The sequence below is a fragment of the Phycodurus eques genome, chromosome 17 (genome assembly GCF_024500275.1).
Source record: "Phycodurus eques isolate BA_2022a chromosome 17, UOR_Pequ_1.1, whole genome shotgun sequence".
Taxonomy (NCBI): Eukaryota; Metazoa; Chordata; class Actinopteri; order Syngnathiformes; family Syngnathidae; genus Phycodurus; species Phycodurus eques.
The window spans coordinates 11839928-11984106 of NC_084541.1; the positions used below are offsets into that span (position 1 = coordinate 11839928).

At 40.7% G+C, this 144179-nt stretch overlaps 2 protein-coding genes across 2 annotated transcripts; one reads left to right on the top strand and one right to left on the bottom strand.

Moving 5' to 3' along the window:
* Positions 1-13301: 13301 nt before the first annotated feature.
* Positions 13302-17030, bottom strand: yipf5 (Yip1 domain family, member 5). Its single transcript, XM_061702606.1, has 7 exons — positions 16940-17030; positions 15694-15806; positions 15400-15572; positions 15179-15324; positions 14507-14688; positions 14246-14426; positions 13302-14111 (listed from the first exon to the last, which is right to left on the bottom strand). The coding sequence occupies exons 2-6, from the start codon at positions 15798-15800 to the stop codon at positions 14264-14266; spliced, it is 771 nt and encodes a 256-aa protein (XP_061558590.1). The 5' UTR covers positions 15801-15806; positions 16940-17030; the 3' UTR covers positions 13302-14111; positions 14246-14263.
* A 16365-nt stretch (positions 17031-33395) lies between these two features.
* On the top strand, positions 33396-117967 carry kctd16b (potassium channel tetramerization domain containing 16b). The gene is made up of 2 exons (XM_061702463.1): positions 33396-34361; positions 113345-117967. Exons 1-2 carry the CDS (start codon positions 33539-33541, stop codon positions 113806-113808), a joined length of 1287 nt encoding a protein of 428 aa, XP_061558447.1. The 5' UTR covers positions 33396-33538; the 3' UTR covers positions 113809-117967.
* The last annotated feature ends 26212 nt before the right edge of the window (positions 117968-144179 follow it).

Consider the following 144179-nt stretch of genomic DNA (forward strand, 5'->3'; position numbering starts at 1 on the left):
CTTCGTCATTGTTCTCACTCCAACATCTGCTTGCATAGCATGTCATTATATTTAATGTGTCAAAAGTACAGCACACAAAACTGGATTTCATTTGAATTTCCAAAGCCGGTCAAATGTTTGGCATGTATTTATTCCCCTGTGTTCAGTACCCCAGTATTTTTATACAGAACATTTATGTTTAACAGGGTACCCAAACTTATGGTTACACCCAAAATGGATGGAAAAAGAAATCAATCCATCCATTTACAGGTATGCACACATATAGTTGGGCAGCCAATCGCATGGCACATATGCTACAGATAAAACAAGCATTCAAACTTGCATTCACATCTATAGTATGGACAATTTAGAGTCTTCAGTGAACCCAACATGCATGTTTCTTGGAATTTGGGAGGATGGCGGAGTACCTGGAGAAAATGTTAAATGCAAGAGGAGAAAATACAATTATTATTATTATTTTTGCATATTAAACAAAAAGTAATGATATTATTTGTGCCAATATATATAACTGTGCATTTCAGACAGCTTAGTATGAGCATTTAGCAAAGTCTATATTTATACCTTGAATCTATTATATGCACTGACTCATCCACCTGCTTTGCCGTCATTGTTCCATATTTGTAGCCAACCGCACGTCAATGACAAGTTGCCAACTAATGAGTATGTTTATATACTCTATTATCACTTTATTATACCTATAAATATCCCTACTGTGGTAGGGCACCAACTGCATTTCATTGGCTGTGTACCTAATATATGAACAGATCTCAGCATGGTGCTGTATAGTTTTATACCACTACAAACTGCAGCCACAATTACCTTTATGATTGATATATTTAACAGTAAGTAACAGTAAGGCCTTTGTAAAGGCCTGCTAGACAGCTTTTGTATTGATCTCATTAGATTGCCCATAATCAATAATGTAAACAATAATCAACAGAGAGACAGAAGGGGGGGAAATAAGCATTCAAAACTGATATAATAAAATCCACTTTATGGACCACTTTACATTGTGCTGTGAGTCTCGACAGCACATACAAAAGAAAATAACCTTTGTGCTATTTTGGCAGCTGACTGTCCAAAGGCAAATGATGTGTTTGATATGTCAACAGTCACTTCTAATTACTGAGTGTGTATGCATGTGGCCATCACTGGGAATTCCCAGGTCAACTGTGACCCACTGGGCACAACAAGAAAAGTCAGTTTATGCGCCAATAAAAGATATTTAAAGTTAGACTTTCATCATGGAAAAGATCAAAATGTTGCGCAATAGGTACACACAAATAAAATCTGTGGCTCATTCGGAATGCAAATCCAAGCACTTATTGAACTTGTTCTTCCAGAATATCATGAGAAAAATCATAGGCTATAATGACATGGCACTACCCGAAAATCCGAAGGCATATTTGCTTGGTGTATGGGGATTTATGTGATATGATATGATGTATTACTATAATGTGTAATTGCAGTATTTGAATGGCTTAAGTAAATGCTCAAATGGTTTGAAAAACATTTACAGTTTGTTATACACACAGTCAACGGTGCTATTATCAACTGAATGAACTTCACTGGCAATCTTGACATTTTAACATTCTTCTGTCATAAACACAGTAAAATAAAAGTAAACTAAAAGACAATTAAAACTACTCACCCTTTGAAGATGCCTGATGTATGTAAAATAAAATAAAGTTGATAAGTTTGAACATTATATACCGTGTCTTTGTAGTATATTCAATTGAATACAGGTTGAAAATGATTTGCGAATCATTATATTCTGTTTTTATTTACATTTTACACAACGTACCAACTACATTGGAATCGGGGTTTGTAAATGTTGCAAAGCCGGCTGAGCTCTTTCCACGGGGATAAAAGTGACACGACTGAGCATACAGGCTCTCAGCGGTCTCCATTTAAATGACCCATTGCTTATCTTACCGTCTCCATTCCCTCCTGACCCCCTGCGGGTGTGTACTCTATTTATTATGAAATACTTATAGAAATGATTGGTATCCACCTTGAAGCTGAGGTGCCAGCTGGAGGCGGTCGCCATGGATACGCGCTGCGTTGGTGCGACCTTTCAGGGTCGACTTGCCTGTCGCACACACACACACACACACACACACAGGTGCACACACAGGCCAGGCATTAACCTTTGTCATATTTCCGCAGGGCTTACAAATTCAAATGATGACACTGGAGCAGCATTTACCCGAATAAAATGAGAAATGAGGCAATTGTTTATAGTAAAGCGAGACGAAGGAAGCTACGGTTGGTGGGCTATATACAGTAAGTAATTGATCCAGGACATGAGTATCTTTGCTTTAAAAAAAAAAAAAAATCTCCCATAAAAGCTCATGTAAAGTGAATTCATTTGCTCCAATCTCAAACTGTCACCATCATCAAACCTTTATGAACCATATAGACAATATTTCAAGTAACATTTTCTTTTAGAATTTCATAAATGTTATAATAAAATTTAATACAATTACAATAAAGTAAAACCTGCTCACCCATCTGTTGACGCCTGATGGACAGTTTGCTGAAGATCATGGATTGCACTTCTTGATATTTGTAACTAATCTGTCCAATATTTTAAAAAGTATGGACATTTATCCAATTTGACAGCACAGTGAAGTAGTGATTAGCATATTCTACAAAACAGGTGATGTAGGTTAAGTGAAGATTCTGATTCTGCCACAGTGAATGTGAGTGTGAATGACTGTTTGTCGATATGTGCCCATGTTAGTTAATTAAACAAGACAACTTCGACCTTTGTCTTTGCTTCGTCCCTATGTACTGTTTAAGAATATTCTACTGTTGGTTGTGAAATTCTGTGTATATAGCTGATAATCAAATAATTGTGCAGTCACAGTCAATAGTCAAGGACAGAAATGAGTGTACAGTTGTTCCCCTTGCGATATCGCGGTTCACCTATTGCGGATTCAGTACATTGTGGATTTTCTTTCACATTCATATCGTGCGTAATTGGCCATATCGCGGTATTCTGAGTGCATGCTGTAATTCTTTTGTGGTAAAATAAATGCTTCCAAGCCTAAAACATTAAAACTGTTTAAAAAAAATCATTAAAACATATTACATGGAATATAATGTCATACTACTGTATGTTTGTTTAAGAGATTAAATGGTGTTTAAGAGTATTTAAGAGCAAGTCTTTGTAAGAGTATGGTAGAGGTTAAAAGGAGTGTTGCGAACATTAGTAAGAGTCTCAGGAGGTTCATACAGCTTTAAAATATTTATAAATAATCCCCCAAAATATGTGGTCGATACTTCGTGGATGTCACCTATTGTGGGCGTGGTTGAGGGATTACTGTGTAGCGCATTTCTACTTCACAGTAGGTTTCAACTATATGACCTCAAGGGAATTCGATTTTAGATTGTGCATAGGTGGTCCTTGATTGAAGTCCCCTTCCTACAGCGGCAACGTAAGACGAATTTGTATGCAAATTGGAACGTGGCGAATTCTATCACTAACCCACGCGAACGCAGCAGTAAAGTCATAAATACAATTGTAATTAGAGTAAAATCAAAAACACGACCAAAATATAAAACAATCAAATGACAAACAGTCAGTAAAACTCTCATTATCAATATGCTGAGATATTGTCATGAGTTTTCCATTTTGTTTTATTTTTATTTTTTTTGGGTGGAGTTCTGTTTTCCAATGACGAGTCAGCTGAGGCATTTGAGAGAGTAAAGTGCAACTGGAGAAGCCCTTGAGGCAAATGATGTGGGAGTGAGTTTGCACACACTGCACTTCTCTTCAGAACTTTTTTCTCAACAACAACTGATTCATATTTATCAGCCTTCATCTCGGAAAGTTGGGAAGATCCTTTTTGACAATAGAGGGAGATTGTCCTTGTCTGTCTTTTGGATATTTTATTGGGAGTTTTTGTAATTTCTCCTCTTATGCACCTTTGGGAAGGAGTTTTAAAGAAGCCAATTCACAATTTAAAAACAGTTCCCAGGTGTTTTTATAACATGCCAATGACATGCTTTCCTCAAATTACCCCAAAATTAAGAATATTTTTACACTTTACACACAGTGGCGTGTCTGATTTTTGCTCCCAAAATCAACTAGGGACTGAACAGTGTCTTCTACAGAGCCCAGAGTGGAGAAAAAAAAGCAAGTGAAAGACATTTCACTCGTGAAGGCAGCACTTCATACACGGAACTGCATGTGTAGATGGCACATGGACGCATCACCAAACACAAACAACTAACCCCGCGTCTACATCATCGCCGAGCAATCAAGTTTGAAATAGGCAGATACAGTAAAAGATGATTATTTACTTGGTTGTTTAATTTTACTCTTGATTGGTGTGCAGGCTGCCAAAACTATTAGTGGACTGTACCCGCAATTGAAGTCAATCATGCATAATAAGTCCCATGTGTGAATGTCGCATGAACACGGAAGGGGAGGGTGACAGACTGACAGCTAAGCACACACTAAAAAGGAAAGAGTGAATTTTGGGATCCTGATAGTGACGCGTCACAGAGCTCCACATGCGACTTTGAGAGAGTTTTCATACTAGTTCAAATAAAACCATTTTGTTTCATGCGAGGCTGTGGATTCAATTAAATGACCGCAAAGGACTCTTTCAAACTCAATTCGTTGTGCTTGGAGGAAACTTGTTTTTGACATTTCCCACAAGCGTGTTCTGTGACAAAATGACAAATGTAGGAGCAGTAGAAATATATAGAAAAAATTTTATAATAATGCTGAAAATTTTATTGACACAACACACATCAGTTTGTCAATTTTTTCTAATTATAAATGTTTGAGTAAATGAACATTTTTCCAAATACAAGTATTTTCTTTTTGAGCATTTATTTGCAGAAGATGAAAAATCCAGGGGTTCTCAATGGGGTTGAAGTCTGGACTTTGGGCTGGCCGTGACAAGGTCTTGATGCCGTGCTCCTTCATCCACATCATGATCCACCTTGTTGAATAGAAACAAGCATTGTCTGTTGGGAAAAACAATCTTCAGAGTTGGGGAACATTGTCGGAGCAGAAAGCAGTGATCTTTCTTCTGGAAAAAAACTTGTAAGTGGCTTTTCATTGATGTGTCCTTCGCTCAGCCAAATCTGCCTGACTCCCCAGATCATCACCGATCCGCCACCGGATTTCACAGTGGGCGCGGGACATTGTGGCTTGTAGGCCTCTCCAGGTCTCCGTCTACCCATTAAACGAACAGCCGTTGGACAGGAAAAAACAAGCAAACTGGAAATTAGACTGAAATGGTCCAATCTTTACTGCCTTTCACAAACTTCAGCCTGGCTGGTCTTTGCTTCTCATTGATGAAGGGCTTTTTTTATTTTTATTTTAGTAACATACCCACATAGGCCTAACATACATACATAAACATATGCAAACCTTAGTCGATCTTAGCATAGCTTAACCAAGCATAGCCTAGACTTCCTTGTTGATATCTGGTCATTTTAACTCTAATATAAAGCCTGCTAACATTGCAGAGTGAGTGACTACACCACAATTCACACATATGACTGAAAAGTGGACACCTCTTTAAAATAAAAGCCACATGAAAAGGGTGTTTCAGCGCTCAAACTTTATCAACAGATGTTTCCTCACTATGAAGTCTTGATCTGTCCTTTTCCCTTTATCAGTTATGACATTGGGCAGACATCCAAAATAAAGGGCTTCATTAACAGGCTAATTGACATGCTAATCCAGAGTTTGTTTATCTAGGAAGACCAATTAGATGTGTCAATTTGCGCTCGTTAAAGCAGTGGTGGTTTAAATGCGCCATTAGGATGCAGCCAGGAACAATGTTCCATTGCCTACTCCAGGCTGGACACAATTATTATGAAGGATGCGCCACCCAATTTACCCACACATCTCTTTCAAGTGCTCATTGTGACTGCAATGCAAATATTATTATATTCAGATGTCATATTTCAATAACAGGTAAAGTATGACATGTGAACAACAATAGCAGCAGACGATGACTGCATGTGGTATGACTGTCACTCATTACCCGCTGATGACAACTGCAACATGCCACCCCGCGTTTCCCCCCAAAAGCAGAAACAGTAAAATAATGGCACTTTGAAATGTTTATATCAATTTTAAATCAATATATATGTAGTCCCTCCAATCTTTTTGCATATAAACCGAATATTTTTGTTACTATAAGTGTAGGGCAACCACATAAATGATGCTTGAGTCTCAGCATCACCATTCACATTTTATTTTTCCAATGCATAATAGCGTTACCGTAAATATTTATCTTGCAACATCCACAAAGAAAATGTCATTTTGGCATAACAGTATGAGTGTTAATGCTTTTCTCTCAGCATTCACAAATAGAGTGAGACGAAGCATTTAGCATTGGTATGACTGCCTCTCTCAACATTTACAAAATAGAGCAATTTTTAAGCGCATTCATGACTGAATGAAATTAATTAATGTGAAATGCTTATCAGCATTCACAATTGTTCTTAGGCATAATGGCATAACAATGCATGACCACTTGTCTTTCATTTATTCACAAAATAAAACTTTAGCATTGGCATACTTGTCTCTCAGGATATTCATAATTTGAAGAATTATACACAATAGCATCAGCGTGAAGTGTTCAGAAAACGACAGCATTTTAGGCATAGTAGCATTAGTGTGAATGATTGTCTTTCAGCATTTACAAAATGTCATTTTTGTTACCTATAAGGTTGATGTCAAGGTTGTTGCACAAAACCATTGACATGATGTAGATGTGGTCCCACGAGTGAAACCACAGAAATAAACTTGCGAGGGCATTTGGAACTGGACCAGGATTACTTCTGCAGTGCAGTGTTTGTGAAAAATTCAAGCCAAAAGAAGGTTCTTTGCTTCTCTTCCACTCGGACTCCTCCTTCTCTTCTATTCAGATGCATTACTTTGAACTCTGACCTGATAGTTCTTGAACTAGTCCTTATGTTGTTGTTTTTACGCCACTTAGCTCTATCCAAGATTCACATGCCGGGACCGAATTCTTTTAAATTGAACAGAGGGGATCCTGAGTTTACAACGGAGACGACGTATGACATCTCACGGTTACGGATGATGCATGGCATAAGAATGTCAGGTGGTACAAGAAGGTGCCATCAGTTAACGTTGTATTTACTGTATTTCATTTGATTGAAGTGTTTCAGTGTTTTTCACACAAATGTTTACTAGAACGAAGACTTCAGTACTGTGTTAGCATAGGTTGGTGATGGGCTACCGTGTTTTCTGACTTAACACACAAATTTGGGTTTCGTTGTCGTAAATCGAGAAACCCTGTCATCCAAATTGAATTCTTAAGATAAAGTACTGCTGCGGTTTATTTTAAGATGACTGTGGGACCAAAAATGCTTTGCAATGGCTTCGATAAGATCTTTTTTGGCTAAAAACATTTTTACATAGTTTTTCTACTTCAGGCTAATTTAAGAAACACTGATCACAATTAAAAAATATTCATACCCTCTCCAATTGCACCGACAGTAGTGGGTCTTGAAGTGTGGTACACAGGTTGCCGCTAGTGATACCCAAAAGAATCACTGAATTAAATGTTCAATTTGTTCAGAATGTTAGAGTGGCTTGAACTTTTTTAATTTTAAATGCAGTACAATACAGTTATTAAGTACAGTTCAGTTGTATTTAACATTTAAGTACATTTGCATTTATCTTTTTTGAACTGTTTGTTTTAAAAACATTTATTGACGGTGGTACTTGGAGTGCCAAGTAATTTTTGAGGTGGTTAACATTTTTGAGAACCACTGGCCTACTGTATATCCATTCAACAGAATCAAAATGGCCTGAAAAAAGGCCCAAATGGCACAATACGTCCCAATTTAATGCCTTTATGAATGTCTTAATTTGAAAGGCTTGTGACTTCAATTAGATTTTTTTATTTTTTTTTTATTAATTCACTTTGGACGGATGTAGCACTAATACGGACGGCTCATTTTAGCTCACTGTCAGACTCAATTTAGCTCACTGTCATACTATCTCAATGAAAGCAGGCAATTTATGTTGGCAAATCAGAATTTTTGATACAAGTCTTGGATGTCATTGGATTGTGCAAGTGTGCCTAACGTGTTCTATGTGCATACAGCGAAGCAAATATTTAGCTAATGCTTGTAGTGCAAACACAATGCCGACACACACACACACACGCGCGCGCGCGCAAACACCCTGCTGATTGTCCCTCGCCCTGTTTGCCTTTGTTCATTGAGTCCTGGATCAAATGTTATAAGAGTCCACAGTGTAGTGTAGTGTGGTGATGGTGACAATTAGCCTAATGAGGTGCAGAGCCAAATCACACTCAGTGCTGTGCTACTGCCGCTGTGAATATTCATGTGCTGTTGGCTTTGTGACTGCATTAAAAAGGCGGCGCTGCCTTGTGCTGAATATCAATCGTCACATTTGCACTTGTCAGTTCGTCTGCTGTCTCCGCGCTGATAATCTGCGGGTCTTTTGTGTGTGTGTGTGTGTGTGTGGGGGGGGGGGGGGGTTGTAAACCAGGACACATTTGTTCCCTCCCATCCTCATCCAGCTGCTGCACCTTTACCAACTCTTACTAAACTTGTAAAAACGTTTTCAAGTGATGTCATGCAAAGTTTATTCTAATAACGTTTTACAAGGACGGTGATGTCATTTGACCAAAGAAACTGATTTTCCAATCATACAGTCATGTTGAGGATTATTGGTACAATAATACATTTGTTAAGTGTTTTAAAGCAGTAGATGAGCTCAAACTAGCCAGCTGTTGCTTTTATTTGTTTTATTTTAAGTTGTTGCTGTTATCTGACCTTAATGCTGACTCCCTTTGATACCTGCGTCAATCAAAATGTACTCCTAGATCGCCTTGAAACGTGTATTGGTACCATAGCTCAGTATCTTGCTGGTTTAAATCTTAACTCTGAGAGAACACACAGGGTAATTAATGGTAAGGTTGACTGAATATTTTATGTTACCTGCAGGGTACCGCAGGGATAGGTACTGGGCGTTTTTAATCTTCAGTATGCTTCGACTCAGATATCGTGCCCAAGTATGACATCAGCCTGTAATGTTGATGGTACTCGATACATGCCTTTAAAGCGAACTGACCCATGCAATTGCTGTAACCTAGAGGCATGTCTTGTTGAAATTAAACAAAAATTTAGAAGCAAGAAAGATAATTTCTTGCTTCTAAACCCTGACAAAACTGACACGTTGATTAGTGGTTCTGTCAGACAGGGGCACCTGTTCAAGGACACCACTCTGGGCTTTGAAAAACGTACCAATATCCAGAGTGACTCAGCAAAACAATCTGGGAGTTATATTTGAATCAACTTTGTCCTTTCGACTGCACATTTGTTCCATCTCGCCATGCCACTTTAAATGTGTTGCTTTCTGGTCTTCCCATATCTAGTATTGAAAGCCTGCAGTAAATACAAAATGCTGAAGCAAAACTCTTGCCTAAGAATTAGAACAATTTATCATAGTACTCCTATACTGGCCACCCTGCAATGGCTCCCTGTCCACCTGAGATGTGTTGTTGAGGTTTTGCTACCTACACCTAAAATATTACATGGCCCAACCCTGACTTAGTGGTACCTTATGTTCTATTACGAGCCCTGCGCTCTCAACTTGCTGGCATTTCAGTGACTCAGAGAGCTGAAAAGAAGTCAGCAGGTTCTGGAGCAGGCTCTATGTTGGCTCCAGTATCCTGGAATGCCATACCCACAGAAATGAAGACCAGCTACCTCGGTTGAAATGTTTAAATCCCGACTTAAGTCTTGTTTCTACACTCTCACATTTGGTAAACCACAGCCAGACTGCGACTATGCTGTCGTCCTGCCTCAGTGACCAAACCTGAATTTTGGCCTGTTTCACTGCTGCTTCTCTTCTCTCTTTCCCCCCTCTCCTGCTTGAAGAGTGGATTAGAAGACAATCAATACAGTGAGGCTGTCGCTTTTGGAGAATTCTGCATCGACCAACCTGGACGGGACCTTTTCATATTATCAAAATTACTCTCTTGCACTGAACGCATGTAGTTTAAACTGTGTAGAATTTAATTAGGTGTATAATTTCATGTGATCGACATTGGCCACAATGTTGAAGTCTACTAAATCCTGGGCGGGGGATCCCTCCATCTGTGTTCCCTTCTCTAGATTTCTTCTGTTTTTCCTTGCCCGGATAGTGGGTTTAGACCATGGGATGCTGTTGAATGAAAATAGCTTTATCTCTGTCAACTGGGGGCTTTTAATGCTGAATTTAATATTCATCTTACATGGATGTTTTGTTTAACTATATTATTATATGTGTGTTATACATAAGATTGTTTGTTGGGTGCTTTGTTGTTGTGATGTTAGATATTTATATTAGTTACTGTGAAGCTAATTGAGGTTTTTCTGATTAAGAGCTATAAAAATGAGTGAATTAAATTTTTTTTATAAAACAATTATGTTGTTGCCCAATTTTTTATATTTAAAAAAAGTTTCCAGATGTCTTAATCTGGCATTCTTCAGTTAATTAACATCCACTTGTATCACTCTGTGTCATGCATATCAACCACTGCTCACCTCGTCCCCCTGTACTGTCGAGCCAATGCAAAGTATGGCCTTTGCTACCATGACAACCAGGGACGGAGCTAGGATGTTGCCACTAAACAATCAGCTACCTTTGCTCAAACAGATTTTGAAAAATGAGCCCCCCTAAAACAAACAAAAGCATCATCTGTATCTTCACTCGTGGAGTCAGCACATCATCACGAAACTGCCGAATTACACCCGTGGCGCACAGAGAAGACGTTCACTGTCAAACAGATTTGACAGTGAACGCCCACATTTTAGGGCCGCTTCACTCAGCACGCATCTGGAATGAAGCTGCGGAAATGACATCTTTAAATTGATGGGAGAATAGGGACCAAAATGCATATGGTGCACAAATGTTTTTCATCTATTATACAGTATCTTAAATCATTGATTGATTTATTTAATATTTAGAAGTGTCTTTACCATTATTAAAAACATCATATAAGAATGACCCACATCATTAATCTAATTTAGATTAACCAACACAAAGCATGTATTTCAATATTCTGATTTCATAGTGCTTTGTTGGAGTAACTCTGAGTGTTGGACTTCCTGTCAGTTCCTTTAAACAAACAAGTCTAGTGAGTTGGTGGGACGTGGATATGCTCATGTCTTCATTAGGCTACATGGCAGTAATGATTGAGCCTTGTGAACTCTGCCTGGCAATGAGTGGCTGCACAAATCTTTAATTGAATTGGCTTATCTATTTGGTTGGTACTATATTACTTGATAGAGTTTTGTACAATGGTTAAATTACAGTTAAGGCTAGAGGAAACCAATGCAATGTTTCCTAAATGCATGTGTCTGCTTAAACAAAGCAAAAATGACAATAAACTCATGACTTCAGCATGAGACACATTTTCAACGGGCATAATCCAATTTTAAGGCCGTAAAAAGGAGCTGTGCAGCCTCAACAGCAACAGTCAAGACATTGTACTATTTCAAAAGTTATTTATACTTTTGGAAAATGTCCACTGAAAAGCTAGCGTGTCACTCTTTGCATAACAGAGTAAGGAGTGGACAGCAGCCAACTTGACCGGCGGTTTTTGTCCAGGACACACAGGCCTGGCTCGGGCCTGCCAGACGGAGGTGGGATTATATCTCCTGGTGGCATTAGACCCTTCAGTTATTATATAAAATCATTATCAGCCAAATGCTGAGGGGGAAACACTCAAAGGTTGTTTACAATGACGCTCAAGGGGTCATTCATGTTCAAAGTACTATATATCCAAACTGCACAGCACAGTATTTGCAGTCAGTCCGCTTGGGGTTGTTTGAAGCATGACTTCATTATGTAACATTGGCTCGATAATGACTGAGCACTTTTCATAGATAAGGCTGCTCCAGGCCACATGCATCATAGTATGTCAATGAGAGGAGAATACAGTACGCAATCAAGGGGACACTTTTGTAACACAACTCTGCCATCTTGCGGTCAGTGTTGTGACCCTCCACGAGTGGCTGCAAACGTCGATTGAAATAGAACACAGCTTTTAAATTCCTTTACAATTGTACATTTTTCGCCTGGCATTTAAATGATCAGTTTTTAAGACTGGTAAATACCACAAGCTTACCGCTGAAAGAGGGTCTCCAAAGAAAATTGGACTACAGTACAACTCGATTTAATCAGTTAAAAAGGCCACAAATGGCACTAAACTACAGTACAGTGTATAAATGCACATACACTATTCACAAAACGTTAGGGCTTTTAAGCCAAATTTCAGCATGAGCCAAAAATGCACTACAACTTTTGCAAGTGAACTTAACTGACTTTCAATGCGTGTGTGCTTTCAATCCTTTTTTTTTTTTTTTTTTTTTTTTTTAAAACATACCTGTTTTCTAACAAGGAGCGAAGCAACTGCACTTTTTTTCATTTTGATTTCCAAAGATGTCCACTTCTATGCCTTTGAGTTTCTTCCAGGCGCTCCTGTCGTGACACTCGAAGCTAAGTGGCCGTTTCCCTCTGAGAACATTCTGTTTTAAGCCTCGCAATGGTGAGGTACTGTGGATCGATTACTATAGGTCAAACACAGAGCAAATGGACGTTCACATTTAAATCAAAAGTCAAAAGGTCAAAAGTAAATGTTAAAGTGCACTTCAGGCTCATCCTGAAATTTTACCCAAAAACAGAGTATCCCTATAACTTTTGGTGAGTTGTGCATAACGGGTTCTGTACTATTCAATTGCTTCTGTTGTTTTTTCACTGAATGCAAAATATTCCCATGATGTACTTGTGGGAATGTTTATTTTGGAATTGCTCATAACTCCAAAGTGGACTATGATGTATTTGTGAGGTATGTGCAACAGCATTTTCCCCCCAAGAAACTATCTGGCAACTTAAGCGGGTATTACATTTTTTTTTTTTTTTTTTTTAAATGTATGGTTTTGTCTTTTTTTCTTTGGTTGTGATGCTACCACAAAAAGGAAGCCAGGATTGTAAGGGGTAACATTTTGAAAATGACTGCCATAAAGTGGGCTGGTGGGCTCAGCACAATACAATTAAAAAAAAAATTTTTTTTTATAGTGCTTGTCCTCATTTGGGTTGTGGGTGAGATGGATCCATTCCCAGCTGACTTTGGGCAGGAGGCGGGGTACGCTATTGTCTGGTTGCTAGCCAATCACAGGGCACATAGACAACCAACCCTTCACACTGATTTTCACACCTATGATCAATTTCGTCTTGAACACATGAATACGCTTGTATGACAATGTTAATGTTACAAAAATGCTATTTTAATCATTGCCTGTACAGTTGCACTTCCACTGTGGAGTAATGTCTATACCTGAAAACCTATTAACTCAGTATTTAATTCATAATTACATACATAATGTACAAGCTCTTAATCATTAAATCTCTGCTGTATTGACCTTGCATGCAAGCATCCACCTGTATAAACTAGTTTTGTGGCACCACACAAACCAAACCAGCTGTATCACTTTTATCAATCTTTGTTTTATTAACGTTACGCCATATGTGCATGATTGTACACCTTTAAAGACCACTTTGACAATAATGACACGTGGAACGTCAAAGCATACAAAACTGTGCATCCTAAAATAAACATCGAGGAACCAAAGGATACAAATTAGATCTTTCATACGCATGTCCGTGGATATCAATTGAGTCGTCATGGAGTTAAATGTTTGCACTTCTTAAAATTGTGCAGTGTATTTTTGTCTTGGCAAAAGGCATCCCGACTGAAATGAATTCCTAGCAAGCCTCTTCCACACTCTGTGTGAAGAAGCGGAGAGTGAGGCTGATGTCCTGCGTGGAAGTGAAGTGTCCGTGGATGCACATGACAACTACAAAACGGTGACGTGTGGCGCCTCCTGCTGGCTCCAATTTTAGCCATCAGTCCTGTTCAAATAGAGGCAGGTCCTCAAATTGACTCTTACTCTTCTGCAGTGTTCTCATTGGCTCCATCACAAGGAGAAAGAAGAAATGAGTGGGGGGGAGGGAACGTAGGGGGTGTGTGTGGGGTGGGGGGGGGGGGGGGGGCTACACTCCAGCCTGCAGATCGTCCCAATGGAATCTGGTGACCGTTATGGATTGTAAAAGAAAAAGAAAAAATAATTTTTTTGGTTCCATTGTAAACTCCTGTGACCGTAATTGGTGCAACTAGGTAATAATGACACAATCACTGAAAATAGAGCCATTGTTTCAAACCTGGATGAAAGGCGCTCTCTAGAAGACGGAGATGAGTGCAAAGACGCCGTAGAGTAGCGCGCACGGGTAGGCGACCAGCAGCTGCTGCCCGTCCATTGCCAGCGCGGAGATGAAGATCTTAGACGCCGACAAGCTGCACCAGCTGATGATGGCTGCTGTGAGGATGATTCCCATCAGGCCCCTGGAGAAGAGGACCAGAGCGAGACAATGCTCAAAGGAAAAAGCTTTTTCGGCTTAAAACATATTGAAAAGCACGCTCACTGTAATGAGAAGAGGACTCCGAAGCTGGACAGGACGATCATGGGGAGGAGGCAGTATCCCAACACGCTGGCCACGCAGCCGAACGACACGCCCGTCATGCTCATGAGGTTGAGTAGGCAGTACATGCCCAGGCAGCCAATTGCACTGATGCCGTACACGTAGCCAAACTGGATCTTACCAGCCTGCAGACAGAGGGACAGAATTTAAAAAAATATATATATATTAAAAAGACATGAAATTATTAACATTCATCCCAAACTTACCCTTGGATCAAAAATGGGTGCGCACATCCATTTTTATTGGGTTGCCAATTCTCAGCATAAAAAGCTGGAAGCCAGATAATATGAATTGTTGTTTTGTAACAACAATGAATCATTTATATAGGATTTAAACAGTATCAAAATAAGCCGTGTGCTGCATTTTGCAGATACCTACTGTGATGTGTCGAAAAACTCATTACGATGGCTTGGCAATGAATTCATAAAACGTTGCTAAAATAAAATTATTTAACTGTACATTTTTTTTATAGTTAAGATGTTAAAACAGGTTAGATATTGCCAACAAAGTGTGAAGCATACCGCTGAGAAATGAAATCCAGAATATAGCCTCTACACAGCATAAACTTCTTGAGGCGAATGTTATTTTCAATTTTACACTCATGTAACAATTTACCAAAAGGAGAGTTGCACCGAAGGCCAAGCAGAAGACCATGGGGCCAGCCAGGTCCGTCTCGTTCATAATACTGCCATCTGCCACCTTTAGAGGATGGAGGACTGTCAGAGTCTTTTGCCAGATGTGGTCGAAGTTGATTCCTAATTCTACGAGAGACCAAAAAAAAATATCGCGTAAGAATGCACGTTACAGAGGGCGATGGCTTCCTGGTTTGTGGCTACCTTCCAGTAGTGGCGGCTCGTCATCAAAACTGCTGCTGTACATGGATTGTGATGAGGACGGCGTGTAGGTTTGCGTGGGCTGGAAGATTTGTCCCGTGTATGGCTGCTGTGGCTGCATCATACCTGGGGTGGGGTAACCCATTTGCTGGGAGTAGTCATATTGACCATATTGCCTATGGATCAAAGCAATAAGAACATTTAACAACAAAAACTCACTGTAATTTAACACGAATATTCCATTATCACTGGGGATGGTAAGAGAGTAACAATTCACTTCTGCTGCAGTGGTCATACTTATTATATTGATTTTCATTGTTGTATCCATAGCCAGCCTGGTTCTGGTCATCTACACTGTAGCTCGACTGGTAGAAGTCCGTGTTGAAGTTGTCAAACCCAGACATCTCTCACTGTCAAAAGAAACAAAACACCATTTTCAGCACAGATGGTCATTTCTGTCTCTGTCGTGAGGATAATCGGTAAAGAAAATGGATGGACGGATGATCAAAATTGACACACAACATATTGTATTGTCGGCACACATTTTGTATCCAACTGAAGAGATCCTTCTCATTAGTCTTCTTAAAGTGGGATATACAAAAACTGGCAATTGGGACCAATGAGCTTTTTGGTTTTTTTTGCTCAAAAAGTCAGCAAAGGCCCAATGGTCAGATTTCTATAAAAGATTATCCTGCGAGATTATTCTATGTGGGTTGTGTTGAGAGTGATATTTTTCCTCCCTAAAAGAAATGTGCAAGAGCGGTTAGCACATCTGCCTCACAGTTCTGAGGATGCTCTTCGAATCTGGGCTGCAGCTTTCCTGTGCATATTTTTTTTTTAATTTGAAATTTGGAATTAATAAAAAATAACTAACATGATTACGATACACTGTCTGGTTCTGTGTTTAGCAGGCCTCCCAATGACAACCACCTTTTGAAAATAGGATAAAAATTAAGAAATCTATGGCAGTTTTAAACCCGGATTTAACAAAAAGGTACCAGCTCAAATCTTGAGCCCATAATATCTTAGTATTTAGAAGTTGGCCAGATATTAGTGCATTTCCACCACTTTTATAGATTCAGAACTTCCTTAATATTTATCACATATATTTGAGACTTGTACCACGCCTTTTCTGGTCTCATATAACTCAACTAATATTTAAAATTTGACGAAAACAGCAGCATTTACGTATATATTACTCTTATTGACAGTAACGTGGTCACCCAGCTGTTAGCCACAGAAGCTAACTGTAAAGCTATAATTTTCCCACTCACAGCCTAATTAAACGGTATCTATTATCCTTAACATATGTTGCACGTTACTCACTACCATTCAATTATTGCCAGTTGTAACAAAAACAGCGTCATGTTTACGTTTTAGCACTTCGTAGCCTTAACATAGCTAGCAGTTGTTCAGCTTTAAAGGTGCGGTAACAGTAAGACGAGCCGCCTCTCGGTGCTAAACAACGACGGCGACCATATATTTTAGTTTAACCAATTGGTGCATAAGTTGTTATTCGGAGACTCCATGAACAAACACCTACCCTCGGAGTTTGACAATCTACTCAAGGAGCTGCCAGCTCAGTTGGTGCTGCTACGTGTCAGGAGGAAGGGACGCCTACCGGTGTGGGACGTCAACGACCGGAAGTTATATAGAACTTTGCAGAAACTGGAGCGACCCGCAGAGGCGAAATGTGGCATTACATATTAGTCCGCCCTTAATTTTGAGTAATAGAATCAGAATCAGAATCATCTTTATTTGCCAAGTATGTCAAAAACACACAAGGAATTTTGTCTCCGGTAGTTGATACACCATTACTATAAAATAGATTACTTACAATAAAATGTATTTGTAAAAAAGAAGCATTAACACAAAAACTTTTTTTGGGTCCCCCCTCCCCAAAAGCTTGACATTTGAATGTCAACCAGGGACGTTTCTTGATCCACTGGGGGCCCATGCAGACAAAAAGGACCATAGAGCGACTATTAATACTGAAAGCAAACTCATATGTATAAATAACAAAAAATAAGCCTGAAATGTGCAAAATGTTCAGAATGATAACACAACCAAGTAAAAATAAATAGAAAGCAAGAACTTAAAAGTTTCTGACATCTTGGTTCTAGTGTATGTCCACAGTACAATATACTCTAGCTCAGTGTTTCTCAACCTTCATTGAGCCAAAGGACCATTTTACATCTCACAGCACACCACAAATTAAAAATATAAAAAAAGATGAATACTGAACTAACGATGAGCTTGTTTACTCACAAATTGACTTACTCAGTGAGAGCTCTGCGGCTATTTAATTAAACACAAAGCTGATATACTCACAGGAAGCCATGACTTATTATGACTTAGAATGTCACAGAGTGGCCGACTGGTCAGAGCGTCTGCCTCACAGTTCTGGGGACCGGGGTTCAATCCCCGGCCCCGCCTGTGTGGAGTTTGCATGTTCTCCCCATGCCTGTGTGGGTTTTCTCCGGGCACTCTGGTTTCCTCCCACGTCCCAAAAACATGCATGGTAGGTTAATTGAAGTCTCTAAGTTGCCCCTAGGTGTGAATGTGAGTGCGAATGGTTGTTTATTTATGTGTGCCCTGCGATTGGCTGGCAACCAGTTCAGGGTGTACCCCGCCTCCTGCCCAATAGCTGGGATAGGCTCCAGCACTCCCGCGACCCTTGTGAGGATAAGCGGCTCAGAAAATGATGGGTGGATGAATGTCACAGAGTCTCATCAGCAGGTTGCGTCAGAGAGACTGGAAGCATCCCAGAAAGACATTGTCGGGTGGGCGGCCAAGCCACACATATAAGCGATGGTACAAAAGGTTGTAATTGGCATATGTGGCTGGGTTCATGTGATTGAGCTTAGCCCCAGTTTCAATTCCTGGTTCAACCACCAGAGGTCGACAAACCAAATTAGATCATAAAGTAAGAGTCGCCAGGTCACGCATAAGTCTTCTCATATATATCAATACTATTAAAACCCCTTGTCATAGTAAACAAACACATACTGAGGTCAACTGCTTATATAATCAATTGCTTGATTTTATATCCTTGAGATAATTTTGATGATTCTCTGTGATGTTATAATTCAGATGTTCTTTTGGAAATCAGTGATAAAAAGTACATCAAGCCTAATAAGGCTGTTATATATTATTTTGACTTTTGTATTACTAATGTACAATGCTTTGAAACAGCTTTTATGCAAAGATTATAACCTGTGTAAGGTTGTCTCTCTCAGGCAACGAAGCACACGAATGCTCTACGAAGTAAGCACGGACCTGTTGAAATGCATGAGAGATTTGTATTCACATGAATGTATAAATATTTAACTGACAAATAACATATACACATGTATTGCAGAATGCTTAAGAGATTAACGTGAAGTGATGAAGTGTATTGATTGTGTTCAAGACATGAAATATGCTTGTCATTGAATGAATATATTGAAGCGCCTACAAGACATGAAATATGCTTGTAGTCGATTGTATTTACTGTGAACCTATTTTGGGTGAGCAAAAGGGAGGTCAAGTCAGGACACTGAATGAGTAATGGAGAGATAGGTGCTTTCCACTTAGGTCAAGTCAGGACACTGAATGAGTAATGGAGAGATAGGTGCTTTCCACATAGGTCAAAAGTCAGGACGCTGGAAGGCTGGAACCGAGGTTATAAGAACTCCCCACACTGACAAACGGGGCTCCTTACTCTCTCGAGTTAGGGAGACACACGTTCTTTTTCCCATCGCAATGCTCAGGGACAAGCTGGCAGGAGGACTTCATTTTTGAATCTTCTTATTTAATTGGGTAAGACTAAAAGGATATTATAATAAGGTAACTAATAGAACCTCTATTGACATTGCGTGGATAAGGGAAAAGGTTATTATTTGTTATTTGTTGTTATTATTGTTCATTTTATATCACAAACCCATACTGTCATATTATCAATTTAACCTTATGTAATCACTGAAATAAATACCTTGCTTTAATTCTATTCTATCTTTGTCATTCTTGTAATGAGAATTAATCTCGACCTTAACACTCAACCTCTTGTAAGTGATTGAACTTCGACGATACCAATACCACCGGGTCGTATTACTATTCCTAAAAAGAGTAACTCATCCAAATCACTTCGGCTGAATACAAACACCAATCCGTACGGTCCTAACAAGGACTGTTAAATTGACTAGGTCTTTAACAAGTGCCAACGATTTTTAAGGGATGAAGCTGCCGTAAAAATGGAGTACTCATTTTAATTATCCTTTCACTCGGTGCGGTTACTCATCAAGGGGTGATTAGTGAGGGCAGACTGGATTGGGTCCGTAAAACTAAAGGCAGTGAGCACACCTAGGCGAATTCATCTCGACACCGGCTTAACAGCTCCTCGTCCCCTCGCGCTCACGGCGTTGGTGCCGGCCGGGGGAAAAAAGGGGGGAGCTCGACCCTTTAAACGGAGAGTCGGTCAGGACATTTCTCCCGATTAGTCCTGCGGGTAAGCGAAATCTGATAACATAGACGTGGATATCATGCATGGATCAAAACAACTGTTGTGAAAATTGTTAAGCTCCTTGTTACAGAACACAAAGTTGTGCCAAAAGTACTGAAACACTGAACAGCTGGACGTGCGTTCAAAAGTTTCGAGGTCAAATGGAATTCACCTGTAAAGGTCCGGGTGCATTCTAGCACCATCCTGAAATTTCACCCAAAAGCCAAATATCTTCAAATCAAATCAGTTTTTGTGAGTAGTGTATTTTCTGAATGGAGCACTCTCAGACCCTTTTGAGTCAACAGCAATATTGGCATCAAATGGTAACAGGTAATATATATAAATATGATTTACAGTACACATGCTGCTGAGCTTACGGCCTGAGCAAAGGTAATCTTTTTTTGACACAAGGAAGCTGAAGAGATGATCAATCACAGTTATTGAGCAGAACAGCACCGCTAGCAAACACTGCAGGCAGGTCCCGGCTTTTTGATGCTGGCATGTGATGATGTGCTCTGCTCAGCATAAGACATCATGGGAAGGAATGGCAGAGATAGCATACAACACAGAAAAGTGACATAGACCAGCAGTAGGATGTTAATGTAAATGTACTGTTCCAATAGAAACAATAAGATTCTGTATTTTGAAACAGCATCCAGTAGGGGCAATACCCGGGGGGGGGAAATGTTTTTTTTTTCTTCGAAGTGCTCGTATTGTATGCAAATAGTTGGGTCTCTGGCGTGCCTGCCCACCTAAGTAAAAGAGAAATTGATCAATCAAGAGACTTTTTTCATTGACTGACAATTTCTGAAATCCTTCTGCACACCCTTCCCACTGTTATGTAACAGTGGGACTAATTCATAATAAAACCTGCCTCCACCTGTGACTTGGAAGTTCAACCAGGTGAAGATCCAGAATTATTTTCAAGCATCCGGCAGCCGAACTAAACAGTCTGAAACATTATCACACAGATGTAATGGCCACATCCCACACGGGTGCAAAGCCCCTGCTATCATATCAAAACCAAAAGGTAAGCAGAGCTGCGGTGAGTTTTGGGCTCCTTCAATGTTGCTGTCGTCCTTTTGGCCGCCTCCCTGACCAGTTTTCTTCTCATTGTTCATAAATGTTTCTTCATGTACCATATTTCCTTCAATCGATGACTGTCTTTACTGCGTTACATGGTATATTTAATGTTGTGGAAATTTTTTTGTACCCTTCTCCTGACTTCCCTCTGAGGCTGTGGAAGTTCTCTGCGGACCATGGCTTGTGCTGTAGGATGTGACAACCAAAATGCCAGAAAAAAAGCTGACGAGAACAGCTTAACTTTTGGGGTTAACCAGAGGCCCTTTAATTGGCGGGAGATGTGTGCTGACACCCATTCAACATAAGTTTGAATGTGACCGGTTCATTCTGAACACAGCCACATCTCCAGTTGCACACTGAGAGTAGTAGTAAGAAGTAAATTCTGACTACTAAGAAGTAGTCCCATCTGACAGTATGCACACTTGTGCAACCACATTATCACAGTTGTTTATTTTTAACACCTCTCTGGAAAATATTTTAAAACATTTGTATTGAGTTGTGTAAGTTATAGGCCAAATTAATGGTGAAAAAAAGTTTTGAAAGGATTCATCTTAGTCTCATTTTTTTCAATACCACAAAAACGTGGCTTTTGAACAGTTGTGTGTTGACTTTTTATATCCACTTTACACACACACACACACACACAGACACACACACACACACACACGCACACACAGCTTTGTTTATACACACCTATATACAATATATTTATATGTACTCTACAGAGCCAGGAAAAAGTATTGGCCCCCTTCTCAAATTCTTATATTTTTGCATAGTTTCCCCACTTTAATGTTTAACATCATCAAATAAATGTAAATATCAGACAAAGATAACCCAAGTAAATTTAGAATTCTGTTTTTAAAATGGTGATTTTATAAAGGAAACAAAATCTACTCAAAGCTACCTGGCCCTGTGTGAAAAAAGTAATGGCCCCCTTTGTCAAATCATGAATTAAGTATGGCTAATCACATATTTTGGTTAATTTTCACAAACCACACCAAATTCTGAAATCTCAAAAAGCTGCAACAAAATGCCATGACCCAAAGAAATTCATCAGATGAGAAATAAATAAATGAATAATTAATTCATTCATTAATCTATCGGTCTGGAAAGTGTTACAAAGCCATTTCTAAAGCTTTAGGATTCCAGCGAACCACGGTGAGAGCCATAACCCTCAAATGGTGAAAACATGGAGCAATGGTGAACCTTCCCAGGAGTGGCCAGCCTAAAATAATTAAGAGTGATGTGATCACAAAATTAATACACAATTTTTTTTTCATCTGCAACATTATTTGTACTTTACTACATTGCATTGATACCATACTTCAGCCCTAAATTAACTCTTTTTCTGGATAACAAGTAGGACAAGATGGCAGTGGTGCCATCTGCGGAACTGTGAAGCCTTCATCTTTTCTCACACTCTTAATCATCTATCCACTTGAGGAGCACGTCTTACATCTTTTTAATAAACTTTATGAAAAAAAAAAAAAGAAACAAGCTGGAGAGGGTAATTGAATTTAGGGCAGCGTACGCACTCATAATTGCCTTCTTTTGTGGCATCACTGCTGTAATCCCGCCGCCACTGCTTGACTGCATGAATGGATTTAAATATTGAATTTCTTTTATTGCAGCAAGCCCTCATTTCATTCCATGACCTGTATGTATCCTCAATTAAGGTTTCGCTCTCCGCCTACCCAGTATCAAGTAGCGAGTCAGTGATGACTCAAAGTGTTTTATAATAAAGGCAGATAATTTTTTTGCAGTTTGTGTATAAACTACAAGTATGTTCATGAGAGAGGACACAAATACGCAGAAGCCAGCAGGCATGGCTGTTCATATTTGTAGAGAACATTTACACTCAATTAATGACATTCTTTGTCACCCTTTCACAGTGCCGCTACACAGCTCATAAATTAGTAGGCATCATCTGGTACCGGCTGGGTTCTGCTCACCGAACTCCACCAGCACTAAAAATATACCGCCAACCACCCACCCAAGATCTTAAAAAGCTTCTTGCCAAATGTCAGCATGCAAACACATTCCTATTCATGTATGAATGCAATGGAAATATGTGCAAAAACATGAATGGCAAAGCTCTCAGAAGTTATGTCTTTGATTGTCCATATACAGCACACATACATATATGTACGACGGTTCAATTCCCGGCCCCGCCTGTGTGGAGTTTGCATGTTCTCCCCGTCCCATTTTGGACGAGAATAAAGTGATAATTGAACAATGAAAATGTTAAGTGGGAACAGCCATAATTGCATGTGAAAAAAGTACTTATATTCGGACTTTATTTGCATGATATTGTGAAGGAAGTCACAATATTAGTGGGGTACTACTGAACCACATTCAGAAGTCACAAACAGTGGCGTACTACTGAACCACATTCATATTTCATCAGAATGTGGTTCAGTAGTACGCCACTGCAAACCACAACCCCAGTAATAAACAAATTAAGTAATAATAACAGTTTACAACAATTTCATTAAAATACATTTTCCATCTGTCCATTTTCAGATTTTATCATGTTCATGGCCACGAGGACAGTCTCCATTTACAGTTTATTCTTGTTATATTGCCCCCAGGTGGCCAAGGTGTGCACATCACAAGGACCAGCACAATGTCAATTGAACTGAAGCAAAAAATGTGGCAAAAACTGCAGTTCTACACTAATGATTGTTAAAGGAATACCCGACAGTGTCATCAAAATGAAAAAAAAAAGGTCAATATTATCTTGGTAAGACAGGATTTGTTTTTTTCATCATTAGATTGTGCAGGTGTACCTAATGTTGTAGCAAGTGTGTGCGTACCACATGAGAATATGTTGTTTTGTCTCTTGTTTGTGTTGCAGGCCACGTCGGCTTGCACTATTTATTCTGTGCTCACCGTGGCTTTACAGGAATGAATCATGACAAGTCCTTTGAGAACAGCTTTGACCTCGTTACCTTCCTTTCACAAGGCAGCAGCGAAAAGAAGCAACGGCCGCATCTTTCTTTCACTCCATGCTCGAGTGTCTTGAGGCACTGGCGCAACATTGGATTATTTAACTTTCTGGTCAAGGCTGTATAAGAGTATGTACAAAAGGATCCATCCTTGAGGGAAGAGCTTGCATTCAGTCATTTTCAGTCATTCAGTTATTTTTTGTATCTTCAAAATGCATCACGTCACACTCCCTCGCTATCGCTCTCCTTGGCTTCTACACGCTGAAGGTAATGAGCCTTTTTCTCTGTGAGAAGCTCTGAATTGTATCTCACACACTTATAACTTCATTCTTGTAATAAATAATTAATTTATAATATGGCTAGAAATAAAAGTGACACAAAAGGAAGAAAGGAGTCGTAACTCATTACGAGAATAAAGTAATCGTATGAGAAAAAAAATCTTAATTGGATGAGAACAAGTGGGAATGTTCCATGAAAAATTCATAGTTGCACGAAAAAACTGTTTCCATTAGTATCATTGAAGAAATGGAAGAAAGAAGTCAGAATAGTTGCAATATTATAACAAACTGTTGCAATTTATGGGGGAAAAAACAAATCATAATTCATGAATAAAAGAAAAAAGTTTTTCTCATAGTATTATTAAAGAAGAGGAGGAAAGAATTCGGAAACTATAACGAGATAAAGTTGCAATATTATGGCAGAAGCTCGTCATGTCGGTAATATAATCATAGCAGTACAACAAAAAGATGGAATATTATCAGAAAAAAGTGCTAATTTAACAAAATTACATTTTACATTGTATATTAATATTAGTAGAAAAAAAAGTCACATTTGAAAGAGGGGGAAAAAAGTCCATGAACGATAAAGTCGTAAAATTACGAGTCATGACCGTGGGACAGAAATTGCATTGTGGAAAAAAAGTCAGAAGTTAAAACTTGATTCTTGTTATATTATGAATGCCGAAGCATAAAATCATGAAAGAAGCAAGAAGTCATAAGAATACCAGAAAAAATAATAATGGTAATACAACCCAAAAAAAATATCATATGAATCAAGTTCTAATATGAGGGAAACATTTTTGTAATATATATTGTGAGAATAAAACTGTAATATTACCTGAAGAAAGTCGCAACTGTTTAAGAAAAAAGCTGAACTTTTCCGACAACAAAGAAGTTCAACGAAGACAAAGTTGTGAACCTACATCATGACTGTTTGACAAGCTATGACATAGTCAATGTTTTGTCACATCAATACCATAATCAACAGTTTAATGTAATGAATAAGAAAACATGCCTGTTTCCTCCGTCATACTAAACTACTGCATATGCTATTCGTACAGATTGATTGTGATACCGCTCTTGTGTCAGATGTTATTAGATTGTGCCTGTGTTCCCCAGAGTGTACAGAACAGTTTGTCATTTCTGGTGGTATACAGGAGCAAAAGAAGCAGTAGCACACCACACACACATGTACGCATGCACACATGCACGTACTCACACACACGCAATTACAATGCAGAGCTGAGCATCACGACTAGTTGGCTTTCCACAATGTTCCCCCGTGGCCTTTCCCCTCCGGTACAACGGAGAATGGCTGCTTAGCAACATCCCTTCTGCTCGCTTTGCCAAATCAACACGGTCAACATCCCTTTAGGCTTCTTTCACTACTCTGCCAGGCTGGTATTGTCAATATAGCGTGGGCCAGGGAGGGAGACAGAGGGGGTCAAGTTAATAAATTCACCTGTTGTGTTTAGTTCATGTTCCCTGTGATAACAACTCCCACTGAAATACATTTTAAGTACGTGCTGTGTTTAACTGTCTTTATTTTTGTTAATATTCAAATATCATTTGATTGATTTTCCAACTTATCACTGCTTCACAATGGCTAGTTTTTCCACCCATAAAGAGCTCTCTGGTTTTCATGTTGGTTATAACTTTAACCATCCATCCATCCTTCCAGGTTTTATTGACACTGTCATAGAGGTATTAATTTAACAAAACGTTTATAATAGTGGTTTACACTGGGGGGGTAGGACCCAAATGAATAGTTGGACTTGACCTTTAATAACAACTGCAACAAGCCCAGCAATAAACGGGTGAGTGGCAACGCAGTTAACTTCAAAGTCCAGATAAAAATTGGCAAGGGGTTTGGGGCCAGGTCATGTAACACTCCGTAATCCACACATATAAATAACACATGGGGAAACTCCCACCTTGTTGTCGTTGTAGCAAAACACCAAACAGCCATTGGGACAGGAAATCATGATAAGGCAGAACTTGTGGTCGGGTGCAGAGGCCTGAGGGGACAACCTGGGTAAACGATGTGGCAGGAAGGTCAGGGGCAGACAGTGTAGGCAATAGAAGATCAATCCAATGACAAGTGTTGGAAACCCTAGCATGGGCATGTAGCGCACAATCTGACAATGAGTCATTGGGAGAGCCCTAAATAGGTGGGCGTGGCTGACTGGCAGTAGTGGCCATGGCAGACTGGCAGAGTGGAAGGATGAGTGTAAAAACACTGGGAGAGCGCACTGGAGACTCATGGTGACAGTGGTCAGGTTAGCGGTCACACCGAAAATCATTACTCTTTTAAATGTGATGTGTGACATGACTCCTCAGTCCTTTCTTCTTTTATACAACACAAGCATGCAAACGCAATGCAATTAAAGCCATAAAATCGCCTTAAAATGCAGCTCACACAACACTGACTTCATCCGTAATGTGCTTTTACAAAAGCATCCGGAGGCGCCATTAAACCCAACGGCTATACAACGACCATCTTTATTGGGGGTTGTATACTATTTAATGCAGGACAATTTGACATGCATCAGACGGAAAAGTAATGTCTCATCTACATTTTTGTTTCTTCATCAAATGAACACTTGAGACTTGTTCCTACTCACTGTGAATCTGTTAAATTCTGCACCACCACCACCTCCTCCTCCATCCCAATCCTTCCACGACACCCACTACTTCATTCTGGCCAACTGCTTCCTGAGGCCCACATGCTGCAAATTGAATCAGGCACCAGCTACCAACTGACTGACTGATGAGTCTGCAAATTGACTTATTCCCACAATGAAATAAGTGTCAGGTTATGAGAACGTATGACAGTTATTATCATCACTTTTCAACCATGTTACAGGAGTGTAAAAAAAAAGATTGAAGGAGTGTGAACAAGTGATTTTTGATTACTTTAGCAACACAGCTCTTGGCATGATACAGTGTTGTTGCACTGTATCATGAATATATTTTATATATATTTCTAATAATGCTCTGACAATCAAAAGTGAACATTATTACTGGGAAAGTCTAAGCTTCCTAAATTACGCTTCGTAATAAAACAACTGTTTGGTAATCCGTCCCGGCACGGTGGACGACTGGTTAGAGTGTCTGCCTCACAGTTCTGAGGACCGGGGTTCTGCTTGCCACTAGGTTGCTATGCTGCCGTGTTTGACAATTAAAATACAATTTACATAGTGCATCAACAGCCTTATTGACAAGGGGCGTGCATGGTGTAGCAGCCAAGTGCAGCACACCGATCCACCTGAATAGTTGAAAATGACTTTAATAACAACTGTGACATGTCACTTCGAAGCCTGGAAACAGAGCAGTTAACTTCACAATCAAGATGGTGAGATTTGGAAGATCAGGAATTTGTCTCAGGGCAAAGTCATGTAATGCTCCGTAATCCACACTTCATTTCAGAAAGTAGGGCGGGAAAACTCAAACTCTGTTGTCTTTGTCTTTGTCGCTGAATCACAAACTGCCACGGAGACAGGCAAATGTGTGAAGGCAGAACTCGTGGTCGGGGGCAGATGGATATATGTAAAAAGGGTGAACGTTTGACTGGCACATCAACAAACTTAAAAGGGTAAGGATGTGGCAAATTGTTTCGCAGTTCACAAGTAACATTTTCCTGTATACTTATGATGGATGTAACATTAAAAGCTTATTGCTGAGGCATATACACAGTTGTTTTGTAACTATAGATCCTCAGTCAACCGAGTCAATTGAATTTATCCAATTCTCCTCCCCGACATCACTCAGTCTGACTGTCTCAAGAGATGAAGCTGGTGGAAGTGCGCGCTTCATTTCAATCAACGATGCCAAAGAAGAAAAATGTTTTATGTGCACCGCAGCAAATGATGGCACAGCTATTTGATGTGTGTCAGGCAAGTTGACGCCCTTGCGATTCGTAACGAAGCGCATGGAGTATTTTTTTGCCGGGGCATAAAATAATAAATGATCTGATTTGCGTCTTGTTCCAAAAAAATGACTAAATAATACATGCGGCGCGTTGATGAGTAAATATTTCACTACATGTATTTGTCATGACAGTGATGTGAAATAATTGTTCTGGTGTAAAACTGCACTGCATCATACCAAGAGTTGTTTCTATTAAAATACAGGCCGTATAATTCCGAATTCAACCGAAATTTGGGGTAAAATATTCCTCCAAAGTCACACTAAACATCAGGTCAGCTTTTAAAAAGTTAATTTATCCATTTTTTTTTATAACATCTATCCAGTTCAAGGTTGAGGGGAGCTGGAGCTAATTCCATCTGAATTAAAGGTGAAAGATGGACTACACCCTGGACTGGTTGCCAGTCAATCACAAAGCAAATACAGACAACCATTCTCACCGTCACTCAGTGGGAAATGGACTCGGTCGTGTGTGAACCACTACTACACCATCAGTAACTTAAAAAGGTCAGTGAGCATGAAATGATTCACGGGCTTTGCTTTTTTTGGGGGGGCTTTTTTGCAACGCGTATTCCAAAAGAAGGAGACGCCTAAAACGGAGAAGACCATAAAAATAAAAGAATATAGAAAGGAAGTTACGTGAAGTGAGCGAAGTCATCTTGTTTGTACCTTTTACTATTAATTATGATGAATTTCTTTTTACACTGAGATGCGTGAGGAGTATCAATGATGCAAAATACAGTATAAACCATGGTTACCGTAATTTCTTGTGTATAATGTGAATTATATTCCCCCAAAAATTGTCAAGTCAATAGTGCGCATTATACATAGCTACAGGGGCAAATGGGAAAAAACTTTCAGAATTTATAAATGTATGCCGCCATCGAGTGGTTATGAAAAAGCTGTACACTTTCATTCCAAGATGCCACCGCCACCTAGTGGTTATAAAAAAGGTGTAGCCTACACTTCCATTCCAATATGACAGGGGTACGTATGACTGCATACACGTGTAGTTGTGCTCATAAGTTTACATACCCTGGCAGAATTTGTGAAATATTTGTATTTATTATTTTTTTTAAAATATGAATGATGACTGAACAACAACCATCATTCATTTCATTTTGGTTATGCTTTGTTTAATGATAATGCTTTTCTGAAATGCTTGACCGTTTAATTTTAATCCCATTAAAATACAATTCTGCGATTGGCTGGTGACCAGTTCAGGGTGTACCCCACCTCTCGCCCGAAGATTGCTGGGATAGGCTCCAGCACGCCTGCGACCCTAGTGAGGATAAGCGGAACGGAAGATGAATGAAAAAAATAAATAAAATGAAATGAAATGTTTCGCCTGGTCCTTCATATTTTCTGAAATTCTGCCTTGGTAATCAAACATATGACCACAACTGTGTGTTTTCGAATTTACTAAATAAAAGTAGGACTGTGAATTTCAAAATAAGAGCAAGTAAGTTAAAAAAAGGATTAAGTGTTCAAACCAAGTGCTTAACTTCACAATAATTGTTTGGGAAAAAAAATTAACAAAATACAGACAATAATTCATGTTTTGATCATATGGGTAGAAGCCAAATCATGCATTGTAAAAATGCATTAAACATAGGTAGAATGGTTTTCCCAAATTTTTAGGTCAACTTTGGGGTGTATGTATTATACATGGGTGCGTTTTATACATGGCTCCGAAATTCATGAGAAATTACGGTAACTTATTTTCACCCTTTTGAATTGTGAATGAAAAACAAAAAAGAAATGGATATGAATCTGTTAAGTGTTAACTTATATTTACATACATTTGTATTACAGGCGAGGAACTTTAAATGTAACTTAAAACATGACCTACACAGTTACTAAATCTTAATGTTAGAAACAGGTTGACAGACTTTCCATTATTGGAAAAGCTTTTTTCAAAATCTGAACAAAATGGAAGTTTGAAATGGATTGTAGGTGTTGCATAAGGCGAATCTGCTTTTAAGACTATTAATAAAATAACTTCTGTTTTTAACAGTGAACAAAATGCTTAGTTGCAGGTTCAGTGTGGCTTTTATTTGCCCTGAAGGGCTACTTTTCTGTAGGCAGCACAGTGGACTTGTGGGTAGCAGGTCAGCCCCACAATAGAAAGGTCCCTTGCATGTGTGGGGTTTCCTCCGGTTACTACAGCTTCCTCTCACATGTCAAAACCATACATGTTGTTAGGTTAATTTAAGACTCCAAATACTCCAAAGGGTAAATTTGAGTGTCTGTTTCAAAATCTAAACAAATTTGAGGCTGACCAGCATCCTGGAACAAGATTGTCTCATTTAGTAGCTACATGAGAGAGAAAAAGTATTCAGAAAGCCCCCTCAGTAGGACGCAGCATAGTTCTACACCACCGCAACCATATTACTAAACATATTGCTAAATCATTTGCAGGCGTGCACGCTTTCTTGCTAAATGTCGAGTTGGCAGGAATGGTGTCGACCCGAACAGGTTGAACTACTGGTTCACGGTGTGCTCTTTAAATAGCAGCAAGTGCAGAGCAGTGCAGTGCAGTGCCGAGGCTCCATGTATTTATGATGAAGCTACTGACGTGGCCTACTTCTGGGTGACTGCTCAGGTCCCGGGCAGCTCCAGCACCTCCTCATCCTCCTCTTCTGTCTACTGTTCACTTTTGCTCCATTTTTTTTACCCCCATTTCCAGTCTGACTGATTGCATAAATAAATAAATATTATTGACACAAAAATTAACAAAATAAAAACACACTCCATCCATTTTCTGCAGCACTTGACTTTGGGTGAGAGAAGTTGGGTACACCCACTGGTCGCTAGTCCATTGCAGGTCACATTTAGACGAACAAACATTCACACCCACATTCACACGTAAATAGGAAATTTAGATTCAACCGAGCACGCGTGTTTTTGGAACGTAAGAGGAAGCTGGACCACCCTGGGAAAACCCACGAAAGCAAGGGGGGAACATGCAAAATCCGTACAGAGTAGTTGTAACAGATTTGAACCTGATTATCCTCACTGTGAGGCAAATAAAATGACCACTAGGAGTGCTGCCTTAAAAAAAATTAAAAGTAAGTTTATATTTAGTGAGGCGGCACGGTGGACGACTGGTTAGAGCATCAGCCTCACAGTTCTGAGGACCCGGGTTCAATCCCTGGCCCCGCCTGTGTGGAGTTTGCATGTTCTCCCCGTGCCTGCGTGGGTTTTCTCCGGGCACTCCGGTTTCCTCCCACATCCCAAAAACATGCATTAATTGGAGACTCCAAATTGCCCGTAGGTGTGACTGTGAGTGCGAATGGTTGTTTGTTTCTATGTGCCCTGCGATTGGCTGGCAACCAGTTCAGGGTGTACCCCGCCTGCTGCCTGATGACAGCTGGGATAGGCTCCAGCACGCCCGCGACCCTAGTGAGGAGAAGCGGTTCAGAAAATGGATGGAGGGATTATATTTAGTGATAAGATTAGTCTAAGTTTTCCTTTTTTCAAAGAGGACACGTAAAACTGACTTTTGAAAATTGTAGCACTTTTGACTAAAGAATGAATGTCATAGACATTTTTATTATTTATTCCATTAAGGTGGCACGGTGCTTGACTGGTTAGAGCGTCTGCCTCACAGTTCTGAGGATCGGGGTTCAATGCCAGGCCCCGCCTGTGTGGAGTTTGCATGTTCTCCCTGTGCCTGCGTGGGTTTTCCTCCCACATCCCAAAAACATGCATGGTAGGTTAATTGAAGACTCTAAATTGCCCCTATGTGTGAATGTGAGTGTGAATGGTTGCTTGCTTATGTGTGCCCTGCGATTGGTTGGCAACCAGTTCAGGGTGTACCCCGCATCCTGCCTGATGATAGCTGGGATCGGCTCCGGCACTCCCGTGACCCTTGTGAGGATAAGTGGCTCAGAAAATGAATGGATGGATGGATATTCTATGAAGAAATCTGGGAACTTTTTTACATTGGTTTTGGGATTTAAAAAAAAGAGATACATGCTTTTTGGTGTACAGCGGTGAAAGCTTAAAAAATATTAGAAACACCACACATTATAGTGCTCTTTTACACAAGTGAAATAATATAATGTACGTAATGTATTTCATAAGACATTTCATTTCCGTACAGTTCAATTCAAAAAGTGAAACTCATATACAAATCCATATGGCACTTAAATAATTTTCCGAGAGACACTTCCAACTGAATTTCTGTTTTTAAAAATCATTTCAGTTGTTTCCTATGTACGGTAATATTCTAATTTGTCTAAGATGGCAAATTTGGATTTTGTTAGCTGTAAGCTACAATCATGAAAATACATATTTCTCTCTATGTGTAGTGAATTTATATGACAAATAAGTGTCACTTGTTTTCATAAAATTCTAATTTATTGAGCTAGATCTATACATACTGGACAGGTACACTGTGCATTATTATCTTTGGATCTGATTTTAGTGTACAGGACTACTGTATCTAATGGTTTGACGTGCCGTGTGCAATTGACTTCAACGAGCATTTAATTGCGTATGCTGACAAACAGCTGCAATTAAACATTAAAGTTAATGCATTCTAACAGCTTTAAGCACCATGCGATAGAAAACATATTGACATTTCTGCACAGAGGGAGGCGCTCCTGCTCACGTTACAGAAGCAGAAACTCCCCAGCGCTTTCCCCCGGTGCATTAAAATACTGTGCTACTTTCGGGAAGCCATTTTATATAATTTTTGGTCATTATGGGGATAATAGTAAAAAATGCGGAGTACTATGCACAATGAGTGGTCCAATAGTGAGAATGACACACATACATACAGCCGTGAGGGCAGTGATGACACCAACCTGCTCTGTGCAAGAAGGGGCGGTGAGAGCGGCGATTGAGGTGGGATGGGAGAGGGCGGGGGGGGGGCTGGATCAGAACCGCGGACAGTTCTCTGGTAGATGCACGATGGTTTGCTTTGCTCACCTAAACGACAGTGAGATTTTTATTTTTTGGTGTGCAAAAATAAAAAAAAATTCTTAAAAGAGGCGGTGCGGTGATGTCATCGAGACACCGATGAGGTAAAATGAGTTTTGCCTCCTCTCTATCCTCATCCAGAACGAGTGAGCAGAACCTTTTGGACTCCTGTTTGGACCTTAAGTTTTTATGAGGAGTTTTCCTGTATGCTTCTGGAGCGGTTCTATACTGTTTTGTGCATTGTTTTTTTTTAATGCAACTGGATCTTTTTCTTTCTTTTTTTTTTTTTTTTTTTTTAGTTCTGTTTGGGATGTGCCCACAAAAAAACATTTAATATGCTCTGTGTAAGGCATATATGAGTGTGTTTTTTTTCACTCCAAATATGGATCGAGGATGAGAGCATTTTCATGGAACTTTTGCCACTTATGTCCTTTTCGTAATTATATTTTAACAAGGTATAATATAAGGTGAGCAGCGTTTTTTTTCCCCCCATCACAATGGCGCTGAGCGTGAACTGCAGGACTAACCCCAAAGAGCAGGCGTCGGTCCAGAACAGTGTCCCTGACGTCCTGGAGCTCAACGTGGGCGGCCAGGTGTACTACACGCGATACTGCACGCTGGTGAGTAGCCCGAGTTCCCTCCTCGCCAAGTTGTTCTCCAAAAAGGACGCCTCCAACGACTTAGCCCGAGACCCGAAAGGTCGCTACTTCATCGACCGCGACGGCTTCCTCTTCCGCTACGTGTTGGACTACCTGCGGGACAAGCAGGTCGTCCTCCCGGACCACTTCCCCGAGAAAGGTCGGTTGCGGAAGGAAGCGGAGTACTTCCAGCTGCCTGACTTGGTGAGGCTTCTCAGCCCGGAGGAGGTGAAGCAAAGCCCGGATGACTTGTTCCACAGCGACTACGAGGACGGCTCCCAGGGGAGCGAGTCGCGCCACTGCCCGCCGCCCTCGCTCGTCCCCGCGGACAGGAAGAGCGGCTTTGTCACGGTGGGCTACCGGGGGTCGTGCACCGTGGCCCGCGAGGCTCAGACCGACGCCAAGTTCCGCCGCGTGCCCCGCATCCTCATCTGCGGCCGAGTGGCCCTGGCCAAAGAGGTCTTCGGGGAGACCCTGAACGAGAGCCGGGACCCGAACCGGACCCCGGAGCGGTACACGTCCCGCTTCTATCTCAAGTTCAGGCACCTGGAGAGGGCCTTCGACATGCTGTCCGAGTGCGGCTTCCACATGGTGGCGTGCAACTCGTCCGTCGCGGCCTCGTTTGTCAGCCAGCACACTGAGGACAAGTTCTGGTCCAGCTACACCGAATACGTCTTCTACCGTAAGTCGTCGACAAGGGGCGCCAGTGGGGTCTGCTTCTGTGTTATACACGGCTGTCCTTTTGGGTTGGACCTGCTTCCCTATAGTCTAACCCGTCACTTTGGACTGAACCTCCTTCTGTACAATACAAGTTTGGTGCTTTTGGCTTGGACCTTTCACACAAGTTTGGTCCTGTAGGTTTACCTGGTTCTGAAAAGCCTAATACAAGTTTATCACTGTTGGGTTGGACCCAGTTTGATGGTCTAATTGATCCCTTTTGACTGGACTTGGTTCTATTGAACACAATTATAGGGTTTTAGGTTTGGAACTAGTTGAGTATCTTGTACCTTAATACATGTCAGGTTATTTTGGGCTTGGATCCTTTCGTATATATCCTAACATAAGTTTAGTCCTGGTTCTGTATAACTCAGCCAACGTGTGGTCATTATATAATAGACCGGGTTCTGTATAGTCAATATACTCAATATACTGTGACCATTTGGCGTTGGACCTGGTTCTGTACAGTATACCAAAAGTTTGATTCTGGTTCTGCACGGCTTAGCACAAGTGTGGTTGTTTTGGGTTGGAGCGGGTTCTGAATACCTGAACACAAATGTGGTCCTGACTGTAAATGTTAGTAAAATTGTGGTTCTATTTGGCTGGAGCTGGTTTTGTATAGGGGTCATTGGGGTTTGTACCTGGTTCTGTTTTGTCAAACCTAAGTTTGGTTCTGTTCATTTAGAGATGGTACTGGTTCTGTATAGCCAAACCAAGGTCTGATCCTTCATGATCTAACTGGGTCCTTTGGACTGGACCTGGTTCTGTATATCCTAATACAATTTTTGGCTCGTTTAGGTTGGACCTGGTTTTGTATGGCCAAACCCAATTCTGTGTTATATTTATATAGTCATTGCATTCATTTCATGTGTTCGGGATAGGCTCCTTTTGCTTTTCTAGCAACTCTTGCTGGCTCCGGCTCTCCTGCTGGCACCCTTCCACATTTTGGCAGAGAACTAAGACAACCGACCGTGAAGAGAGTGCCGCAACGTTCACCGGTCCATAAGACTTAATGGCGCGACACACTAATCCACATCCACGGATCTTCCCGTCAGATAATTTATGTTGCGCTTTAATACCGGACATCATGAAGATGTCTGTTTTTTTTGGGGGGGTGGAGGGTGTACGGGGGTGTGATGCATTTGTATAAAAGTTCTTAAGCGTGCTGTCAATTATTCACTGAAGGGGATTTAATGATCTTGGGAACAATCCTCTAAATTAGTAGCAAACCTTAGTTATTAGTGAATGAGTGTATTACATTACGAATTAGAAGCATCTTTATTTTGCCAAGTATGTCAAAAACACAAAAGGAATTTGTCTCTGGTAGTTGGAGCCGCTCTAGTACGACAACAGACAGTCAATTGACAGAGAATACTTTTGGGACATAAAGACATTGAGAAAAACAGTCACTGAGCAATAAAAGGTTACTAGTAATCTGGTAATGCCGGTACAATTATTATTATTTTTTTTTACAATTGTCCAAAAACGTGCAGAGTCCTCTAGCAATTAGAGCAGTTTGAATGAGTAATAGAGCAATAGTCCGGTTAGATGACCATTGTGCAAAGGACGCAGAGACTTCAAGAAATGTATGCAGTTTCAAGTGACTATTAGTGCGATAATCTGGGACAATGTCGATTGTGCAAATGGTGCAGATTCTACTCAAGCACATGAGTGGCCAGTATTGGTCAACAACAGATTACAGGCAAATGCACGTCACTTTTCGCGGAGGATAGAGACCGAGCCGTGGCGAATAGCGAAAAAAACAAAACGCCTGGACTCGTATACCACAAACTATAACCCCAAATCATGTAACATTTTGAAACTTGCCTTACAAAAACATAACCCTTGAAAATAAATGGCTTACAGATGATTTGATTTAAAAAGCACACATGCTGTAAAGATTCTCCATCGCTTCCGAACTTAGCTCCTCCCTGACAAACAGTACAAAGATCTTAAAAATCCCAATGTTCACTTCCACATACTTCCTTGAAACCAATTAGTACTTTCCTACTAGCCAGGGCTTTGGAGGCATCGTGTGTCATTTTAGGTGTTACAGAAAGAGCACAAAGAGTATGCCGAGAGCTGCGATTATTTATGTAAAATGTAGTTTACTTTCATAATAATCTTGCCAAAAGTGGTGGAAAAAACAGGTTCAGCTGATAAAACAAACAAGCAAAAAATGCAGGCAGGCAGAAAGTTCACACTCACCTCTCTCTGCTCTGTTCTTCCCATAATAGGGGAATTAGGTTTTTCTTTTTCTTTAGAAGGCAAAATGAGCACAGACTGACAGGGTGGAATGTGATATTGTGGAACGCACAATACAAATTATAAAAAAAATATATGAAAACACAAATTAAAACCTCTGATACCATTGATATCGATTTATATTAAGAGATCAATTAAATCAAATCTAAGCAATAATGACGGTTTGCCTTTAAATTGCCAATATGTCGCTTTGAAAGTGAAGATTTGCCATGGGGCCATCATTTAAAGCACAGGTGTCAAACTCAAGGCCCGGGGGCCAAATCTGGCCCGTCAATTCATTTCATGTGACCCGCGAAAGCAAATCATCTGTGTCAACTTCCATGATTATTGCGCAAATTCTCATAAAATAACAAATAGTAGTGTTGAGGCATTGCAAGCATTTTCTATTTATGGTAACTTGAACAATAGTTGAACAAACTATTATCCTTGACTTTTAATTTCAAAACTAGGTATCCATCAAGGCGGCACGGTGGCCGACTGGTTAGAGCGTCAGCCTCACAGTTCTGAGGACTGGGGTTAAATTCCCGGCCCCGCCTGTGTGGAGTTTACATGTTCTCCCCGTGGCTGCGTGGGTTTCCTCCCACATCCCAAAAACATGCATTAATTGGAGACTCTAAATTGCCCGTAGGTGTAACTGTGAGTGCGAATGGTTGTTTGTTTCTATGTGCTCTGCGATTGGCTGGCAACCAGTTCAGGGTGTTCCCTGCCTCCTGCCCGTTGATAGCTGGGATAGGCTCCAGCACGCCCGCGACCCTCGTGAGAAGCGGATCAGAAAATGGATGGATGGATGGAGGTATCCATCAATTTGCTGTGTGTATGTAATAATGAGGTGACTAAACATTTGTATGGTTTCACAGTCAACGGCCCTCTGAGGGAAACCGGGACTACAATGTGGCCCGTGACAAAAATGAGTTTGACACACCTGATTTAAAGGGACATCTGAGGAAAAAAAACAAAAACAATTACAACTGAAAAAAACATTTTACAAGCATTATTTTGTGTTCCTCTTAGAAGACTACAACCTATGATCAAACATTTTCATATAAACATTTTACTTATTTTAAGGATAGTATTAAAATTATTTTCATGAGACAGAAAAGGTACCGATAGCTACAAAGGACCCAAATAGGTGCATTTGTCCATTGTGTATGAGCGTGCTGACTATTGTTGCCACCATGATGGCGATCAATGTGTGAAGGCAACTATCATGCCATCCATTCATAATAGTGTAAGAACATTGCCCTTTTGAGGGCCTCAACAGGCCTGAAAATTCAGCAATTCCTGCAAGCGCGTTTCCTGGTGAAAATCGATTAATTTTATGGGTTCCTGAACACACGCCTCCCAAACTCATGAAGTTACGATAGAAAGTTAAAAAAAACAAAAAACAAAAAAACTCATCCCTGTCGATCATAACATTACACACGAAAAAGATACATTTTCATTACTGAACAGGAACTTGGCCATTTTGGTTTGAAGCAGCCATTTTGGGTGAATTCCATTCCTCTTTCTAAGGAATTCAACCAAATGAGCCCCAATCGGAAGCAAATAGACAGATGGGCAATGCTAAGTTGTCCATCCATCCGTTTTCAACAACGCTGATCCTGGTTCGGGTCGTGGGGCGCTGGAGCCTATCCCAGCTGACTTTGGGCGAAAGGTGGACTACACCCTGAACTGGTCGCCAGTCAGTTGCAGGGCACATATAGACACGGACAACCATTCAAAACTCACATTCACACCGTCACTGAGTGAGAACTGAACCCATGCTGCAGGCACCAAAATCAGGAGAGTGTACCACTAAACCATCAGTGACTTCACTAAATTGTGAATATTGTTTTTAAGCTATCTGATGTGGGCAGAGAATGTCAAAGTTTTACGATAATTTTCAGCATTTACCATAAAAAAGAGGGTATGAAGGAGCCTGTTCATCACTGCTTACAGCTTTAGTTTTCCCTTAGGCCTTTTGTGGCCCCAAACCTGACAACAACAGGCTAAAAACATTTGTCAGTTTTTGGCAGCAGCTATGCAAATTTTGAATTCTTATTCCATCCTCGCTCTGCAAGTCATTTCGGATTGCACAGCAAGGGGACGTTTCTGCTACTTTTAGCAAATGTAATGATGTGGTGCTCCTCTTTCATATTCATAGGAAAACCGTTTTGCAGATCAAAAAGGGAGGCTGTTATTTTGGTGCCTTGTTCTCCAGATGTCTGCCAAGTAAAATAGGTACGGGCAGAGACACAAACACGCTAATTTATGTTCTGACACAAATAGCTGCATTTGAATACAAAATCTTTTGTGTAGCCATACATTAAAGACTGGGTTTGTAGGACAGAGGCTGCTGGTTGGAACCCCTTGAGCTGTCCTTTAGCTTTTACCATAAGGAGGTGCGCTCTTTTCATCTTGTTGCCATGCCTTACACCGCTTCCCAATCCAGATCTCAGTATGCAGCAAGATAGCGCTAGCTGCTTTTAGATGCTTCACTGCTTTCTTTTGCAACCCTTCTGCTTCGTATTCATGTTTTTGTCTGCATGCTTGTACATCTTTATTCATCTTCATTCAACCTTCATTTCTACATCAGTCACATTTGAGCTAGTTTGTCCAGCAGTTGGTTCCTGAATGGCGTGACGGAAACGGGGGTAGCTGTGGATGAGCGTTGGAGAATACGGCTTTTGAGTCTCGGGCCATCTGCTCTCCATCGGGTAAGACTTAATTCATAGTCTTCTTATGTCACAAAATTTACAACTCTGATGAATAAGGGCTAGTTTGGACCATCTCCTTCCTGTAGACCAGGGTCTGGCCAAACCTTTTTTTTTCCAACTCAAATCAGGACTTTGTCCTGAACTTTCATCCCCGGGACCCCATACTTCCTAAAATACATCATGTATTGCTATAATGTCACCATATAATACAGTATACATAAAGTAAAGAACACAAAAGATATGATTCTTTTACAATAAAAATGGGATAAAAAGCCCTTTGCTAAGAAAGGGTGTGGCTGCTTGATGGTCAATAATATTGATTACAGGTATTTCACTGTGACGATTGATGACACAATAAAAATGTGAAAAGCCCGATTTAAGACATTAGCCAATGACTGAATAGGTTTTTGGAAATCACAAATTCTAATTGTATGTGATGATGCCTAAGAAAAGAAGTAATTGAGCACTATTTTTACATCACATCAGATCAGGGCAATCAGGTTGGTCCCCTGTTCCAAAAACATGCATGTTAGGTAAACTGAAGACTCTAAATTGTCCATAGGTGTGAATTGTAGTGTAAACTGTTGTTTGTTTATACTGTGTGTACCCTTGCAATTGGTTGGCGACCAGTCCATGATGTAATCTGCCTCTTGCCCAGAGTCAGCTGGGATAGGTTCCAGCTCACATGCAACCTTAATGAGTACAAGCACGATAAAAAATGGACAGAAGAATGTTTTTAGACAAAGAAATGTAATAACCTGTTCTGAATGAGCTGCACACTTCAATTGTTCGAACCTGTTGAGAAATGGCGGTGCTATACAAAAGCTATGACATTTGAAGACAAATTGTCTGTTCCACGAGATCTTTGGTTATTTTCCAGGTATCTGAAGTAGATGTGCTTAAGGAAGCTTGAGCAACAAGCTTTTTGGAGAGACAGTCACAGTTGATCCTTAATTATTCCCAGTTTTATACCTTTCAGCTTTATTCAGGACCTCCGTTATCTTTGTCCGTCCCCTTTTTTAGTTATCTCCTTCCGCTTTCACAATGTTTGTGACTGTTCAAAATGCCGCTCAACCCCTAGAGGGCAGACAGGCGTATTCATCAATGTGTTGCATGGCTGGTCTGACTTATAATTTATCATCTCGACTGACAGTCGGTTCAGCCGTGTTCACCGCGGGGCCTGACAGGACTGAACCAATGGATACCAACAACAAAACATTCCTTCAGCTGCCAGAAACATTTTTTAGTCTGCAAGTTGATATGTGAGATACAAGCTTTATTCTCACTGCGGCAACACATGAATGGTCTTTGGAAACGACTGTTTAAATATGCAAAGCAAATATGGCAGCTCGCCACTATTTGAAATGTATTTTTTTTTTTATAAAATCCAACAAAATTATCATAGTCATAGCAAGTTAATGTTCTAAACATTTTAGGTATGGTGACGATGCTTTAGGATAAAGCAGTTGGTACCGTTTATTTCAATATGTATTTTATAGTTGATACAGAGTGTAGAGTCTTTGGTGAAATTCCTTTCACAGGGTAGTACAGGGTGTTTGGAAAGTCACTGTGCAGTTATATTTTTGTAATAGACATGTTTCAATCTAGTTGGCCATCTGATGTCAACTCGAGTCTCCGCTGGAGACTAGCCGGGTCACCAGAAAAAGGTTTAACACCACTAAATGTCACAGAACTGCAACCAATCATCATTAAAATTTATGTGGACAGCTATACTTATGCCCACGTCTGTCTCTAAAAATGTCAGAACGATGTCCCCAATATTTAGTATTTTATGGATGATAAAAAGTTTTCCTCATTATAGAGGACTTTGCTGGTATCTGTGTTCAGGTGGAAACTTTGTGACACGTCGCCCTGCATTTGAGAGTTTGACAGCAGAAGAAAAGAATACTTTGGCCAAGCCTTGAAAACCCAGAAAAAATGATCACTTAAAAATGTAAGATAAGAGCGAACAATGAAGCGCGATATAGTGGGGGAACACTCATTGATTGATTGTTAATTTCTCCCTTGAGTGATCAAGGACATTTCTCGTCTTTTCATGTAGGTAAGTGACCAAACTCAAATTCGTGTGATCCCCCCCTGGCCCTAGTGGCTGACAACATTAGCCGTGGCAGTCCCACGCTGCAGGCCTGTAGCAAGTAATTAGTTGACGAGCAGACAGGCCGTGACAGCTCTGAGGAGAGTCTTGATAGGTACAGCTGCTACGCTGGCCTCATCTCAGAGGGGGAGTTTAACGCTCCACACCGCAACTCTGCATTATTCAGGCTACGAGGAAGATCGGGGAAAACATCGCTCCTCTTGCAAATGCTACTGCTGCGGTGGCTACAGGATCTGCGGTGCTGCTACAACAAGAGCAAACAATTATCCTCATAGTACTTGTGTCATTAATCTAAGTTTTACTGCTATGGAACCATTACTAGCAGAACACTGTGATGCTTTATAGGGGATGGAAAAATATTTGGTAACATTTGCAGGGGTTCAAAATGATCTTATAAAGCAGTAGAGCCATGGGATTGATACTATCCAATCAGAAAAACAATGCAACATGCTGTCTCTGTGTGTTAACCCTGTATGACTGGAAATCAGTCCAGGGATAGTCTGGGATAGACCTTAGCCAACTCTCAACTCGAAATGAGTGGTTGTAGCAGACCACAGTATATCCTTTCTATTTAAGGTACTGCTGTACCATAAGATTTGCTCAACAAAACAACAAGAAAACATTTATATTATAAGGTCAGGTAAACCGTAAGCTGTCCTTTGAATGGCACTGGATCAATGAGGAAAATAATTCATCAAAATTGCAGACAGAGATAACATTTTTGGCCCATGTCGAGAGCCTAAATCCGGTTATCTTCTTCTTTTCCTTTCGGCTTGTACAAAATTTGAATGTGATCCATATACAGTAAAACTGTGACCTGTGTTCTGAACATAAATATCTCGGATGGCTATTAAGCCAATGTATCTCCTGGGCTACTCTGGCGGGACACAATAATGGCTATACAAGACGGATAAATCATCCATCCATCCATCCATTTTCTGAGCCGCTTCTCCTCACTAGGGTCGCGGGCGTGCTGGAGCCTTTCCCAGCTGTCATCGGGCAGGAGGCGGGGTACACCCTGAACTGGTTGCCAGCCAATCGCAGGGCACATACAAACAGACAACCATTCGCACTCACATACACACCTACGGGCAATTTAGAGTCTCCAATTTATGCACGTTTTTGGGATGTGGGAGGAAACCCACGCAGCCACAGGGAGAACATGCAAACTCCACACAATCGGGGCCAGGGATTGAACCCGGGTCCTCAGAACTGTGAGGCTGACGCTCTAACCAGTCGGCCACCGTGCCGCCTACGGATGGATCATAATAATGAGAATTAATGCTCAACCCCCATGGCCGAGAAAGAATTTGGTAGTTTTGCGTTTGATGGCAGTTGTTGAAACTTCACTGCCATGCCTTGACTGCTAGCAATGGTGAGTTTAATTTTTTTTCTCGATTTAGGATTGGACATCTGTGTATTACTGTATACAGGAAGTCCTCGGTTTACGATGGCGTTCCTGTCATGAAGACAAAAACCGGAACACACACCCATGACAGTTCCATTCATACGGCGGCGACGTAACCTGAAATTGTATTCAAATACAACTGTCTATTACTCACCTTTCGGTTGACTGTCAGAGTGAGCAAAATTTTGCGCTTTCTTTAGTAGTAAAGCATCCCTAAAAAGATCTAATGGTCTTAAGCCATTAAAAAACATTCACATAAGCATTAATTAGCAGCAATCCATTGGTAGTTTTTACTTGAAATATACATTAAAGGTTATACTGTGTATCCCCACATCTGCCTCTAGATGTAGGTAAGGATTTATGCAGCACTTAACCTATCACAGGTGTTAAACTTAAGGCTAGATCCAGCTTGCCACATCATTTTCATATGACACACCGTTTTAGCAAACGGTGTGTCTACTGAATAATAGTTTTACAAGTGTATGAATTGTTATGTGTGTTCCTTAAATTAGCATAAAATGGCAAAGCTACACACTGTTTTGATCTGACATTTATTCAACATAAAACAAAATTTTATTTTGTTAAGATTTCAATTTGGATTGCAGTGTGTCCTTGACAGGGCGGGTTTCTGTTTCGGTTAAGGCAACAACAACAATTAAAGTTGAAATGCGCCGTAGTCTACCACTAAACTACGGTAAAGCAGTAGTACAGTCGTAATTATTGTAAATATTTGCATGAAAAACACTTCTAGACCATGAATGAGAAAAATAATTCAACTGAAAAGCAGTAAGTACGGAAGCAATGAAACGTGCGTTCTTGTGGTGCGTGACAACGTATTGTTACGCTACAGGGCAAACTAGCTAATCGCGCGTTCGTCACCTCAAAATGTCCTATGACCAGACCATCGTATTCCAAAGACCCCCTGTACATGGTTCAATTTTGGTAGCCACTGTACAAAATCTCAACAAGAGAAGTTTGTCTTTGAAGGACTCCTGGAAACAGTCAAAATCACTCTAAAATGGCCACTTCACACCAAGATGACAGACTTCCTGTCTCTTCTCCGGCATGGGTTTTTGAGATTTTCTTCTCCTTATAGTTGTGCCTACCAACGTTCATGTTGCTAAGTGACACTGGCTTCGGGGGTTGAGTTATCTTTGGCCCAAGAATAATAGCGATGACGAAACAAAGCTATGACCAGAGAACTTTCTCACTGCATGCTCTAGTCCCAATAACGAAAGAAGGTCTTGTAATGTTCTCTGATAATTGTCTCGGGTTGTCATATCCAAGTATTTCAATGAGTGTCTTCTGGTAGGTTATGAATGAATGGAAAGAAAAGGTTAAGCAATTAAAGGTAAGGGCAAAACTATAAATGCAATAAGACTGAAGGAAAGAAGGGGGTTCAATAAATGACTATGGTTTTTCAGGTGCTGCAATTAGCTTACATTACATACTTTTTAATATTATCTTGCATTTCTATTGATGTTTTTCATTGATTTCTGCATGCAAGGTCACTGCAGTGGCGTGTGAAGATGCAGCTTCAGGCAAGTCAGCCATGGACTACAATGATGAACAAAAAATGGTTCAGGCCAAGTAGGTCATACGGAGAGAAGATTTTTTTTGTCTTGGCTCCTCTTGACATTCTCCCCTGGAAGCTTAGTGTAGCTAGGTAGTGTAGATTCCCATAATCCCCGCAACCTGGAGGATACGTGCAGCTGCAGAGATCTGGAGGGGAGAGGAGCGAGAGTCAACAACAAGCTTCCCCCTTAAGCCCTGGGTGACTCGCTCCTGTGCTCGCCATCCATCAGCCTCTTTTCTCCTAATCTTTTGACTCTTGACTCTCTATTCTCTCTGAGGTGGTCGCCGCGCTTCCTCTTTCGGGGCCCTAAGAGAGGCTATTACGAGGGGGCGTCCAAGTGTGGAGCGCTTGTGGAGGAGCAGCCAAATGCATCCAACCTTAAGCGACTCTGCTATGTGCTGGACGTTAGGTGTACAGCGCAAACCTTCTGAAATACAAATTTTGATGTAGGGGAAGCCATTTACCAGAGAAAAATGACAGAATAGACTTTGGATGTACACACTGATTTTTCACAATCGATTTTGCAAAATGTGAGAGACCCCACACATGACGATGAAAAACTCGACAAGCGTTTTCTTGTTAAGAGTGTGTGGTGCTCTGTTAGTCATCTCGAATACACCACACGATAAGCGCAATAAGAACACCTTTGCTGATTTTTTTTTTCTCATCATGTGTGAGGTCTCTCAGTCAAAAAGTTAAGATGTTAAAATTTGTTGTAGGTGGTAATAAGTTTTATACAGTACATTAAAAACAAATTTTTCTATCAGTGGTTCTTCGGGGGCCATACAACATTTCTGGATGACAATTGAACAAATATTTGTATGATATATTAAGAGTATATATGGGTTCAATGTTTTTTTTTTTGTAACAGTTCTTCTGAGGTTTGGTTTGTTTTTGAACTTCACGGCGGGTTGGCTCAAATACTCTCGTGGGCCACCGGAGCATTGAAGAGACACAAATTAGGAAGCATGGAGAAGTGTGAGGAAACATGTACTAGAACATAACCAACTAAGTCCTAACGTAGCTTGTCTGCTACGCATCAAGCCAACATATAGAATCTGGTTCCATGTGTGTTTTTAGTGCGGCTCGAAACTTTTAACAGCTAAACTTTTGCCTGGTGAAACAGCTGGTCAGTCTTCAGACCATTAGTACTCCAACTTCAAGATCAGCCCCCCCCCCCCAACACCACCACCACTCCACCCAGTTTGATCGCATCTCAAATCACTACCGTTTCCTCATTAGAATCCTGCATTGTCACTCACGCAGCAGTGTCCCACTGCTTGAACCGGCATATGTGTGTTCATTCTACAGTGGGTTATAGCTTCGCGGTGCATGAGCATATCAGCAGCGTTTCATTTGCAAGTCTTTATGTCCCTTAACAAACCGAGGGGCACTAATGTGGCAACTCCAGAGGAAATTAACTCCAGGGGAAATTATCTCCAAAGGAAATGGCTGGAACCAGTCATCTTGACGGTTCATGTAAATATATAATGGCTTTTTTTCTTATTAGGAGCTCGAGCAATGGCTTTTAATGTATTTGTTTTCATCATGGCCATCCTTTATAAGACACTTATCAACATGCTTTCAGAAATTCAAACGTTTATTACCAGAAGACTATAGGGGCACATTAAAAGTTGTGTTTCATACGTTTCTGACTTTTCGGAAAAAAAAATTCTTAGTGGGTAGAAATCACATTTCTACTGTGTGATAGTGAAATTTTGATTACCCAATTACATTACCGTTGTTTCTCAATAGGAATGACATTTGACTGCCTTTCCGAAATTGACAGTGAGCAAAGTTAAAATAGTTATCAATCCATCCATTTTCAGTAGCACTAGGGTTGCGGGTGAGCTAAAGCATATCCCAGCAGACTTTGGATGAGAGGCACGGGTACGCCCTGGAATGGTCGCCAGACAATCTCATGACACATAATAGACAAACAACCAGTCACACCTCTGGACAATTTAGTCTTCAATGAACCTAAAGTGCATGTTTTTGGAATGTGCGATGGACGCCACAAAGAAAGCATAGAGATTTGAACCCAGAATTCAGAAATGTGAGGCAGATGAGCTAATCACTAATGCTCCGTGCTGCCTTAAAATATTATGTTAAAATAGTTATATCTTGAAATACTTTATTTTTTTCAAGTCTCTGAATATTCAAGCTCCTGTTTCAATACCAGTAAACCTTTTACACTGGCTTTAACACATAGGTGAGATGTTACCTGTGTGTAAGGGAACGCCACAATGAGGGAAAAGGGGCTTGAAGTTTCAGACTCGATACCTTTTACTCTGCCTGTAAAAGCAGGCATTTTACTGCGTTTTTTGCTCCTGTGTATAAAAGGCATGCACACGGAATAACTAGTCACACAAATATTCCATCTTTCAAAGGTGTTTCATAAAAGTGTGACTAATTTAACTTAGAAATGCATAAAAAGCTGACATTTCATTTACTGTATGTTGAGCACCGTACAGAAGAAAGTAAGCGTGATGTCACTCGTACTATCACACACACGCTCAATGGAGACAAACTCATTCACATCTTTCTGATGAAAAATGACAAGGAAAATATGATTTGGATGGAGCAGGTATGGATTCAGTCTGAACCGATGGCAGTGATATACACAGCAGAGCACACCGAAGAGATAGTCCGTCTTTATCTGTTTAACTGTGATTTCGACTGGAGACGCCTTTAAGCGATCGAAGAGGATTTAAACGGCTGAATGAATCAGAGAGAGATCGCTGTCCACCTCACTGGTGAGTAAGCAGGAACCTATCCCAGCAGGCTGTGGGTGAGAGGCGAGGTAAACTCTGGACTGGTCGCGAGCCAATCGCAGAGCACATATAGACAAACAACCATCCACACTCACATTCACAACTATAGACAATTTAGAGTTTATCAAGTTATGAGCCGTCACTTGTTTGATAATTTTGCGATGTGCTGTGAGCAGAAATTTGACTTAGGAAGCTTCACATATGCCATTGCTTGAGTGAACTGGAAAAAAAAAGGAAAACAAAATTAAGGTTTTGGAATGCCCTCGCATGTGGGCAAGGATTGCCACCGTTGCCGATCCACTTTCAGCCATTTACTGAATTAGACCAATAGTCAAACACACAAATGCAAAATGAAAACACTGGCAATGAGCAGACCCTCACACTGAAATAACCAACTAACAAATACAACCCAAAAATACACTTTATCACTAGTTTATTTCTGAACATGCGCATTTGATTAAATTAAGATCGAACTAGAAGTGTCACAATTAATAAAAAACTAGTCGATCATTAAGTTAATCGTAACTATTTTGATAAACGATTTGATCATTTAGAGCCATTGTTTATCTTAAAATTGTCCTATTCCTCTGATTTCAGCCTTTCAAGAGTAAATATTGGAAAACAATGATTAAAATATTTGCCCATTTTTGACATGTTGCTGACAAAACCAGTAACTGAATCATAATCTAGTTATGAGAAAAAAAATAATTGTTTAATCTTTTACAAAAATAATGGCTATTTACAGCTATAGTATGAATACTTAATGTTATTGGTATGTACAACCCCAATTCCAATGAAGTTGGGACGTTAAACATAAATAAAAACAGAATACAATGATTTGAAAATCATGTTCAACCTATATTTAATTGAATACACTACAAATCCAAGATGTTTAATGTTCAAACTGATTAACGTTATTGTTTTTAGCAAATAATCATTAACTTAGAATTTTATGGCTGCAACACGTTCCAAAATAGCTGGGATAGGGTCATGTTTACCACTGTGTTACATAACCTGTATGTACCTTTCAGCATTAATGGTGCCTTCACAAATTACCCATGCCATTGGCACTAACACAGCCCCATACCATCACAGATGCTGGCTTTTGAACTTTGCATCCATAACAGTCCGGATGGTTCTTTTCCTCTTTGGCCCGGAGGACACGACGTCCACAATTTCCCAAAACAATTTGAAATGTGGACTCGTCGGACCACAGAACACTTTTCCACTTTGCATTAGTCCATCTTAGATGAGCTCGTGCCCAGAGAAGCCGGCGGCGTTTCTGGGTGTTGTTGACAAATGGCTTTTGCTTTGCATAGTAGAGTTTCAAGTTGCACTTACGGATAATAGCGCTTAACTGTATTTACTGACATTGGTTTTCTGAAGTGTTCCTGAGCCCATGTGGTGATATCCTTTACACACTGATGTCGGTTTTTGATGCAGTGCCGCCTGAGGGATCGAAGGTCACGGGCATTCAATGTTGGTTTTCGGCCTTGCCGTTTAGATGCAGTGATTTCTCCAGATTCTCTGAACCTTTTGATGATATTATGGACCGTAGATGATGAAATCCCTAAATTCCTTGCAATTGTCCGTTGAGGAACATTGTCCTTAAACTGTTCGACTATTTTCTCACGCACTTGTTCACAAAGAGGTGAACCTCACCCTATCTATGCTTGTGAATGACTGAGCAATTCAGGGAAGCTCCTTTTATACCCAATCATGGCACCCACCTGTTCCCAATTTGCCTGTTCACCTGTGGGGTGTTTCAAACAGGTGTTTGATGAGCATTCCTCAACTTTCTCAGTCTTTTTTGCCACCTGTCCCAGCTTTTTTGGAACGTGTTGCAGCCATAAAATTAATTAATAAAATGATTATTTGCTAGAAACAATAACGTTAATCAGTTTGAACATGAAATATGTTGTCTTTGTAGTGTATTGAATTAAATATAGGTTGAACATGATTTGCAAATCATTGTATTCTGTTTTTATATATGTTTAACACAACGTCCCAACTTCATTGGAGTTGGGGTTGTAGTTGAACCGTAAGCAGCCTCAGAAGTTTATATCAAACTATTAGCCCTTTCTTCGCATTAATCAGTCCCCAAGAAGTACTGTAGCTCTCAGGCTCAAAAAGGTTTTTGAGTACATCACTCCCACTCGTGATATCGTGTAATTATTGTTTATTTGGTTTTGTTTCATCATTAAACAATACAAATAATAATAATAATAATAATCTGTAAATAAAAAGTACTAGGGAAAAAAAGTTTCGTCAATAAACTTTAATGCCAAATATATAGCAATTATTCGATTAATTGTTTAAATAATCGATAGAATAAACGATTCTAGAAAAATATTCAATACTGACAGCCCTAGTTACGAGCTCAGTCACGGAACGAATTAAACTTTGATACACTTTTGGAGGTCTGTCACTCAATATTTATTCTATTCAGTACAGAGTAAAGGCCTGAATATCTTTGTGGAACAAGATGAGAGTACAAAGTATAAAAATGAGTATCTATATAAGAGTTTGAAACGAGATGGCGTCCGCGTGTCACGTTTAATCATTTCAATTTGAAGAGTTTTGCGGCAGGGCGACTGTCTTCTGTCGCCTCGAGACGATGATTTGTCACCGACGCCAACGACTATCCGCCATCGTCCCGTCTCGGCGGCTGTTTGTTATTCGCCGTGGAATGAATTATTGAGTGCTGCTCACCGAGGACTGTCCGGACGGCTAAGCCGTCTCACGGAGGGCGTTGCTGCTTGTTTGTAAACGTGATGGGCTACTTACATGCACACATGCTTGCTGTATAATACAAGCGGAGGATGATTTACTGGGCTAAGAAGCTACACTTGCAACCCCGCTGATGGGAGATGTGTTGTGGGAGCCAATGGCATAAACACATGGCTATGCACACACAAACAAATTCAGATGAGATCGGACAGTTGCATCTAGCCTTGGAGACGCAGCAATATTAAGCCGGCCAAATCTTTGAAGTGATTGGTGAACTCCGTGTGTCCAGTGAGCAGTTTTGTACTTGTAGATGTGATCATTTTGCATGCATGTGCTGGCTTGTTATGTGCCGGGAGGCAAATGGAGCACGACGATTATCAGCATCCATCAACTCAGGAAGCCATTTAGCCAATTAAAATGCATCCAGGATGACATTTGGATGCAACAGTCCCTGTTAATTATCAAGGTTTTCTCTTTCATGCATCACAGTGGGATCAGTGTAATAATGGAGTTGTCTCATAATATAATGACCTTGAAGAGCAATTGGCATTTATCTTGATTAGGGCCCAGTGCATGTACGTGTGGACTGTACAATTATTGGAGTATGTGTCTGTGCTGCATAGAAAGGACACCAGCCTTGTTCAGGTCACACTTTTGTCATGTCACCCAATAACAGCAACTGTCTGTCACCCTGCTCCATTCCACATCCACTGCCTCTGACAAACACCTGCTGGACAAAACATTAGGTACTCCTGTACAATTCAACACAAGAGCTGTATCGTGAGATAATAATGCTCAGTTTTGATTGAACCTGTCAGAGAGGTATTGATTTTGCAATAATTTTATTGTTTTAGTATCACACAGGTGTCAAACTCAAAGCCAGATCTAGCCCTTCATTGTCATTTTATGTGGTTCGTGAAGGCTTGCCACAATTTTTCAAAACTAGCCATAAATATTATAACCCAATATATGTATAAAAAAAAGCATACACACTCCTGTTCAAAAGATGAAAATGAGACAAGATAAATCAACAACAACCCAGTGTTACCAACTAAGCTGCAGTATTATATAGGTCACTTATTTAGTGACATTTCTGACCCCTTTAGTGATTATTTTTACCAAAAAGTGACTAACTGTAAATATTATTTTTTAATGTTCATAATCTTTAAGGGTGTTCAACCTTTTGATTTGTTCCGTTTTCAAATTCATTTTCCCCATTGCATTTTTTTAAATATAATTAATATGGTTAAGGATTTAACCCTTCACCATCATAATATAATATGGAACTTCATTTTTCTGCCATCCTGATTATAATTCAAATCTGGAGAATAATCATTAATGGCAATCCAATGATGCTAATGTCTCCTCACCACACAGAAGCTCGGCTGGCATGTATTCATTAAGTGTGCGCCACACCTTGCGTAACACATTAAAATGGCACGCTGTGATCTTTGAGAGGAATTAACATTTAAAAGATGTAGTGGAAAGATGATGTGTACAGAAGTGGAGCAACAAAGGATGAACACACACACACACACACACACACACAGAGCGTTTTGGCTCTGTGACACCATGATAATGTGTTTTGGATAACAACCTACGAGTTGGCGTTTTTCTACGATAATATTATTTCCTGCTTTGCTTTGTAGGTCTCACCTTCCTGTTCCATATTTGCTTCTGCCAGAGCTTTGAATTGTTGTACTTATTTATTTTTTGCCGTCTTTTATGTTTCCTGCGGAGCATTTGAAACACGGAGGTGTTCTTTTTAGATTTTCTGTCTCCCCCATAAAGAATGTATCACTGGTTACATGGCTGATTTTGGACATCTCATTTGCCAGGGCGTCGGGGAGCAGCTGTCAGACACAGATAGTCTCTGATTTATGACCACTTTAGGTTCGGACCAATCAGTCGTAAATTAGAGCTTTGCAGTCACTCCCATCTGGACACACGTGAAGTGGAATATATCACAAACTTTAATCCCTTCTTCAAATGCTCTCATAGGGAGAAAAGTACATCATTATGGCTTGTTTTCAAGAGCTTGGAAATATCCATGTACATGATTGGCCTTTGAAAAGGACTCCAAAGTTGAACATGCGATCCTTTCACCATTATATTAACCATCCATCCACCCATTTTCTGAGCCGCTTATCCTCACAAGAGCCGCGGGAGTGCTGGAGCCTATCCCAGCTATCATCGGGCAGGAGGTAGGGTACACCCTGAACTGCTTGCCAGCCAATCGCAGGGCACATATAAACAAACAACCATTCGCACTCACATTCACACCTACGGGCAATTTAGAGTCTTCACCTAACCTACAATGCATGTTTTTGGGATGGGGAAAGAAACCAGAGTGCCCGGAGAAAACCCACGCAGGCACGGGGAGAACATGGAAACTCCACACAGGCGGGGCCGGGGATTGAACCGAGACTTCAGAACTGGGAGGCAGACGCTCCGTGCCACACCATTATTATTATTACATTTTATTATTGCATTAGTATTAAAATGACATTTTAAAAATGTATTAAAACATATTTAGGGAGTTATATATAAAATAACATAAAATGTAAAAAAAAAAGATAAATTGTACAATTTTAGCATCGTTAACATGGTCAAAAAAAGTGCATGAAGTAGTTACTTTTAAATATTATTGTAACAATAACATGAAATACAAAAGCTAATTTTAGGTTTTAACCACTTTCAAGGGGAGTTCTTTTTATTTATGTATAGATTCCTCATTTATTATTTTATTTCATTATCTATTTCCGTTCTTTCGTCAGCATTACCATTTTTATCCAATCATCCATTTGTATTCCGGCATAACCTGTTTTACCCTACTGTCCATTTCTATTCTATTATCAGGATTACCATATTTCATCCTATCATCCATTCCTATTCTAACGTTGGCATTACATTTAAATCCAAGTGTCCATTTCTATTTCACTGTCGACATTGCCCTTTTCTTCGCCCTTTTCTATACTATCGTCAACATTACCATTTTTATCCTAACGTCGGCATGACCTTTTTCATCATATCGTCCAATTTCCATTTTATAGTCCTTATTACGTTTCCTATCCCATCGTCCATTTCTATTGTATAGTCGGCAATACCATTTTGATCCTAGAAACCATTTCTTTTCTATTGCCGGGATTATCATTTTATCATATTGCTCATTTCTATCTATTGTCGGCATTGTTTTTATCCTATTGTCCATTTCTATTACATCACCGACATTACTATTTTTATCCTATTGCCCATTTCTATTCTATCATCTGCATTCCCGTTTTTATTCGAACATCAGCATGACCTTTTTTTTTATCCTATTATTAATTTCTGTTTTGTAGTAGGCTTTACTGTTTTCATCCTACTACCCATTTCCATTATATTGTAGACAATACCATTTTATTCTATCGTCCAACCCTTTTCTATCATCATTATTACCTTTGTAATCTTATCATCCATTTTCATTCTATCCGCTGCGTTACCATTTCTACCCTATCGTCGGCATTGCCATTTTCGACTAGTAACGTGGGGGTCAAGGGAGATTAACTCATGTTGAGTCGCTATGGCTCATCCTGTCTCAACTTCATTCAAGTTTTGGGTCCTTGGGATCATGTTTTCCTGGTAAAATTTTGTCGTTGAACCGCTGATGAGGGCCAACATGAGTAAGTCAAACTGTTACATACGAGGGTCGCCAATGACCTCCCGTATTGCTTTTTATGATCCTGCTCTTGTTACTGGTTGTCATATACCCTTCAGCCTTGTCTCTTGTGAACTCTCAACCATGGTTCTCTTCACTTCACTTTGTCTCCCTTTCAACAACAGCTAGAGTGGACTGTGCGTTTTCCACCGCTCCAGGACTCTGTCTATTTCTGTCCATCCTCTCTCTATCTGCCCATTTGCCTTTTATTCTCCTCCTGCGGCAAGAGCTGCTGTGTTTCTGCCCTCTCTTATTATTATTTTCGTTCAATGTTCGTCCTTGTTTTCTTGTTTTTTTTTTTTTTTTTAATCTAGTGGCCCCTTTTTCCAACCTCTCCTTTCTTGATGACTGACTGAGAACACTACTGTACTCTGTTGCCACATTTGCTATATTTCCATTTTCCACAGGTCTGAGCAATGGGAGCACAGAGGGAAAATCCTCTTGGCTGTACTGCTGCTCTATTAAACATACATAAGATAAATATGCAGCCTAACCGAGTGTACATATGGCTCACCCAAAAGACTGTAAAATGGGGAGCAGAGCAAGGATGTGAGCCATGTTTAAGTTAGATGGGCTGCTTGGTTAGGCGCCATTGCCCAGGAGACACACAAGGGAAAAATCAGGTTGGCTAAGCCTCATTTAAAAAAAAAAAAAAAATCATAACTTAACTTTGAAACGGGAAATATTATTCCCAAAATGTCATCATATAGTTGTTCCAGTACAGATACTTCGTCGATATCAACCTCCTGCTGACAGTATCTCAATTCTGTCTGTAAATTTCATCTATAATTCCCTGAGAAAATGAGAAAAAACTAAATGTGCAACTAACCCTGCATCCACTCTGATATATATTTATCCAAAAAAAGGTAATGAATGTCCAACCCAACCACAGATACAGATTTGGACTGAGGGCAAAGTCATTTTTGTAAGATCCAGTTTCTGGAACAAAGATATTACAACGAAAATATACTGTACATAACTTACTTGTCGGACGTAAGAAACTGTATGTACCAAAGCTGAACCAGTGAATGTAATTGTGGTACTGTGTTATAGTGTACCATTACATGCCCTATACTGTACCTGGCAGTACTGCCTTTTACCAATAAAGAAGCATTAATTCGTAAGTAGAGCCGTGGCTATCAGAGTTGGTATACCCAGCGGCGATAAAGGGGTTTAAAATTAAAACTGATTGTTTGTGTCTCTTTGCATTGTGCTGATCATTTCCATCTTTATCTCCTTGCTTGCCTTCATCTAATGGCCTCTCTTGTTCTTCTTCGTTGTCTGAAGGTAACCTTGTTGCACCCTGTGGGAAAATTACTCAGCAAAACCATCAAATCCTTTTTGAGTAGCTATTGTTCTGGAAGTACACCAATCAGACTGCATTGTGGAGACCTTAATAACAAGCCCGCCCACGTGAACATGGCAGCGTCATTTAGCCTTTGACATGGCAGAAGCAGTGCATGTTAGGTATTAGAGAATTCTATCTCACGCAGACATACACATTATTCTTCCATCCATCCATTTCCTGAGCCGCTTCTCCTCACTCGGGTCGCGGGAGCGCTGGAGCCTATACCAGCTATCATCGGGCAGGAGGCGGGGTACACCCTGAACTGGTTGCCAGCCAATCGCAGAGCACATACAAAAAACAACCATCCGCACTCACATTCACACCTACGGCCAATTTAGAGTTACATTATTCTTCTTGCACAAAATGAGGCAGAAGCCAAGTATGAATCTGGAAACCATTCTCTTCTCCAATGGCCTGCGAAGCTTCCCGGGCAATGATCATGAAACATTTTCCGGGATGGGATTTTTAATCCTCTCTCGATGCTCCTGGGTGGACCCTAGGGTTTCAAATCAGTTGGGTGTGCCCAGAATATCTTCAGAGCGGGTGTCCAACTGGCATTCTCATCACATGATCCTTGCTTTAAAATTGCAATGTGACATGTGGAGCTTTCCTCAAGAATAGCTTTCCAATAGGATTTAAAAAAAAAAAAAACTTTTGTGTGTTATTAAGAGTTTTTATAATCACATTAGGTGCTTTTTAGGTTGTTTAAAGGCATTTGGGAGACTATCTAAATGTTTTGAACTCCTGTTTCAATGCTATTGCCCAGTTGTACCATAGTGGATGTACAGAAGGTAAGCTATAACTGAGACTAAAAACAACTGGGCGGCACGGTGGACGACTGGTTAGATCGTCAGCCTCACAGTTCTGAGGACCCGGGTTCAATCCCCGGCCCCGCCTGTGTGGAGTTTGCATTTTCTCCCCGTGCCTGCGTGGGTTCTCTCCGGGCACTCCGGTTTCCTCCCACATCCCAAAAACATGCATTAATTGGAGACTCTAAATTGCCCGTAGGTGTGACTGTGAGTAAGAATGGTTGTTTGTTTATATGTGCCCTGCGATTGGCTGGCAACCAGTTCAGGGTGTACCCCGCCTCCTGCCTGATGACAGCTGGGATAGGCTCAAGCACGCCCGCGACCCTAGTGAGGAGAAGCGGCTCAGAAAATGGATGGATGGATGGATAAAAACAACTGCTGGTTGCAGCCAGGTAATGCACTTCATATTGCTTCAGTTGCTTAACAGCATGATTAATCAACAATCAATTCCGCACAATCGACCTAATTTGTAATCTTTTTTTTTTTTTAAATGAATGTGTTCATGATTCAGTTTTTGTTATCAACGTAATTATGGAAGCGGGGTAACAACAATTGTATTAATTTGATCAGCTTTTATTAGACCACAGTACTCGTGCACATTTGCATTTTTAAATAAAATGGTGACTTGAGATACAAGTGACGTGACATGGGTTTTTCAAGCTACTGTATGAGCCGTCATTGGGCTGATTCTTTGCTTTGACTTGTGAGCAAACGTTTAAGATACAAGTGATGCCTGGTGGCAGTGAACTCAACTCAACAAGCGGGAGTTTGGCAGATAGTGAACAATTTTTCCAAAAACAAATTTAACGCTGATTATTGCCACTGTTGGTTTAAGTTAGCTGTCAAACTAAACATAAAACAAAGATAATTACACATTGTGAAGTTGAAACAACCTCATAGCTTTGCCTTGAAGCCATGAGGTTAGCTTAATGCTGACAAACAAAGCAAAAGACCAAAGACCAACGGTGGAACAACACATGTAGAGAGACAATATAACAATCACAGGCATATATGCTTTATCCTTTGCAAAAAATGACTAATATTACTGTAGCTTACTCAGTCAGTTGTGAAATTGTTGTAAACTGTCAGTTGTAAACTGCTGGTGGCCAATGTGCACATACCAAATGGAACCGCACGTCAATTGAATTGAAGCAAAAAAATGTGCCAAATATTGTTAATTCTTTGCATTCTATTTATTTGATCAGAATAATGCTGTTTGGAGGAGTTGTGACATTGTGGATGGAGCTCAACTTCCCATAGCTGAGGTTATGTTGTGCTTCTTTAGACAGCAAATTGATAGAAAATCAACAGCACCTCTGCTGATTGTAACCAAATATTGCACTCCGTTTTGCATCCATTATTTCAAGACACTATGAATCAACTACTGAATTCCACACAATTAACTGAATTCTTAACAATTATTTAATCGAGTATTACTCGTGTAATATCCCAGGTGGATGTAAAAAAAAGACAGATCTTATTGAAAGATTGGCATCTGTTGGTTGCTTTGACAATCAAATCTCATGTGTGAACATCGAGGCCCTGACACAAGCCGGCAGAATTCCCTCATTTTACATGTCGCGTCAGCATCTTTTTTGCAGATATTGCACAGCAGCGCCGTGTCACTTTTATCCTTCAGTCCCCAAAACGTCACCGACCTTGACTGTTCATTTGCCTGTTAAATAGAGAGTTTTGCTTTTCTCGTGGCAAACTAGCTGATAGAAGTGCTGGCTCAGCAAAGAGCAGGGATGTGGTGCACGGGCCATAAAGTGGACAATCGCCTCGACCTGACTGAGCTCCACTGCGTGGTCCATTAAGCACTGAGGGTGTACAAGCTTGGTGGATGCTTTTCACCTCTCACAGCGCCTTTTTTTAAATTGAAGACAAAAAGAGCATCAAGTGTTTATCATCCTGTCATTTCAACATTTTCACAAGTTCTAGTTTACGTTGTCTAGCTCTTACAACATTGTCTGTGTAGTTAATTTTAATGTTTTATAGCAAACTCATTGTAAAATTGTCAATGCTTGACTATTCAGTAATATAAATACACACAAGACTTTTGTGCTTGTTAATTTTATTATTATTTTTTATTCATCGGACTGTGATATTTCATTTGAGTGCTGTGCAACGTTCCTAAGCAAAATGAGAATACGAAGAGGCCTTTAGTCCTAGTTGTGATGTTGAGACTTCAACATACTTCCCTGACAGTAATGACTATGTTTTTATGAGCTAGGGCTTTGGCACCATATTGTGGCATCTTAGGGTATTACAGAGAGAACAGCAAACTGAAAAAAAAAAACGCAAATAGGTCGGGTAACAAATAGCGAACCGCGAATAGGCGAGGGTTTACTGTTTCATCTCCTGGGTCTAAAGGGAGGAAAACTCATCGTATGGCCACCACTCTCCCCTAACCTCAACCCTATTGAGAACGTGAAGAATCCTTAAAAAGAAGCTCTATTCGGGTAGATTGCAGTGTACCTCCAAAAAGCAACTCTGGAGGCAATTCCTGCATCCTCAAATGAGATACAGGCAGAAACTACCCATGGACTTAGACGTTCAATAGATGACAGTTGTTTAAGTGACAAAGAACATGGCATTTTAAGAACATTGTACAAACTCTTCCCTAGACCTTGACATTTGACTAAAATACATTTATATATTCTTTGCCGTTTGCTTTGAAGTCACGGCTGTTAAGGCTGGGGCATGCCAGGTGTCTTTTGTACACGACGAGACCAGCTTTGATAGCCGCGGGAAACGTCTGCTCCCAGATGGAATTCTTTATTGAATTCAATTCGTGTGTGTGCGTCCGCAAACGTTATAGCGCACCATATAAAAGACGTAAGGTGATGTATGGGCTTCATCTCGAGCACAGGGACCAGAATTCAAATGCAGCGAGAGATAAGCAGAAGTGTCACATCGCTGTTAGAGAGACTTGTTTATGTATTTTAATTATATCTTGGTGTTCTTGGTTGGGGCGAATCCTCTCCAAGGAGCAGTGAGGCTGTTATTCCGTCATTTATCCAGGAAATTAATTCTAATATTGCTCCTGTTTGGAGTCCTCGAGTCGCCTCGGGGGACTTCTCCGGCACTGTCGCGTCAACTGAGCCGCTTCATCGGCGTAATTATAGGCTGTTGTTTGCTCAAGGGCACGTCGAGTGTGCATGCAGCCCCACTGCTCACCTTCAGGCTGCACCACCGGCACACATGCCATGAATGCAAACATGGCGGCAGAATAGCAAGGCACCGCACACAACCACCGCATATCCCATTAGGAACTTTAAGTTATTCTTTTCTTTTCCGCCAGTGTGTTGTTTCCCTATATTTGTTTAATTTGACTTCATTATCGCAACATTATCAATGGAATGGATCGTATTTTTAGCTAGCACAAATTTACGACCACCTGCACTCATCTCATGTATTAGAATTCTGCCTGATAGCAAAGCTAAGTTTTGATTGTTTTTGATTGTTTCATTCATTGCGGGTGATACATTGCAGACCCAGCCGTAATATAGAATGACTATATAAAAAACATCTTTCTAAATAGTTTAACCCCTCCCATATGCTTTAAACACATTTAAAGTTATTAAAAAATACCTTTTTAACACATTGAAAATGTATTTGAACCCAAATGTATTTGCCTTTAAGAGGTGGGGCCCGGTGGGGTGGCATGTGATATTGGCGAGTCTGCATGTGAGTGTCTGGGGGTGGGCGGTGGCTGACAGCAGCATCCACGTGAGTGTTCTTGTGTTTACGTATTACTGTTCGTCAGCGACTGTAGCTCTCCTTTCCCACATACGAGGGCATTACAGTTAATAAGTATTGCATTGTACTTTTTTTTTTTTTTTTTTTTTACCGGTCATGTTCTGCTGCTTCGTCATGCATTGTGATGGATAGCTATCCCTTATTATGCCCGAACAGTATTGTTTCTTTCAGCTTTAATTTGAGGGTATTTATGTCCAAATCAGGTGACTTGTGTAGGAATTACAAGTTTGTATAAATGCCTCCTACTTTTTAAGGCACCAAAAGTAATTGGACAAATTTGAATCATAAGTCAAACCTTCACTTTTTGAATAGTCAGTGGCAAATGCTTTGCAGTCAGTTACAGCTTGAAGTCTGGAATGCATGGACCTCACCAGATGCTGTATTTCATCCCTGGTGAACCTCTGCAAGGCCTCTATTGAAAATGTCTTCAGTTCCCACTTGGTCTTGGGGAATTTTCCCTTCTGTTTTCATTGAAATGCATGCTCAATTGGATTCAGGTCAGGTGATTGAATTGGTAATTGCATTACATTCCACTTCTTTGGCTTAAAAATCTATCTGGTTGCTTTCGCAATGTGCTTCAGGTCATTGTCGAACTGCACTGTGAAACGCTGTCCAATATGTTCTGAAGCATTTGGCTGAATATGAGCAGATAATATTGCTCGAAACACAGAATTAATCCTGCTGCATTTGACAGCAGTCACACCATCAACCAGTTCCATCGGCAGCCAGATTGTGCAGATATAGTTCCTGTTCTTGGCAGGAAAATTTAACACACACTTTGTAAAGTTCTATGAAATTGCTGGAGGTGAGGGGGTAATTGAAACAATCAGTAAGACTGATTACCAACCTTTACACCTGGTTTTAATTAAAAAAAAGTGGCCTTTTTTTTTTTTTAGGGCCAGCCGAGCACAAGACAGTACAAAGGACCTCTTGAAATTTCTGTTTATTATTAATCGGCTTTTTGGGGGGGACTCAACATGCGTGGAAAAACTCATAATTTGTTCCTGTAACCTGTATCCTGATGAAAATGTACGCATTTTAGCAGTACAGAACATAACCTCCCCAAAAATCACTCATTAATGCCCCGTGAAAAGCTTGATATAATTAGCCCTCAACATCAGTTTCATCAATCAACACCAAACTGAATGCCTATCTAATTCAACGGTAATCTTGGTTTAAGGCAACTGATTTTGGCAAATTCGAGAGCTCTTACTTTGACTAACTCCATACTCGCGAACGCTTCCAAATGAGCAGGTATCCGAGATAGATGGCCGACACTAAATTACGAAGCTTTTATGCCTATGCCATCTAATATCTGCGTCAAAATCTGATGATCATTTTGAGGATTTGCATTAAAACGAGGATGCAAGGGCCAGTTGATCGTTGTTTGTAGCTTTAATTTTTATTGAAATTAGTTGGACTCTTGAGGTGTAGGATTTGAAAGTTGGTGCTGAGTTGCCAGGCTGTCTCGTGATTTACAAGGGCCTGGAGCCTCACGGGGATTGACAGGGGTGCACATTATGCGTTCTCTGCTGACAGCCTTTCTTGATGTTGTGCACTAAATCAACTGGGACAGGACGTGGGCATAGAGCAAAGCTGTCCCCAACAGATGCAAGGTGAGTTAGAGTAATTCCCCTGAAAGGACAAGCACCTTAGCCCTAAACGCAGGTGTAATGCACTTCGACATGACCGGTTTGGCATTCAACTGGAAAGTTACTACTACTGGGTTTTGTGTGACAGTTATGACAGCCGTCACCAGTTTACAAGCTTCCCCGACCACTCAAACATTTATTTGCTTCACTGGAGATGAAATATTAAATGCATTTCATTTAAGCTAGGTTTACTCATAGTTAGTTTTTTTTAAAAACTCTTTCTCCACACTTCCATCCAAATTGTTTTCAACTCATTTATCAACATGAAAACACATTTGCAAGCTGTCAAATGCCTTCTAAATATTGCACCGTGCCCCCTACCTGCAAAGTCCCTCTGAGCGTTTCAGAATCAGGAAGAAAGACATTTACAATTTATGTATTTTTTGAACATATAAAAATGCTCATGCTGGGAAAATCTTTTTTTCATTTCACAACCTGAGACAATCAAGACAAATTCCTTCAAAATAATGGTCAGAAAAAAAATTAAATAAAATAAATAAACACTGTACTGCAATAATATTTGGTTAAAGTTTAGATATTGTGTATTGGGGTTTTTTTCCTTTTTTTAGCCTTAATTTGCCAAGCATGTGATGCGTATTTGAAGGGCTTTATCACACTTCAAATCTCACAACATTTCTCAAGTGTATTAATCCTACTAAAAAAACCAAAAACAAAACATAGGTTGTGTTGGTAGGAGTTGCGCACGTGACCCCCTCGCAAACATCAAATATGGCAGGGATGTCTATATGAGGAGACCCACAAAAAAGTCTAAAAAACTCATGACCAAAAAGAAAGGAATATTGCAATATATGTTTGAAACAGGCGGCACGGTGGACGACTGGTTAGAGCGTTAGCCTCACAGTTCTGAGGACCCGGGTTCAATCCCCGGCCCCACCTGTGTGGAGTTTGCATGTTCTCCCCGTGCCTGCGTGGGTTTTCTCCGGGCACTCCGGTTTCCTCCCACATCCCAAAAACATGCATTAATTGGAGACTCTAAATTGCCCGTAGGCATGACTCTGAGTGCGAATGGTTGTTTGTTTCTATGTGCCCTGCGATTGGCTGGCAACTAGTTCAGGGTGTACCCAGCCTCCTGCCTGATGACAGCTGGGATAGGCTCCAGCATGCCCGCGACCCTAGTGAGGAGAAGCGGCTCAGAAAATGGATGGATGGATGGATGTTTGAAACAGCCATTTTAGGTTCATTCTAGTCATTTGACAGGTCCCTCAACAATGAATTACTAGAGATTTTGTCTGATTGCCCCCAAATTTGAATTACTAGACAGTCACTGATGGTATAATGGTTCACTGGCCTGACTTCCATCCTGGCTCCATGGTGTGAACTTTAGTGTGAAAGGTTGTCACTTGTCAGTGTCTATATGTGTCCTGTGATTGACTGACATGGGTGTAATCTGTCCTTTGCCTGAAGTTAGCAAGGATAGGCTCCAACTCCCTGCAACCCAGAACAGGATAAGCGCTATAGAAAATGGATGTATGGATATACTAAACAGATGGGTGACATTAAATTGCGAAAAATTTTTGTGTGGGAAGAACATGGCAGCGAAAACACATAAGTATTATAACTCAGCTCGACAAGGTGAGATGTTGACCAAACCTCATGTATGTCATGGAGGTATCACCCCGAAGAGATTTATAGGCGCCACCTATGCGTTAGTAGGAATCATACTCCTGCCCTGCTGCAATTTGTTCAGCTGCAGGACACACACCGCTGCGATGTAAATGGCTGCTACATCCCAGTAGTACACTCCCTATTGCTTCCAGACGAGAAAAGGAATATGTGACTTCAGTGTGGCGGCGTTATTCTGAATCTTACTGACCGTAACCCACCTTAACCCTAATCCTAAACCATCGTAACCCACTGTAAATCCAACCCTAGCCCTAAGCCTTGATTGCTTTTATTTTGTACAAATGTGATGCATATTTAGAATGGTCATCTCATCACATCCGTGTAGCCTGCGCCAGAGGGGCGTATCTTGCTCAGAACACCAGTGGGATTCCAAATAGCGCGCCTCCTGCTGCTAGAAATATATTGGTGCGTACAATCTCAGATTTCTTTTCAATTGGCTATACTGGCATGTACTGTAGTCCTCTGTCTGGCACATGTACCCTCTTTCATGTGTCCCCAATGGGTGTGGTGGTGTGTTTTTTTTTTTTTTTTTTTTGTATTTGTTTTTTTTTTCTCCCTGCTGTGTCTGCTCGCCACCATTTCCTATCATGCTCTGATTTAGCTCAAGAGCGCTGGTTCAGTGTCAATCATGTACAATACTCTTTGTGATAAGTAACAACAATGCTTTACATTTGTTGCCTTTTGAATGGCACATTGTACTTGGCTCCCTTTCTAATATTGATAACAATGAACGTCGTACTCCACAAAAAGCATCTTATCTGATCTTATACACAAGCATTACAAATAGGCAAACCTCATTAATATAATCCCCAATAATCTCCCCCAGCAGCATTCTCGTCTCAGGCACACACATAAGCACATTAATTTCTTACTGCATGCAGAAGAGTTATTGCACAAGAACTCTAACAAATTACCCAAATATTAGCTGTTTCGAACCTTCTGTGCCTTGTACAAAAAAAAAAAGCATCTGAAACTAAATGCTTGTAGTTGTAATAGGAATTAAGGGATCATCACACCACAATAGCAAGTATAGGCATGCACACAGTCACAAATGACAAAATACTTCAATTCCAACACGCATATTCTGGGTTTTGGCATGTCAGAGCCTTGTCGTGTGGGCGGGGCAAAACAGATCTGTGCCCTGGTGTCAGATGCTGAGTATGTAGCCCAGACGACTTCAGGGCCGAGGTCTAATTCGTCCACATTCAATAGCAATCTGATCAGAGCTCTAAATTGCTTTTTCCGCTCAGCCTTTTAGCGCTTTTGCGGTTGCTCTGGTCCCGCAGAAGCCTATCTTTTCTCCTTTCACCATCTCACTCTCTATCTGCCTCGCTGTTTTTTTTGAGCTTTATGATTATGCCTCGGCTTTCTGTATCTCCGACTAGTCTTCCCAATTCCACATGCTACTACAACAATATGACAATTCACTTTGTTTTTCCCTTTTAAACTTCTGTTTTTGACTGTTTCCACTTTCCACTCTTGTCTTTATTCCATTCTATTAAGGTTGAGTTCGTTCTCCAGTCTTTACCATACTCATGCTGTCACTATGATGCAATACAATGAAATGCAGATTTCTATGGACATCGTAGATGGATGTAGCGATAGAAAACACTATAATGGGCATGCCTTGTTGAAGGGACAGTAATAGGACACTTCACCATGACCTCACACGTACTTGTGGGTGGCAAAAGCCAGAGCCAGTTAACAAACTCTGACATTTGAAACATGGTAAATGGCTTGAATCATGAGTTTATTCTTCTTCTTAAGGCTTCTTTATACTCGAGCGGACGGTGACCGCGCTGACGTCACTGCGGCTGTCCCGCTCGTAGTTTGCCTTTATACTCGAGCGCAACCCACGCGTGCAGTTTTAAAAATGTACTGCAGTTCACCTCCAAGTCGGGGGTGTCGCTACGGGTAGAATTGGCTAGGACACCATAGGGTGGAGTTTCCTCTGCATTTTTTGGGCATTTCCGGTAGCCGTTTTTCCTTTGCTTTCAGTAACAAGGAACAAAGCAACAACAATCTGCTAGAACAAATGGACCTAGATGACCAGATGATACGTTTAATTATGCTGCAAAATCGTACCAGAAGGCGGCGGCGTAGATGGTATGTAGAACCAAGGGGCACGCTGAGTACGTCAACAGAGCATGTGACTAAAACGGATCAATCACGAGAGATTCTACGCGCAGCAACAATTTTTGCCGTGTGCGCGTCAAGCTACGCAGAGGGGCCACGCGGGCCAATTCGTCGCGTTGTCGACCGCTCGAGTGCGGGAGTATAAAGAGGCCTTTAGAGTTCTGTTCCTACAACAGCGATAGATTTGTACAGAAGCCGGATCGCGCCATGCTCACACATTAGTATGCTAACACAGGGGGTGTGATGGCAATTTAAGTCCTCCAGTGTCGCTATTTGTCATTCAGGAGAACATGCCACTAATACTTTAAAAAGTTATTTGCACTGCCCTGTTTAGGGTTAGTGATTGATTGCTCATCACAGGCTTCCAAGAAATGCATATTTCTTTAGAATACTGTGAGTGCGCTTCCTGGAAAAGCATTCTCTTCCTCCTCCTGGAGTCAGGTTGATAGAGAGCTCTGATCCCAGACAGAAGAGGCTGTGATCACATGCGCCCCTCATCGTGCTGCCTCTCCCAATCATCTTCAACATGATTCGCCATCACTCCTCCAGCATCAAAACACAATCACATCTCCTTTCATTCCCGTCAATCCTTCTCTCTTGTCGACTCAACCCTCGGCTCGCCTGACGCCGTTGTGGCCTTTTTATCAGGTCGGTGAAGTGATGGATTTACTTTCATCACACCTCGTGTCCTCGCCTCTGGCTATGCATTGTAACACTCTCCATCCAGCACATGGCATTTAGCAACTAGCACCCAACCCACCTCCCTCCCATCATTAACCACATTTCTGCAAGGTCCGTAGATGACCTTTCAACTCTTGATTTCTATCAGCTTATTTAACTCTGCTGAGGCAACACACAACAAGGGAGGACGGCAGCGGCTTGAAATTAAAAATATGAGATCAACTTTAACGGCAAGGGCAATTTCACGCTGTGGCTATTCATCACTGTTAGCACATTGTTTGAATAATGATGATATAAAGACAGCAGCATTACAGTAAGTACAAAGGCGGCAAGCATAATGCATCATAAATGCCTCTAGGTAACGATGCTGTACTTTGACTTAAATGGAAGCAAGAAACCTTTGAGGAACATGGTTGAATGACCATGTAAATTTAAATGTAAAGTGTAAATTATCCTGCCGCTCAACTCTGGAACAGTTCAAACTGGTCTGTGGAGGAACATTTTTTTATTTTTTGTGTTGTTGTTCAAATGTTCTTTGGGATGAATGGATACATTTCCATAGACATACTCTAAAATCTTATAGAAAGTCTTGAATTTAGTATCTTTGAATTCAAGTCACTCATTGTCTCGTGGTTAACTCACCTGACTTCTGCGCAGGCATTTATTCAGTCATTTTCCGTACCGCTTATCCTCACTAGGGTTGCGGGCGTGCGATCCCAGCTATGTTTAGGCGAGAGGTGGGGTACAGCCAATCGCAGGGCACATATAAACAAACAACCATTCGCACTCACATTCACACCTACGGACAATTTACCATGCATGTTTTTGGGATGTGGGAAGCAACCGGAGTGCCCGGAGAAAACCCACGCGGGCACGGGGAGAACATGCAAACTCCACACAGGCGAGGCCGGGATTTGAACCCTGGTCCCCAGAACTGTGAGGCAAATGTGCTAACCGGTCGGTCACTGTGCCACCTTCTGCGCAGGCACTGTGGGTTTAATTGCCTCTCAGTGAATGTGAGTGTGAATGTCTCAGTATGTGCCCTCTAATTGACTGGTGACCAGTCCACCAAGGTGTTGTCCGCCTTTTGCACCAAGTCCACTAGGTTAGGCTCCAGCTCCCCTAAAAAAAACATGATGTCAAGTTTTACAAGTGTCCTGTTTTGTTGGTTTAATAACAGTTTGGTTATGTTGTTCCTTCAATTAATCTACATGTACTGACAGAAACTGCCTGTCTGCTTGCCTGGATTGTGCTCTTTCTCGATAAGTGTCTCGTGTCTTTTACTGGTCTAAATAAGTTTTAGAGCCCACTCCAAGATGCCCCAAGACAAATTGTAGTAGTCAGTGATGTGCTTCTTCCATTTCACTCCTTTCCCCTCTCCTCAGCCAGCAAAACTCCAGCTCCACAAATGTCAGACACACTCGGCACTCTATCGCTCTTTGGGTCGATATCTTCACAGTCACCCATTTGTTTCTTTTCCCCTAGCGCCCCATCCCCTCTCACCCCTCCCTTCCACCAGCACCTCCTGCTGTCCTTGGTTCCGACGTGCTCTGCATGCTTTTTCAGGACATCGATAAGGAGGTTTGTCATTGATGTGTGGTCCGGATGTTTCACCTCGCAAGTTGGAGGTGACCGTTTTGACAACAGATACGGTGGCTGCCGACTTGCGTGACTGCCACTATCGAGTCAGAAGCTTCTTTTAAAGAGGGTGAAGCACATTTATTAAACTAAGGTGTCTGCTACAAGAATGGGCAAGCACATAAGGCGGTGTCTATAACCCAACTTGACGTTTTTTTTTTAACAGCCTCTTTGTACTCTGTAAGTAACATTGAAGCTCATCAGAAAGGTTGTGCCATAACATACAGTCAAGTTGTACATTTTGATGTGGGAGCAAAATCGATGGCACACAGCAGTAACATTCACACAAGACAAAATGTTAAAAAGTGAGCTGGATTGCTTGCAGTTTTATTATTTACTAAAGCCATTGGCATTGTTTCAGTTGTTTGTTTGTTTGTTGGTTGGTTGATTTGTGAACTAACAGGACTACGCCCCCCAAAAGAAAAAAAATGCAATTAGAGGAATTTATATTCTTGTTTCATCTATGTATCTACTAACTATACATCTCTCTAATCCTAATGTTTTATAAAAAAAAAATCTCCATGAACCAGAAGGTGGAATAACTAACTAACTAACTGACAAAAACAAATATGATGATTTAGTTGAGGAATTTATTTGATACTTTCACATGTGGCGGCACGGTAGGCGACTGGTTAGAGCGTCTGCCTCACAATTCTGAGGACCGGGGTTCAATCCCCGTCCCCGCCTGTGTGGAGTTTGCATGTCCCACATCCCAAACACATGCATGGGAGGTTAATTGACAACTAAATTGCCCGTAGCTGTGAATGTGAGTGCGAATGGTTGTTTGTTTGTATGTGCCCTGCGATTGGATGGCAATCAGTTCAGGGTGTACCCCCCCTCCTGCCCGATGATAGCTGGGATAGGCCCCAGCACGCCGAGAGAGACCCTAGTGAGGAGAAGCGGCTCAGAAAATGGATGGATGGATGGATGGATGGATGGACTTTCACATGTAAGTCACAGTGGAACTCTTCACCCAGCCCCTGGATGTACATGGTATGGTCCCATTGTTCTACGAATCATTAACTAACTAATGTCATTCTTCATGAACCAGAAAGTTGCCTACTAACCAACAAACAGTAAAAAGCTAAATACGGCATGCACCAATTTGTGTTACTCTTGCGGAGGAATTTATTTGGTCATTTTGCCCCAGAATGCAAATGATATATCCGAAAGTTGCAAACTAGCCAACGAATGGAAGCAACGAAGTTAGGGCACATCCTAATTTTTTTGTTGTTCCAGGAATGCATTTTCTCTTTGGCTGTTTATCCACATTAACAAATGTGAATGATAGACTCTTGTCTGCCGATTCCCAAAACTAACTAATGTCATTCTCCATGAATCAAAACGTCTTACAAACCTACGGACCAACAAACACAAATACAGCAGTCTACGATTTTTTTCCCCTCTTTTGTTGAGGAATTTATTTTATATTTTTGGTATCAGAGGCACAATCGAACTGTTCCCCCCTACTTCAGAATGCAAATGGTTCATCCCCATTTTTCTAATCATAATGTCTTTCATCATTCGCCAGAGTATTTTGTCCAAGTAGTCTGCTAACTAACATACACATGGAAAAACACAGAAGGTAGGCACGCTGTGATTTTATTATTATTTTTTTTTTCAAATGAAAATGAGGTTACTTGTGTAATTCCGTTTAACTCAAGGCATGCCACTACTATTGCAGCACAGTATAATGCTGTTGCTGGCACTTTGAATTAGGTAGTCTGTCATCAATGGCTGCAGTTCATTGGAACAGGTTGCAAAACGCCTTTCACTATGCTTGCACTAATACAGGGCTGCAGCCTGCAAAATACAATTGCCACACAAACGCTCAGTAGTTTTATGATGAATGCGGTCATTAATATATTATTGATTCAGATTTTTTGAACCAATGTGAGAGAATTTTGTGGTGATAACTATATAGCTATAACTTCCGACACTAATTGCTACATAGTCATACACATGCAGAAGAAGCCTTTTGAATAGGATAATCACCATGAACTGTTTTATTATTTAATTTTTCCTTTATTTAGTCAAGTTCTCTATTCATTATCCCGGCTAGCCAATTAAGTGGGAGCACCGTTCTGACTATATGCACTCTGATATAGCTGACTTTGTGTTGTCAGCTGCTTGAATAGGGCTGTAGTTAAGCTTTGCTGTGGTTTCATCGCTAATAGTGAACCTGGTAAACAAGGAGTGCCTCTTAAAATAACCTTCACCGTGCAGTCATTGGAAGCTTATTGGACAGAAATACGGGGAGGTAAGATGGAGTACCGTTCGAAGGGGAATTAGCTTTCGGAAGACAGCGTAGTGGGCGCCTCGCCCCCTCCTACGACGTGGATGTGGTGCCAGCTGTTGGACGGCAGGCGTGCTGCATCAGAGATTGGAGATTTCAGGCCAGGACTGTGGAAAAGCAATAGAGCAGGGGGGAAAAATGACTCAGGAGAGACAAGATCACGGTGGCAGGTTTACTCATTCTTATAAAGCCGGTCGATTGGCCTTCACCAAATAATCTATCACGCTGACTGACACACACGTGAGAATCAATGACTGGTGAAGAAATTACTCATTCTCTTTCTCAAATGTCCTCATAATTGATCCAGACTCTGAATTCAGATAAAAGGCTTAGCCATGGAGGTTTTGTCTCTTTGCGGGTTTGTGTGTGGGCAACACTTGTGTTTCATCCTATGTCCAGAAATACTTGACCGTCAGCATACAGATTAGTTGGGTGCGGAGCTTTTCCCAGGCCATAACTAGGGTAAAAACAAGGATAAACATTTCAAATACACAACAAAAAAACGTTATTGCGTCACAGTTCTTATCACATTGTTACCAGTTTTTGGTGGTGATTGACACTGACCCTAAGGAGAACGTATGGATCAAAATTAACTTTTAGTAGTGAAAAAACTGGACAGAAAAGTGAAGGCAAAACAACCTCACATTTATGGGTACTTCTGCGACAGAGTTATGAAGAAGAGGAAAATTTTATTTCCGTTATTTGAAAGAATGCTGCGAGTGTGTTCAGCGGTTATATCTACACAAGGTGATGACTTTAATGCATCTTTAAAATACATTTTGGTTTATAAATTGACTCTAGGTTATTTTTTCTAACTTGAATTATGTTTTAATTTCAGAGTACAGAAATTAATCTGCATGAATTTCAATTGAAAATAAAAAAAAAACCAAAAAAAAAGGAAAATTGGGGTGTTTTAAAACTACAAAAGCATACCTAACAACCAACCAACACGAAATAACCCTAACACCCAACCCCAACACTGAATTAAATTTTGTCAATGTGTCATGATTAGACTTTACACCGATTTCATCGCGTTGATCTGTATCGGCCAATATTTAGCATTTTATGCTGATTGGCTGATCGGCTTTAATGTCATAATTTGGCGAGCTGATCAATGACGTCATTGATCGGCTCCGCAAAAGACATTTACTCCGCGTTGCCGCGTGCACAGTATATTTGAATCCAAAAGCTAGTTTATTTTTAGCCTTGATACACTCTTTTCAGCCGAATACACTCGTTACCGACTCGAGGCCAAAATGGGGGAAAACGTCTTGGTGGTCACCGGTGCTCAGGACAGGAGAGGACGTTCGTTTAAGGCTTGCTTGAGGTATGTTTACGTACTTTGAAAAAGATACAGCTCGCAAGCAGGCAATAAAATGTTACGTAGTCTAGCAAGCTAGCGGTAGCACGAACGGTTGGACGTAAACATGCCGCCATTCTGTCGAATCATGCTCTAAGGTTTCAGTGTGGGTGAAGTCATTTAATTACACTAAGTTAGTACCCATTATTTCTGATATGTAATGTTGGTTTGACCTGACTGATTAGAATACACGATCTGACTAGAGCAGTGATTTCCAACCTTTATGGAGCCAAGGAACATATTTTACAATTGAAAAATCTCACAGCACACCAACAAACAAAAATGTCACAAAAAGTGGACACATTAATTACTCTATTTACTTCGTACCATCTAATAGAAGACCATTCATTTGTTCTGTCTGTCACTATGCCTCACTGGCATAAATAGAGGAACAAAGATACATTATTTATTATAAATATATTTTTTTGAGCAATTAAGTACACATGTATATCCAGTAAATGACAAATAGACATTCCTCCAACTTGTTATCGGTTTTTTTAAACACGCTGATCGAGTATTTTCAGAAAATTGTGCTGGCCATCTCAAATAAGTTGAATTTGTGGAGTGGCTTTATTTTGGTTGTCAAATTATAAAAATGAGGTAAGTATACATACCTGCCATTGTTAAAAAAAAAAAAAAAAAAAAAAAAGGGGCAATAAAATTTGACATAATTGTGTTGATTTCATTATTTACTAGACAACTAAAATCACCTTTAAATAAAGTAATTTCCCCCCCGGGATACATAAAGCTATTAACCTTCTCCATTTGTTATACATCAAGCTCTATGGTAGAGTGACTCCATTTAAAAATTTCACATTGCATTCCTGCTGAAATATTTTTCCTTTTACATAAATGTATGACATTGTTTTATTCTTAATTGATTCCCCCCAACTACCCCCTCTCAAACAAACAAACAAAAAACTCAAATTATTCAGTTCCAGTGGAAGAATTGTCCTGATGCCATCTATTTCTATCCCGCGTGCATGATTTAAGCAGAAGGCTATTTGGGGCCTTTGTGAAGGTTGGCAGCAGTGTAAGCCAAGTGGAATGGATTAAAAGACAAATAATAATCATAATGGCTGCTGTTATACTTAATGTGGCCATGCTCTCTTTAAATCATCATCTTTTCCTCACTGCTCCATAATCCCAAACCTACATCCATATTCTCCACATCTATTTCAGTGTGTGTGCGAACAGGTGACGAGCGAGGCCTCAAAGCCACCACTCTCCCCACAGGTGATCTGTTGTCACGGAGTTGCTGCCGCCGCCATGACTAAAAGAAAAAAAAAAAAAAAATGCGAGCATGACAACACTCAGATGGAGCTGCGCCGTCACGGGGATCGTTGATTGACATCTTTGCGATGCTAATTTCCAAGTTTTGTCTGTTGGCGTAAACATTTCCTAGACGTCAAGTTTTTGGGAAGTTTTGACTGGAGCTGCAACTTGATTTTTCTTTTTAAATGTAGTACGTAAACCTGAAGAGGTTTGATGAAAATGCCATAAATGATCTTTTTGAATTTCAGTAAAGTAAAAAGTATTCGTGTTCTCTCCTGCTCTTATTGTCATGAACGGAACAAAGGACAGAACCATAACCATAACACACACTAATGACACTTTAAAGCAGCAACACCTTAAAAAAAACCTTTTACACTGCTGTACATCCCAACAGATCTTTTGACTTATAACCAGCCAACAAATACATTTTATTCTGGAGAGAGATTCATTGTGAGTGTAGATTTCCTTTTAAACACAATATCTTCGTACACTTCTCTGCAACATTCATCATTTCCCAATTGACTGATTAAGGAAATGTAGACCTCTTCAGTCCACAAATCCTGACTTCTCAGACAAATTCTACATATTGTGCTGTTCTACATCCCACATGGAGTTTGCATGTTCTCCCCGTGCCTGCGTGGGTTTTCTTTGGGCACTCCGGTTTCCTCCCACATCCCAAAAAGACGCATTAATTGGAGACTCTAAATTGCCCGTAGGTGTGACTGTGAGTGTGAATGGTTGTTTGTTTGTATGTGCCCTGCGATTGGCTGGCAACCAGTTCAGGGTGTACCCCGCCTCCTGCCCGATGACAGCTGGGATAGGCTCCAGCACGCCCGCGACCCTAGTGAGGAGAAGCGGCTCAGAAAATGGATGGATGGATGGATGAGCTGGAACACACGAGATTTTGATCGAACTCAAGATGCATTCACTTCACACTTTGCAAATCCTGACTGCTTTTCAATATCCTACTCTTAGAAATTCTACAGTTTAAACTGTTCTAGTGAATCCCAAATGATCACTTCACATATTACCAACCTACTAATGGATTTTTTTTAAGTGGACATCGATTTGGTGAGGAAAAATTTCTTTGAGTCTTTGCTCAGACATGGTAGGTGCAGCCCCTTAAAACAACAACCCCGGGAAAACCTAATTCGATTCTAACCTGTCCAACGTTTACTTTTCTGTTTTTAATTCCATCTCCTGCTCTTTAAAGAAAAAGCGCCTTTAAAAATGCAATATTTTATGTTGTTCTACGTCCTAGAAGATCTGTTCACTTATTGCCTTTTAATATTACATGCGCACTGTATAGCTCCCCGTACTTTTTTCATTCCAATGCCGAGCGAGCATAAAACTTTCATGTTTGGCTTTATGCTGTTCCACATTTAAATTTTGCCCCTCCTGGAGGGTGGACGTCAGCTCCACACTGAGTGTAAAAAGCCCACATGTCGCCACGTTCCTGAGGGAAGCGTGGTTTGCACTCCTTCGGCGGCTAACATAAGCAGGCCAGTTTGATGTGATTTATAATGTTTAGTACGGAACGGTAGTTGATCCATAGGCTTATGGGAGTAATTGGAAATAATATAGGCGTAGGTGAGTGAGGAGGAGGGGGAAAGGATGAGTGAAGGTTATGAGGTTGTTTGTTCACTTTTTAAAAGCAAAGTCAGCACGCAAGGTGAATATTACACTTCTGGCCACGCCTCGGTGCACAAAATAGTAAGGGCATCTCGTTGCACTCGCACAAATGTATTATTTATATTAATATATAACAAATTGCTTTCATTGAAAGCCGCAGCGGTTCGGGCATCAATTATTTAGTTTAGAATGTTTTTGCAAAAGCATTTATGCAAATGACGACGCCTGTGAGCATTTAGCGGGTGCAAAGGTAACGCAGCTGATTGAGGCCGCATTTGTTGATCTGCAGTTATGGCGGTCATAATGAAAAATTATTAAGCTGCCTTGCGAAACCTCAAGTGTCACGAAGGGGATGTCTAATTGAGCCATTTAGTGCTGACATAATGGCTGATAGTTGAACCAGGACACATTTTAGGGAGAGGGATCATTTTAGGTTAGTGTTGTTACTTTGTCATGATCGAATCTTTTTTAGAATCCATCCATCCATCCATTTTCTTTACCGCTTATCCTCACCAGGGCCGCGGGCTGCTGGAGCCTATGCCTGCTATCTTCAGGGGGGAACCAATCGCAGGGCACATATAAACAAACAACCATTCACACTCACATTCACACCTACGGGCAATTTAGAGTCTTCAATCAACCTACCCTGCATGTTATTTTGGGATGTGGGAGGAAACCGGAGTGCCCGGAGAAAACCCACCCAGGCACGGGGAGAACATGCAAACGCCACACAGTTGGGGCTGCGATTCGAACCCCAGTCCCCAGAACTGTGAGGCAGATATACTAACCAGTCGGCTACCGTGACGGCTTTTTTTAGACTCGATTATCTTATAGATATTTCGTCAATTAATCACTGAGTTAATTACTTTTTTCTAAATTAGTTACTTTTGAAATAAAGTAAACAGTAAAGTAACTAAGTTACTTTTTAGCGCAAGTAATCAGTAAAGTAACAGTGCTTGTGATAAATATTTTAATGGTTGTAAATAACATTTAAAAAAATATTGAGAGAAAATCAAGTCAAATGCTCATCCCTAGCGAAAATAACAGAAGGATGTCATTATGCACCTTTTTCAATTTACTTTTTTGTTTTTAAATTATACTAATTGGTAGGCACAAAAGGAAGGTTAGTAAGAATTTGACCATATGCCCTTGAATGTATTCTGTTTGTTTAATTAACAAATGCCTGAAAAAAGCACATTTTAAATGTATTTGCTTTAGAAATCAAGTCAGTTAATTATAATTCCATCAACCTTTTGACAATAAGAGTCAAAAATACCACATTTCCTCATATGGTCGGCAGGTTTATTTACTCAAATGCAGATTGGGAAGGCTTTTCTTTTCTTATACCACCTCAGCGATGAAAAGTAAGGTTTAGATATAATAATCTATGTCAAGTGTCAACAATACAGGAAGTCCTCGATTTACAAACGAGTTCCGTTCCTACGCTGGCGACGTAACACGATTTTCCACATAAGTCGGATTTCACCGTTAAAGTCGAAATTTACGCTGAAATACTTCTGTTACGGGTATTGTCCCACGTGATTGTGACAGCAAGCTCAGTGTGTGTGGGCGTCGATGTGTGAGTGAGACGGGACTGCCGAGGAGGAAGGCGTGTGCGTACAGTAGCAAGTGTAGTGACGGCGACCGGGGAAGAGTAGCGATTAACGGAGGATCCGTTGACGTTGAATGTACAGAGGAGCTAATAAAGCCATTAAAGCAGCAAATCGGTGCTTCGTGCCTTTATTGTTGCCACCACCCAGCTCAGCTGTGCAACGAGAGAAGGGAGTTAACCCCTGCGTCTCCCGACCACGGTCAGGTGACCGTACCAGGAAAGGTTAACAATTCGTATAAAGAAACTAAAATACATTAAAATAAAAAAATAAGATGCAGTACTTACCATTACTGCTGAGAGTGTGAAAAAAAGGAGGGCGAAAAAGGCAAAGATACTCCCGCCGCACAAACACAGACAAGCACTATGGCACTAGCTAAGCAGAAACGCTATGGTGCTGGGACAAAATGGCGGACGAGGCACGGGCGTCGTAAAGTCGAAACGTCGTAGGTCGAGTGCGTCGTAACTCGAGGACTTCCTGTACACGTCCACACAGAACATAAGCATGAACGCACACAACAATGTGGAGTGATCACAAGTCTACTGGATTGCTAATCATCGTTAAAATGGCGTTTCTAAATAATGTAAGATCCTCTTTAATACGTCACCGGGAATTCGTTTATCACAAGCCCCCACACTTTACTGCGTCTGAGAGAAGGTAGGTCCTGCTGTTTTGGTTAGCAATGGAGTTCCAATGGGTACAGCTATTCAGTGTCCTAGTGTGAAAAATAGCCTTAATGAACTGAAGCAATGAGTTACTACAGGTTTGTTTTTTCCTGATGGGAAAAGGAAGGCATCTATTTGAGGGAGGTTTTCTTACGGTTTAAATTGAAGAAGGGGCTGCAGAATTGAGGTAACTTATGTTGACATTTTAAGTAATAAAAGAAACTTGTCTATAAATCCAAACGTATCCTGATTGATGGACTGGAGGATGTTGGCATCTATACAATCTGTCCTCAGCAGAAGCGGCATTCTCTTCCCACGAGATCTTCAGCTAAGCACATGAGTGGAGTGGAGAGTGTGCTGGAGGGTCCTTGTAATTGTTTAGCTTTCAATGAGCCACACGCATTCACACTCACTCCATCTCTGTACGGTTTGCTGGAATTAAACAGCCCACGATTACGTCTCGGTTGTGTTCATTTGATCGCATTGCATTTTTCCTCCCGAGCCAAAGAGTTTTGGGGGCAGCGAGACTCAGAGGGAAAGAGACTATCCATCCATCCATCAATTTTCTGAGCCGCGGCGGGGCCGGGGATTGAATCCCGGACTTCAGAACTGTGAGGCAGACGCTCTAAACAGTCGTCCACCGTGCCGCGGAAAGAGACTAGTAGCAGGTTAATAGCTTGTCAAAGAACGGAAGGTCAGGCCACAGGAAGTCAGAGAGCAGGCCATGCGTCACACTAGTGACAAAACTCCATTCAACCACAGATCACGCTCTGGGCTGATGTTGTTTTGAAAAGCACTAAACAGTGCTTTTCAAACAGTGGTTGCAGAAAAAACGGCAAGTCAGGAAGGAATGACCATTTTTAAACTGAGAGCCAAAAATCAATGTTCGCACAAACAATAAATGTACGACACAGGCCATGCATTTTATCTATTTGATATGGTGTTTATCCTTTTACATTCACTCATCCACTTGCTTTGTCTTGTACATTCGTTAATGCAGTATTTACCAACCTTTGTTGAGCCAAGCACCCATTTTACAGGTGGAAAATATCACAGCACACCACCAAACAAAGATGTCACAAAAATAAATACTGAAAGAATAATGATCTTGTCTCAATTTACTCTCTAATTGACTATTCAACACAAAGCTGATATGCTCACAGGAACACATGATTTATTCTGTTAAATGTATGGCAAACGGTGTATTGTATTCTCTGACAACTAATGGAAGAGTATTTCATTGTTCTGCTTATCACTATACGTTGCTGGCACAGATGGAAAATAATTTTCAGTCAAATTAAGTGAAATTGAATACTTTTCTACAGCACTCCTTGATACTTTTTCAAGGCATACTAGTGTGCCACGACACCCTTGTTGTGAATCAATGATGGTACCTACTGTATGCCATGCCATGCCAACATAATCAGCTGTAAATGTGCTAATATACAGTAGCCTGGATTTATGTACACACACACAACCTTTTAAAGGGTACATATTTGGAAAATTGACTTTTAAACAGCTTGTAAACACATTGTTGGGTCTCTGGAGTGCCTGCTCACCAATCAAGTGTGAAATTAAACAACTAAGTAAATCTTTTGAAATCTGCCTATTTCTGAAAATGATTCTGTGAGCGAGCTGTTTTTCACTTCCTCCCTACTATTACAGGTGTCTGAAAAGTTCCTGAACTAGTGTCACAAGATATATTTGAAATCCAAACTGCATGTTTTTAGCAGACTAGTGGGCCACTTTTGGTAAGCAGAACTAGCTCTGCAGGATGAACTGCAGTATAAGTAGTTATACTCCATGCAACATAGATGTGAAATTCTCAGAAACAGTTGGCTATACCATTAAATATTACTCGAGTGAATCACAGGACAGCAAAATCTTCACACCGTTTTTAGATTATACAGTAGCTCCATGGTGGAGTTTGTAGAGAAAAAAATGTAACTGTTGTTTTATATTAACAGTCTAATATTCAATTTTCATCACTTTCTGGATAAGGAATAATAAATCTGATGTATTTTTCATGTTTTGAAACAGAATGTCCAGTGATACCAGTGCATGGGAAAAGCTATTATATATATTATTATTCTGGACACAAATGTATATTATGTATCATAAAACCTGTTGGACAAAACAGTCAGGTTCCAATGATAAGCTCACATGAAACCGTCTTTTGAATGACATTGAATTTGAAGAAAGAGATTTTGGCCCATGTAGAGGTGTCAAGTACAATTACAAACACATATTGCAAATGAAACGGACATTTGGTCTAAGCACAATAAAATGATTACACAGGTTTTATTTATCATGATACTAATTATTGTAGTTGTAGTTTTAAACAGTAAAGCCAGTTTCATGTACTACATTGTAAAGAGTTGTGTTCCTAATATTTTGGTTAGCTCATTTTGGCTACGTGAGAGGAGAAACGGGAGTGTTCATACATTATTCATGACGCTCATGAATTATAAATGTCGACAACCTTATTTGCCAAGAGAGTTGTGGTTAAAAAAAAAAAAGGCACAGATTGATAATTAGGCAGAATAGTGAAGGCAGAGAATAGGATTGATGCAGAGGAACATTTTTGGACAGCAAAGGTTGGATTGAACTGTTTTGGCCTCTAAAAACATTTGGAGTACCGGTAGGTCGTGGAATTCAAACCGGTAGTTTGAAAAAGATGAAAAATATCAACTACAAAGTTGTGTTGTTAGATGAGTCACTCCAGCTGCTGTATTACATGTTGCCCTATAGTTGGCAAATTACTATAATAACATAATTATCTCTAAAGCTTTCATGTAGAGCTGACATGTTTTTATTTTGAACACTTCATTAGCTCCAGGTAAGCATAACGCGTTTAGGCAATTGTACAGCAGGTACTACATTGGCATCTCAGCTGCAGAATTCAAAACATCTCATTCTAAAAAAACAAGAAGAGAAGGGAAGACGTGTGTGAGCAGACTCTCATTGAAAGCTTTAATTCCACATAAGCAACACAAATTGTGGCTATTTTTTTACATTGGACATTTCCATCAATTTTCAATTGCGTTTGTCCTCATTTGTGGAAGTTTATATTCGTCAACTGAAAGCACTTTTTTCGACAGGTAGATGTGGAGCCAGTCTTGCACTACTTGTCTGTGAAATTCAGCTTTGTATACCACTGGCATGATTAACAGATCCCTGTAGATGGCTGCGTTGCATCACTTTGGATTACTGATCAGCACAGATTTTGAGTAGAAGATAAAGACTTGGGGGTGAAGCTCAGCTTGTCATGTCAATTTTGAGGGATAGAAACGCCAAGACATTGAAAGTTGGACATGTTTCGGTGCCACACACGCCAACAGAGTATGTATATGCATGATATAAACAGAGTATGTATCACGGTAGGTAGCAGGAAGTGTATGTCACAGTCGTGGAAAAGATGATGCTGTTCATGGAGTGAATGATGAACCCCATGTAATAAAGCCACTGATGTTCAACTCGAGCGATGCGGTGAGTCAGCGTCGCTCACGCCACGTTTCATAGTTGGTATATCTGTAAAAAAAAAAAAATATATATATATATATATATATATATATATATATATATTGCCATCAAAAGCTCTTTCTCAGCTTTTGTTGTTGTTGTTTTATAGTTTGAGGTGTCGCAACAGCAAAAAAAAAAGAGTCAAAGTCACTGCTCTGCTTAACATTTTTCTTTTCACAAAAGGTTTGTCAGAAACCGCTGTTTTTGAGGAAACCAAGCAATGTTCTACTGCAGATTATTAAAGAACAGAAAGCGGTATAGATAAACTTCTTCTTTTGGTGAAAAAAGAGCGTCTACTCCTTTTTTTGGGTAGGTTCAGTGTATTTTCACAGAACACAATATTCTGTGGGTCTTGAAAGATCTGTAAAAATGCTTTAAAATGGCTGGCAATATGGGAAACAGTGTGAATGAGTTTTTAATGAGTTTCATTAAATTTGCTGCTACAGTTGCTCATCAATAATGGTTTTAAGACGGCGACAGTGCGACCCTAGAAAGCATTCGGATTACTATGGGAACAGGGTTCAACATTTGAGGTTCCACTGTAATTAGATGCAATGCAAGAGCTGTATCAACTGGAGAATCAACTTTTATGCTGCTTTATATATAGCTGTAAGTCCAAATATGTCTGTAAATTAGCTTTATTTAATGTGTCTCTGTTATCTGTTTATCTTTGGAATGACCAGACGCGTTTGTGTGTGCTCGTGATCCGCTCAGTGCGAGCAAACAGGAAGACAGAGTGCAGCATCAGCGGTGTTGGTAGAAAAGAGAGAAGGTTAAAAAAAAAAAAAAAAAACAGTTGCACGGCGGTGGAGAAGAGAGTCAGTGAGGAGTGTGACCACGGACGAGTGGAAGAAGTGGGATATGACCACGTGAAGCAAACGTGATAGAACCGAGACAAGAAGGATGAGTCAGAGCAGAGAGAGTGAGAAAGATGGAGGTGTGTGTCTTTCTTTTTGTGTGTCTGTGTGTGAGTGGGAGGAAAGATTAGTGAGGCAATATCAGAGTGTCCATCAATGTCACAGGACTCTGCAGGCCATTTTATCCATCAGCCCAGGAAAGAACCTTGCCTGTATGTTCACGCCAATCCTCACGTTTACTTATTCTGTGTCATGGCACTTCAATTTGCTCGCTTTTACACTTTGTGCTGATGAAAGCTCCCCTGCACTCATGCTATAGTGGGTTCTATTACTAGTTCATTAAAAAAAAATATATCCATCCATCCATCCATTTTCTGAGCCGCTTATCCTCACTAGGGTCACGGGCATGCTGGAGCCTATCCCAGCTGTCATTGGGCAGGAGGCGGGGTACACCCTGAACTGGTTGCCAACCAATCGCAGGGCACATACAAACAGACAACCATTCACACTCACATGCACACCTACGGGCAATTTAGAGTCTCCAATTTACGCATGTTTTTTGGGATGTGGGAGGAAACCGGAGTACCCGGAGAAAACCCACGCAGGCACGGGGAGAACACGCAAACTCCACACAGGCGGGGACGGGGATTGAACCCGGGTCCTCAGAACTGCGAGGCTGACGCTCTAACCAGTCGGCCACCGTGCCGCCAAAAAAAAAAAAAAAAAAAAAAAAAAAAAAAAAATATATATATATATATATATATATATATATATATATATATGTATTTCTTCATCTCTTATCTACTATATGTACTGTAATTTCTCGTGTATAATGTCCACCCATGTATAATACGCACCCCCAAAGTTGACCTAAAAATTCTGGAAAACCCTTCTACCGATGTATAATGCATTTTTACAATGCATGATTTTGCTTCTACCCATATGATCAAAACATGAAGTATTATCTGTATTTTATTACTTTTTTTTCCAAAAAATTATTCTGAAGTTAAGCACTTTATTTGAACACGTAATCCTTTTAATTTACTTGCTCTTATTCTGAAATTCACAGTCCTACTTTTATTTAGTAAATTAGAAAACACACAGTTGTGCTCATATGTTTGATTACCCAGGCAGAATTTGTAAAATGGGTACAATTCTTTAAAGAAAACATGAAGGACCAGGCGAAACACATTTAATTTTATTTTAATGGGATTCAAATTAAACGTTCACGCATTTAAGAAAATGCCAAAGTATGTAAACTTATGAGTATATATATGCAGTCGTACGTACCCCTGTCATATTGGAATGAAAGTGTAGGCTACACTTTTTTTATAACCACTAGGTGGCGGTGTCATTTCGGAATCAAAGTGTACAGCTTTTTCATAACCACTAGATGGCGGCATACATTTATAAAATGTTAAGTTTTTTCCCCCATTTGCCCCTATTGCCCCTATGTATAATGCGCACTATTGACTTTTGACAATTTTAGGGGGGAGGGGGAATGCACATTATACATGAGAAATTACAGTACTATACCCCTTTTACATAATGGCCGCTAGTTTTCAGAGTGAGACACCACATAACTGAAATGCCTTGTGTTACAGGCTACATTAAGTGAAATGTGCGGCAAGACTGTTAGAAATACATGCAGTTGGATGTTAAAATGTCTGCAATGACAAGATTTTAGTCTAAAAGGAGTTATATTTGAATGACACTTATGCGGTGTTTAAGAAAAGTTTGTGTTTTCAAATAATATTTGAATAAAATAAAACATTTTTATCACAATTGCAAGACGTATTGGCATTCGGTATTGGCGAGTAGACAAATGTGAGCACTTGTACTTGGTGTGAAAAAAGAAGTATCAGTGCATCCCTAATAGATACAACAGTTCTGGTTGACACTATCAGAGGTATTCATTTTAACAATATGTTTATTATTGTAGTTGCAGTTTGAATGACTTGAAAGGGCTGTATCTAAACTTGTATAAATATAATAATGCTTTGTTAGTTTTGATTGACACTGTCAGAGAGGTATTCTTCTAACTACTGTATGTGTTTATTATTGTGGTGTAGACTGTGTACAACTGCAATTCATCATACATCACATCATATTTTTCACTTCTCATGTGGCTTCATAAAGTAACAAAAGGAATGATTAAAAAAGCCAAACATGAGCTGTATCATCATCATCATCATCATCATCAGATAATCATAATGCTTAGTTTTGAGTGACACTTTTGGAGTGATATTAATATGTTAATTATTGTTTATAACTGCAATGTTTCTCTTTTTTAGCTAATTTAAGTAAGCAAAATATTGTGAAACAATTCTTGGAAATTTCTGTTTTTAAATTTCTGTTTTTAATCACAGAAAATGAAGCTATTGCAATACAGCTGAAAACGTCTTGATTGGCTGGGACAAGTCAGATGGTTCTCCTGCCCTATCGTAACACATGTTGGAAGTTTATATGAGGTTTACCTGCATGGTGCGTTTGTAACCAAGCCGTATTCATGTTGCCTTGTTCATTTAAAAGCACATGCTACAACAGTTTGATAAAGCTATGCTTGCAAAATTTAGGGAGATGGAAAATATCTGAAGACATACCAATAATTTGATCTTCCAGTCAAAGTCAGAAAAGCCACACGATCGTCGGATGTCTCTAAAATATTATCCTAAGTGACTATTCTGTGGTGTGGGGTGCGTTGAAAGTCCCCCCTCCCCTTCCTGATCTGGCCTACAACCAGAAGTGTTAAACCTGTTCAATATTTAAGCTAGCGTGTGGTCCACACCAAGATCGGCTGAACTGCGGATGCCGTGATTATGTCAAAAGGAATGATAGCTGATTAGGAAGCCACCTGAAGCCCGAAAAGAGGAGCAACTGGGCAGGTTGAGTATTAGCACAATGTGTCTTTCAAGTCATTCACCACAATGAAAAGGACGAGGAGAAGAGTTTGTAACTGCAATCTAGTTACAAGATGAGCAAGCATTTCTTGTATTTCTTCTTCTACTATTACTCGTTTCTTTTTCTTCGTATTTCCGGGCAACCTGGATGCTCTGTTGCCCTCTTACCATGCTGCCTTTCCCAGGTCGGGATAGATACTCGTCTGTGGGGTTTCTCACGTTTTAAAAATTGGTTAAGATTATAAAAAAAAAAAAAAAAAAAAAATCCTTTAGAAGAGTTACTATGGGCCTATGAAGCCCTTTGAAACTCTTTTGTGATTAAGGGCTACTGAATACAAATAAACTTGACTTGGCTTGACCTCATATCTGACTTCATTTTCATATACAGTAGCTGACCTTTTACATGACACTTTAATCTTTTTCATGCACAGCCAACATGAAATATCAACTGACACTAACAGATCTGAAGACATAAAAACGTTATGTAAAGTTTAAAAATGTTCCCCACATATTATTCCATCTCCTCTATGGTGCTTTTCATTTTGATGGCATGCAATAGGGCATCCATCATCTTATTTTGCTGCTTACTGCTATTTGCCCCGGCAAATACGACTGGTTGGCGTATCTGCCTCGCAGTTCTGACGACCGGCGTTCAGGTCCCGGCACCGCCTGTGTGGAGTTTGCATGTTCTCCCCGTGCCTGCGTGGGTTTTGTCCGGGTACTCCGGTTTCCTCCCACAGCCCAAAAACATACACGGTGGGTTAATTGAAGACTCTAAATTACCCATAGGTATGAATGTGAGTGTGCATGGTTGTTTGTTTATATGTGCCCTGCAATTGGCTGGGGACCAGTTCAGGGTGTACCCCACCTCTCGCCCAAAGATAGCTGGGATAGGCTCCAGCACGGCCGCGACCCGCGTGAGGATAAGCAGTAAAGAAAATGGATGGATGGATGAATGGATGCTATTTGCCAGAGCCCAACGACGTTTTAGGAAGTTCTCGCCCGAGCTCCAAATCACTGATTGTTACCACTTTTGCTACTCCGCTTGGGGAAAATAATCTGCTGAGACCACTCACTGCGGGCATCAAATGGGATTTTCAAACCCCGCGCATAATTCTCCATGGCGTTCCTAGTCATTTTCTGCTTTTGTGCACATGCACATTTTCCAGAGGTGGCCCGGAGACGACTACTTTATTTTCCACATACATGGACTATTTTATTCAAAAGGCAGCGAGCAGCATGTTGCAAAATATGTGTAGCTTCACAAAGAGGCTCTACATGTTGCATGTAGAACGATACATCCAAGGTGGAAATGTGCGCCGTTGATTATTTCTAAACTGACAAAGTGTGGAGAAGCATTTGACATAGCTCTCCCTCCTTGGAAAGAACAACTGGGAAATACTCAAGACAAATTATAAGATTGTTTATTTCACTGCTGCAGTGCAACTCAATGACTGTTTCCTTGGATACGGTGGATTTAAAACAGAAGGGCTGGGTAATAGAGACAGAAACTGTGTGGCGCACAGTTTATCATTGTGCTTATTATTGATTCCAGCAAATGGTAGCTCAGGTAATGGAATACACTACCTAGCCAATAGGAGATTAGCGACCAGGTCTATCGCACTCAGACAGCTGAATCCATTGAGCGTGGAGCAGAATTGTGTTTGGGATTAAGGCCTGTAAGGACCTGAAACATTGGGAAGCCAACATGAAAAACAACATATGATTAATAATTAGAAACAAGAAAAGAAAAAAGACAAGGGAGGATTGAGGGAAATTCCTGAGTCGTGTTTCCTAAAGGGAGCTGGCATCTGGCATGTGAAATCCTTCAGGCGCTCATGCAAACACGACCACAAACAATCAGCTTGTTTTCCTCTCCAACCTGACTCCAACCAAACTGCACGAACATGATGGTATCCAGGGAATACACATCGATGCATCGTCAAAATTGTCTGCAATACCTTGGCCTGATTTGAGAAACTGTCTGGGGTATTAGATCAAGATTAGTGAATTTTCTTTCATGTGCAATTGATATTAAAAAAACCAACATCTTATTACTTTCAAATTTGTAATTTGTGTCAAATAATTTCATTTATGATTATTTCGTCCCAACAATCAAATCATCTCTTGGATGTCAGGATCCAAATGTCAAGTCGTCAAGAGTAGAGTACTGCCCGGAAGATCAGCACTTAGTTTGGCTATATTTTTTCTTCTATCAACAAAGAAGGCAATGTGGCAACATGTTTTTTTCTTTTTTTTTTTCTCAAAGTAGCATCCAAAGCTATAGGCCTCACAACTCACACCAAGCCATAAGAACTGTGTTGAAATGAAACAAGTCGATTACGTGATAAAACTTAGTTTGAAAAATAAAACAATTACATTGGTATGGTTTTACAGCCGTGTCAACACTCGCACCTTCCTGCTTGTTTGCTTCAGCCGCACTCTTCGGGCAGGTCCCGTTTACAAACTGTGATGAGAAGAAATTCATTAATCTATGGATATTATAAAGATGACATAATACCACACCGGACACAAACTATGCTTTGTAACAAGTAAACAATCTTAGGAAAGGAATATTCAAGAAAAGGGTCAACATAAGGTTGTTGCTGTCTACATAATCTTCTTCAGGAAACGGCATTATGTGCATTTGCAAGTCTACATCCTCCGTGTTACAGCTGCCAAGTGTATTCTGCAAACACTTTCATCATCCTGCTTTGCTCTCGTGGCTGATTACAGGACATTTCAGGAAAACTCTAGAAGTAACTGATTGCCAGGACTTATGAATGCATTTACATGTTTAGCCTTTTTTAGCATGTGGGCCTGATTTGACGCTGATGATTGGAGGCTACCTGAGGCCCATAACATAATCCTTTCGAGCCAATACATCTCACCATCGCACACATGGCTTTTTGATTTCTTTCTACTCCACTCTCGCAGTGTCTTATGCATTTATATTACTTTTTGTTAAGGCACCCACACACTGTCGGAAAAATGGCAACATTGAGTTCTCTCACTGCATCATTCATAAGTGGCTGCTCCTGTATGATAAAAATGTGGATGTATGAGAGGTGGCTTGTAATCAAGTAAGCATACATCAGATTATTGGATGGGTGTTTGAGGTAGGGAAGTGTCAGATACCATATGGGGCTCTCTCAGTTTGCAGCAAAAAAAAAAAGAGGAAAAAAAGATGATTCATGGTGTCATAACAGCAGCCTGTATCGACACGCACAGCACCCCCCCAACCTCCCCCCCCTCCCCCCCAAGCTGTAGGAAAACACTTGATGACACTTTCTGCAACTGATGTGTTGCTGGAAAAGTCACAACGAAGAGAAGCTGTTACGACTAATGACTCTACGCAAGGAGAAAAAAACATGAAACTAAATAACTGAACTAACAAAAAAGCGTCAACACCTAACGCCTATTAACCCCATTTCCCCCCCTGCAAAACAGACAATTCAATTCAAACTATGGTACCCTCATCATTTTGTCCAACGCTCCAGAGGAAAAGACAAAGACAAAAAAGTAATGAAATGAGGACTATATTACATAATTTAAGAAAAAAAAAACCTGCCAATATAACAGGAAGAATTGACTTGGCAAGATTTCTTAAAACAAATTACACATAATGTAGCTCGCTTTAAAAAAAAAAAAAGCACAGATGTATTAAAATTATTAGTGGCGTAACGATTCATTCATTGTATCGATGTATTGATTTACATTCCTACGATCCAACTGGATCAATTCGATCTGTGCTTGGCAATTTAGCCTTCCAGATGAAAATATATCGATTTAAATTGTTTCAAAAGGTAATCAATCGATTGTATCAATAGTAGGAACTAACATACTGGATTTAAGCATGGCAGGCTTTGTATGGAGGTGTGTATGTGTTGCATTTCCAAGAAAAACGCTTGTAACTCCTCATCCAAGTAATTTCACCTGCACTGTCCAGTATGCATATATTTATTTCGCAGTTTTACTGGATACATTTTGGGCTAAAAAGTTACTGAATCCATTTCCATCCACTGAATCGATTTGGATCGTATCGTTCTAAATGAATCGATATCCTTGAATTGAATCGGCAACCATGAATCGTGATACAAATCGAATTGTTGCTAAAACGAATTGTTACACCCCTAGTATTTATACTACCTATACAATTATGGTATTTAAGCTCAATTTACTCATAACCAGTAAAAATAAATAAGTAAATAAATCTCAATAACAAGCTACAACATATTTAGATTTTTAAGGGAAATAATGCTTGAAGTGAAATGCTCTTAAACCAAAACTACCTAGTAAAAAGAGATATCTTTGTAGACAAAGAACAAGCACATAGTTATTCTTGGTTAGATTTGAGTTTTTGTATTTTACAAATTCCAATTTAGAATTTCACATAAAAACAATTAAAATACAAAACTTTTGCCTTCATAAGATCTCTATAAACCTGTCAGTATCTCGCTAACATTGCTAAAATACTGATATTGTCATCCAGTTGCTCAAGTAATTTAGAAAAAAATAAAAACGCTAGTCTTGATTGCTGCCAACTAAATTAAAAATCGCTGTCTAATTTAAAACCCAAGTTTCAGATATTCACACTCACTTTCACACCTATGGACAATTTAGAGTCTTCACTGAAACTGGCATGCATGTTTTTGGAAGGTGTGAGGAAGCTGGAGTACCTTGAGAAAACCCACGCAAGCACGCGGAGAACATGAAAACTCCTTAGAGGAAGACCAGAACCGAGATTGAGGCATATTTTTCCAGAGAAATGTTGGCTGAACTTGGTTGAACCATTTTTGAGGCGTTTCAACTTTGGAGTTTCCACTGTACTCATTTCCGCCATTTGCTTGATGCGCGCTGTCACAAATTACAATTTTATTAGTGCTAAATCATGTTCTGAGGCACTTGCACAGCATGCATGGATACAGGCGAAATGTACAACATATGTACGGTACGGGTGTGTGTGTGTGTGTGAGAGAGAGTGTTTGAGTGATTGTTTTGTGTGTAGCCGTGGCCCATTTCCTTTATCCACCCCACCATGCAAAGTCCTTAATGAGGCCCACGGGATGTTTCTCCACATCTTCCACTCCTCTGGCAACGAAAGCTGTTGCCTTCAAGGTTGCACCACCTTTGAACTGCCAGATGTCCGCTGTTCTCGCAGTCTTCATTGACGTAATGACAGCTGATGTCTGCTGACATTAACTCACCTTCTGCATTTGTGGATGTTTTCATTATAATCCTGCCCTCATTTTAACAAGTTAACTGAAGAGATTGCTTCAAAAGGGCAGTGGAATCGCATAAAAATCTCTAAAGTGAATAATGAAATTTCTCCCAAGGATTCAAAATAATTCATCTGAAAATCAACAAACAGCTAAGTCTCTGTATGCTGATGTCTACTACCTTTATTTGTATGTACTTCTGGAATAATTTGTAATTTTCTCTATTAATACTTTAAACTGTAAATAGACCACAAACTATGATCCTAAAATTTTCAATATCATGTGAAACCCATCTTACAACCCCAATTCCAATGAAGTTGGGACGTTGTGTTAAACAAATAAAAACAGAAATAAAAACAGACATAAAAATAAAAACAGAATATAAAAACAGAATTTGCAAATCATGTTCAACCTATATTGAATTGAATACACTACAAAGACAATATATTTAATGTTCAAACTGATAAACCTTACTGTTTTTAGCAAACAATCATTAACTTAGAATTTTATGGCTGCAACATGTTCCAAAAAAGCTTGGACAGGTGGCAAAAAAGACTGAGAAAGTTGAGGAATGCTCATCAAACACCTGTTTGGAACATCCTACAGGTGAACAGGCTAATTGGGAACAGGTGGGTGCCATGATTGAGTATAAAAGGAGCTTCCCTGAATTGCTCAGTCATTCACAAGCAAAGATGGGGCGAGGTTCACCTCTTTGTGAACAAGTGCGTGAGAAAATAGTTGAACAGTTTAAGGACAATTCCTCAACGTACAATTGCAACGAATATGGGGACTACGGTCAATAATATCATCAAAAGGTTCAGAGAATCTGGAGAAATCACTGCATGTCAGCGGCAAGGTCGAAAACCAACATTGAATGCACGTGACCTTCGATACCTCAGGCGGCACTGCATCAAAAACCGACATCAATGTGTAAAGGATATCACCACATGGGCTCAGGAACACTTCAGAAAACCAATGTTAGTAAATACAGTTCGGCGCTACATCCGTAAGTGCAACTTGAAACTCTACTATGCAAAGCAAAAGCCATTTATCAACAACACCCAGAAACGCCGCCGGCTTCTCTGCGACCAAGCTCTTCTTAAATCGACTGATGCAAAGTGGACAAGTTTTCTGTGGTCCGACAAATCCACATTTCAATTTGTTTTTGGAAATTGTGGATGTCGTGTCCTCCGGGCCAAAGAGGAAAAGAACCATCCGGACTGTTGTGGACGCAAAGTTAAAAAGCCAGCATCAGAATCAGAAACAGAATCATCTTTATTTGCCAAGTATGTCTCTGGTAGTTGGAGCCGCTCAAGTACGACAACAGACAGTCAATTGACAGAGAACACTTATGAGACATAACGACATCGACAAAAACAGTCACTGAGCAATAAAGGGTTGCTAGTTATCTGGTAATGCCGGTACAAATTATGATTATTTTTTGTACAATTGTGCAAAAATATGCATCCGTGATGGTATGGGACTGTGTTAGTGCCAATGGAGTGGGTAGATTACACATCTGTGAAGGCACCATTAAGGCTGTACGTACAGGTTTTGGAGAAGCATATGCTGCCATCCAAGCAATGTCTTTTTCATGGACGCCCCTGCTTATTTCAGCAAGACAATGCCAAACCACATTCTGCACGTGTTACAGCAGCGTGGCTTCGTAGTAAAAGAGTGCAGGTACTAGACTGGCCTGCCTGCAGTCCAGACCTGTCTCCCATTGAAAATGTGTGGCGCATTATGAAGCGTAAAATACTGCAACGGAGACCCCGGACTGTTGAACAGCTGAAGCTGTACATCGAGCAAGAATGGGAAAGAATTCCACCTGCAAAGCTTCAACAATTAGTGTCCTCAGTTCCCAAACGTTTATGGAATGTTGTTAAAAGAAAAGGTGATGTGACACAGTTGTAAACGCGACCCTGTCCCATCTTTTTTGGAACGTGTTGCAGCCATAAAATTCCAAGTTAATGATTATTTGCCAAAAATAATAGTTTATCAGTTTGAACATTAAATATCTTGTCTTTGTTGTGTATTCAATTAAATATTGGTCAAACATGATTTGCAAATCATTGTATTCTGTTTTTATTTATGTTTAACACAACGTCCCAACTTCATTGGAATTGGGGTTGTATAATGCTTGTTTGTCAGTCCAAATCCATCACTTCAAAACATACTCCCTTGACACCCACTACCGTACTACTTTCCTATTTAGACAGGACTTGGGCAGCATCTTGTGACATCTTAGGACATTTCAGAAAGAGCAGAAAAATCGCATAGAAGTGAGTTTTTCGGCAAATACCTGAGGATAGGTTCCACAGAAAAAACGGGAATAGTTGTAAATAGGGAACTGCGACTATGCAGGGAATTACTGTATTAACAATTTTTGTCAAGTGAAACTGAAGTTTGAACCATGATAAAAAGGACTATGATGAAGAAAACCGTGGCACACTGTATACGCATAATGAGGAACATCGACACACACAACATGTAGCCAACTGTAGACGGGAGGTTGCAAGCAAACAAAAAAGCTCCATGAACGCCGATGATTATCCTTGCTGGCAGTTTACCAAACCTCTCAATGAACCCACTGCTTTGTTTCCCGCCTTAAGGAAATGAAAAGGGAGCCATCCACAGAGACAACACGGATATTCAGTGAAAAGACAGCATGATAGAATGAGTGGTAAAGAGGAAAGGTCAGGGCGCAAGTAAATGTAACGGCGTGATAAGGCTGCATTGATCGGACACCTTTCAACACCAACATCATCTGATGCCTCCGCTTGTCATGGAATCATTTCATCAGCCCACCCTGCATCCCCGTCCCCGCTCATGTTTTTTTTCCAAAAGAGTGTCTGATAGAATCGAGCCTGATTAAACGCGGCAGTCCTCCTCTTGGTAGATGCATAAACTTTCTGTGACAATGATGCCACGCATCAGGTACATTCCAGTGGGGAAATCAGGAGCAGTACCCTGAAGTGTAACATCCACGAGGCTGCCTTGGACCCTTTCATGAAGTATAGGTGCATTGTAGCTGCCAACATCACACATAACCTTGTTAACATATATACAGTATATACACACAAAAAAAATCCATTCCCCGCATGCTGTATTGATTAGCGACGATTCCCACACCAAAGCAGACACAGAGCGTAGAATAAAATTGTCAGTCTTTCTTCCAAATGAAGTTAAAACAAAAAATGTGGTCTTCAGTTATACAAAAACTCTCGTATATTTTAAACTGCAGCATTCCACTTTCCCCAAGATTGTGCATACTTGGTGACTTAAGCATATTTGACCTCCCTAATAAATATTCACAATCATTACTTGTCGCGTTAGCTACCGCTAAGAAAACAATTCTATTAAAATGGAAAAACAAACAAGCTATTAACATCAATCAATGGCTAAATCTCATCATAGAATATATTGCATTAGAAAAAATATCAGCAGAACGAAAAAATCAATTACACATATAGATAGGTGGTCACCTTTCCTCAACATGCTAAATCTAGACTCTTGATTCCTATGCCTGAGTAGGGTGCCATTTGACATTTGACAATAGCAAGACTATTTTCATAAGTCTGAAAGTAAACAATGGAATTCTACATTCTTTGTTGTCGAGGTTGTTGTTTTATTTTTCTATTTATTTATTTTTATTTTCACAAATTTTAGATTGGTTTGCATGGTGAAAAGACACATGCATGCTGTGGGGATCTTGCCCTCTTGTCCCTGTGTTTGCTGTTCCGCAGTCTGTGAGGGCGGGACTTTTTTTCACTTGTTCCTGATCTCAGGGGTGGGGGGAACCACTGGGGTGACCTCCTGGGGAGTAATGGTGGTGTCATGGTGACTCGCACATGTTCCGTGGGTGCCGGGGCGGTGCCGGCCGGCACCTGCCTGGGTCCCCCGCTCTGGCTGCTGGCGGGGGCGGTGGGGCCCCACTGTCGCTCCTCGGGCCTGCTTCCTCCCCTTCACTTTGTTCCTTGCGTCCCGCTGCGGTCGCCTCTTCCTCTTCCAGTGGGGGCTGTGGGGCCTCATGTGGGGTTCTTTTCCCTGCCTGGTTTGGGGAGGGGTCCACCTCCCACACTCACTCGGGGGGGAGGGGGGCAATGATACACGGGGTAGGGCCAATGACTGCCAGTCGGGAACTTGGCAGTCATAGTAACGGGGGAGGTGGATCTCACTTACTTGCATGGTAGTGCTCCAGAGGCCGCCCCCACCCCCACCGTCCTTATCGTTCCCTTGTCGGGTGCCCCTATCCGCCCTCCTTTCCAACAAAAAAGGGACACTCTCCCGCCCTCGGGCAGGGCGGGGACTGGCTGCATTGCGGGCCCTGCGGGTTGGGGGGGGGGGGGGGTGCGTCAGGCTCTCCTGTGGGTGGAGGGGGGGGGTGGCATTGGGTCCCTGCGGCCCCCGCTGGGTGGCCGTTTGTCAGGGCGCCTCGGTGGGGCCGGCGGACCGCCCTGGGTCCCTCGGTGTGGGACATGTCCCATCCGCCGGGTTGCTCCCGGTTGGACCCCTGGGCCTGATCCCACCCCTCGATTGATTGGGTGGGGTCCTCAGCCGCCGCGCTGTGGCCACAGCAATTACAGGACCCTTTTGTCAGTCTTTGTGAATGTAAAACGATATCAATTCACTTGCATGTATCCGCAGGCACACATTATGCTAATAAATAGGGAATAGCAACAAAGTTGAAAGTGACTAAAAAAAAAAAGGAGTTGAGCAAGGAGGTTTACCAGGAAAATACCAGTACTTCCTGGGAGAAACAAAAAGCACAAACAATTCTTAATTGGAGTCAAAAATCGAGCAAGACAGAATGCAGCACAGCAAACAGCGAAGAAAAAGGAATGATGTGGTGGAATAAAAGTAGTAGCAGTCTTGGCTTAACAGAACAAAGACTTGTGCTCAGTGATCCAAATGACTACTGGCCATCATCTAAAACTATCATACCACTAACACGAGACATACTTAGACACCAGCAATGTTTGCTGCTTAGAATGAAGCTCGACTTCTTCTTTTCTCATGTTCTTCTTCTTGTCTTACCACAATTGCCATTTCAGAAAAAAATCTCACAAAAAGCTAAAGAGAAAAAGGAAAACACACACTCAAGAGTTCATCCTTAGATGAAATGAGGTCTAGTGAGGTTTGCTGATGACTGAAATGAGGTCTAGTGAGGTCTAGTGAGGTTTGCTGATGACTCGTGTTATTCACCATCAAGTAATATCTACCTAATGTTCCATTTCAAAGATGGACCTAAATCAGCCATTAGAAATCCTTTATCACAATCAGTTATGTCATTTCTTTTCACATTTGATCAGCTTATAACAACCGAAAAGGGTATCCACTCAACAAGCTTGAGACCACTTTATTACAGTACACACAATCCACTCCCTCATGGAGTAATTGACGCACCCGACGGTGAGAGACTCGCTTCAAGTACATTAAGTGGCACAAGATGAGGGTCTTAATTAACCGAACAAGGTACTTCAGTTGTCACTTGTAAACCGGCAAGCTTTTTCATGGATTCTGATGTACGTCATGTAGCTTGCAAGACCCGATGACTTCATATACCAATGTAATAAAACAGAAGATGTAGTTTTGCAATAAATGTGGAGTTCTGCAAAAGAAATGCATCATAATTACAGGAGAAAACTAACGTTTTTAGTAGGGACTTTAAAATTCCTTTTTGACGTTTAAAGCTTAAAGTCAACTAATTGGTAATCACCTTTCTTTAGGCCGGTACACAAACTTTTGGGATTGTGAGATGAAATGGAATGACAAACGATAGCCAATTAGGAAGCAACCTAAAGCGCACACTGTTCGGTGTACCAGGCTTTAGCTTAAGTCATGTTGTACTTCTTTATACACCAAACTAGTGGATACTGAATCAACAGTGGCCCTCCATTTTGCCACAATTGCTTCATAGTGTAATTAATCCACAATCACGACACAAAGAATGGATGATAATTGATTGAGAACAGAATGGAAAGCGAGTATCATAGAATCAGTCTGGGGGTGATAAGGATGTGAAAGATGGCAAAAGTACAGAAAGCTGATTATTTGGGAATGAAAGTTGACTTGCTGAAAGAATCCCATTGTCAGCACACCATCACGGTCACAGCAGTCATCGGGACACCTTCGCTATCCTTTAAGCTTAATTACAAACTGGCGGGGGTGTTGTGTGCGAGAAGCGAATAATGAGGGGACGAGTGTGACAAAAAAGGGCCGAGATAGCGGTTGGCGAACGCTCTGCAGGGGAGTGATAATGGCCGTGTGGTTGTTTGCCCATTACTCTGTGTTTGTTTGCGCTCACTGCAGATAAGTCATCAGTTGCCATTGTGCATCGAACCTCCTTTGTACTTGTCTGTGACTATGCAGTGTGTGCTTACAACTGATGAATCAGCACCCAGAAGGCATCAGTCATCAGACGTGGATGAATCAGCTTGTAGATTATAGCATCATTTTGATCTAATTACCTCCTCCACGGCATTATCTTCTGATTGTTACATTTGCGAGTTAGTCCGTATGATTATGTAAAAATTGTTCCATTTTATAGTAGACACAGATCAAAATGTGACCGCGTCCAAGGTTTGTTTTTAAATTCCGTTCAAGGAGACGTGATTTTTTTTTTTTTCACAATTTAAAACCATTCCAAGATGTCTTCATAAAAGGTCATCTTTGGATATACTATACAAAGGATAAAGAATTGAATGGAAGAATAAATGCAGAATTCCAGAAAACTTTACACACCCGATTTTGCTGAAATTAGCCAGTTGCAAGTAAACTATTCAACTCGACTTCAGACCCAATTTTCCAAAAGATGTCAAAAATGCAAGATTTACTTGGTTGTTTCACTTACATGGGTGGGCATGCACTCCGGAGATCCAGCTATTTGTATACAAGCAATTCAAAAGTACATTTCCCATAATATAACCTCTTTGAAATTATAAGAAGGAGAGGGACAGAATATCAATATCAAACAAATACCAACCACATTTTTTGTATGTTTTTAATAAATAAAAATAGCACTGAATTGTGTAAAAACATAATATAAAGTGTAATACACATACTGTAGTAGCCATGACGGATGTGTGCCTTTACGGGGTATGGCCGAGTGTGTGACGTCACGAGTTGTAATCAGGTTGGTTGGTTAGTTTAGTATGAGTGTCTAGGTGTAAATTGTCCTACAGAAGCTCCTTTTCTGTTTGTGTATATACAGGTATATGTTCCCTGCGACTACCTTGCGACTAACTGGTCCAGGGTTTACCCTGCTTCAAAATACTGATTATCACAATTGTTGGCAGAATATTTGAAAGCTATCCTTCCCTATTTTTAATCAGTGACTGATGTATGAATCCTAAGGACAAAATGAATCCTTAAGTAGGAGGTGGATGTCAATGTACAATGTGTACAGTTTGATGCGGCTCTGAATAAGGATTGGTTGATTAATTAAGTCTACTAAAGATATTTAACTGACTGATGGATGAGCTTGTGTTTTTGTAACAAAAAAACAATGCAAAACAAATGAGCTGCCTCTGCCAAATAATGAATTAGAACGCTAACTTAAAAATAACACTTAAAAAGTGGCTTGATTAACAATCAGCGGCATTAAATGTGAAAAGAGTTTAAGTGCCTCCATCAACATCTGCAGAAATTGAAGAAGTGTTTCAGACAGCACATTCACTTCTAATGTATATGTGAAGACAGGGAGCAGTGGGTTCATGGTTAATTTGATATTTTCATTCATCTCAAAACTATTCAGAACTCTGGCATGCTTGAGAAACTCTTTAATATGAGCTATTTTACATTCATTTCCCCATTGTCATTCCCTCCTTAGTCTAACCTCCCCCAAACTTCTCTCTCACTACTCCAGTTTTCTTGTGCTTCTTACGCACATGAAAGGGGAATAGCAGTAGTTTCATATTTACATTTACCGTATACCCAAGTCTCCAAGGATAAGCCCTAGCAGCATCCTCCTATATAAGCACGCCGACAATGTTGCGCTCCCTGCTGCTTCAAACAACACACAAGCTCGCAGTGCAAACTTAAGCATAGAAGGAGAAAATAATTTAATCAAATGGACGGGAGGGATAAGGACAGAAAATGGAAATGTGCTGCTCCAAACAAGTCAACCTCTGCCAAGGCTTACAGTGGGTACGGAAGGTATTCAGACCCCCTTAACCCCCTTAAACTTTTCACTCTTTTTTTTATATTGCAGCCATTTTAAGTTCATTTTTTCCACATTAATGTACGCACAGCACCCCATATTGACATGGGAAAAAACGGAATTGTTGAAATTTTTTGCAGATTTATTTAAAAAGAAAAACTGAAATATCACAGCCATAAGTATTCAGACCCTTTGCTCAGTATTTACAAGTAATAGAAGCAGCCTTTGAGCTAATACAGCCATGAGTCTTTTTGGGAATGATGCAACAAGTTTTTCACACCTGGATTTGGGGAGCATCTGCCATTCCTCCTTGCAGATCCTCTCCAGTTCTGTCAGGTTGGCTGGTGAACGTTGGTGGGCAGCCATTTTCAGGTCTTTCCAGAGATGCTCAATTGGGTTTAAGTCAGGGCTCTGGCTGGGCCATTCAAAAACAGTCACAGAGTTGTTCTGAAGCCACTCCTTCATTATTTTAGCTGTGTGCTTAGGGTCACTGTCTTTTTTGACGGTGAACCTTCGGCCCAGTCTGAGGTTCTGAGCACTCTGGAGAAGGTATTTGTCCAGGATATCCCTGTACTTGGCCGCATTCATCTTTTCTTCGATTGCAACCAGTCTCCCTGTCCCTGCAGCTGAAAAACACCCCCACAGCATGATGCTGCCACCACCATGCTTCACTGTTGGGACTGTATTGGACAGGTGATGAGCAGTGCCTGCTTTTCTACACACATGCCACTTAGAATTAAGGCCAATAATTTCTATCTTGGTCACATCAGACCAGAGAATCTTATTTCTCACCATCTTGGAGTCCTTCAGGTGTTTTGTTTTAGCAAACTCCATGCGGGCTTTCATGTGTCTTGCACTGAGGAGAGACTTCTGTCGGGCCACTCTGCCATAAAGCCCGACTGGTGGAGGCTCTTCTCCCCCAATTGCTCAGTTTGGCCTGACGGCCAGCTCTAGGAAGGGTTACGGTCGTCCCAAACGTCTTCCATTTAAGGATTATGGAGGCCACTGTGCTCTTAGGAACCTTAAGTGCAGCAGGAATCTTTTTGTAACCTTGGCCAGATCTGTGCCTTGCCACAATTCTGTCTCTAAACCCTTCAGGCAGTTTCTTTGACCTTCTGACATGCACTGTGAGCTGTAAGGGTTTATATAGTCAGGTGTGTGGCTTTCCTAATCAAGTCCAATCAGTATAATCAAACACAGCTGGACTCCAATGAAGGTGTAGAACCATTTTAAGGATGATCAGAAGAAATGGACAGCACCCAAGTTAAATATGAGTGTCACAGCAAAGGGTCTGAATACTTACGGCTGTGTGATATTTCAGTTTTTCTTTTTTTATTAAATCAGCAAAAATAAAAATAAAAACTTTTTCTGTCAATATGGGGAAAAAATGAACCTAAATGATTTTAACAAATGGCTGCAATATAACAAAGAGTGAAAAATTTAAGGGGGTCTGAAAAGTTTCCGTACCCACTGTATATGGGATAGGCCTCGTAGTATAAGTAGTATGAAGTAAATAAGAAAAAAGTAATAATAAAATAAAGTAAAACCTACTCTACTCAGAAAATCTAAACTGCTGAATTTTACATAAAAAAAAATCTTAATTTATGGGTAATTATTTGTCAGGAATAAAATGCAAATATAGAAGAGACATTTATTATTTTTGTGTGGTACTGTTTTATTATGTAAATGTGTTCATTCTTACAAAACGTTAATAACAGCCAACCGTTGACAAACTTCGCTAAAATATCCTTAAACAAAAGCTCAATTAAAAGCTAGTTAGAGGTTGCTTGTAGACACATGCACCTGAAAACCTAATTGGCGGCGATAGTAGACGAGTGCAAAAACACACCAATGCTGCATTGATTCCTCGATTACTGGGATGACGTATTAAATGTGGCAGCTTTTAGCCTCAACTGTTAAACACATAATTTCACGCTGTGTCACGATGGCGTAATTATGCGGTCGCGAGAGGAAGGAGAGTTGGGAGGGGTGGATAAAGGCCGCATGCTTAATATCAATTATGTCACCCTTGCATAGATATCTCAAAGCCATCAATCACGTCAGCCGCGTTCGGAATTTTTTATCAGACAGCTGACATCTTTGTCCAGAACTCATTTCCTAGGCTGGGGAGCGGCAAATCAATATCTGACCATCGACAGCTCAGAGACAAGACAAACGCGACGCGTCTGTTGTGCTTTGGCGCTCTCGGCCAACAAGCTAAATCACTGCCAACTTTCATTTTTGTTCCGTTAACCTCCCTTAAACTGCGCCCTTGTAAGGATAAACACATTAGCGCTTTGTCGATGTATTTAACCCGCAATGGCATCGGGTTGTGCTCCTGCACCTGAAACAACAACAAAAGGGAGTGACATTGTGTTTCAAAGCCAGTTCACCATAGATAACTTATCAGAATAGCCCACTAAACATTTAAGAGATTTAGTATCTGTAGCTTGTCGAAGGATCCTGATTTGGGAACAACGGAAACACAATCGAGACTGGGAGACCACTTTCTATTGATGATTAGAAAACTAAAGCACACATTCCTTGCTAGTCAATTCTGTCTGAGGTGTTTTCTACCAATAACAATATACTGTACACTACTAACAAAAACTTGGGTATATGTGGCTTCTGGGTGGAATTTCAGGATGAACCTAAAATGGACTATAATCTTTTCAGGTGAACTTAATTTGTCCTCATCTAAACGTTTGAATGCACGTCCCACTGCTCAATGTTTCAGTACTTTTTTGCGCAAGTTGTTCTTTAACAAGGAGCCGAATATAAAAATTCACAACAGGTGTTGGATCCACAAATAGACCAATACATTTCCTGATGCAAAATCAGAATTGGAATTTAAACACTCCTCTACATTATGCTATTCACATTTTTACATCATGAGACCAAGACGACACCTAGCAATTGATCGAGAGCCCCTCGCCATTGCCAGGGTTTAAACAGGATGCTGCTTCAGAGCGAAGTGTCATCAGCAGTTTGCAGCAGTGACAGAGATGGAAAGAGTCACAGAAAGGCAAATAAGTGGAAATATTATCAATTAATTGTCAATTAAAATAAATTTTGTTAGTTCCGTGTACATGATTGAGTCTGTAGGATGTTGTATCAGTAGCCTACGGTGATACTGTATTGATGGCCAAATTACATATTTTTTTGAGTAAAATATCTATGACAATGGCGGCACGGTGGACGACTGGTTAGAGCGTCAGACTCACAGTTCTGAGGACCGGGGTTCAATCCCCGGCCCCGCCTGTGTGGAGTTTGCATATTCTCCCCGTGCCTGCGTGGGTTTTCTCCGGGCACTCCGGTTTCCTCCCACATCCCAAAAACATGCATGAATTGGGGACTCTAAATTGCCCGTAGGTGTGAATGTGAGTGCGAATGGTTGTTTGTTTCTATGTGCCCTGTGATTGGCTGGCAACCAGTTCAGGGTGTACCCCGCCTCCTGCCCGATGATAGCTGGGATAGGCTCCAGCACGCCCGCGACCCTAATGAGGAGAAGCGGCTCAGAAAATGGATGGATGGATGGATCTATGAGAATGTTATTTGAGGATAGCAAATAGAACACTGTTTTCACACAATATCAGAATATGTCATGCAATAAAAATAGCGAAAATGTGCAGCCTGCCTTGTTGCCATACCAGCTAACAGGAAGCCAGCGCTTTGGCCACTGACGAGAGTCAGTTTCCACCTTTTTCAAGCTCCCCTGTAAAAATGTTCTACTGGTCTGATTGTGACGTAGTTGACATAGCGTGAATGATCCCGGGCTTATGTGGTGTTGACAATGAGGCTTATGCAGACAGCTTGTGGCTTACATTTTTTATCCAATGAAGAATTAAGTTTGTAAGTTACAGTTCCTGATTTAAGTACCGTCGTCTAATCCTCGCTGTCCCATCCAATGCACAATGACGTGCAAACAAAAAAGAGGGACCTATTTTGGGATGGTGCGGTCAAACAAAAGACAGGTGTACTTAAAGGATAGAGGACAGAAAGCATCCATTGTTGTTTGAAAAGGACATAAGCCACACATTTTACATATTGCGTGCAAGTCAATCCTGTCTCATATGATGTTTTTTCTTATGTCAACATATCAGTCTCAAACAGATAAACCTGATTGAGAGAAGGATATAGTTAGAAGTATCCTCTCCGTTAAGAAAAACTCTCAATAGTGTTTTTCAATCATTTTTCTACTGTCAAAAAAACTGCTTCTAAGCCATGATCTATGCCATTCTCCATGGGAGTTGCCATCGTTAAACAGTTTTGCTTTTAGTGACTTACGTTTCTTTAGTCTCAAAAGATGCTGATTGATTCTCTAATTATTTTTTCAAAAGCGAATGTGAAGCTTGTCAGTATGGAATTACGAGATTTTATATTTGTGTTTCAGCAAATCCGTCCGCCTTATTATTAGGGAGCGGCATTTGACGACATTTCCTTGATCAACTGTGGGGAAAATATCTTTTTTTAAAAGATATATATTTTTAACACGATAAGATAATCTCTCTTAACGTTCTGTACTGACCCAAAAATGCTGCGCAAAGAAGTTTGTGCCATAGTGGAGGTCTGCGTGGATGTCTTTCAACTTCCCATAACGGGCATCATGTTTTACTTCTTTGGAAAGCAAACTGAGACTTAGCACTTCTGTTGGTTCCATTTAAGTCATGCACTCCATTTTGCTTCAGTTGCTTCAGGACATCATGAATCAACCAATTCCTCTCAATTGACCAAATTATTAATGTTCAATCGATTGATTATTTAACCCATTCATGCACAGAAGACTATACCTGCAGCTGTGTCCAAGTCTACGCAGTCTGTAGATGACCACTTTCACCTCTGAAAAGCCCGTTGAGGCTTGATAAATTGGACCCATCTGTCATGATCTGTTTTTTTGTTGATTTGGTTTTGATTAGATTTAGTTTGTTTCATGTTTTGTCAAGTTTTTGTGTCACGTGTTTATGTCTTTGTCTGCTCGTTTGGTTTACGTTTGCACCTGTTCTCGTCAAACTCCCTACCTTGTGGCAACCAATCAGTTCCCTCCAGCCACCCGTGTCTTGTCCAGGTGTGCCTCGTCGTCTCATCAATTTGTTTGAATTTAGTTCCCTGGCTTTGTTGAGTCTGTGTCAGATTGTTGTTTCTGCATGTTGCCAGTTTTGTCATGTTCCCTATTGTGAAGTTTTATTACTTTGTATCTGGATTTTTGGGACTTTAATTTAGTTATTTATATGTTCCATGTTCCTTGTTTGTTGTTTTTGTATTTTGATCATAAATCTTTTTGTTGACCTTCATCTTGCCTCATCTTTTTTCACCATCACCACAAAATTGTGACAGCATCAAGTCTGTGGGACAATTTCCAATTGTGTCATATGTTCCTAGCCTCACACTAAGATCAGTTTGTTATCTGGCTACATGTTAGCATTCCCAACATTACATTATTGGAATGAAGGGTTGGTGCATTAGTGATTGGTAGGGATAAATCAGAATCAGAATCATCTTTATTTGCCAAGTATGTCCAAAAAACACACAAGGAATTTGTCTCAGATAATTGGAGCCGCTCTAGTATGACAACAGACAGTCAATTGACAGAGAACACTTTTGAGACATAAAGACATTGAGAAAAACAGTCACTGAGCAATAAAGAGTTGGTAGTTTTCTGGTAATGTACAGTATTATTATCCATCCATCCATTTTCTGAGCCGCTTCTCCTCACTGGGGTCGCGGGCGTGCTGGAGCCTATTCCAGCTGTCATCGGGCAAGAGGCGGGGTACACCCTGAACTGGTTGCCAGGCAATCGCAGGGCACATACAAACAAACAACCATTCACACTCACAGTCACACCTACGGGCAATTTAGAGTCTCCAATTAATGCATGTTTTTGGGATGTGGGAGGAAACCGGAGTGCCCGGAGAAAACCCAGGCAGGCACGGGGAGAACATGCAAACTCTACACAGGCGGGGCCGGTTATTTATTTATTTATTTATTTTTTTTGGACAATTGTGCAAAAAGATGCAGAGAATTGTGCAAAAAAGATGCAGAGAATTGTGCAAAAAGATGCAGAGTCCTCTTCCACTTAGAGCAGTTCAAATGACTAATATTACAATAGTCCGGTGCAATGACCATTGTGCAAAGGGCGCCGAGACTTCAAGCGAGTAGTACGATCGTCTGGGACAATGTTGACTGTGCAAATGTTGCAGATACTCCTCAGTCAGTGTGCAAATGGAGCAGATGCTACTCTGGCATAACATTAGCGGTATACCCCCTTTGCAAACTTGAGCTGCCTAACTGTTCTCAACCGCCATATCTTTCTTTTTTTACTTTTTTGCTTAATTATTCATGCCTTGTCTTCTATTACCCATACTTTTCCTTTGTCATAATCCATTTTTTATTCGTTAATTTACCTGTAGATTAGTAAAAAAAAATAAAATCTGTACAAAGAACTTGACTAGGTTTTAAGTGAAATTGAAATTCACATTGAAATATTATGCCACTGTACACCTTGGTAAGTGCATGTAGCTGCTTACAAGACTATGAGACTGATTCAAAAGTTTCCCTGTTTTACAAAAACTTGGGTGACAACCTTTATACAAAGCATTTAAACTGATCATCATTACGTATAAACCCTTATATCAAAACGTGTGAGACCAGAAGTGGAATGCAGGGAACACTCTCGATCATGAATTCATTATTTCAACATTATTTAATGACACTATACACAATAACAGAGATGGCCTTAGTTTCACCACAAACGATAAACATAACAAGTTCCATCCATCCATCCATTTTCTGTATCGCTTCTCCCCACTAGGGTCGCAGGCGTGCTGGAGCCTATCCCAGCTATCATCGGGCAGGAAGTGGGGAACACCCTGAACTTGTTGCCAGCCAATCGCAGGGCACATACAAACAACCATTCGCACTCACAGTCACACCTACAGGCAATTTAGAGTCTCCAATTCATGCATGTTTTTGGGATGTGGGAGGAAACCGGAGTGCCCGGAGAAAACCCACGCAGGCACGGGGAGAACATGCAAACTCCACACACGTAACAAGTTAAAAACAAATAATTTATTGTTGAAACCTTGCCACTGTTTCCTTAATGTCAAATGCACTCTCTGAAGGATATAATCCCTCAAATGGGATACAGCCATTGGTCCAAAAACTCCTACAGATCTGGAGGATTCACATTTGGCAAGAGCAAAAAGCCCTGACAACAACTTTGCTCTCCTTCACTTTTGCGCCTACAACTCTAATGAGGCTAACAAGGCCCTAAAGGGAACATAAACCTGATGCGAAACACAACGCCGAAAAATCCTGACAAAAGATAGGAAGAGAATGACAAGAGTGATGAGGAAGATGTATGCTCAAAGAGGTGATAGATGGGCAGAGGATTTATTTGCCTCCGGTGTTGCAGCATCATTTATCTCTGGCGAACAGAGCTGGGCTGCATGACAGAAATCAATCAGAAAGCCAATCGTCCATATGCTTCTACTGATGCAGCCGGCCAATCAGTACTCGCCTTAAAGGAGAGCACTGGAATAAGGAAACGTGTGTGATAGTATATTTGCATGACTCATAAATAAACACCATTAACATAATGGAAGACATTTTAGTTTCCCGCCTGCTTATTCGAGACAATTTACAAGCTCTTGAGTTGTGTGAGTAAAACATAAATGAATGATTGATTCCTTTATCGCTTATACAAAAAAAATAAAAAGTTTGATGATGCGCAGATTGCATTTTATTGTCGCAGTTGTGGAAAAGATGGAGCACACATGGCAGATTTTACTGCTGAGATCAATACATCAGTGCAGCTGTCAGAAAGCATCAGGGGTTTGTATGTGTGCGTGTGTGTGTGTGTGTAATAAGATTCATTAGACTTCAATCAGGTCCCCAGCTGAATCAGCTGCTGTACGTAGAGCGGCACACACGCACACACACAAACGCATACGTTAAGAAAGATGGCAGCCAGAGGGAAGGCCAACAGTCTGACACCTCTGACAACATAAGCGGGAAGCCTAACTGACATCGGCCTTCTCCCCTGTGCCAGGAGGCGTACAGATAAAATAGCGGGACGCCCAATGTCACATGCACATGCAGGGGTGGCCAAAGGCACGCACATACGGGCGCACACGCACACATGCACGCAGACACACAGCACAGTTCAATAGTCACACCTACTCAATCTTGCACGATCCAAGAGTTCTGCTTTTTAAAATAACAACAACAACAACAACAACAAAATGCCGACGTATGCATTTTCTATGTAAAGAGAAGATGCAGTGACATTTAACAGGATGTTTCAAATCAGGGTCAGGCTTGTACTATAATCTGACTCAGCAATCGTTGCCTTCTGCTGTTTTGCTGATTTTTAAGCGAATAGGCCAATAGTGAACAATTCATCAAAAAATAGGCTTCAAGCTGTTTAATGCCACTCCCACCTGACGTTTAATGTCAAACTGAACATAAAACAAAAGTTATGACGCGTTGTGTATTTCAAACCGTCAAACAACTGTCTAAAAAAGGCCAAATTAACTTAATGCTAATGCTAATTAGCATATGCTGCAGTGCTTTAACCCTTTTAAGCAACGCATTGAACCAAACGGTTCAGCAACAACATGTAGACAGGCAATATAACAGTACTAATAGCGAGTACTCTTTTTTCATTTGCGTAGAATGACTTACATTAGTGCCCTACCAATGAGCTGTATTTTCTACGAAAAAGTATTTTCTACACGTTTAGTTGAGTTTAAGTGTGTGTTTAAAACGTGTTGGAGGAGTGAAACTATATCGCATATTTTCAGCTATTCCTCTCGTAACTATGCATCCATCCATTTTCCATAACACTTATACTTATGAGGCTCGCGGGTAAGCTGGCGGGGTTCGAATTTCAACAGACAAGGGAGGATTTCATTGGATGGAAATGTTATGGACTTCTTCATTTATTTTCTTGTAATTAGGGTTGAGATGTTCTCGAGCCATAAACATCCTTTTCTGCAAGTGTAACTGGACTTCATTTCCCCTCGAACTGAACAAATAGAGCTAAAGCAAAGCGAATACGTGGGCATGAGCGAAACGTCGCCAAAGTCATTTAACGATTTATCAGTGGAGCTGATAACTTGCGGGCGCAATGAAAAAGTTTGAAAGCAAAAGTTCAACGATTAAAGCAAACACAGTAACCTAATTTGCACTTCAGTTAGCCGGGCATTATGAATGTACATTGGAAATAGCAATGAGAAAGCCTGCAACACATTCACTTCAATTAGAAGTGTAAATTGTTTTTACTGCTGACGTGATTGCGCTATGATGATGCATCAACGCTGCATACGGATGATGGGTCCTTTTTCACAGCCTAATTATACCACTGCGGCGAGCCCACTCACTTTTTTTTGTTTTTTTGTTTTTGTTTTCCCATATCTAAGTTAGCACTGATTGGATTTAATGCCCCTGCAAATGTCTTTGATTGAATTTATTTTCAGTCATTTATCAGCACTCCACTAAAGCTTTGATGGGAAATCCAAACCATTAATGAGCAGATCCCCACGAGTCGTGCGTCCATTTACGATTCGAGCGGCCTAGCCTGGTCAGGAGTCACTCTGTGAAAAGTTAAAGTGAGGTGAGTGTAATTACGCGATGCTGAGGCTTAATCAGAACGTTGTCCGTCAAGTTTGTTAGCGAGGGTTGACGTATGACATCCTATTAATTTGCTGTGGACAAGCAAATTGGCTCCTGGCAGTTTTAACAATTTATAGGAGTTCGGGGCCATTTTTCAAAACCCCAATTACTAGGCTGCCGTGCATCAAGCAGAGGACCTCTTTTTCATGCACCGCTGACATAATGAACTCATGTTAGCTTCAGCAAACTAATGATACTTTGCTTTGCATTAATACTGTATGTATGATGAATGCATTGTTTACCTATGGACTGCCGTGTTTTTAATTGTGTGTGTGTCTCAAACATTGAAATGTTCACACAGGTTCCTCCTGGTTGTTTTTGTCATTAGTAATTCAAGCAAGTTATTAAGTGCTGCATGTTTAACTTGCATTGGATGTGGCACTGATTGGTGTTGTTTAATTAAAATGGAAAGTAGTGTTTGCACCGAAGTCATGGACAAAACTATCCAAGGAATCGAGGGGAGGGGCTTCTATTCTTCTAGGAGGACTTTCTACAAGATTATGGAGTGTTTGAGATAAATGGTGTCCATTCATCCAGAATCATCTTCAACACCATTCAAGCATGCCTTTATGGACCTTGCACAATGGGGCAGTCATGCTGGAAGAGAAAAAGGGCCTACCCCAAACTGTTGCCACAGCATACAAATGTCAAACATGGTTCAAGTGACAATTCGTACATGGATCGTGGCAGGGTAAAGAGGGGGGGAAAATGTGGAATTGGAAATCTTCAGATCAAAATCAAGCCTCTCCCAATATCAACTTGATATCTTCCGCGTAAATGGACTGATCACATAAACCCCGTCAATGTCATCTTAACGTCATTGAAAAACGCTGATTGATTAAATAAATATAGACACCTAAACTACAACAATAGCATACACCATTCAATATGGTCCAAGTACGCTATATTACAGGTAGAGTGAATATAAAAAGTCTACACACCCTTGTTCAAAAGCAAGGTCTTTGTTGTGTAAAAAAAAAAGAATTAAAAAGATAAATTCAAAACTTTTTCCACTTTTAATCTGACGCACAACATGTACAACTCCATTTAATTTGTGTTAAACTTTTTCAGAGGGGAAGTAAAACATTCCTGAAATAATTTGGTCGCACAAATGTGCACACCCTCTTATTAACTGGGATGTGGCTGTGTTCAAAATTATCCATACATCCATTTTCTGAGCCACTTCTCCTCACTAGGGTCGCGGGTGTGCTGGAGCCGATCCCAGCTATTAATCAATCAAATTTAAACTCATTTTAAATGGGCCTCAGCACACCCCGTCCACAATTTAAAGTGCCTCTTACTAACCCCAAATAAAGTTCATATGTTTTAGTAGGCTTTTCATGACAATTTCTAACTGTTCATAATTCCCTTCACCTTGTCTAAGGTTCCAGTTCCAGCTGAAGAAAAACAACCCCAAAGCCTGATGCTGCTTTCTTTTTCAATTATGGCACGAAAGTTCAATCTTGTTTGGTTTCATCTGAGATTTTGTTACAGAACAGCCAACACTAGCCCACACCCAAGTGTCAATAACAGACAGCGACAACATAAAAGTTAATAATAATGAAATAAAAAATATTATATTAAACAGAACGTTTAGTTGACTCCCAATTGATTGCAATACAGGTAACCTTGAAATTACCAATTTTCTTGTTCAACACTGTGGGTGTTCACATTCACAGTGGGTAAGTTTGAAATACTGTATATATACATATCCGATATCTTTACGTTACAATAACACTGATAGACTCGATCTACATTGAAAAAAGAGGCCTGATTTCAACTCCAGCCCTATTGGAGTTACGTCATTTGAATCATGTAGTCCGGGTAAAGGGTTTCGACTAATCCCTAATTGATTATTGCAGATGTTCCTCAATTTGCGATGGTTTTAGGAGATTATGAACCGCGCACAATAAACTGGTTTGCGCAGAAATAAAAGGTAACGCAAGCACAAGAACGCACACCCAGTTACCCACACACTTACTGTTTTTCCATTTGATCGATTTATATTTATGCCTAAACATGTTTTTCATTTAAATATTTACTGTAATTATGAGTTCTACTGCATTGACATAGATTAGTCCGAGATTACCGCCGCCATTGGAACAGAACTCCGCCGTAAATCGAGGATTCCTACAGTTGATTAGGATTTCTGCCATATTCTCTATGTAATGCATCTGCTCCTCTGTATTGTCGGCGCTATGAATTATGTCTTTGGAGCTACAATCGGAGTGTTGGTGGTCAGGTGCGTGCGGTGTGTTTATTTTGAGCAGGCTTATTTATAGCGACACTCTGACTGAAGCGAATACTTATCAGTATATGAAAAGAACCAACAGCTCTATTGAAATTAATGAATAGTGGACGCATGAAAAGCTTGTACAGATGGTATTGTAGCAGGTGGAGGGGGGATTTGGGGTTATGATCCAGTTCCTCACTAAACAAACTAGTGCATCAGCAACAGATACCCATTTAATGATGCAGGAGGTTGGTATGAAAAATAAATGGCTGTTTCCGGGAGTTACGGTAGGTGTGCCTCATTTCTTCTTTTGCTCACAGAGATATGAGGCTGTGCTCTTCAACGGGTTACGTCTCGATAACCACTGATTTGAATAATGGCTCATAAGACACCTAACCCAGTACTGTATCATTGCATTACATACATTTATCCGCATCACATCTTTAAACGCTCCTTTGCGATGTTAAAGCAAAAGTGAGGTTCCCCCCCACTCATGGGCTTTCTAATTTAATTTACTTAAGTCACGATGGTAACTACAAATGACAAACAGATTTTGCGTTTGCTGACAAGCCAGTCAGCGTGACAGTATTTCCTCAAATAGTGGCTCTCCCTATAATTCATGAAAATAAACGCCTTCCTCGAATAAAGGCCTCCCTTTTACCGTCACGAGTAGTAACTGTAATTATCTGAGGTCCTAGATTTTACCCTTCATGTATGAACAATAAAAAGTTAACTGCTGAGCAGCAGCACCAACACAGTCTCTCGGGTGAATTAAAGTGTCGAGTCATTCTGCATGTCGCTAACGCACTAGCAGCACATTATTAAAGATGATCTAACGTTTCGCGGCGGTGACGCCTCCCACCATCTACAGTTGAGTAAATGAGTTGCAGGATTACAATAGTTTGCTACTGAACATTTGACAGATGTTGCCTTGTAACCTACAAGTTTGAAATAGCATTTGTTATAACTTTGATACACCTTTGCACACCCAATAAAAAAATAACCTTATCTGAAGATGGCAAATGTATAATAAATTAAATAATAATAATAATATCCTGCCAAAAATCGATTGTATGGGCTACTTCAATAAAAAAAAAAAAAAGTCTGTGTGTGTGTCTATATATGTGTGTAAATTGTAAATCTGAAACTAAATTTGAAAAATTGCCTAATTTAAATTGACAAATCCTCATTATGTTTTTTTTTTTTAATTCTGTGTGAAATAAATCCAATAAAAGTAATTTAGTCAAAGCACTGTGCTTATGACTGAATGCATTTTTGGAGGTCTATCAATAAAAAAACTCACCATTGTGCCATTATGATGAATGTACGGTAGATCGTTTTCTATAGTAGGAGTTCCGCACTTTCAAAATACTTTTCTCTTTTAACGCTGGCCGCGTCACGTTTTAAGCGGAATTGCTCCTTGCTGTTATAGGTGAAAAAATTCTGGCGTAAATTAAATACTATGGCTAAAACGCTCTAATAGCTGACTCACAGCGCTTCTTTGATCACCTCAACAGAATATGTTTTGTTCAGTTTCACTACATACATATGATAGCTTTCTGGAACAATGTAGGGCGACTGGCGACGTATGTCGTCACTGAATCCAAACTTTAAGTGCAATATGGTGTTTCACCTTCATGGGGTGCCAGACTTACTCCAGCCTCTGGAAGCTGGAAGAGGAAAAGTGCTTCAGTCGACAGCAGAACGTGTGGAAAGTTAGGTTTGACAGGGAACGCCCACATTATAGGGTTACTCCACCCACAGAGCGTATCTGGCAAAAAGGTGCATCAAGGGGAGACTTAAGTGTATGGGAGAATCCGCGCAGCCAGACAAGTGTGTGGCTGTGAGCCTTTTCTGGTGTAAGCACATAGGAGAATATGGCCCCTAGTGGTTCATTCATTAATAATTATTTTTCTTCTGAATTTAATGTGACAAATATACAGTATGTTCCCAAGCTAAAGAAGCCAAGCTAGTGAATATACATGGAAAACACTAACAATTGTTTGTGTTATAAAACAACGCATTGAAATTAAAGCGAGATTCATTTCAACAATGCGGCAAAGTTTACAAAAGCACTGCAACGACAAAACGCCCAGGTTGGGGTGCCAGAATATTAAAGTAGACGATATGGTGTTGCAGTAGCAATGAGACAAGCCATAATGTCAAAGCGGGTATTATAAGGTAAATTACTACAGACTAGAGTGTTAAATTTGCTACCACTATATAAACACAATTCCGTGTTGCACAGTTGCCTCTGGTGTCTTCCAGTACATTTACAGCCTGTCGGTTTTGTGTATGACGTCCATTTCCGTTGACAGCATGGATACATGTTTGCAATTTTCTCAACAATACGAGATAGTCCGCCAGCTCCCCTCTATGATTAAACTGGAAGAAAGCCAGTTGTCGCCAAAGGTGGATCATTGTTTGAGAGGATGCACTGAATGACTTTTCATTGTGTGGTGTTGGGGATGGATTCTTCCTTTGGCTTTTCTCCTGCTGTCTGCTTCTCATATTATAACGGAATACAGAGTGGTACCATGAAGTTCTGATGCCGCAAAAGTTGTAAAATTTGAGGTTGGACTGAGATTTTGGTGATATATGCGACAAAGTTCGGCATGTCAGCATATCACACGGGTTTACCGTGCTCCTCACAAAACCTCATTTCAGCCGATATGAAAGAAATTAGTCTTAAGTCTATGTTTTGCCTTCTTCTTTTGGCTTTTTGACACATTCTTGAAAGACAACCTTAGTAAGAAACAAAGAAAGTAAGTTACCATGAAGTGTCTGAGTACCTTGGACCAGAAACCTTGTTTCAGTGGGACAACACAATTGCATAAATAACGTGTTTCTCATGGTGAGAAGGCTTTAAGTAACTGACAACCACACATTCACTGCACAGACTGGCTAACCTGAGCTAACAACAGCCAACTGCACTCTCCCTCGCTGACGCATGCATATGCTCTCACCAGGCCAGGCCCTACCTTATAAAACAACACACATTTATAGCCACACAAACTATATAATGTAGAATGAAACGATGGCAACCCCAAGTTGACAAAAAATAATACCTGTACCTCACATGCATATTTGATATTGCTGTTGTTATTTGATATTGCTGTTGTTGTTTGATAACACAAAATAAATGTTTATCCGAATACTTGATAAGTTTATGGGATAAGTCGGTCAACTACTGATTACCGCATTTTCACGACCACAAGGCGCACCGTATTAAAAGGCACAGTCTCAGTTACGGGGTCTATTTTTGTATTTAAAACATACATAAGGCACACCGTATTATTGGGCGCAGGCATGGTAAAACATACACTATCTTAAAACATACAGTAGCATGCATGCACGCAAAAACAATTTTTTTAAAAAGGCAGTGGGAGAAAAACTGAGTTCGGTTGTACTTTATTGAAGTATTTAACAATGTACTCGCGTTATTTTTTTGATCAATCGTCATCCACAAATCCATCAAAGTCCTCATCTTCTGTATCCGAAATGAACAACTGGTCAAGTTCTCAATCAAACACGCCAAGTTCCTCTCGTACTCGTCGGAGTCAGTCTCGTTGCCGTGCGGCTCCTCAGAAATGATGCCTGGCTTTTACGAAAGCTCGAACAACAGTGCAAGCAATCACGTTAGCCCAAGCATCCACAATCCATTCACAAATTGTGGCCTAGTCTTAGTAAAGCTGTGTTCGCCATCTGTCATCCATGGCTCCCACGCCGCTCACAACTTCACTTTGAACGCCCTGTTTACACGGATGTCCAGCGGTTCGTCAAGCTTCCCGGAATGATGGCAAGCTCCGAGGTATTGCACTCAGGCGAATGGTGACTGTAGAGACGCTTCTCCCGGCTGTTCTTTACTCATTAATCCATTGCTCGAGTTGGTCTTCCAACTCGGGCCACCTCCCCTTGTTTTTGCGTTTTGTTTTTCTTTTTTTCCGCGGAAACTCAAATTCGTCTTCTTGACTTGGCGAAGCTCGTTTTCCTGCTTCCTCCACTTGCGAATCACGGATTCGTTGATCTTGAATTCTCTCGCAACTGCGGCTGCTCGATTCCCATGTTCCTCCGCGTAACCAATAGCTTGCAGTTTTTAACTGCGCTTCGTAAGCGTGTCTCTTCGTAGGTGCCATTTTCAGGGGTCCTTAGCCAAACCGATGCATATACCGGAACTATATACCTAATGGGGGCGTGTCTTTAGCCTCCTCTGTCACGTGCACCCTTCCCCCTTTACGTCCGCACGCTGTCCACAGTCACGTCCGCCTTCCTCTATATAAGCAGCGTGTCGGCAGGAAATGCTCCCAGTCAGTCAAGCGGAGCGCTCATTAAAGTCACACAACAACATTTACAGATTTTTGAACTCGGGGCACATATAAGGCACGCCGCATTATAAGGCAGCCCAGCCATTTTGGAGAAAATGTAAGACTTTTAAGTGCGCGTTATGGACGTGAAAATACGGTACGCATTTTTCAACATACCGGACATTTCTGATACAAACAAACATATAGGATCCAGAATCTGCAATATAGTGAGGGAACACTGAATATAAATAAAACTGACTTGACTTGCAACCGCTTAATGTCTCCTTTCGTTGTCGTATGTTTTGCGCAGGTGGCACATCACGTTGGTCGTCTCCTCCCTGTGGCTGCTGCTGCAAGAACCACAAGGGCGACGGCGAGGGCGAGAGCGGCACCTCCTTCAACGAGCTCTCCACCTCCAGCTCGGAGAGCCAGTCCGAGGCTGGCTCCCCACAGGGGACGGTCATCTGCGGCCCGGTCAGCCGCCAGCAGCACCCCCACGGTATCATCCAAACTCTGGACAGGCCTCTAAAAAAGGGACCCGTCGCAAGGCTCCAGCAGTCGGAACAACGGCGAAAAAGTGACCTACTGCGTACGCTCACCTCCAGCTCCCGCGACAGCAACACGTGTAAGAAGAGGCCAGGCAAAGAGAAGCTGACGGTGGAGGAAGAGCTGGATAGGTGCATTCAGGACTTTCGCAAGATCAAGATTCCCGAGAGGTTTCCTGAGCGGAAGTACATGTGGCAGGCGGACTTGTTAAGAAAGTACCGCCTCTGAGCATGAGGCGAACTTACCGCTGAAGCCAAGGATCTGTTTACACGTTTTGTCCAGCGAGACTTTTGCGAAAAAGATAATTAAACTCTATCATTCACCATTCTGCCAGTTGGTTGAACAGCGACACTCTGAAGCTCAAAAGAAGCATACAAAACCAGACTGTTCTCTTATTGACATAACGTATGTAGTATGTGTGTGCGCGTTTAGTTCCCTGTGCGCTCTGAGTATCTGCTGTTATCTCTCTCAGTGATTAACAGCTTTGAATAATTTAGAAGAGGCCCAGAGCAAGCGGGAAGACAGATGAACCAAGAAGAGGGTCTGTAATGGTGATACGAGGAGACTGTGGTTAACGGGAAGGGCAAAATCATAATTTCCCCGAACATCACAAAAACACAATTTTACCCACAAACTACTGAAAATGTCCGCGTGAAAAGGTATTTGGAGGCGGTCAAGCACCTGCCGAAGCAACAGGTGACGCTACAAGTGTCAGATTATTTTAGCAAATCAGAAAGCCTTTATTGTATCATTTAAAGTATCTGATCGTAAATTGAAGGTAATTCTGAAAATGAAAGATAAAGCAACAAACCAAACAAAACAAAACAAACTAAATATCTGGCCATATACAAGCTATGACGATGTCATATAATGCAGCAAACAAAAAACGCTGGATTTGATACATCTAAAAGGCCATTTTAGCAAATCAGATGCAAGAAGAAAGCCATTTTCGGTAAAGCCAAAAGAGCAACAATGACAAATAATTTAAAGTAGCTGGTAGTGAAGTTGGAGTTATTCTGGTATAAAAACTAAGAAGAAAAAGTACATGAGATATTCATCCCCAAAAAAATCTGCTGGATTCTACAATTTTAGCAAATCAGAAGTCAGAAGAAAGCCATTCCTGAAAAAGACACAAACCTGCAATGGAACATAATTTTAAAAAAATTGATAGTGAACACTTGAGATTAACATTTCTTTAGCCCGGCAACCATAGTGGCCAAGAATTATAAACAAAATTACAAAAATGTGAAACACTTTTACCAGATCCGAAACAAATGTACAATTTGTGGGAAAACTCAATTACAATGTAAAATTGCCCAAAAGTGAATGTAACGGAAAGAGTGGTTTAAATATGTTTCAGAGTTGGTATAAGTAGTATACATTTTTGTGGTTTTCTTCTTGGCCAGGTCCACATAGGTACATCACTGTCATGAACAGAGAAAAATAGCAAGTAATCGATTTCCCACCCAAATTTTTTGTCTCTCAGTCGAGATGCACTACTTTAAATTACTTCCTTGACACCAATTACTGCTTCACTATGAGTCAGGGTTGTGACACCATCTTGAGGCATCTTAGGACATAATAGAAAGAGCGCAAAAAACATGGCTAGGATGTTGTTGGTTTTTGTTCAATGAAAAGATGAAAATATGTTCCACAGGAAACAATTTTTGAATACTAAGCCGTGGCGTTTACGATAAAATGTTTTGTATAGTGAAGTAACGTCACTGTCTATCACGGGCGGAAGCGGTGGGCCCACATAGCAAAGGAACTACATAAAGAAATGTCTGTGGGGTCCTCGGTTATTGAAGTTTAAAATTTTGTATGCAAGTCGGAACGTAGTCTGACTAACGTATGCCAACTCAGTAGTATCGTCACAATACACACAGTAAGTACTGTATATGTATTGCACATCATTTGTAACTTCGAAGCTTTGTACCAATGTAAACTGAGAACCCGCTGTCTGTGAGTGTTCGCACTTAGGTAGACCCCAAGGTCACGGCTATCTACACCAGGAGCAGTTTAACTGTCTTCATAGTGCTGTCACTCTAGTCGCGCTGCTCGGGTACACAAACTCTTTTTTCTCGCACTTCTGAGGCGGGAAATATTCCAATTTCATCAGCGGCCCAAATTAATTTTCCTGTTCTAATATCAGTTCTATTGCGAAGGCGCACCCCCTGAGTGAATCGCAGAGCCGTGAATTGCTTTGGCTCCTGCAGAGCAATTTCCGAGATGGGCAATAAAGCGAAGGTTTTGATGGTCAAATCATAGAGAACTACACGGGCGCCATAAAAGTCCTGATGAAGCACACACCCACCCACACAAATGTTTCCTTGTATATTGCTCGCGCATATCACTGGTTATATTATACAGTATAAAAAAAATAGAAAATCCAACAAACACTGTGAATATTCATGCAGTTGTTCAACAAGCACAGAGCAAGAAATATATACTAACTTTTTTCTTTCCCGACTGTTGACAAGCTGATCAATAGTTATTGACGAGGGGCTCCGGTGACAGCGCTGATATGTGGTTCTTGTTTACAGTTATTAATGAAGCCTGACAGAAACACTATTGATAGAACAAGTATTCCATGTGTTTTCCAATAAGTTGACCAAATTAGATTCAGAAATGTTTTTTCTTTTTTTTTTCCTTGTTGCCCGTGCTGGACTTCACAGTCCTGCTAAAATTGAAAAATGAAAATGAAAGCGCCTGTTATTTTTGCTTTTAGAGCTGAGAAGCTAAATGACTTTAAGCACCATCATTAGGTTGACATTTAGACAACACATAAAATGTCATTACCATTAATTTGCTAGGGTGGAAATCTAAACATTTAACTGAAGTAATTTATTCTTTTAATAAAAAAAAATAAAAATAAAAAAAAGCAATTTTGAGGATTTATCCATATAACCAGATATGATTCATATTTAACTCCTGTGTTCAGAGCTTCATCCAAACATGTATTCATGAAAAATAGACCTATATACAATCAAAGCATGTTGTGAATTACAAAATGTATACTTAAGTTAAGTTTAAAAGCACAAAATAAGGCTAAATATTGTATTTATTTTAAAAAATGCCCTTGCTATGTTAATATAAATTGCTGAAATTAAAAAGCTTTCCAATATTTATTTTTCTACCTAAAGGCCTATGGAGTAATAAAACCAGTTATGTTGTTCATTTTCCCATTTGTATGCTGGGTTTAGATTTATTATATGATAGAGTAACAATAGATTATCACACAAATTCACCCATGATTAATTTTTCTACATTTCAAGTTAAGAAAGCAATGTATGATATGTAAATAAACACCATAAATCTAAGCATATTAATTCAGTATTATACTCCTTGTACATAACATCCAAATTTATTGGGTTTCTTTGTGGCCAGGCACTCAGTACCATTAATGAGTTACAGACATATGTTAAGACATAAGTTTTATATTGCCGCATTGAAAATGAGGAAAATAAGAAATACACGCAATCAAGGCGGCACGGTGGCCACGCAATTAAGGCGGCACGGTGGACGACTGGTTAGAGCGTCAGTTCTGAGGACTGGGGTTCAATCCCCGGTCCCGCCTGCATGGAGTTTGCATGTTCTCCCCGTGCCTGTGTGGGTTTTCTCCGGCCACTCCGGTTTCCTCCCACATCCCAAAACATGCATGGTAGGTTAATTGATAACTCTAAATTGCCCGTGGGTGTAAATGTGAGTGCGAACGGTTGTTTGTTTGTATGTGCCCTGCGATTGGCTGGCAACCAGTTCAGGTTGTACTCCGCCTCCTGCCCGATGATAGCTGGGATAGGCTCCAGCACGCCCGCGACCCTAATGAGGAGAAGCGGCTCAGAAAATGGTTGGATGGATATAAAATCACATCTTTCTTTCTCCCCGTTTATGAGATTTCTGTTAAGACCAACATAAACGGATCAATCATTCATGAAGCTGCCCCCAAATAACATCTTTTCATGACCAGAAGTCTTCAAGTCCCAAATGGGAATCAGATGGTGTCAACAGAGAAAGGAAGAACTGAAAAACCTTAAAAACATAAATATAGTACATAGTAAGTAGGGATGGACAGCAGATGCTTGTGAGCCAGACCCACTGGCTCACAACGTCCCAAGTCGAGGTCAGCAGCGCCCCATCCCCCTATACACAGTGTTGATGGTGCACTGCTTCCCCCTCCTGATACGCCAGATGGTGGACCAGAATTTCGGGTTCTGATCAGGGGGCCCGTTCTCCCAATCACGCCCTTCCAGGTCTCACTGTCATTGCCCACGTGAGCATTGAAGTCCCCCAGCAGAACGATGGAGTCTCCAGCGGGAGCGCTCTCCAGCACTCCCTCCAAGGACTCCAAAAAGGGTGGGTACTCTGAACTGCTGTTTGGTGCATAGGCACCAACAACAGTCAGGACCCGTCCCCCCACCCAAAGGCAGAGGGAGGCTACCCTCTCGTCCACCGTGGTGAACCCCAACATACAGGTGCCGAGCCAGGGTGCAGTAAGTATACCCACACCTGGTCGGCGCCCCTTACCGTGGGCAACTCCAGAGTGGAAGAGAGTCCAACCCCTCTCGAGAGGACCGGTACCAGAGCCCAAACTGTGCTATATCGTCGGAACGTCTCGACCTCACACACCAGCTCGGGCTCTTTCCCTGCCAGAGAGGTGACATTTCATGTCCCTAGTGCCAGCTTCTGTAGCCGGGGATCGGATCGCCAAGGTCCCCGCCTTCGGCCACCGCCCAGCTCGCACTGCACCTGACCCCTATGGCTCCTCCCACAGGTGATGAGCCCATAGGAAGGGGGACCCACATTACCTTTTCGGGCTGCGCCCGGCCGGGCCCCATGGGTGCAGGCCCAGCCACCAGACGCTCGCCTTCGAGCCCCACCTCCAGGCATGGCTCCAGAGGGGGACCCCGGTGACCCGCGTCCGGGCAAGGGAAACCTGACTCCATCGTTTGTCGTCATCATAAGGGGTCTTTGAGCCGTGCTTTGTCTGGTCCCTCACCTAGGACCTGTTTGCCAAGCGTGACCCTGCCAGGGGAATAAAGCCCCAGACAACTTAGCTCCTAGGATCATTGGGACACACAAACACCTTCACCACGATAAGGTGATGGCTCCAGGAGGGCTAACCAAAGAAACATTATTGGAATATATATGAAAGAAATGAATTGAAAAAATCAATTAGAAGTATCTAGAATTAACATTAGAAAAAATTATATTAATTCATGATTAATTTCCCCATCATTGATCAAACAAATGGAATAAAAAGCCTAAGTTAGACAAAAAAATATATATTTTCTAACTACTTTAGTGCCAAGACCTCCCTAAATGTTAAGTGCAAATATTAGAACCTTTTAATCAAGTTTAAATAGGCCAATAACTGCAATTCCACGTTGCTGCCAGTGTGCTGAATTAAACAAATGTGGCACTCATTTCAGTAATATAAAGACTTATTCCACAAAAGCGAGCACAAATAAAAAAAACTCCTTTTACAGGTATTAGTTTGTGTTGTGATGGAGGTTAAAGAAAGGCCATTAGCGGCTCCAGGGGAAGCGGCACAATCTATGACGAATGGCTTCCAATGACAACACTTAAGGGACCATCCAACGTTCGCTATGTGTGGCATTTGGAACGTTCTACTCATCCTTTTGACTTGAGGCACTTTATTGCGATTTAATTGACTCTAAGGCTGACTGAAGAATCCTAATTGTACACCTGGACACCGTGATTGGCTAAGAAATGTAGAAAAATGTAATGGACGCTGCCTTAGTCTGTGCCTCACTCCTTGAAGTTGAAAGAAAATCAGTTAGGTAGTTATTACATAATTCTGCCAACTAACAAACAATGCAAAGAAAATGTGAATCTAACAGCAGTGAATATAGGTAACGGCTGCTCCAAACATTACATTAAAATGGACAACTGTTGTTTTAAAAGAGGCGAGACCTCTGTGAATTTTGACCATCATTTGAAGGCTTTATTAGTAGTGATGGACAATACCACACACTGACTTACATTAACTTATACTTAAGTTAAATAGAGGCTGAGACAGTCCATATCGCTACTGATATTAATACCGATACCAACATCAATACAAATTCCCAATGGAGATACCAATATCATTGCCAATACACTGGGTCCTTGGTTTACGACGGAGTTCTGTTCCTACTGCAGCGACTTAACCTAAATTTGTATGTCACCTGGCTGTAGTATCACCTATGCTAACACAGTAGTAAAGTCAAAATAACAGTAATTATTTGTTTGAAAAACACTTCAAGGCCATAGATATAAAACACTCAAACGAAAATTTGTAAGTACGGCAGTTTAACTGAGCGTGCCTTTTTGCACCGCGCGGTGACGTAGCAAACCCGTCCACTGTGCACCTTTCCTAACCTTGAAATGTTCTCGTTACCGTCGTAAGCCGAGGAACGTCTCTACATTAAAAAAACAAACATGAAAGTTAACAATCAACCTCCCTTTTTAAGTTTTCAGCATCTGAAGCAGGTCCACGATATGCAATGCAAAAAAATAAAAATAATTGGTGCAAATTGGGAGGTTGAATCGGTTAATAGGCTTTAAATTATGCTGTAACTGTAATCTAGTCTACAATTAACACCTATGACAGTGTCAGCAAAATTGCAAATTATTATTCATTCAAATTAATTCGTACGGATTTTTTGTTTTAGGAATAGAAGACAGTTGGATTCTGAATAATTCAGTATCAATCCCCCCAACACTGTTTATCAGTAGTGTGACATATGGATGTAAACACTTCCCAAAGGGTTTTGAAGCCATAGACCATTTAAAAATACAGAAGGAACGCACAATTTTTGCATCTATATCTTAAGACTTTCAACCACAAATTAGCCATCGGTGAAACCAGTTCGTCATGCATATCACCATCATGTCAGACAATGATCTACTTGTCGCTTTTGAGTTCAATCACAATCAAAATTGTATGTTCAGATGTATTCAGACATTATGGAGGTGTAGCTTTACAAACACATTTCGCACATCCGTTTTTAGTGTTTTTTTGTTTTTTGTGCTGTTTTGGTTGAATACAGCAGTGACACCCGGAGGCCTTGTAGACAAGACTACAGATCTTTTTGCACAAAGTATGGAGTCCTATAAAAAGAACATTATACTTCATTGAAAGGACTTAATCTTCATAATCCTTTTGCATAGAGCCCTAAGTCTTCCATGTGACCATCAAACTATCTGGTGACAGAGGTCCAGAGATGAAGGGTTTTCTCGACTAGAACTTTTTTGGACTCCAACCTGCAACATTCTTGTATGAAGTCAAATGTGAGGTATGAAAAGTTGTTTATCGATTCTACATAAAGTTTTGCCTGCGTGCAAATTGGGCCGCAGTTCTGGTTCTCTCCTGCCTTTGACTTTCCTGTAAACGATAAGAGAAAAATCACATTCTCAGCACATATTGTTTGAAACTAAAGGGCGTGATATTGTGTCGTATGTTTGTCCTGATACACACACAGAAACACACAAAAAAAATGGTTCTGAATTGTTGTAAGCATGTCGGTATTCTACGACAGATTAGTCTGTTGTTGTGAAGAATCTTTTTGTCAAAACTGCTATTTAACTTTACAAAAAAAAAAGAAGAAAAGCACAAATATGTCGATCGTGTCTAATGTTCCTTTACAGATGTATGAAATTATCCAATAAAATTCCAACTCTGGAATGCCGTGATTGTTATGTTCTTTCGTCACAAGCCAAAATGGAACTGAACAACACTACTGTACCAAATTGGTAAAAATTGAACAATGTGATGTTTTATTTATTTATTTATTGTTTTGATCCCTAAATATACCTCAAGATTTGAACGTGAATGTTGGTAACGTCCCTATCTGCCTTTAAAGACACGAGAGAGAATATATTAGTCAGTTTAAAAGTGCATAAGTACAGTGCAACTAATAAACAAAGACAGTCTGTACAGTGACTGAGTTGTTTTTATTCTCAATGACTGCAAGAACATACATATGTAAATGCTCGCTCTTGCCGTTGCTTAATTTAGTTGGTTTTTATTACAAAAAATAATTTGAATAGAATCCCCCAATTTTCAGAGGTTAAAAATAAATTATAAATTGAAATTGCAAGTAAATGCTAGGAAATTATAACTCATGGCTACAAAAACAATTAATTACAGTGGAGCCTTGAGAGTCAAGTGACGCGACCTTTTCAAGATATGAGCCGGCATGTTTGAGCGGCAGGCTACTGTATGACAAAACACAGACCATCTTTAAAACTGCGCAGGGAACTCATCTACAAGAGAAGCTAAAACTTCATATTTTCATTAAAATGAGACCCTGTTTACGTGTTTGGCTGTTGCTGTTTTTGGTTAGCAACAGAGCTAAAATGGGCTCTCGTAACACCTTTATCTTTTCCCATCGAAATGAATGGAAATGCCTTCAATCTATTACACCAACCCCCCCTAGCCCCCCCAAAAAAAGTGTAGTAATGTGTAATTTAATGAGGAAGACTAGCACTCAATAAAAATGTAAAACTGTAATGACATAAATAAATAGAATTAAACTGTTTTTTGGTCACACTACCAAATTGAATGGACATTGTGTTGCTCCGTCTGGTGTCCCCCCTTGGTCACCTGGGGGCAGTAATGGACAGACAGATGTGTATGCTGTTCATCAAGATGTCTCAACTCCTCAGCTCATCAGTACGGCAGTCGTTCTAGGCACAGGATAAAGAATATACTGTCTGCATGAGTTGCTGGACCATTTGTGTTCAGTCAGTCGCTTAAAGGGTTAAAGCAAAGCAAGCATTAAGCTACTAAGCTGTCACTGTGTGAAAGCGCAGTTACCCGCTTCAGTGGAGTCTGTATTGAATGGTAAAATGCTGCATCTTCTGTTATGGTTCAGGATTGCAGTGGGAAATGGGCTACAGAACACTTAAAAGATGTTATGCCTGTGACAGTGAGTGACACCTTTGTGGAGGACATTGTGACTCTCGTCTTAATTGACGCAGGCAAAAAAAAAACAGCGCTTCCACCTTCACAAAGACAATTGATTCATCTAGTTAGCAGCAAACATATGGAATGAAAGCTGCCCTTTCTTTTCCACCAGATTGTCTGCAGACAATACAGTTAATTACACTCATTTCAAAGTCCCAATAAGTGAACGTGAAGGAAGAATAAATCTTTCATGTCACAGTGTGGGTGGGTGGCTCACTCATTGCGCATGAAAAAAGAAAGAAAGAAAGAAAGAAGGAAAAAAAGAATAAGCGACTTAAAAATAGCTTCAGAAGGATTAGCCGTCATCAACATGAGGCGACACAGACTGCTTCGCGGGCTCCGCTTCAGCTGGTGATGAAAACACGGATAAAACCGAGAAACTGCGGGGGGGAGGCGTGTGGATGGAAGTGTGAAGGAGAGGTGCAAAAGAGCATCGTATCGAACGATGGTGGGAGGTGACTAAAAGGAAGGATGGAAAGAGTGACAGAATGGTTAAAGACAATCAAGTCTTGGATGAAATAAAAGAAGTGCAGAGCCAGATGTACATTCACCATTCAAAATTAGAACTAGAATGACATTCAGAGCAAGGCCAAGTAATCCTAATTTTCAATCAAATTATGCACATTTGCTATGTTTGTGTAAAAACAATTAATTAATTCAATAAACGTACCGGTATATACCGTATGGGTTTACAGTGTATTTTTTAAGACAATTTTTCATGACTTTCGTCAAGGTCAGAAGTTTACATACGTCATTAGTATTTGGTACCATTGCCTTTATACTATATGACTGGGATCAAACCTTTTGGATATCTTTCGATAAGCACAAGAGTTGGCAGGAATTTTGGCCCATTCCTCCTGACACAACTGGTGTAACAGAGTTCGTAGGCCGCCTTGCTCGCACGTGCCTCTTAAGGTCTCCAAAAATGAAGGTCTTTGTCCCTGTGAGCATTTGCAAATTATGTCTTTTTGATATTTCTTTTTGGAGTAATGGCTTCTTCCTGGCAGAGTGGCCTTTCATCCCATGTCGGTACAGTACTCGTTTCACTGTGGATATTGACACGCTCTTACCAGCTTCAGCCAGTATCTTCACTAGGTTTTTTTGTTTTGTTTTGTTCTTGGGTTGATATGCACATTTTGGTCCAAAGCACATTCATCTCTGAGCGGTATGATAGCTGGACATTCCCATGGTGTTTATACTTGCATATAATTGTTTGAGCAGATGAATGTGACACATTCAGGCATCTGGAAATTGAACCCAAGGATGAACCACACTTGTAGAAGTCCACAGTTCTTGTCATGTTCCTGTTTGTCCCTGCTTGTACTGCTGGTTTCTGTATTTTTCCAGTCCTCATTGTGAGCATTAGTGGGCAGAGTCTACGACACTGCACCTGCTTCCCATTGTCATCAGCTGAGTACTTAGAATCTGAGGAAGCTGCAGACGGTGTCGGATTATTGCGTTGAAGTTCCTTGTTCAAGTATTCCTAGTTTATAGTTGTTTTTGTGCCAGTGTACTTGCAGTTTGTTTGAATGTAATAAATATTTTTTTTTTTTTTTTTTCTACGCCTTGTGTAGGGTAAATTCAGAATTTTGATTTTGTTGGTAGTATTTAGTTGTAAATGTGAGTGTGAATGGTTGTTTGTTTGTATGTGGCCTGCGATTGGCTGGCAACCAGTTCAGGGTGTACCCCGCCTCCTGCCCGATGATAGCTGGGATAGGGTCCAGCACGCCCGCGACCCAAGTGAGGAGAAGCGGCTCAGAAAATGGATGGATGGATGGATATTTAGTACTGTGGCTTCTCCACCACTTTGTGTTTATACTTATTCTCGTATTCATAGTTGTGTTGACCTTTTGTCCTCATCGTTTTTCGTTACATGCTCTTGTTTCACACCTATTTCGGCACTCCCTAATAAAACCTTGTTAAATTGCTCATTTTGATAGTTGTCTGCTTCTTGGGGTCCACGTTCCAGCGTATTGCACCATTCATAACAGCTCTCTTCCTGCTGTGTTGATATCTTGACTGTTTTATTTTGTCTTTCCCATGATGTTACACAAAGAAGCAATGTGATTGCAGTCTGCCTTTGCATTTGTTGTCATACTCAGGTAGAGTACACGGTGCTCAGGCAACGAAACGCGCAGCTCGAGTCGCCTGTGTCAGGAGCCATCTCCAAATAAGATAAGGGCTGCAGCTAACATGATCTATTTGCATCACAAATGTGAACGGGAGCGCTCCTGCATAGCAGTCACACACGCATGGCCATTGTCGCCACTGGCTGGCTGGGGAACCGATGCCGAGCGACGCTGAATGCCAGGCATTGTGCAGAACAAACACACAAGACACAATGGGAGGATGATCCAAAAAGCCTCTGCTGTTGTCCAGGAGCCACTATTGCATTCACACAATTAAAAGAACATAGAATGCTTTATCTCTATGTGAAGTAAAATGAGCTAAACGTTACTTGCTGCGCGATGGCAGCCGCACAATAGACACACAGCGAGCGTGCCAACGTGTGGGCAAGTCACAGAAGGGCTCCTAGCAATTATGACGAACAAGGCTATTGGACGTGTGAGTATTCATGCTATTTTTAAAGTGCAGTGCATCAAAAACATTTTGAACGCTTATGCAATGTGATGCCTGTTTTGTTGGTTTACTTTAGGATGTATCATTAGTAACTGTTGATGAAAAGGGTTGGTGGGAATCCTGACTCTGCAAATGTTTATGGATCCTTTATTGACTCATCCACAAACTTTTGTGAAAATTGCTTTTGTAGTAAAAAAACAAATGTAATTGCGAATGTAACCTACTTGAAAATACAGCGGTGCTTTGAGATGCGACCCAACCTTTGTCGAGTGCCAAGCCATCATTTGGTCGATTGTTTGCTTTGATTTGAACGCAAACATGAGCGCTTTATAGTGGTGGCAGAGAACTCACTTAAACTTACGTCACAATTTGTTTGTTTTGTTTTTTGAGCTAGCTGAAGTTTACTGTCCAATTAATGGCCTATTACATTTAAAAGGGGGAAATTGATGACGTTATGGGCCATTATTACGTTATGGCAAAAAATGCTAATTTTTCACAATTTAACATCCATCATATTATTGTAAATGTGGTTCATATTTGGTAGCACTCGAACAAAATCTCTTCGTTTGTCACTGACCGAGACAAACCCAAACCAAGACTTGGATTCTTAAGACTGTTTTTTGTGGATCTTCTCATAATGAAGACATCAACCAAATTTGATGTTTCTCAGTGGCTGAATTAAAAATAATACAGACTATGAAAGTTAGCTATTTCAAGAGGTTTTTGTGTCAACCAGCCAACAAAAGCAAAAGCATTACCGCCCTGGCAGAGATGATAAGGATTGAGGGATAAAGATGCACAACAAGTAGCCAAGAGAGAGAACAAAGGAGGAGGCGCTAATGGATTTCTCTGTCTTAACGGAACATGTCACATGTGTTGCCTCTCCACAGGTGAAAATCTACGGGCTCAATAATCCATCATCAACTGTGGACATTCCAATCGATGCCCAGTGGCTGGTGGCCCAATTACAGGTATACCTTAGCAGTTTGTGCCTTTTTGTGAGCTCGACCAAGAAATAATAAAAAAATAAAAAAAACACTTGGAAAATTGAAGAAAATCTGGGCTCTGGCCTTCCTGTGTGGCGTTTGCAAACATTCCAAAAACATGAGGCTTGTAAATGGTCTTTCGATGTGGGTGTGAATGGTTGTTTGTCTATAGCTATGTGCCCTGGTGTGGATCAGAGTGAATCCTGCCTCTCACCTGAAGTCAGCTGGGTTAGGCTCAAACTCACCCGTGACCGTCCTGATGATAATCAGTTCAGAAAATGGATGGATTATTGCAAATTAAGTTTATTCATATAACAGTAATGTCTGTCTGATTTATGTACACTTGTCATTGCTGTGTGTTCTGGTTGTTGTCTTCCCCCTGTCTCGTACACACCTGCTCCTGAGAGCATCTTCCCCACCTGTGCCTCGTTTACCCTAATTACCCAATGCATTTAACCTCGTGTCTCATTCTTTCTGGTCGCCAGTTCGTTGTACCTTGTTGTCACGTTCCAGCATTCCTTGTTTCCACGTCACCGACTCATAGTAAGCCTAGACCCTGTTCCGATTATTAACCTTGCCTCTTTGCCTCACGTTTTTTGGATATCATCTAAAGGTTCTCTTTCATCCTGAAACCAACGGACAAACCGAGAGGCTGAACCAGGACCTGGAGACTGGGCTCCGATGTCTCGCTTCACAGGAGCCACAATCCTGGTCTCCGAAACTGGTTTGGGTCGAGTTATCTCCTAATTCTCTCCCCTCTGCATCCACTGGTCTATCGCCTTTTCACTTTGTGCATGGTTACCAACCATGTCTGTTTCCTGCCGTAGCCCCACAGTCCACGGTTCCAGCTGCATTGACCTTGGTGAGACGCTGCAGGAGGATCTGGGAGCGAGCCCGCCAGATGCTCCTATGCCAAAGATAGTCCTACAAAACCGCAGCTGACCGTAGGAGGACACCGGCCCCGAACTACAAAGTGGCTCAGCGAGTTTGGCTCTCCACCAAACATATTCCACTCCGGGTGGAGTCCAGGAAGCTCGCGCCCAGGTTTGTTTAGCCCTTCCCCATCACAAAGGTCATCAACCCTGTCACCATGAAGCTTAGGATCCCAAGGTCGATGCGGGTCCACCCTGCATTTCAGGTCAGCCTGCTCAAGCCCACATGGGAGTCCCCTCTGGTCCCGCCTTCCAGTGTCATGGGTGTGTGTTCTGGTTGTGGTCTTCCCACTGTCTCGTACACACCTGCTCCTGAGAGCATCTTCCCCACCTGTGCCTCGTTTACCCTAATTACCCCTTGCATTTAACCTCGTGTCTCATTCTTTCTGGTCACCAGTTCGTTGTACCTTGTTTCCACGTCACCGACTCATAGTAACCCTAGACCCTGTTCCTATTATTGACCTTGCCTCTTTGCCTCACGTTTTTTTGGATACTGTTGCCTTTTCGGATTGCCTGCCTGTGTACCGACCTGCTCGTTTATTAAACCTCTGGATTCATGCATTTTGTGTCCTGTCCTCTGTTCCGTTCATGACAACACTAAGAAGAAAAAATTATGAATGAAATCATGACTTCACATGTGGTTTATTAGGTCAGTTAACATTCTGTTCAGCAATGAATGTCATGTCTAGATTTCATATTCCGGGCACAGCCTAAGCTCTAGTAGTGTGAAAATGGATGGAGAGTCTTAGTTATTTGTGTCTGGAAGGGAAGACGACTAGCCAAGCAAGCTTCTAAAAGCAGCTAATTAGCGCTAAAATGAATGCCCAGTGGGAAGAGAGATGAGGTTGGGTCCCATCTGGCCCCTGCTTGGCACAGATAACAACTACAAGACGCCCTTGGACCTGATACTAAAATATGTATGACCTACGCATACGTCTGCAAGTCAATGCAACTCTTTTTTTGCTACACCACTGCATACTAGAACTACTTTGATACCTTGTTGAGAGTGCCAAGCAAAATGGAACATTATCATCTTTGTGAAGGCATAATTTGTGGGACTGTAGCGCTGAATCAAACGGTGAGACGGCGCATCAAGCCACCGTGACGACTGCACGGTCTGTAAAGCAAAAGTGGTCGAGCTTTTCACGGTGGGCGTTTAAACGTGGACGGTGCAAAAGTGATTACGCTCTGCCAGTAGACACTTTAATATTTACTCCAACAGATGGCTGCTGGCGGCGCAGTCTTAATCCACCGATCTGGGACCGCAAAAATAGATAATTACGCCTTACCTTGTTGCCAAACATTGACTGCTCTGCAGCACTTTTAAGTGAGTCAGTGGGACTTGGCATAAATGCTTTTGAGTGGGGGAAAAAAAAAAAAAAAAAAGCCTGAGTATGAAGCTAAAGTATCATAGAAAGCAAGTAGAATTCAACCTTCTCTTCTATGGCATCTTCCCAATTCTGTTTCTCTGCCACACTTCAACCCATCCTTTTTGATAAGGTTTTTGGTTAAGGCTGGCTCAGACTTATCCTGAAATACCTCTTCTCTTAGTTATGCTTCCATAAGACCACACTCTAAGGAGATTTCCCATGATGCACCTCTCTTTCGTCCTGTTTTTGTGTCCAATTGCTCTCTCCCCTGTCGTAGATACTCCTGCCTGCTGTGCACTCGTGCTATTGTTATTATTATTTATTTATTTTTACAAGAAGAAATATGTACTATTTTTGTCAATTGTCTTTTTATCTTCTGTTTTTCCTCTCTAAACAACTGGTTAAGTGAGATGACTGTCCATCTTGGATACATCTGTGTGCAAAGCTTTGCATCTGTGTTTCTTTACATCATGCCACAAATGAGCTCCAATCAGATCGGGACTTGCCTACAATTTTACTGGGAAACTCAGACAAGACCGTTTCTAATTGCTATAGTTCAGACCAGTGTACTACAAGCGCTGATCCAAAGGTTTAGTAACAGTAAGTCTAATTATTTTATGTTTCCAGTAGACTGAAAACATTAGGGTTTGACATTTAAAAAAAATTAAAAAATGAACACAAGTATGGATTTCAGTTTTTATTCCCAAGTATTTACATGTGCACCAGATGCAGAACTTGAGAAGATAGAATGCTTATTACTTTTTTACTTTGTTTTTTCCGGTGAGCAAAAGCATTGGAAGGGGCTTCTTTTGTTGTATATATTCCCTTCAGTCTCCTCTTTAGTATATGAAATGCATGCTCTATAGAGGTTAAGTCTGGAGATTGACTTGGCCAGTCAAAAACCTTCCATTTCCTTCTTCAGATGAAATCCTTGTTTTGACAATGTGTGACTTGTGTAAAAATGTGTTACAATTGCAATGTAAAAGTGGAAGACAAAGAAAACAAATTGTATTTTTATTTTTTTTAAACCAAGGACCGAATGCTGCTTGTGTGGAGTATTTACTATATCAATACTTGTAGAATGATGACGTCGTCAATTAAAAAAAGACTGGCTTTGGAAAATATTTCTTGCCATCTGGTGAACCCACTAACAAAATACAACATAAGTAGGACATGTTTCTTTTTCTTTACGCTCGCTTTCTTGTCAGTCAGTCAGGTCACTTTGTGATTGGCTACATTCCGTTCCACATCACAATTCAGAGACTGATGACTCTGGAGCTGTCGGCTTTCTTCGCACACAAGAAGAGTTTTGGTCGATAATATTGAACACGTTTAATATTTAATGTTGGCCTCTACCTGTTTCGTACCCTTTTATCGTGAACAAAATTCACTCTTAACACACCAATGACCACAGGATAATCTTATAGTCTGGCGTTTGTTGTCATTGGTCAGGAAGGGGCAAAATCTGGACATAAACAGCCCGAATATCTTTATGTGACTTCCCACCATCACGCTCCAAGCCTGGTCAGGATTTAATGATCTGAAGCATACCGTAATTTGATGAAGCAAACTGAATGGAGCGCTATGTGGCTTGCGATATGAAAGGTACCCGGTCTTAAACCTTCTCTATATGAAAAGTGCCTTGAGATAACTTCAATTCATGTAGAAATATAGTTGTCATCACATAAAAGATCCTGACCTCTGAACAGAAACATTAGTGTAAATCTACGATAATCCTTCAACACACAGTACCATAGTGCATGATGGACCATTCTACCAAATTTGAAATATGCACATTGGAGGAAAACACAGGTTGGAAGCACTAAAAACTGTTTTGTATGCATGTGTACCGCCAGGCCAAACAAGAGAGCAGGTCAAAAAGGCTTCTCCAAATCTTCCCGTCCTCTCGAAAAGTAAGCAGACAAATTAATTGGCATCAAGCAGTGCCCACCATCTTCATTAGGACTCATCCGAGGTTCCTTTTTGGAGGCAGAGCACGCCGAGGCAAAATGAGCAGAATGAGGTCAGGAGGTGTCTGCTTCATTTACCCAGGGGAGTAGTTTCCTTTCATTTCTTCTACTTTTATGGCTGTAAATGTTCCGCTGCATATTAGTTGGTCTGTTTGCCAGAAGAGATTCATGTAGCAAACAGAAAGCGTGCAAAATCATCAACATGAAGTAGGAAATGGCACATAAAGTTTTGCACTTTAACAATCAAACTTGTTCTAGCAACACTAAGTGCCTGATGATGTACAACAAAACACCATACAAATATGGTTAGAATTTTGCACCCTGAAATATAATTTAATTTAAAAAATACTTGATGTATTGTTAATTTTGTAACAATTGTTGATGTAAGCAAATACGCTTTTTCAAGTACACAATATACATTTTGAAAAAATACACATTATTGTTTCATACAGAATCTCCCTTTCCAAAAATACAACGTAATAATAATAATAATAATTATACTGTTATTATCCAAAAAGTGTTTACTTTGTGTACATTTAGCCATTTACAGTGGGGCAAAAAATTTATTTAGTCAGCCATCACTTGTGCAGGTTCTCCCACTTAAGAAGATGAGAGAGGCCTGTAATTGTCATCATATGTATACCTCACCTATGAGACAAAATGAGAAAAAAATTAAATTAAATCCAGAAAATCATATCGTCTGATTTTTAAAGAATTTATTAGCAAATTATGGTGGCAAATTATGGTGGAAAATGAGTATTTGATCACCTACAAACAAGCAAGATGTCTGGCTCTCACAGACCTGTTACTTCTTCTTTAAGAGGCTCCTCTGTCCTCCACTCGTTACCTGTATTAATGGCACCTGTTTGAACTCGTGATCAGTATAAAAGACACCGGTCCACAACCAACCAGAAACAAAATTGTAGACCTGCACCAGGCTGGGAAGACTGAATCTGCAATAGGCAAGCAGCTTGGTGTGAAGAAATCAACTGTGGGAGCAATTATTAGAAAATGGAATACATACAAGACCACTGATAATCTCCCTCGACAACAACAACAACAACACGTAGGACCTCGTGAATGACCTGCGGAGAGCTAGGACCAAAGTAACAAAGGCTACCATCAGTAACACACTATGCCGCCAGGGACTCAAATCCTGCAGTGCCAGACATGTCCCCCTGCGTAAGACAGTACATGTCCAGGCCCATCTGAAGTGTGCTAGACAGCATTTGGATGATCCATAAAAGGATTGGGAGAATGTCATCAGGTCAGATGAAACCAAAATAGAACTTTTTGGTACAAATTCAACTTGTCGTGTTTGGTGGAGAAAGAATGCTGATTTGCATCCAAAGAACACCATACCTACTGTGAAGCATGGGGGTGGAAACATCATGCTTTGGGATTGTTTTTCTGCAAAGGGACCAGGACGACTGGTCCGTGTAAAGGAAAGAATAAATATAAAATACCCATTTTCCACCATAATTTGCTAATAAATTCTTTAAAAATCAGACAGTGATCTTCTGGATTTTTTCCCCCCTCATTTTGTCTCTCAGAGGTGAGGTGTATATATTATGAAAATTACAGGTCTCTCTCATCTTAAGTGGGAGAACTTGCACAATTGGTGGCTGACGAAATACTTTTTTGCCCCACTGAGTAGCGCACTCATAGAAACGCATTTTTGTCGTGCATTACACTTTTTATACCTTTCTCAAAAAAATACTGTATTGCATCTGTATCATTTAAGTTTTTATTTCAATTAAAAATAAACATATTTTAATAATGATTATAATAATCATAATTTACATAATACAATTTACTTTTACTTAATGTTAATAAATATAAGTTCAAATTTGCAATACAAATGTAGTTATAATTTAGATTGGTCAAATAATTTGTAAAAAAATTAAATAATAATAATAACAGACCCAAATGGGGACTGACCAATTTCATAGATTTGTAAAAAAAAATATATGTATATGAAATTGTCCAAATTTGGACATCAGAATCAGAATCATCTTTATTTGCCAAGTACGTCCAAAAACACACAAGGAATTTTTCTCCGGTAATTGGAGCCGCTCTAGTACGACAACAGACAGTCAATTTACAGAACACTTTGGAGACAGAAAGACATTGACAAAAAAAAAAAAGAGTAAAGGGTTGCTAGTTATCTGGTAATGCCGGTACATTTTTTTTTTTTTTTGACAATTGTGCAAAAAGATGCAGAGTCCTCTCGCACTTAGAGCAGTTCGAATGACTAATATTGCAATAGTTTAAAGTGACGAGTAGTGCGATCATCTGGGACAATGTTGGTTGTGCAAATGTTACAGATACTCCTCAATCAGTGTGCAAATGGAGCAGATGCTACTCTGGCATGAGTGGCCAGTACATGCAACGAGGTTTCCACCTGACAGTGATGTTATTTTATACAGATTCCTATGCAACTATGCCAATACACATGCATCCAAATTAACAATGTGGAACTAGCAAGGGGAAACAATAATGAAAAAAAAAAACATCTGTTTATTATAATTGTGTGGCTTTGGTGGAGGTCTGAGGTCCGTTGAATTCTGTGATATGGCCGGTTTGTGTTGTGACTTTAAGGCACAAGCAGTGCGGTGATCATAAATCTCCATATGTCGTAAGAGTGAAACAGTGTGAGGCGCCCATTGACAACCCCCCACACTCGACATCTGCCTCGCCAGCTGTGGTTCGAATAACCTCTTCACATTTGTCCTCCAGGGAAATAACAAAGCTAATTGATATGACCCCAGAGTTCAAACTCCTCAGCATGGTTGTATTTTGTTTTAAGAGTCCTGCTAATAAAAAAAAAAAAAAAACCCACTCCTTTGCCATTTTGAACCCTGAAGGAACTCACTAACTCTTTGTTAAGCCTTGGCAACATCCAAGAAAATAGTCATCAGTCAACTTTATAAAACCTATCAGTCTTTCCTCAGTATTGCGCTAATATTGCGACTGATAGAATACAATAGAATCAGATGGTATTAGTCCTGGATTGGGGGAATACACATAAGAATAATAATATCAAAGATTAGAAAATATATATTTAGACCATCGGGCAATGAGAGTGAGCAGACACGACAGCAGGGGTGTATGTGGCAACTGTACCTAATAATGAATACTATATATGCAGGTGAATGGTCAACTGTATATGAGTAAATAGATACTATATATACAGAAGTGGATCCGAACAGCAGCGGAAATAGTCGAGCAGCAATGCATCACTGTACAGTATGACCTACACATACAGTACACTCAGCAGTTGATAATGAAGTAAACACTAGAAATATTATCAGCAGTACAGTGTGACAGCTGTACATGAATAAATATATTAACTGAATACTATACAGTGCTTTGTGTACCATTAATGCAGATGTGAATGGCAAAAAATACATGAATAATGTGAGAGAAGAGAGCAAGAATAGTCAGCAGCATTGTACTTCATGTATCATGACAAACTATACATGTATAGGTAACTAGTTTACTGCTTTTATATAGATAACTACGTGTATATAGATCATTAAGAATAAATAACATACAGTATATAGATGTTAATATGAACAGCAGAAAGACTAGTCAACAGCATTGTATGTAGCACAAAAAAATATGTATTAATAAATAGTAATATAATTATCCAGTTGTCATTGTGGCGGCTGTCAGGAGTCCACGGTCCATCATTGGAACTTATCCCCCTCAAGGTAAACATTTATTTTGCTGCAAGACTGAACAGTGCTCCTTTTTCGCCACCTCCTGAAAATGTATTGGTGATGTTTCTAATTCATGTACCTGACTGCGCTCTCCCCCAGGACATCTCGCCTTCGCTCTTTTATTGATATTTATAGTGTGACGCTGTCTGGGGCGCAGGGCTCTGTGACAGCTCACTCTCCCGAGCGAGTTTGCTGGCGCGCACGAAGCAATAATTTATTTGTCACCCGCTGCCAAATGTCATACATGCCACTGTTCATCTTTTTCACTTCCTTTTTGTTTTTTGGGGGTTTTTTTTGCGCAACGCAGCCAATACATGGCCTACTTTCACAGCGGAAATCCAATGAAGTGCATCACAGATACGCTTTCGCAGAAATAATTGACGCTGTGTTTTCGTTCATTAGTATTCAGGCGAGTACATGGAGGAATGTTTGAAATGATGTAGTGAAACATAAGGTGCATCCAAGCAGAAAGGTCTCAATTCAATAATAGATGCGGCAATGAATGCAACATTATCCACTTTCAATAGATCCAACCTTTTTACACCTTAAGACTTCTTTTATTTTTTATATTGGTTGGCATTTAGACTTAGTGGAATGAGATCCAAAACTAAAGCTTTGTCAGAAATCTGCCCTTTACAAACAAGGTTTAATTGCACTTCATAATGGTTTACATCTGAACTACATCTTTTTGAGAGGTTAATAAACTGGTGATTAACTGCTTCACAGTTCTGGGGTTCGGGGTTTCAAATCTCGGCGATGGCTTTCCAGTGTGGAGTTAGAAAGTTCTCCTCTTCGCACAAAGTCAGCTGGGATTGGTTGCCGCTCTTTTGCGACCCTAATGAGGACAACGTGGATGGATGGCTAGATGAAATAGCTCTTTGTCAGGTTTGCCTTTATTGGTAAGGATGTCCTTGGTTCAAAATGCATTAATAGTGTAGTAGTATACATTCTGCCTCACTGTCAGAAGTTACGAGGTTCAAATCTTGCCATGTACATGTTCTCCTAATGCTTGCTTGTGTTTTTTTCTCAAGGTACTTCGGCAACCAGTCCCGGATGGACCCTGCCACACACGCAAAGACAGCTGAGACAGGCTTCCAGTCACCTGTGAGCCTGAACAGCTGACAGATGGTTTACCTAGGACCAGGCCCAAGACTGGATGAATAAAAGGGTTTAGATGTGGTCTGAGCAGGCGCATCTCCAAGGACACACCCTTCGCTGCGCGAGAACGCCCAGCTTGGCCTAAACCGGTCTGCCAAATTGGAAAACATGCGCAGCTTGTCTTGCGCTTGCACAACATCAGGATCCGCCGGCATTTGCGGCCCGCCGCAGATGCACTGTCTCCGAAAACAGAGGCCCTTTGTCATATACTGCCCTGCAGTTCCATTATTGGAGCCGGGAGGGCGCTTTGTGTCTTCTCTCTCCCCCCTCCCCTCTCTGTTTTCAGCACCTGTCTTCAATCAGCCTCATCACCACCGGTGTGTATAATCCTCACCCAAGTATTACAGCCTCTCCTAGCGGTACCACGGCACTACGGCCCACCTTATGCCAAGTAAGCTATACTGTTGCTCGCTTCCCTTGTTAACTCGTGTATCTCCTCGTTCCCAGTGCTCCCCTGGGTTCCTGACCCACGTCATTGCTGCCACCAAGCCAGCCGCCTGTTCTGTCCACTGCCTGCCACCTGTCCACGCCGCCGCCTGCCAACACATCCAGGACCACCTCCATAGCCTTTCCTCAATAACCTGTTCATCATTTTACGTCTGCCTCCGCCTGCTCTTGGGTCCAGCTACTCCCCACACGTGACACCCTTGTCTCTCATGAGACTTCTGCCCTAACTGGATTGGTTCCACTTCTCTTTTGGTGTATTTTTAACTTTTTATTTTGAAGCAATTTTTCCTCCACTTTCATATTTACTTGCTCTTTAAGACCTCCTTCGTGGCCACTGTTGTGCAGAGCCTTAGTGTGTGATGAAAGTCTGTATCTATTTCCGTTTTTGGCGTCACTGGGATGTTCAGAAGCACTATCTATCTCAAAAAAATCTGTGGCATCTTGGATACGTTAAGTAGGAGGCTATTTATAGGGACTTGGATGAGAGCAGGCCATTCTCAATGTGGCATGGCGCATTAGTCTCTAAAAATAGTTGAAGAGAGTGGATTTGCCGGGGCAGAACGATGAGGGACTTCCTCTCTAATGACACCAAATGGAGTCAGAACCATGAGAATGATGGCACATCGGCCGCCCGAGCATTCCAACGAGATCCCGGGGTTGTTTCTCCTTAGAATACTTAACTCGTATATTAAAAAAAAAGGCATTTCAAAAGCGAGACATCTGCTCCCCATCTCTTTAGGCTACGCATCGAATTGTTGAACAGATAACTTGTGATTTTGTGCAGATGCGTTTAACCTCTCAGCTAATTCATGTTTTAAATGAAGCGATTTAACTGGATGGATTAAAGCAAAGAGCGCTCATACAGTAACATGTTACGTCCAATTTGTCACCCAGTGGCGGCCAGTGAGTATTGCACATTATAGGCGCCAGGGGTCGTTTGTCAGAACTGAATGTGTATTTTTGTATTTCCTGCTTGTTTCCTTTTGTGTAATCAAAAGGACTGCTTGAACATAATTGGACAATCTGGAGCCAAATTCTGTGAGGAGCGCTACTTTACTTTCACATTATTGTAGAAATGTTCAAGATGGAGCTTGTGGGGAAAAAAGTGAGTGGGCACCGTATAGCTTTGAACATTTGGATTTTAAGAAACTATTTTTTAGCTTGATAAGACTCTCAACACCAGATATTTTGGGAACAAAGGACTTTGATTTACGAGCACTGAGTGAAGATGTAGATTGCGTCCTAAGCTTCACACGCTAACTGCTGACTAACCAGTTTGATCTGAGCAGATGCTTGTCGCTTTAAATCTCAACAGTGACTCAGCAACCGTCGTTTCAAAGACTGCCTTTTCTTTTCCCTTGCACGAGATGTCTTCTTAGATTCTTTTGCGTGACAACCTGTACGCCGCTCATTCAAACACTCAACACTCCATCATTAAACCTGGAGTATCTATTTCTTGTGAAACAATATTTTAAAAAGTCCTTTTCACTCAAGCCACTACTAGAGGAGCTGACACAATGCCGATTAAGCCCGTCAGCTCCTCTAACATCTTATATCTTTCATATTTGATTTTTTGTTTTATATTTAGTGAATGCCCGATTCATTTCCCGCTCTGGGTCACTTGGTGGCGCACCGAAAATGACGAAGCGGAAATGACGGCACAGAAATGATTCAATTTACATGGCAAAAGACGCAGCTCGGCCCCTTGTCTTTTTTAAAAAGCTCACTAAACATATTATTTTCCATTTCTCTTTCAGAAAACAATCATACAAATATTGCTGTGTTAAGTAAAACAATAATAATTGCCATGAATGAACACAACCTCTTTGTGAGGCCCTCTTAGCTGCCCAACATGGTGCCTGATGTTAATTACATGCACCGAACAATGCATGCACAGACGCAGCAATAATAGGGACTGACTTACTCTGTCTTCATTGTACTGCCTGGGATATTTCTGTCGAATATCTTTATTACAAATGCAGACAGGCTTCGATGATAAAAGAAAACAATATAAGCTGTCTTCCACAACCGAAATCCATACATTTTCGTCCATTATTGTTGTTTCTGGCCATGTCTTGTTCGTACTGACGCATTCAATGTGATGTTCTTTTTTCTTCTTCTATTTCATAGTTTCCGCAAAATTGGAAGCATATAGCTGTCCAAAACATGACACGAAGAATTAAGATGGTTGCTTAGCCAAATCCACGATTGATTAACTAATTGATTAAGTTGTAAATTCCAAAGTTTGTTTGTCCTCTATAATCCCTCCAGAGATCACGAGTTACTTTGGGAAACAATTTAACACCATCGAGTGTAAGTAAACACTTTCATCCTTGCCAAGCTGACAGTTTGTAGAGAAAATGTTTTAAACATGTTAAACAAATGGTGGCCATAATAAGAAACATTACTGTTACATGATCGCACATCACTGGCTTTACTTTGAATGATGTTAGTTCACCAATGCTTCCAAAACGGTACAATCCTAATATCTCATACAATCATGCAGTGCATGTGTTTGAAATATATCTCCAGCAATTAACGCCTATGGCAGCCAATATGAACATGATCCAGTATAATAACTTTATAGCTTTTACGGGGCCCACACAAAAGAATAATTATGTGTCACAAGGTCAGTGAAAAGCATTAATAGCATTTCTTTCCCCTGAGTTGAGTTGATTGTTGTTGTTTATCTGCATTAGCAGTGAAAGAAACACAATATACTGCCAACCAAATGTCTACAACTAAGGAGAGGCAAAAATAGATGGCCTACTTTTTGGGAGTGCGACAGAATTGTTCCATCACACTTCCCGTCAACACTTAAAAAGATATATTGACAAAACCATCAGATGCACAGTAGCTATTATAAGCCTTCAATATGAAAAATCGAGCAATAACTTGAAATCAGTGAATCTTTGCACCTTTTAATACTGTAAAAAAAAAAAAAAAAGTTTTGGGTTGGTTGGATAGTTTTATTTTTTACTGATTTATCAGCCAAGAAATCAATGTCTATTACATTGTAACCTCAACGTTTCAATATCCCCATGATGGCACAATTTGGAATTTAACTAACATTCTCAAGAAAAAGCGGCACGGTGGACGACTGGTTAGAGCGTCAGCCTCACAGTTCTGAGGACCGGTGTTCAATCCCCTTAGCACTCACACAATAAACGGGAAAGTCGAGGGCATCGGACGCTTTGCCAAGTGCGGTGTCAAAACGCCAATTATTGATTCCCCTTTCTCAGACAAAGGGAGCCTAGGACATTTTTAAACAGGCTCACTTTGTCTCTTGTAAAAGGTGTGATGTTGTTGAAGACAAAGGCCAGCAATATTCTAAACATATCAGACGGCCTTCTTTGGATTCCACGTTGCTTTGTGTCAGTCTCAAAGGGCACAACTATCCAAATAGCAAAAGGAATTGAAGAGCTTTTCAAGCAAACAAGCAGCTGAAGACGGCTGCAAACCAACTAACTTGAGTCGTGTACTGAACACTGAACAGTCACACTGTGTGTGTTGATTTAAGTTCAATTGGGCTAAATCCCCGGGGCGGCTCCTGTTAATGACTCTGATTTAAATGCGGCAACACTTTCATGTCTCCTCCGATTTGTCGGCTTGTCTCCGAGCAAGAAAGCACTTTTGATAGGAAAGTTCTATCCTGTTTATGACCTCAGATCAAATGTACTCTGATTGTAGTTGCAAAGATTCTTCAAAGTCACGCTGGTGGTATGTGACGTTTGCAACTAGAATGTTACTCAACAGAGACATGTTTATCAAACTTTGACCCAAGGACCACTGGTGGTCCCATGAAACCCTAAGTGTTCCAGGAGTACCTTTGTAGTTTATTGATTCAGCATTTGTCATCCTTTCTGAAGCAATTTTCCATGTTTGAATTGTTAAAAAAAGTGAAGAAGAAAAAACAAACTTTCGCCTTTAAGTCTTGCATTTGTGTCCTACCCCTCATATCGTTCTTGGCACACCTTTGCCGTTTGATTAGCTGAATGGGACTCTACTATTTGCATTCTGAAATGCGGTAATGACATAAGTGGCAAGAGAAAACGGATAGGGTGATGCGTTAGTGAATGGAGAGTGATCAAGACTGGAGAGATGATCGTGGACGTCAGGAGGCATCCTTCGCCACAGCTGCCCCTCACGCTGTCCAGCTGCCTTGCGTCAACCGTCGAGACCTTCAAGTTCCTGGGAATTACAGTCTCTCAGGACCTGAAGTGGTCGACCAACATCAACTCCGTCCTCAAAAAGGCCTGAGAGGATGGAGGATGTACTTCCTGCGGCTTCTGAGAAAGCACAGCCTGTCACGGGAGCTGCTGAGGCAGTTCTACACAGCGGTCATCGAATCAGTCCTGTGTTCTTCCATCACAGTCTGGTTTGGTGCTGCTACAAAAAAAGGACAAACTCCGACTGCAACGGACAATCAAAACTGCTGAAAGGATTGTCGGTACGCCCTTACCCACCCTTGAGGACTTGAACGCTGCCAGAACTAAGACAAGAGACATGAAACATTATTACGCCACTTTTCACCAAGTAACAGATCCCTGGTAAGATTCTCTTTTTTTCTGTGAAAAATCAAGTGGCACCCTTCATATATACACACATTAAAACTGCCATCGGTACATTTAAACCATTACTGTATATCGAAAGTTATACTTCCACTTGTGAGTCTGGAAGTGGAGTGCGGGCATTCTACTCTCAATATTTAATTAACTACACATTATTTGATAACCGATTTACACTACAGTGTGTTAGGAATGGATGAATGAGACAACCATTTGCAGTCTGGGATGTGGTAGAATAAATCCCATAGTGACTCAAATGGGAAAAGAAAATAATTTGTCTAACAAAAGTGAAAACCATCTTTTTGGTTCATGGACAATGATGTTTAGATTCGATGAACAGGAATCAACTATTTTGCATTCTGGGATGGGGCGTGACTGGGTGGGGTGTATTACTGTATATGAGCTCAAAGAATGCGCGCATCATACACAGACCATATAGTTACAAAGTCCCCCCTTTAAACAGCCAAACAAAGGCGATCAGCGACATGCAGATATTAATTTACATAATTTCCAAATGAGCATGCTCGTAAAGGGATTGTTCCATGTGAGGTAGTGTTTATGTTTTAGCCTGAAGGAAACCAATTGGACACATTTCTGTTTGAACAAATTAAATCCAGTCATCTCTCCTTTCAAAGTAAATTTCATATTGATTTTTTTTCTCTGAATTATGCTTATGTAAAGCGACCGAACTTAGAATAATTTACACTTGTCACAAAGATGCTATGATAGCAACTCAAGGTTAAATTATTGATTTTTCCCAGCACGCTCGTTGAGAACCGGCGGAGGGCAGAACTTCATGGAGAGAAGTGCTGATTCAGTTGAATTTGACATGATTACATTTCTTCCCACAATTACATGAAGCAGCACAACAAATATAATAGCCCTCCTGGTGGCATTATTCTCCAACGATGAAATGGAAAAGGGAGTTCGGAACATTTATGGGGATTCTCCAACGCCATCATAAAGAATATTTTTTTAAATTACAATGAAGCCATTGATTGATTGATCCTTAGTTTCCCCCCAATTTTTACTTTTTACTCGACTGGTATCACACAATACAAATGAGTATGTAAATGTATTAATTGGAGTTATTATCTATTGTTGGAAATCCTACAACATTGTGTTGAGAGCAGAAGTGCTGCTCTGAAAGTGCTATATTCTGTTACAAATGGATACATTTCTGACATAATTTCAAAGTGTTATTGGCTAATGTGTTTTATAAAGTATCAATCAAATGTTAATATTACTAAATTGTGGGGAGAACAAATGCACTACATTTTGCCACAATACATTTTGGCATAATTTCAAAATCCAAATTTTTATTTTTGAAATTTTTTTTTGTCTTTTGTGATGAATCACTTATGTATTACTTGAATACTTACGTATTTATGCCAATATGTATGCCACAAAATGTCATATTTCTATTGAATTGAGGTCATATTTTGTATGAAAACCTACCAACTTTTGGGGGGAATGGACACGTTGTCCTTGTTTTCATTGTCCTTCAATTATTTTCTGTTCCAAGGTAAAACTTTTGACGAGAAAGGGGTAACCTCGTGAAAATTAAAAGAACCAATCAGAAACTCCAAACAAAGTGTCCTGAATTAATGAATGAATTAATAAATAATTGTATTTTTTTTATTTTGATCAAAGCCGACTGCTTGTGTACTGTATTTGTCATCTTGTTTTCATATTGTGGCGCACCCAATGTGACATGCCATCATTACCAAAATTTTCCAAACGTATTATTGAACTCTGTTCCCAAATGGCCGACGGAATGGAGATTGATGTCTCGACCCACAATCATTTAATGGGTCCCACTTATAATAAAAACGAGTCCGACTTACTGCCGGATATGCGGGCCAAACTCTGACTCCGGTCGTACAGGGACCGAGCAGCCCGTATCAGGGGGTTCAGTACCCCATACTCCCGAAGCACCCCCCATAGGACCCCCCGAGGGACACGGTCGAACGCCTTCTCCAAGTCCACAAAACACATGGAGACTGGCTGGGTGAACTCCCATGCACCCTCGAGGACCCTGCCAAGGGTGTAGAGCTGGTCCACTGTTCCACGGCCAGGACGAAAACCACACTGCTCCTCCTGAATCTGAGATTCGACTTCCTGACGGACCCTCCTCTCCAGCACCCCTGAATAGACCTTACCAGGGAGGCTGAGGAGTGTGATCCCCCTGGAGTTGGAACACACCCTCCGGTCCCCCTTTTTAAGAAGCCCAGTCTGCCAATCCAATTTTTGAACGCCACACAAATTTCCGATTTCATTAACCTGCTGGCAACCTGTTCAGGGTGTACCCCGCCTCTCGCCCGAAGATAGCTGTGATAGGCTCCAGCACGCCCATGACCCTAGTGAGGATAAAGCGGTGCGGAAAATGGATGGTAACATGATGCTACCAGGGACTATTTGTGGCACAAGCAAGCTTAACTAGCTAAGCTAACGAGGCTAGCTGCATGCTCCTGGTTGCAATGTTTGTATAGGCCTGTTTCTTTTTTTTTCCTTTGAATGACTGTGATAGTAAACAGAGAGCGGGCCATCTTTATGGGAGCAGTGTTTCCCATTAGTATCATGCTCTGTCACAGTTGTCAGGTGATGCAATTGTTACCTTTTGCACTGTATGCGTTAGATTTCATCTTTGTTTGTTTTGGATAAGTTTCTCCTGTCAGTATCATCAATGTATCTTGTGGCATTTTTTTTTTTAAACAAAATTCAAACTTGCAAAATGTGGATTTTACGTGCTTTTCATAGGACAGAGATGACAGCTGAAGGAGAGGAGGGCATATTCTCTCTTAGGTTGAAATAGGACGATGCACGCATGATGAAGTTGTAATCTTCCTACATTATCAAGCGGAACGTAATGGACGAGCGTGTGAAAGATGTGCTCCTCAAACGTGAGATGAGCTCTTACGATGATGTGCCAAATCATCGGTGCAGGCCGACCGTAACCGGCCATTTATTGTCATCCCAAAACACACCACACCGAAAAGATAGTACGTGCATATATGGGGAATAAATTCCACATATATTGTTGATGAGGTAGAAAGTTCACATCAACACAATCAACCCATACTGATATTGTACATGTTGCCTCTGTAGCTAGCATTCTTATGAACACTTCTGTTTTTTGTTTTTTTTTTACTATTTGTCTATTGTACGATCGGAGTCAGAGTTTGGTCCGCATATCCGGCAGTAAGTCGGACTCGTTTCCGGTGAGGGTTGGACTCCGCCAAGGCTGCCCTTTGTCACCGATTCTGTTCATTACTTTTATGAACAGAATTTCTAGGCGCAGCCGAGGCGTAGGTGGGTCCGGTTTGGTGGCCTCAGTATTGCATCTCTGCTTTTTGCAGATGATTGGGTTCTGTTGGCTTCATTAAGCCGTGACCTCCAACTCTCACTGGAGCAGTTCGCAGCCTAGTGTCAAGCGGCTGGGATGAGAATCAGCACCTCCAAATCTGAGACCATGGTCCTCAGTCGGAAAAGGGTGGCGTTCCCTCTTCAGGTCGGTGATGAGATCCTGCCCCAAGTGGAGGAGTTCAAGTATCTTGGGGTCTTGTTCACGAGTGACAGGCGGATCGGTGCAGCGTCTGCAGTGATGCGGACTTTGTATCGATCCGTTGTGGTGAAGAAGGAGCTAAGCCGAAAGGCGAAGCTCTCGATTTACCGGTCGATCTACGTTCCTACCCTCACCTATGGTCACGAGCTGTGGGTCGTGACCAAAAGAACAAGATCCCGGATACAAGCGACCTCCGCAGGGTGTCCGGGCTCTCCCTTAGAGATAGGGTGAGAAGCTCGGTCATCCGAGAGGATCTCAGAGTAGAGCCGTTGCTCCTTCAAATCGAGAGGAGCCAGATGAGGTGGCTGGGGCATCTGATTTGGATGC

Excerpts from the sequence above, each read along its gene's own strand:
- kctd16b (XM_061702463.1), top strand. The coding sequence starts at position 33,539 with ATGGCGCTGAGCGTGAACTGCAGGACTAACCCCAAAGAGCAGGCGTCG. Across the intron at positions 34,362-113,344 it reads CACCGAATACGTCTTCTACC|GTGGCACATCACGTTGGTCG; the intron begins GTAAGTCGTCGA and ends TGTTTTGCGCAG.
- yipf5 (XM_061702606.1), bottom strand. The coding sequence starts at position 15,800 with ATGTCTGGGTTTGACAACTTCAACACGGACTTCTACCAGTCGAGCTAC. Across the intron at positions 15,573-15,693 it reads AATGAAAATCAATATAATAA|GCAATATGGTCAATATGACT; the intron begins GTATGACCACTG and ends TTTGATCCATAG. Across the intron at positions 14,689-15,178 it reads TCGGTGCAACTCTCCTTTTG|GCTGGTAAGATCCAGTTTGG; the intron begins GTAAATTGTTAC and ends CTCTGTCTGCAG.